General features: G+C 38.2%; 10 protein-coding genes across 14 annotated transcripts; 5 read left to right on the plus strand and 5 right to left on the minus strand.

The window, feature by feature from the left end:
* The first annotated feature begins 328 nt into the window (after positions 1 to 328).
* LOC129407717 (cytospin-A-like) lies at positions 329 to 9902 on the plus strand. Of its 4 annotated transcripts, none has more exons than XM_055149695.1 (12): positions 329 to 641; positions 2290 to 2415; positions 5865 to 6317; positions 6391 to 6461; positions 7539 to 8042; positions 8166 to 8246; positions 8309 to 8381; positions 8450 to 8486; positions 8595 to 8691; positions 8926 to 9042; positions 9185 to 9244; positions 9325 to 9902. In XM_055149695.1, the coding sequence occupies exons 2-12, from the start codon at positions 2376 to 2378 to the stop codon at positions 9412 to 9414; spliced, it is 1623 nt and encodes a 540-aa protein (XP_055005670.1). In that variant the 5' UTR covers positions 329 to 641; positions 2290 to 2375; the 3' UTR covers positions 9415 to 9902. The 4 variants fall into 4 exon arrangements, with proteins under 4 accessions (XP_055005670.1, XP_055005669.1, XP_055005667.1 ...); XM_055149694.1 differs by having other exon boundaries at positions 6391 to 6464; positions 7548 to 8092; positions 8165 to 8246; positions 9325 to 9900; XM_055149692.1 differs by having other exon boundaries at positions 7539 to 8092; positions 8165 to 8246; positions 9325 to 9900.
* A 38-nt stretch (positions 9903 to 9940) lies between these two features.
* On the minus strand, positions 9941 to 12239 carry grcc10 (gene rich cluster, C10 gene). Of its 2 annotated transcripts, none has more exons than XM_020917475.2 (4): positions 12143 to 12239; positions 11857 to 11910; positions 10426 to 10602; positions 9941 to 10352 (listed from the first exon to the last, which is right to left on the minus strand). In XM_020917475.2, the coding sequence occupies exons 2-4, from the start codon at positions 11906 to 11908 to the stop codon at positions 10213 to 10215; spliced, it is 369 nt and encodes a 122-aa protein (XP_020773134.2). In that variant the 5' UTR covers positions 11909 to 11910; positions 12143 to 12239; the 3' UTR covers positions 9941 to 10212. The 2 variants fall into 2 exon arrangements, with proteins under 2 accessions (XP_020773134.2, XP_055005671.1); XM_055149696.1 differs by having other exon boundaries at positions 12077 to 12228.
* saysd1 (SAYSVFN motif domain containing 1) lies at positions 12240 to 14641 on the plus strand. The gene is made up of 2 exons (XM_020917462.2): positions 12240 to 12637; positions 14091 to 14641. Exons 1-2 carry the CDS (start codon positions 12464 to 12466, stop codon positions 14409 to 14411), a joined length of 495 nt encoding a protein of 164 aa, XP_020773121.1. The 5' UTR covers positions 12240 to 12463; the 3' UTR covers positions 14412 to 14641.
* A 2653-nt stretch (positions 14642 to 17294) lies between these two features.
* On the plus strand, positions 17295 to 26598 carry bpnt1 (bisphosphate nucleotidase 1). Its single transcript, XM_020917829.2, has 9 exons — positions 17295 to 17550; positions 18313 to 18434; positions 18572 to 18676; positions 19250 to 19357; positions 19507 to 19555; positions 21765 to 21856; positions 22810 to 23007; positions 24881 to 24986; positions 26093 to 26598. The coding sequence occupies exons 2-9, from the start codon at positions 18315 to 18317 to the stop codon at positions 26236 to 26238; spliced, it is 924 nt and encodes a 307-aa protein (XP_020773488.2). The 5' UTR covers positions 17295 to 17550; positions 18313 to 18314; the 3' UTR covers positions 26239 to 26598.
* A 787-nt stretch (positions 26599 to 27385) lies between these two features.
* On the minus strand, positions 27386 to 47088 carry LOC110156767 (phospholipase B1, membrane-associated-like). Its single transcript, XM_055149772.1, has 43 exons — positions 47019 to 47088; positions 46184 to 46237; positions 45977 to 46037; positions 45866 to 45900; positions 44890 to 44974; positions 44770 to 44821; positions 44635 to 44700; positions 44083 to 44148; positions 43936 to 43997; positions 43782 to 43857; positions 43583 to 43687; positions 42700 to 42765; positions 42543 to 42602; positions 42329 to 42403; positions 42211 to 42271; positions 41962 to 42020; positions 41226 to 41299; positions 41103 to 41146; positions 40639 to 40747; positions 39972 to 40023; positions 39560 to 39640; positions 39390 to 39455; positions 39167 to 39267; positions 38428 to 38509; positions 38234 to 38338; positions 37448 to 37543; positions 37279 to 37350; positions 37038 to 37115; positions 35955 to 36015; positions 35813 to 35871; positions 34512 to 34579; positions 34393 to 34436; positions 34162 to 34261; positions 33658 to 33709; positions 32851 to 32931; positions 32706 to 32771; positions 31307 to 31401; positions 31147 to 31228; positions 30451 to 30555; positions 30272 to 30367; positions 29396 to 29470; positions 27726 to 27935; positions 27386 to 27400 (listed from the first exon to the last, which is right to left on the minus strand). Exons 1-43 carry the CDS (start codon positions 47086 to 47088, stop codon positions 27386 to 27388), a joined length of 3222 nt encoding a protein of 1073 aa, XP_055005747.1.
* A 3014-nt stretch (positions 47089 to 50102) lies between these two features.
* On the plus strand, positions 50103 to 53332 carry LOC110154083 (protein yippee-like 5). Its single transcript, XM_020918022.2, has 3 exons — positions 50103 to 50261; positions 50770 to 50919; positions 52143 to 53332. The coding sequence occupies exons 2-3, from the start codon at positions 50779 to 50781 to the stop codon at positions 52362 to 52364; spliced, it is 363 nt and encodes a 120-aa protein (XP_020773681.1). The 5' UTR covers positions 50103 to 50261; positions 50770 to 50778; the 3' UTR covers positions 52365 to 53332.
* A 1173-nt stretch (positions 53333 to 54505) lies between these two features.
* slc35a1 (solute carrier family 35 member A1) lies at positions 54506 to 61902 on the plus strand. The gene is made up of 8 exons (XM_020941248.2): positions 54506 to 54683; positions 55827 to 56010; positions 56539 to 56698; positions 56779 to 56931; positions 57481 to 57547; positions 57658 to 57834; positions 59489 to 59623; positions 61104 to 61902. Exons 1-8 carry the CDS (start codon positions 54626 to 54628, stop codon positions 61235 to 61237), a joined length of 1068 nt encoding a protein of 355 aa, XP_020796907.1. The 5' UTR covers positions 54506 to 54625; the 3' UTR covers positions 61238 to 61902.
* rars2 (arginyl-tRNA synthetase 2, mitochondrial) lies at positions 61868 to 73506 on the minus strand. Its single transcript, XM_020918253.2, has 20 exons — positions 73346 to 73506; positions 73140 to 73213; positions 72829 to 72931; positions 71554 to 71637; positions 71375 to 71472; positions 71199 to 71254; positions 71044 to 71127; positions 70254 to 70330; positions 69350 to 69508; positions 69169 to 69275; positions 68591 to 68686; positions 67254 to 67314; positions 66879 to 66955; positions 64916 to 65040; positions 64711 to 64778; positions 63353 to 63462; positions 62794 to 62889; positions 62631 to 62705; positions 62491 to 62554; positions 61868 to 62017 (listed from the first exon to the last, which is right to left on the minus strand). The coding sequence occupies exons 1-20, from the start codon at positions 73379 to 73381 to the stop codon at positions 61931 to 61933; spliced, it is 1737 nt and encodes a 578-aa protein (XP_020773912.2). The 5' UTR covers positions 73382 to 73506; the 3' UTR covers positions 61868 to 61930.
* A 603-nt stretch (positions 73507 to 74109) lies between these two features.
* akirin2 (akirin 2) lies at positions 74110 to 76913 on the minus strand. The gene is made up of 5 exons (XM_020929064.2): positions 76407 to 76913; positions 75746 to 75883; positions 75094 to 75243; positions 74945 to 75016; positions 74110 to 74643 (listed from the first exon to the last, which is right to left on the minus strand). The coding sequence occupies exons 1-5, from the start codon at positions 76576 to 76578 to the stop codon at positions 74633 to 74635; spliced, it is 543 nt and encodes a 180-aa protein (XP_020784723.1). The 5' UTR covers positions 76579 to 76913; the 3' UTR covers positions 74110 to 74632.
* A 2087-nt stretch (positions 76914 to 79000) lies between these two features.
* cnr1 (cannabinoid receptor 1) lies at positions 79001 to 81730 on the minus strand. The gene is made up of 2 exons (XM_020919549.2): positions 81604 to 81730; positions 79001 to 80940 (listed from the first exon to the last, which is right to left on the minus strand). The coding sequence occupies exon 2, from the start codon at positions 80905 to 80907 to the stop codon at positions 79507 to 79509; it is 1401 nt and encodes a 466-aa protein (XP_020775208.1). The 5' UTR covers positions 80908 to 80940; positions 81604 to 81730; the 3' UTR covers positions 79001 to 79506.
* Between the last annotated feature and the right edge of the window lie 60396 nt (positions 81731 to 142126).

Consider the following 142126-nt stretch of genomic DNA (forward strand, 5'->3'; position numbering starts at 1 on the left):
TTTTATTTTTTTGTGGTAAGTGTTTTTTTCTCATTTTATCTTGAAGTAGGCTATTTATTTCTCAGAGGTTACGTGAAATTTTAGAATACTGTTTTCAAATATGCTAATTACGTCTGGCGGCCTGTATCAGAAACTATCCTATCCCATTTTTATGTTATGATGATGATTATTATTGTTGTTTTTTAATTAATTATTTATTTATTTGTAATTCAATAGGCCTACAACTTCTATCCAGATGCCCATTTGAACTTTTCCGTCGTGTCCGCGTGACCTTGTCGCACACGGTCACACCTGTGCGTGATCACCTCGCTTCCCGCCTCGTGTCCGGATCAAACCGCGCACACAAACTTCCTCCACAGCCCCCAACGTGCATCTGCGCCACTCTTTTCATAATCCACGCAGAGATTTTGTCGCAGTGACTTTTTAAAGGCGAAGGGAAACTTTAAAACGCCGCGTAACAGATGATCAGTGCACCGCGTTTTCGCTTTTGGATCTGGGATGTCCGGAGGAGCGAGTTGACCCAGTGACTACCGCAGGAGGAGAGGAGAGAGGAAAGCCGCACCGGGACGTCGAGTGGGCCGTGAGAAAAAAAGCCAGACCCCGGGGGAAGAGCTGGGCTAGAGGAGGAGGAAGAGGAGGAGGTGAGATGAATGAAACCAGAGCTACATGCGTTTTGTGGCATGCCAAAAAAAACCTCAAATCACACGTGGTTTGATCTGATGTCGCGCTTGCATGCAGTACTCGGTATTTAATCGAATCGCTAGAAAGGTTAAGTGATTGATTACAGTTTAAATCCATCATCCCTGTTCAGTGGCATCAAAAAGCAACCCTCTAAGTCATGATGTACCAGCTGTTTATCTTTCAAAACGATTGCTGATCATTTAAGGACACGTGAAATCTCTTTACGCTGCAGCAGATTTGCATATATTAACATGTTTTTGTTTCATCATCCTTTCATTATCTGGTTTCATTTCACGCAAGATAGAGTAGGTTACTGATGCATGTTTTTGATTGAAGCTTTACTTTTGACGCACACATGGAAAGGAGAAATGCTGCAATGAGAAATGCTTTTCGTGTAATTGCGTTTTATTGAAAAAGAGGTCAGCCAGTTCAGTCATAATGATGGAAGTATTGATGGAGAAATAAATCTTCTAAGCTGTGGTCTTCAGGAGGGTCCATGTGTACAGACGTGGTTTATGGTTTACAGTTTACAGGCTTAAGTTTGCATCATATTAAAGGCTTTTATGAACCCAGAGTAGTGCTTTTTTTACTTATAGACTCTTACTGTACAGAGTAGGGCTGGGTATCATTAAGAAGTTGCTGATACGATACATACCTCGATACAGTGAGCTTACGATTCAGTACGGTGTATTTCTATTCAATTTGATACAGTTCACTGGTTGTGATATTAAAAGTCTTTGTTAAACCACTTCTTGTGCTAGGGATGTAACAATAACCGAAATATTGTGATATCGTATTGTCAAAATTCTCACAATAATATCAGGACCATCACAATAGATTGAATTACAAGTCTCTGCTTAAATTAAGAGTTATGGTGCTGCAATAGCTAAAAAAAGACAGAGTGAACTACATAGACCATGATCCTTTGCTCCATTTCAGTGCAGACTACAAGAAGAAATAACAGTTCTAAGCACTTTTAAGTCTTAGTTCTTTGGATTAAGTCTTGTCAAGGCAATTTAGGAGGAAAAACCATTAACAGTTTTGTTAGCCTCCACAAAATATCGCAATAAATATCGTACCGTGAGATGTATATTGTGAAAATATTGTACTGAGAGATTTGGATATTGTTACATCCCTAATCGTGAGCCTCCCCACCCTATCGTGAGCTTTCCCACGATCTCGCAATAAATATCTTACCGTGACGTTCATACCTTGACAATATCGAATCGTGACACTTGGATATCGTTACACCCCTAAAACATACCCATTTTAATCAAAAATTGTCAAATGTGTTGCCTAAATGAGTTTCCTTCCTCTGAACAAGCAAAAAATCTGTAGGGCTGTAACAAAATCATTTAGTAAAATCTACCGAAAAATACTCTTAGTGATATATCAATACAGCAGCCCATGATATCGATACTGTATCATCGCATTAAACGATACGATATATCGATATTTCAGTATTTTTGCACACCCCTAATACAGAGTACAGACAGAGTTGTTATATTTGAGCAGAAAAATAGTCAGGCAAGATGTTTACAAATAGGCTACAGCAATGTTCAGGAACCAAATGTGTGCTAAAGTGTTAACCTAAAGTGTTTTCTTCAGTCCAGACTCCATTAGACCTGACGACAGAGGGCAGAGTGGGGGTCATTGGGGCTTCGGACTGTCCAGCTCCGGACCCCTTCTGCACCATGGGAAACAACGCTGGGAAGGACAGCCGTGTGTCCACAGGTACGAGTCTATACATTTGGTGTGTTTTGCTCTACAGATAATCTGTCAAACGTTACATTAATCAGCTTTCCCAGTATTTGTACCAACCTGCTCATGGACTACAGGTGTAAATTGGCATTCACCTTTGTTGTTAATGGTTTTTGTACAAATACACTAAAAACATACCATACCTAACCAAACCAAAGCAATAAACACAGCCAAACAAGGTTACATAGCGGGTTTCTTACAGGTTAAGCATCTCAAATATGCAAGTCCTGTTTTAAAATAATTTTGACAGTTAAGTTTAAGTCACAATTTAGCATCCTACGTCTTATACCAAGAAAAATTATGTAATGTTTCATGTCAGACTACTTATTTCTTTAATCGGTAACATGATGTTGATGGCATTCAGGCATGTCAGGTGTGTCCAGCTGCTGGCTTTCAGATATTAAAGGTCCTATATAGATCTTTTTTCAAACTGGCTGGAAGTGCCGCGATGTAGGTAAACATAACTCCTGGGTTAATGCTTTTCTGTGGCAAAATATCTGTGGAAATGTCTTGTGTATTTTCCTCCAGCTTCATAAATCTGCCCCATCACCATATTTTCACCCAACAAGTTCCACAGAGGATAAACACACAACTATTAATGTAAGAAAGATGAAAAATTAAAGGCAAATAAAGACTTATATTAGTGAGCAAAACTAACATTATGGTCATGAATAAAACGTAAGTAACTTGTTAACTCAGACTGATTCTAGAATTAAAATAAAAAATCGATTTCATAATGTTGATTTTAGCATAGACAGAGAGATTTGTTCAGTTCGAATGCTACAGATTACACAGATTACACGTGTCACAGATTACATGTCAAGCATTTAAACTGCACAGAACAGAATATGTCCTTTGTGGATCTTGTTGGATGAAGATTTGGTGATGGAGCAGATTTATGAAACTGCTGGAAAATACGTGAGACATTTCCACATATATTTTGCCATAGAAAAGCATCAACCGGGAGTTACGTTTACCCTGTTGAACATAACTGACTCTTATGAGCTCTAAGTCACGTTAGAATGTTGTTTCCTCATCAAAAACACACATGAAGTTGTTTTGTTTTATGTTTAACCCCTTATTATTAGCCTGTCCACATCTCCAAAGCTCAAAATGCTCTGTTCAACCTTGTGACGTCATGAAGCAGTAGTGTATGGAGTTTTTAAAACACAGGGGAGCGCTTCCTGTACGAGCACATGACATCACAAGGAGGAACAGAGCATTTTGAGCTTTGGAGATATGGACAGACCAATGATGAGGGTTTTTTTTCTGTTTGAGAGAAGAACTCAGGCCAAATATGCAGGGTTTGTTTGTTAAACTTGTGTGAATAAAATAAGGCACAATTGCTGGTGTGTTTTTGATGTTATAATATTAAAACCTTTAATTAGAGAGCACAGAATTGACATTTGTGAATATGCAGTCTTGGAGAAATGAAACAGAATCCCACTACATAGACTCACTGCTCAATCTGCATCCTCTAAAACACTAGATTACCCGTAGTTTAGTTCTTTTCCACTTGAAGGCTGTAGTCCTCAGAGTGCAGCTGTCTCCCGCATGGAGCCTCCACTGGCTGGCAGCATGCTCTGGTTAGCTCTCTCTCCGGGGCAGCTGGTTTAAATGCCTGCTCGATCTCTGCGTGTGTGTGAACAGGGCGAGAATAGCCTCTTTGTGAAGCCAGCAGGCGCTCATCAAACCCCATCACACGCCGGGGCTGCTGGGAAACGATGACTCGGACACTATCCCGCAGTAAAACGCAAGGACGACAGGGAGAGGCAGGCGAGAGCTACCGACGCTTTTGTGCAGCACAGCTAAAATTAAAGTTGTTAAAAATACCCCATACACACATTGTTATGTCTCAAGGTGGCAGTAAGAGAAGATTCACATCAAATACTTAGAAAATTTGACACACAACTAATATAATGCAAGTAGCAGTACATTTTGAGCGATGCTTGTCCTGGTGGCGACTAAGCAAAACGGATATGAAATTTTTAAGCTGAATATGGTTTGTAAAAAGAGCTTGTGGTTTTCGATATTAGCTGTTTGCGTAGGATGGCGCAGTGGCAAAGAGGTTAATGCACTCATCTTGCAGTAAGAGGGTCCAAGGTTCAATTCCCAATGTGTTTCTTGACTCGGCCTCGTCAAAGAGTTTAAATACCTGGGACTGACGCTGGACCCGACATTGACATTTAAGAAACTCATTAAGCACCTCACAAAAACTGCTCATTTTAAGTAAGATCCTTTGTGACTCTATATGCGGCACGAATGTTTTTACACTCCATGATTCTGTCTCATATAGAGTATTGCAATACCACATGGTCACTTGCTGCTGGCACAACACTCAAACCAGACGAATCACTTTTGAAAGGCTAAAATATTGGACAAGAAACCATTCTCAGTTCACCACTGCACTATTTTAGACAATCCAATCCACTTTATTTCTATAGCACATTTCACAGTTTCCAAAGTGCTGCACAAATACATAACAATAATAAAATGATAAAATAAAGTACTAAAATAATCATAACTAGTCTTAAAATAATAAAACCAGTAAAATAAAATAAGCAAAATCATAGAATAGCAATAAATAAATAAAACCAATAAAAATACATTAAAAATAAATAAAAAACACAAAGGACCACACAACTTGCACGGTGTTAAAAGCCAGAGAATAAAAGTGGGTCTTAAGATGAAATTAAACCTCCATTGTGGGGGCTGTTTGAACGTGGAGGGGCAAGTACAAGTACAACTTACTTCGTTTTAATAATTTTGTTCATTTTAAATATGGATGTTTTTATATATAAAGTTGTCTATGGACTTGCCCCCCATCTGTTACAGGATTTTATTAAAACAAAGACGTCAGTGGGATGGGAACTAGAGCCACAACTCGAGAGAACTGTGAGGTCCCACACAGACGCACCACATTTGGACAAAATGTGTCTCAGTCTGAGACACTAAGTTCTTTAAAAGTCTCCCATTATCAATAAGAGAGACTCCAACACTGGACACTTTCAAATCCCACTTGAAACTATGGCTAAAGGAAAACCAGACTTGTGGACTCTTTTAGTTTAGAACTGTTGCTTGTTTTTTTTTCTGTTAAATGTGTGGTGTTACCTGCCTGGGGACTACAGATGGAAATTTTGTTATCATCTGGCATATTTACACTGCAATGTTGTAGGTGTTCATCAATATGCATTGTCCCCATTAAATAAATACATGAAAAATAAAATAAATTAAATTCCCTACAGGAGGTTGCATGAGATGTATTTACCTTTTGTGTTTTTGGCTTCTAGGTAAATCTACTGTGTTGTAGATTAAAATAAATTGTTAATGTTTAAAAGAAAGCTAAATTCACTGTGCACCAGAAATAAAGAAATTCATGCTTCATTTGTTGATTTGATGTAGTTCTGCATTTTCTTTCCCAGGATCTCCTCTGGACTTCTTCCAGACCCCTCCCACCACTCCCTCCGAGGCAGTGCTCAGTGCAATGATGGCCTCCTCCCAAGCCTCCTCTGACTCAGACACTAGTCCACAGACAGCAGCCTGCACCACCCCCTTCACACCCACCTCACCCCTCCAGGACTGGGCGCACAAGCTGTCCTCCCCCTCCGAATGGGCCGTGATCAGCGTGGACAGCATCGCCAATGTAAGCAGCGACACCACGGCGGTACTGAGCCCGGACAGTCCCAGAGAAGAGGCTCCGTCGTCGGGGTCGTCCTCAGAGCAGAGCTGGCAGGAGCGGGACAGCGGGCTAGAGCCGCAGGCCGCAGTGGAGAGGGCCAATGAGGAGATGTCTCTGGTGCTGCTGAGTTTGATGGAGCACTACCAGAGCTCCATGGGACTGGCGCCTAACACAGACCTCACCTCAGGAGCAGTCGGTATGTGGTATCCCAGCTATACAGATGGAAGCGTGTTTTGCTTTAACTTTGTTTTTTTTTTTTTTTATTCTAGAGCTTCTTAGACACTTGCTGACAGAGAGGGATGTGCTAACTCGAGAAGTGCAGAGGCTCAGAGAGACACTGCGGGTAAATACCATGTCAAATTTAGTTTCAGAGCAATAGAGCAGTGTGTTTGAAGACTGTAAAATACACTAAAATATGTCATACTTTTGTCCTAAATGAATGTTGGAACTGTGAGAATTACTCTGCTTTCCAACTGAATAATCTTTAGAACCACAACATTATCTAATCATCGTGTAAAATGTTTGCAACAGAGAAAAAGTTGATGTTACAAATCAGACTAATAATTGATTTGAACTTAATCCGTGTATAATTCGTTCAGTCGTTTTTCAATATAAAACCAAAAATAAGAAAATGAAAAAACAACTGTTTTCTTCACTGTGTGTCTCTAAAACCAAAATGAAAAAATGGATAATGATTCGTTTTTTCAGTTTTCAATTTTGGGTTTAAATGAAAAATGGAAAAAACGGATAACGTCTGTTTCCCGTTTCCATGACCTTAACTGTGATGCTAGAATTTTGCACTGCATACAGACTGAACTAGGACTGTCCTGGTCACGGTCTTGGTCAGGGTCACGGTCCTGGTCCTGGTCTCAGTCCCGGTCTCAGTCCCGGTCTGGTCCCGGATCTGGTTCAGTCCTGGTTTAATCTGTTTATGGTGCAAAAGTCCGGCACTGCAGTTTAAGTCACGTAAACGGGAAACGGCCATTATCCGTTTTTTTCCATTATTAATTTAAACACAAAATAGAAAACTGAAAAACCGAATCATTATCCATTTTTTTCATTTTGGTGTTGAAGACAAATAATGAAGAAAACAGTAATGTTTTAGTTTTCTTATTTTTGGATTTATTTTGAAAAACTAATGAACGAATGATACACTGTGTGAACATGTCTACCGCATCTGGGAAAATGGATGGGACATTTAAAAAGTCTGACCATACCTTAAGTAGACTACTGACTACTATGTGGATGAGTTACTTTGTGTGTGAAATGTGTGGTATATGTAAACCTTGCCTGACAGTTTTGCATACTCATTCTCACAAAATGTAACAAAATGAACTTTCTCAGCTCTGTGCATGGCGCTTTCAGAGTGCACATATACCTACATGCATGCTGCCTTTCTCTCTTTGTTGTGTCGTTACGGGAGCAGACAGAGAGGGAGGACTGGCAGCAGTTCCAGTGTGACCTGCAGGTGGCGGTGTCTGTGGCTGACCGGCTCCGAGTGGAGTCAGATCAAGCTGTGGACTCACTGCAAGACAAATGTAAGACCTTAGAAGAAGAACTGCACCAGGCCTTAATCAGAGAACAGGCCAAGGACTCACAACTGAAGGACCTGAAAGCTGATCATAAAGTGGCCTGTCGTAAACTCATCGAGCTCACCCTGCAGAAGCAACAGGCGGCCAGACGCACAAGGCAGAGCGGTGAAACTCAGAGACAGGACTCTGAGGAGAGACAGGACAAGGTGGTTAAGGAGGCGCCACAATCTGTCGCTGAAAAGTCTAATGAAGATGAGCAGAAGTACCTAGATGTGCTTCCAAATCCTGAGAACTCCAGTGAAACAGGTGGTGTCGGTGTGACCGGGAAGGGCGTGGCTGAGTGTTACCTCCGCAGTTTAGCCGCTTTGGAGAGAAAGAAGGAGAGAGCCAGTCTGCTGAAGGACTCCAGGAGTATTGTGATGCTGTCAGAACGATCCTGGTATGTATACAGCAGATACCATATTTATTCTCACTATAAATATTCCTCAAATTGACCACATTGGATTTCCAGGAGTCTGTCTCGTCTTCCTCTCCTGTCTGAGGGTCTAAACGCACAAGAAGAAAACACAAGCACAACACTGCCCCTGTGCAAGGTGTGACAATTAAATGTATGTGATAAAACGCTGGTGCAATATTTATAGTCTTTGTAAAACAGAAAGAAGAAACCAAAGGACGGAGGATTGACAAAGTTTTACAGCGGCAAGACAGCTGGTCCAGCTTTTACACAGGTGCCTTACTATATAAAAGTTATCAGACCATTAATCTTGACAACTAATTTCTCTGTATTTGTTAATAGTTGCAGTAAAAAAAGAAGAGGATGCTGATTCTATTAAGTAAGCAGACTATTTATACATGTACTGGGTATGACACATTTGGAACACATTTTAACACAGGACCTTGCCACTTAAAGCCCTTGAACTCTTGACTTGATGTTTTGTCAGACCGCAGGACGGGTTCAGTGCCCTGCTGAGGCGTCATGGCGGCTCTAGGAGAAACTCTCTGCTGCGCTGGAGCCAGGAGCGAACACAAGGTTATGAGGTCAGTGTATATGTTCAGTTCATGCATATTAGTATTCTTAAAACTCAAAATTCAGCTTGGTAAACAAAATATTTGGAATCAGCACCCTCAAATTATGGGAAATAGCACGTTTACCGACTTTTCATCAAATTGGCCGCTAGAACTTTTTCTGAACATATTTCTTAGAATTATTCTCAGTCTATATGCTCCATCATATCTGTAACTTTCATTGTTAATCCTTATTTCTGTGTGCAGAATATTGACATAACCAACTTTAGCAGCAGCTGGGAGGACGGCCTGGCTTTCTGTGCTTTGTTCCACACATATTTACCTGGTGCCATCCCCTTTGACACCCTCAAACCTGAAAACAAGGCAAGTACATTGTGACTGTAATGACTTATTTATCATACCATTGCCCTGATGGATTACCCTGCTGATTCATGAATCAGTGGCAGTGGGTCTTGTTTCAGTTTACTTGAGATTAAATTTTTTTATAGTTTTGTTGTTTTTGCAGAACGGAAATCTCAATCTTGCCTTTAAGACTGGAGAGACTGTAGGAATTACTGCCACACTGGTAACTCTCCATAGCAAAAACCAATGCATATACTACAGATTTCAAAAGTATCCATGTCTCAAATGTTCCTCTTTGCTCAGACTGTGGAGGACATGCTGAAAGCCGATGGACCGGATTGGCAAAGGGTACTGAATTATGTCGAAAGCATCTTCCGTCACTTTGAGATGTGAGATTTTTTTTTTATTTTTTATGACAGATTCGTCTGTAATATCTATCAACAAACTGTGACATTATGCATATGGTGCAATTTCTGACTTAGTTGTACTTAATTTTATATGTGTGTGTATTTTATATTCTAACACAGTAGTGATCTAAGGCTGTTCAGAGACTTTGCACTAGACACGTGTGGTTGATTAGAATACAGTGTTTGTATTCACATGCACTTTTTGGATGACACCTGGGTTGGATGCTTTGTTGAGCACTTTATTTATTCATCAGGGCACTTATTAGTTTTGGTAAAATGTTTTTAGTGTGGAAAAACTACAGTATGTTCAGAAACGACACATTTAAAGCCTTATCGTTTTATGTTTAATTACTTTTGTTACATGTATATACGTTTGTAAATGTTTGTAAATGTGTGTAAATAAGCATTTTTAATTTATCAGGACATATTTATTATTGGTTGCCTAGGCCTTAATGTAATAATAAAGTTATTACCATAACCATAACAATGTTTTCTCAATTAAAACAATGAAGTGTATTCCAAAAAAGTTACATTTATTAATACAACATATTTACTCTATGATGGCATATAAAATGGTATAAAAGATGGCAACAAAAATGTGGTCAAAAGAGAATAAATATGACAAAAAGAAATAATTTAACACTTTGAATGTTTACAAAACCATACATATGTCAAAATAAGATTCCCTTGATGGTATTAAAAATAGTGAGTAAATTAAAGACATAATGTGTTTAATACAGAGCAAAGGATGATGACTGCATTTTTATAGTTCCACTTCCAGGCTCTATGAAGCAGGAATAGCGCCTCCTATAGGTGGGGTTGAAAGTGGAGGAAGTAGAAGAGACTTAAGTTTGGCTGACATGGCCGCAATTTCAGGATCCTGCGTTTCGTACATCTTTACCAGTCTGGCAAATTTAAGGACACCTACAGGAATAATGTATACGTGTCATTATAGAGTTGCATAAAACAGTGAGTCACAGTTCTTTTTGCGTCTTACCCTCTCCCTCGTTGTTGAACCCATACGCTTTGATGACTTCCTGCTGAATCTGCGTGGCCACTGGGAGCACGAGCTGTAACATCTTTCCCATGTCGTTGCACGCACTCTCTCTCGCCTCGTCCATCCGAGCAGCGTTTTCAGGAGCAGCAAATGCCTGGATCACCTCACTCAGCACCACTGGAACACAAAATAACACTTTTAAAGTATTTTTTCAGTAACCAACTATCGGCCTAATGTTCTAAACTTTTCACAATAAACATTAACCCCATTTTTTTCATTCCAACTCTTTCATCTTTACTGAATTAAGACAATATAATAAATAATAGTGATGTAACAATATCCAAATCTCGTGGTACAATATTTTCATGATATACATCTCACGGTACGATATTTATGGCAACATTTTGTGGAGGTTAACAAAATTGTGAATATGCTAATTTTCTTATTAAAATGCCTTGACAAGACTTAATCCAAAGAACAAAGATATTTATTTATTTTGCACGTAAAACATAACACACTAGATAAAAAAGTAGGTGCCGGAAGAGGCAAAAATCCCAAAAGGGCTTCTATTAAACTTCACCTTATGAATACATTAAAAACTGAAGATTATCGCTGTGCATTAAAAAAATTACATTTAAACACCTTGGATTAAATTAATTTGATTCAAACATGGATTAAAACACAATGAAACAACCACAACTGAATCATTATCAAACATTACCATGAAATATCAAACATTTCCTCACATTCTGTTTAAACAACGCCTCTGATAAGCAGTCATTAACCAGATTTAAAAGAGCTAAGTGCTTATTTCTTCATGTAGTCTGCATTGAAACAGCAAAAGATCATGGTTTATGTAGTTCCCTCCCTATAACTATCAATTTAAGAGACTTGTAATTTGAGCCACGATATTATTGTGAGACCTTTGATGATACAATATCACGATATTCAGTTATTGTTACATCTCTAGTAATTAATAATTGTGACAGGTCTAGTTGTTGGCAGTTCCAGCTCCAACCATTTTCCCAACAATGTGGATATCATGCATAAATAATTGTAATTTGGCCTGCCCTGAACTCTAAATACAAGCCAAAAGAATCATCACAATAATCTTTTTTTATGTTATATTCTTCCAAATATCTAAAAATATAGTTGCAAAAATATGCTCTTGGACCTGGTGCTATTCACATTCAATATAATTAGTTATACACACCACAAAGACTAACTATTTCTCATTCAATCCAATTTAACATCACATTTGGTTATAGTTTGACAGCTTTTTGTGTGAGAATCAGGGTGTAGAATTAAAATATGTACAATTGCTGGTTTTATTACTAGGAAATGATTATTAAGGCACGATGATGATGATGATTTTGACAAACAGAATAGAAAATGGACTGGTTCTTCCAAAGTACAAGAGCTTTAACTCACCTCTGGTTTGCTCCACAGTCAGAGTGGGCTGTTGTGCTGGAGCTGAAGCCATGGCTGGAGGAGAAATGATCAAATACATCAACATTATAAATAATTTAGCAAAAAGGCAAAATAATAAAACAACTGTAATTCTGCGCTAACACACCCATAACAAAACTACCACGAGAAACACAACAACAAATGCATTCACGCGTATTGTAATGGACAGAAATGCACTTACTCCGATAATTAATGTTGCAGAATCTAAAAAATATCAACTTACAAAGAGTTTATAATCTGTATTTACCTCAACGATTCAAAGGGAGCCTAGCTTGTATGAAGAGAAAAGCTGCACCACTATTTACGACAGTCCCCTGTGACTTACGGCACCACTTCCGTCTGAGCGGCCAACGTGGACGTAAAGTAAACAAACACAAAGTGAGACGTATGTTTTCGTAACACCGACAAAAAACGCTTAATTTAACCTAATCGATAAGTGGAATATGTAAAAGAGCATATACCACGTTTAAAAGGAAGTGTAATTTCTTGAGAAAGCAGCTAAGATTTCGTATTATTAGCGTTTTTGTTTTGTTTTGCAAGGAAATACTAGCTCAGATTCACAGGTGCGATGGAGCAGAAACTTGCGGAGTTCAGAGCCCGAAGACAAGCCGCACAATCCGCCCAAAAAGACCAACATGTCCCCCAGGAGCCAGAGGAAACAGCTGATCAGTCTCCGGAGGAAAAGACAGAGACGAAGGCGACAGAAGTCAAATCTCCTGCAACACAAAGCGAAACAAAACAGGTGTGCGCAGTAAAGCCATCTTGTTATGTCATAACAGGTTATTTCCTTGTGTTCTTGTCTCAGGAGTCGATACTAAAGCTTGTGTCAAAACTAGATAATCATTTTAGCATGCATTGATTCTAAACTTTTCCTGAACAGCTTTAAAATGATCTTGAGCTGTATCAGAAGATGTAAATTATAAGGTCTCATACGCTCATGGACCACTATGGAGCCAACCTTGAGGGATTTGAGGGATTACACAGATAGGCCCATGGTTGCTAAAAGAAAAGTATAAAAGAAAGTACTATGATTGTCCAAATAAAGAGTGGCCATTGTGGTATCGAAATCGCACACTGAGCAGTTTTTGAAACTTTTTAACCTATTATCATGGGATTTTAACCAGCTAAGAAGCATATGCAGTTCAAAGGACACAAGTGAGGGAGAGTTGGATTTTGTGAAATGAGCTGAGTTTGTTTTTCCTGCATTCATGGAGACTGTGCAAGGAGCAGAAGGTTTTTTACACCATATGAGGCAGCAAATAGAGCAGATCTTTTGAGGAAAATCTTTGAGGGAATGAACACAAGGGACTGATGGATTAGACTGGATTAGACAAACTTTATTGATCCACAAGGGAAATAATTTGAGCACAGTAGCTCACACATCACAATATAATATAAAGAAAGAGAAAAAATATATAAATAGTAATAATAATCTGATTTCTAGACTGAATATGATGAAAAAATACACTTAGATTTAGACTTAGAGCAGATCTTCTGAGGAAAATCTTTGAGGGAATGAACACAAGGGACTGATGGATTAGACTGGATTAGACAAACTTTATTTATCCACAAGGGAATCATTTGGACTCAGTAGCTCACACATCACAATAAATATAATAACAAAGAGCGAAAATGCAAATGGCAACAATAAACTCTAAATAAGTAGCAAAAAAGATAGCAAGAGACACATGTCAAATAAGACATAATTATATAAATGTAAATATACAGTAAAAATAAAATAGAAGTTTAAGTATTAAAATATAAAATACAAGAGGTCATAGGAAGACAACAACAGTGATATGATGATTGGCAGGACATAGGGTTATCAATTACATAAGTGTGAGTTGCTGTACAGTTGTATGGATTAAGTAAGGTGTAAATGTAATCCTGTATCTCTCACTGTTTGAGCAGATTGTGTGAAATGAACTGTTATTTTTTCCCAGATCCAAGGAGAACATGTAAGAGGCTAGGAAGGGTATTAAACTGCACTGAGACCTTTGACTACTTGCTTGACACAAAGGCGAGACGTACAGTAGAAATGTTGCAGCAACACTTGAATTTCCCTCAGGATTAATAACACATATCTGTCTAAATGATGTCGCAGCAAAACATTCTACTCTAGGGATCAATAAAGTATCTCTCTCTCTCTCTGAAATGTTAGCAACCTGACAACACTAACTCATACTTTCTTGCAGGACAAAAGTGACTGGCTGCTGGACACTGCAGTGGGGCGATGGCTGAGCTCCAGACTGGCCTTTACAAACCTGACGCTGCTCAAACTTCTCCTGTGGTTGGTTCTGCTTGGTCTGTTTGCTGAGCTGGAGTTTGGCTTGCCCTTCTTCGTCATCTCTCTTTTTTACTGGATTTATGAAGGACTGAGGAGCCCGGGGGCACGGCAGCCCGGAGAACTTAGTGCTTATTCTGTCTTTAACCCAGACTGTCAGCCGCTGCTAGGCTCCCTCACGGCAGAGCAACTGGAAGGAGAGATGGGATACAGACCACTGGCAAATAGATGAATAACTTTAATACAGTCTTTTAGATTATGATATTTGGGTTGCTGTTGATATTTATTAAAGAACAACAGTAGTGCAGTCAGCTAAACCTTTGCCCACTAACCAGAGTGCATCCCTGCTGTTGTTGTGTCGCAGGGCAAGACGCTAAACTCTCACTGCCAACTCTAGTGGCTGGTTTCAGGGGTGGAGTTGATGTAAATATCTTACAAATAAATACTGCAAAGTGCTTTTAATTCACGTTTCATTGTCTTCGCTCACGTTGTTGATGAACTGTGGAAATAATTGTTACTAATTTGTCCTAAAATGATGATTACAAAGGAGGACAGAAAAAAAAAAAAAACACAATGAAATGTAGTCTGGTGGGTTTAAATACAATAAATATAAACAAATCATTATTAAGTACTTGCATTATTAATAATCTACTATTTTAATTTATTATTTAATTATTAAAAGCAGCCTACATAATCTAGACATCTTTTTTGAAGTTCAGTTCAAAGACTTTGACTTCAACCTCCAATTTACTTGGTACAACAGCAGCCTCCCCCTCCCCACCCACTCACCAGTCCTCTCCATCTCTCCTCTGACACGCTACGACACAGGACCCATCCGATGTGAGGTGTCTAATCCCATTAATAAAGAAGTCAGCAGAGACGTCTTCATGACTGTTTTCTGTAAGTCTTTCAATTGAAGATCTATTTGACAGCAGTAAAAAACTAACTTTACACATTTTGATCAAATGTGGCAGTGGTGCAGTAGGTTGAACATGCACCCATCAACCGCAGGTTTGCTGGTCCAAGCTGTACTGTTGTTTGGTCCCTGAGGAAGACAGACACATATTATCTACTCCTGCAGAGTAACTGCTAAATCCCTGTGCAACATTTTAAAAGACTTTTGTCTTTTAAAATGTTTAAAAGACAAGGTTATTTTTTATTAGTGGTGAGCAGCAGACATAAATAGTGATTCTTGTGTGTTCATGTCCAGATGAAGATGTCTATAAAAACTAGGACTATGCGAAACAAGAACATTTTCTCTTTACACTACAATCCAACCTATATAAACTCACTATTTTTCAGATGGTCCAGGTAAGTCAACTGTCAAGACTATTCCCAAAAAGAACTACTACCTCGAGGGAGCTACGGTCATGCTGTACTAGTTGACTCCAGCCCTCCAGCAGAGATCACGTTGTATTTAAATGAGACTTATATTGTTGGTCGTGAACCAGTACTAGAAATATGGCCAATCATGCCGAGAGGAAGTAGGAATTACACTTGTCATGCCTTCAACAGACACACCATGGTCTCTGAGACATCCCAGTCTGCATGCATCTGTGTCACATGTAAGTCCATGTAAGTAAAATTATTTTTGAACAAAATTTGACTACTAATTATAACTATTATTTATCCTTTACAGCTCCCCCTAGAAAAGAACCTCTCTCAACTGGAGCTATTATTGCGCTCGCTATTATAGTTCCTATAGGTTTTGGATTTTCTGCCAGTTTGGGTTTAATTCTAGTATCTAAATATTCATAATCATAATCAATCAAAACCTTTACAACACTGAAGGTGACCAAACTGCTTTCCAATTAAACCAACACAATATCAAAACATTAAACAGTTTAATAAAACTAATTGTGCAAAGAGTCACTGCATTATTGAGTGTTAAAAATCAGTCTGAATAGATGAGTTTTGAGCCTGGACTTAAACAGGCCAAAGTCATACTGTGCATATCGAGGAACAGTTCCAGAGTCTGGGACGAGCGACAGAGAAAATCCTGGTTACTCCAGTGTTTGAGTCTGGCTCTGGGGACTTCCAGTGGAAGCTGGTTGCTTGACTTTAATGCCCTATTGAGCAGTGGACAGACAAAAGCTCAGTCAAATAGGGAGGAGCTTTAAAAACAAATAATACAATTTTCAATTGTAATTATAATTTTCAATTCTAAGAAAAAGAAACTGTAAGCTGATGGAAAGATAAAAGGACTGGGGTGATGTGCAGACATCTGGGGGCATTGGTTAAAAAAAATGTGCTGCAGTGTTCTGCACGAGTTTGAGGCAACTGAGGACTGACCCACATAAAGGGCATTACAATAATCTATTCTGGAACTGGTAAAAGCAGGAATAGTCTTTTCAAGGTTGGTGCAATTTTAAGATGACTTTACTTTCTATAAAAGACGTTGTTGATAAAAACTTTATCCCAACACACTGTCGATTTGTTTGCTAAACAAAAATTACTATCAAAAATGACTCTGAGGTTCCCCACAATTGATTTTAACTTGGACGATAACCAACCAAAATCTGAGGAAAAGGAATCACCAAATAAAATATATTCTGTTTTGTGCTCATCAAGGAAATTCTGTTCCAACCACATCTTTTTGTATGTAACAGTCAAGTACAGATTTAAGAGCACCACTTTTGTCTAGATATAAAGGTAAATAAATCTACAAGTCATCTGCATAACAATGAAAAGCCTGTGCCTTGCAATAATTGACCCCAGGGGCAACATAGAGACAGAATATAACATGGGCCCCAGAATGAAGTCCTGCGGCACAGAACAATGAGGCAACTAAATAAAGACAGGTCACCAATTCTGACAGAAATGCTATTTTTATTTTATGTCTTTACTTTCTGCACAACTAAAAATTAGAAATAAAAGAAAGTAGGCAAACACATATCATAGTTTTATTACTATTATTACTCACTTTCAGAAGATCGGTTTATGTTTGTCTCTGTCTTAGTAAATTAACTGTAGAAAGTAAAACTTAAATTTAAATTATTTTGTAATAACCATAACTCTTTTTTTGTTTATCCGGACGTGGAGATAATAAAATAAAAAGAGTTAATACTTATTTCCGGCGTTTTGTTTCCATAACGCGGAAGTGGTTTGGGGGAAAAAGAGCAAAAATACATGCTCCAACACATTTTACTTTTATTTTACGTCTTAGTTTTGTGATAATATAAACCTGGAGTCTTCAACTTTACGCACAGAAGCTCTTAAATTGCCTAAAACCGATTCGAAGAGAACTTAGTTATCTTGACACTCTCTTTTTCTTCGATTCATCATACGGAAGTGAATTCAACCCATTGATCATTAAGATTGAACCAGTCCAGGAGTGAGCTGCTTCAGGCGAATAACTAAATATTTAACCAGTAAGTATGACTTTTCTATCTCATTTCACTCTTAGGTAAACAGATCTTTCTTTCTGTACAATGCGATCGCTTGTTTTCAAAATATTTATAGGTTACTATTTTTTTTTTCATTGATAAGTGTTTGTCATGTCATGCTTGCCTAATATCCTTACGTATTTATACAAGCGCTCTACTGATATGCATTGTATCTGTTTTTGAGGTTAGCGTAATTCTAATCACCATAATTGTAAGTGAATCTTTACTTGAGGCGCTACAGTTTTTGTTCAGACCGCTGTTGCATTGTTTTGATACTGGATATTTGGGATATGCAATACATTCAAAGACATTTAACTTATGCTACATATCACTGATTTTTTCAAACAACTTGTGATGTCTTCATAATCATCCAGGGTATATATCACAAGGTAGTAATTATTTTAAAAATCATACTTAACTGTAAAGTCAACACTTATTTAATGATGTACAGACGTGGACAAAATTATTGTACTGCTAAGGAAAGAAAAATCAACAATGGTCAATGTTTTTTTTTTTTTTTTTTTTTCATAATTATTGTCTTGTGATATATACCCTGGATGATTATGAAGACATGTCACAAGTTGTTTGAACAAAATCTGTGATATACATTACAAGTTAAATGACTGTCTTTGAATGTGTCGAATATCCAATATCAAATATCAAACCAATTGTCCTGGTCGTGCCCACATTTCTGCCCCCTGGTTTTGCTGTTCTCAAGTGTTGTGAATTATTCTGGTGTGATTTCAGACATGTCCGGAGCTCCTCCTGTAGTGATGCGGCTAGTGGCCTCGGCCTACTGTGTGGCAGAGAAGGCGGGGTCCATCGTGAGGAAGGTCCTGCATACTGGGGATCTGGGCATTGTGGAGAAAGTGAGAGCATTTTACTTTGGGATATTGCACTGTTAAAAATGTCCCAGTGTGTTATCACTATGGTCTTAAATAAATGTGTTTTTCTTTTACATGGTTTAAGTCAGAGTTGATACTAAACATCCTCTTATATGGTCAAGACAGGTGCCAATGATCTACAGACTCTGGCAGACAGACTGGCACAGCAGAGCATTTGTGCGTCTCTGTCCAAGCGCTTCCCAAAAATCACCATCATTGGAGAGGAGGTGTGTGTATCTTGTAGACTACAGACTAAAGTGTGTTAGATTTGAAGTTTGATGCAGTGTATCTTGTAGTGTGTGATTAATACTGACATTTTTAGTCTCAACTATCATGAACAATTTAATTAAACGGACCATATCATGCTATTTTCTGATTTATGTTATAATGTTGTTTCCTCATCAAAAACATACCTGGAGTTGGCTTTTGTTGCATTCACACATGTTTAACACTCCTACATATTTAGGCTAAGTTCTTTTCTCAAACAAAAAACACACTGTTCCACTTTGTGATGCCATGTAGTAATACAGGAAGTGCTCCACTATGTTTGTAAACTCCATACACCTTCACTGGAATTATTTGGATAATTTCACCTCTGGAACTGCTGAATCTCTATTGAACTAAAGATAAAGTTAGCTGTTCAAAATTACCTTTTCATGACATCACAGGGTGGGACAGAGCATTCTGAGCTTCAGAGATGTAGACAAACTAATAACAAAACACAACTCTGGTATATTTTTGAGGAGTTAACATTATAACAAGTGTATTCTTTAATCACCTGCTGCTTGTTTGTTAAACAGGATCTCCCCGCAGAAGAGGTGAAGGAAGACCTCATAGAGAGTGGTCAGGCAGAGGAGATCTTCCAGAAAACATGTCCAGCTGAATTTTCTGATCTGAAAGAGGAGGAGGTAACCACATGTGCTTTAAAATAATAATAATAATTGTATAACTGGATTTGCAAAAGGGAGTTATATAAGTCCTCTTTGGAAATGAAATGTGTTTACAACATTTTCAGTGTAGAGAGATGTTGACCATAACCTGTGTCTGTTGTTCTCAGCTCGTGGTGTGGGTGGACCCTCTTGATGGAACAAAGGAATACACAGAAGGTACATTTATTCCATAGCAGCTATTATGAATTACGTGTTTTCTATTAATATATAAATATACTGTACATTGTTTATCATTAAAGGTCTTATATTTAGGGCTGTCGCGGTAACCACATTATTGCAATAATACAGTGTGATCAATCACAGCGCCCGAGGGTTCAGGTGACCGCGGTAAGCATTTTGCATTTTAATGAGGCTTCATGCACACGCTCGGCAGGATTTTGCTATTCTAATATGAACCAATTCATGTTTATGTGGCTCTAAGCAAATGGGTTCAAATACTTGGACCTGACCCGAATTTGTGCACTTTAAAACTAATGTGTTGCTCACCACTGCAGCTGGTCATCAAATATACGCAAATACAAAAGTTAACAGTTAACACGCTTAACTGGTGTGGCACTCCTCCATGGCTAAATTGGGACATCCATTTTGATTCAATGGGGACATTCAAGGTACGCACAGTGTGTACAGACGTGCCCCTGCAGGCACCTCTGTGGGGGGTTTACCGTGGGTGTGCGATATATTACTCACTTGAGCATCCTAATAATATATTTTTGTAACTTGTCTGTAAAACTACATTATGCTACACCTGAACATGCATGTGTCTGTCACTTAGGCTTGGCTGTGGTTTTATATAGATGTTTTTCAAATACATCCCCAATGTAATGTATTATTATGGGCCTCTGTGCTATTAACCTGATTCACCAATCGGTTTCTCTTCGTGGAAACCGTCTGACCTCGCAGCATTAGGATTTGTTCGCTCAACAGTAGGCGGGTACTTTTTTTATTTAACCAAAAATATTTGGTCGTGATGTATGTAATGCGCCAAATCCCGTAGGAAGAAGGGCAATAATGTCTTTCCCTTTGAAAAATTCACCAAACATTCTCTTTGTTCCGACCTTAAATCCTCGATCTCGGGAATCGTTGCCAACACAGAATGTATGTCTTTGTCTACATCCATCTCGACAGCTTTGTTTACTGTTGTGCTGTTCCACAAAAAGGGACCCAGACAGGTGCTTGCTTGCTATACCAGAGACACGTAAAGTTACCACAAGGGAAAGTCTTGAACCGCGACAGCCCTACATATATTATACAAAATGGATTCTCGTGAACTTTTACACAGTATAATATAGTTGCCTTATTACAAACAAACCCAGAGTTCTGTTTTGTTTTATTCACACATGTTTGAGTAACCTTTTATTATTAGACTGTCTACATCTTAGTAGTTTTCAAGTTAAGAGCTACCTTTTACCTTTAGTTCAGTAGAGATTTGCACTTCCAGGACTGAAGTAATCCAAATGAATGAAATGAAGGTGTAGGGAATTTTAAAACACACTGGAGCACTTTCTGTATAACTACATGAAATCACAAGGTGTGTTTTGAGTTTGAAAGATGAACTGAGGCTAAATATGCATCGTTTGTGTGTTGCGCATCTGTGAATGAAACAAAACACAACTCCGGTCATTTTTGATGAGAAAAAAACATTATAACATAGGCCTATTAATACACTACAATTATGTGTATGCAGTAGGGATGTCAAAATATCAATTTTTGTGACCGTTTATGAAATTCAAACTTTTCTGGATGAATTTGGATTTTTTGGAGTGTTGATTGAATGGAAATGGCTTAATTTTGCTTCTAAAACTCGCAATTACTATGTTTTAGCTCTTGCAATTATCATTTGACCGATTAATGTCAACTTTACACATGTATGGAATGTGTTTGTCAACAATCTTGACATTCCTGGTTCATAAATAAGTTTTAATTTTTCAGTGTATATTTATCAAACAATGAAGGCATTTTATTAAAATATAACTTGGGTAGTCAGTCAGTCAAATAATGTAGTATTAAACCTGAAATGACAATGAACTCTTATAACTTGACAGTGCAGATCTAAAATATCTCTGGCTGTGCGTTCTTGTCTCCTTCTGTCTCTCTGTGCTCCTCTCTGTTCTACCTTCAGCCTCCAGGCGCATGCATCTGCACACACAGCCCCCGGCCCCCCTTCACACTGTTGGACAATCCGCCGCTTCACACTGCTGCTCTCTGTATGGGTGACCAACTAAGGCCCAGACATTTGATTAACCAGAAAACAGTAGCATTCTAACCCAAAATGCATGCAGTTCATCCTAGCATGTGTTTACTCTATGTGAATCTACAGCAGATTTGTGTCTAACATCTAACAATTTTTTTATATTTGTCATTTCAGGGCTGTTGGATAATGTGACAGTTCTTATCGGTATTGCTCACAGGGGACGGGCCATTGCAGGCGTCATCAACCAACCTTTCTACAACTACCAGGTGTAAATAATAGGCTTGAATGCACACTCTTAATCTGGCAAACCAGCTCCTCCTACTTTCGTTTCAAATGTAGGAGGGTCAGGGTTCAGTTTTTTTACCAGTACAATTACAGCCACTTACATCTGGCACATTTCATTAGTGGAAGACATTTGCTGTTGAATATCGTTGTACAATTCATAAAAAAGTCCAGAATTTTGCTTACCTAAGTTTAATGTGTGGTGCTTGGATACTAGAGATGACTGTGACAGACTGTGACTGTGCTGTCCTCTCGATTATTAAAAAAAAAAAAGCAATGTTAGCCACCATTGTTTTAGACTTATGTTTCCCTGGTTAATTAATTACATTTGCAAAAGCACAAAAACTGAACATTATTTATAGAATTTATAAATAATTTTTTTGAGCAGAGAGAGAGTTAGTATAACCTTAAAGGAAAAAGTGTCTTTTAAAAAATGAAGATAAGAACTAAGAAAAAAAGTGATTTTATTTCTATTAGAGGGGTTAGTATGTAGAAAAATCTGAGTGATGATTTTAATAAGTCTAACGCTGTAAAAGTCTTTAGTATAAAGCATTATGTTTTAAAAGATATAGAGCTCTGGAATGAATGAATTATGCATAAAATTTAGTTTGTTTTAATTTATATTTTGTTTCTTATACATACAGCAAGTTGTAAGTGAAATTGTAAATGTAAACTTGCTGTTCATACGCTGTTTTTTTTCTTAGAATTCTGTCATTGTTCAATAGGGTTTGGCATTATAAGTACTTTTTTACTTCAACCTAAACCCTTTTGGTCATGATCTAAGGAATTGTAGTCTATGTGTTATAGTGCTGTAAAATGACCGAATAAACTACTACTACTACAAAAAAATACTGTATCAAAAAGTGACAGACCATAAAATGACAGCAGAATATTACAGGTTTAGTGATGAATCATTAAAACATTTGTTCTCTGTCAGCTGGGAGCAGGCGCAGTTCTGGGCCGGACCATCTGGGGTGTGCTGGGACTGGGTGCGTTTGGGTTCGAGCTGAAAGAAGTCCCTGGAGACAGGCGAATTGTCACAACGACGAGGTCCCATAGCAACAAGGTGGTGACGGACTGTGTGGACGCCATGGAGCCACACGAGGTGGTCAGAGTGGGTGGAGCCGGAAACAAGGTGAGTGAGGGGACTATGTATGTATGTATGTACTGTATGTATGTATGTCAGAGTCCTGCACGGGTCTGTTTTTGGAGACCTGCACCCGCACATTAACCTTTCATTATATCAAAGTTATACCCGCACCTGCCCGGACCCGTTAACATTACACCCGTTACCCACCCGTGCTTGTGATAAACCACACACAAATTAAAAGCATTCTAACTAAAGCACCATCAGAATATGAATTGAAAAGTTACAACTTCAAGAATTACAATCACGAAATGAAATGAAACGGTTACACTTTCCTCCGTACGGACACAAATTCACAGACGCGACTTGACTGTCATCACTTCACAGGCATTAGCTGAAGAAACACGCCACAGGACTGAACCAGGACTGAACCAGGAGGACTGAACCAGGAGGACTGAACCAGGAGGACTGAACCAGGAGGACTGAACCAGGAGGACTGAACCAGGAGGACTGAACCAGGAGGACTGAACCAGGAGGACTGAACCAGGAGGACTGAACCAGGAGGACTGAACCAGGAGGACTGAACCAGGAGGACTGAACCAGAAATTAACCAGGACTCACTGTCTGGATGGGCTCAGAATTGCACCCGTATAGACTGTCGGGTGACCGCAGGCGAAAAGACTGGTGCAGAGCTCCGTGCCCCACAAAGTTAAGCGCAGCCGTCGCCCGATCGCCCTTTGTGGACACTCTGCACCATGGGCTCAGGGTTCTGTCTCTCTTAAGTCCAAGATTAGTCCTGCTGTAGTCCTGCTGTAGTCCTGCTGTAGTCCTGCTGTAGTCCTGCTGTAGTCCTGATTTACTCCTGATCTGCCTGTGTGTAATTACTTCGCGCCCACATACCCGCCAAAAAAATTCCAGAACGTTAAAACCCGCCCGTTTCCGCAACTATTTGCCCGTATCCGGCAAGTATCCGTGAGTACCCGACCCGGTGCAGGACTCTGATGTATGTATTTGAAGCTTCTTTAGTTCCTTTGTTCTGCCTAAACTCAGGTCTGAATCTAACGGCTATTGTTTGTAGCCTTGTTTTGAATCCATACACAAGATTTTAAGCTGTAAACAGTTGTCCAAGTGTCCAAGTGAGTCTTAAAGGGCTCATATTACTCTGTTTTCTGATCTGTGTTATAATGTTGTTTCCTCATCAAATCTATACCTGGAGTTGTTTTGTTTCATTCACACATTTAACACAAATCCTGCGAGATTTGCCCTCAAACAACAAAAACACTTCTTGAAATACCTCGTGGTGTCATATGGTAAAACAGAAAATAATCCACTCCATACTCCTCCACTGCAATCATTTGGATAACTTCAGCCCTGGAATTGTAAATTTCTAGTGAACAAAATAATTTGGTAACTATTAACTGGAGAGCTACCACTTCATGACTTTACAAGATAGAACAGAACATTTTGAGCTTTGGAGATGTGGACAGACTAAAAAAAAGACTTACTCAAACGTGTGAATGTAACAAACCACAACTCCAGGTGTGTTTTTGTTGCGGTAACAGCACTCTAAATTCACTTCACTCACGCAAGTAAAATGGGACCTTTTAAGTTTTTAAGTTGTTTAAACATTTCATTCAATACTTTATTCACATGATGTTTACTTTCCGCTTGAGTGCAAAACGCCTGCAGAGTGATGACGCACAACGGCATGAATAGAGCGACAAGCACAAAAGAGCATTACTAATTTTCTTGCAGCTACAAACTGAGCCCTGCAGTTGAGTTCTTTCACCCACAGAGCTCCAAAACTGAGCATTTGAGATATTTTGTTGTTATTACGAAACTGACTGGGTCCATATAATGTAATGTATGATGTTAAAAATGCCCTTTGTGATTGTATTTCTTTGCTGATATCATGTCATAGATCATCCAGCTCATTGAAGGCAAGGCGTCGGCGTATGTGTTTGCTAGTCCTGGCTGCAAAAAGTGGGACACGTGTGCACCCGAGGCAATCCTGCATGCTGTTGGAGGTATTCTAGTCTATGCTTATACAGGAATTGTCATGCTGCTGTCATGTTTTCTCATTTTGGCCATTCCCACTGCATCCTCTGCTCTTACAACAACCTGCTTAATAATACAAGCATAAATCGTCTGTATATCTCTTGTTTACTGGCAGATTGTGTTAAAATTAAACACAGCCTCACACACAGAGCCTACAGTTAGCATTACACAAGTGTCATTACTAATTAGGGTTGTCAAAAGTGTCAAAAAAACTCGGATACTAATCTAGGGTGACCAAGTTTTCTAAATAAAAAACTGGGACATCCTTGGTTTGGGTTGGTAATAATAAAACTATGAAACGAGTGCGTAATTAAGGGAAATTGTTATGCAATCGGCAATAATGTGAGTCGGTAAAGTCACAATTTCTTTGTGTTTTGGTCATTTTAAGTAGCTTTCCTGTATTTTACCTCAACAAATGACAATGTATGCCTCTCTTTACTGTGAGAAGGTATCAAAAATAGGGACACCTGGGACATTTCTTTTATAAAACTGGGACAAATCACTGGTTTGGGGTAAATCTGCTGGTACAGTGCATACAAGGCTCAAAACTGGAACCTTCCCGGGTAAATAGAGACTTCTGGTCACCCTATAGCAGACATGTCAAACTCAGGCCCAGGGACCAAATTTAGCCTTTCATATAATCATATTTGGCCTGTGAGATCATATCAAATGTGTATTAGAGCTGCCCGCCAGCTACAGATAGGTTATACATACAGTATTTATTTATATTTTATTTAATGCTTGTTCTGGATTCAATGTTTAAGCAAAACTATTATTAAACATTTATTATTAATAAGAAAAGGTTTAACATTACATTACAAGAAGAGAAACATTTTTCAATAAATATTTAATTTGGTCCACAACTTAGTCACAGTTTTTAATTTTGGCCCTCTGTGAAATTGAGTCTGACACCCCTGCCCTATACTATCAATACTAAAACCAGTAGCAAAAATATGCACTAAAATATGCACTGTTTTCTAATCTAATCTCTAATCTTCTTTTCCATTCCCCTCTGCTTACATCTCTGTCTTTCCCTTCTGTTCTTTCTATCCTAAAATTAACTTGTACTTTGCAGGTAAACTTACAGATGTCCATGGAAACCCGTACACTTACGATGCAGACGTGAAACACATGAACTCAGCCGGAGTCCTGGCCACTCTCAGAAACCACCAGTATTACACCAGCCGAGTACCTCAGTCAGTACTACAGGCTCTCATGTAGTAACACTCACAGATGTGCCCTTGACATATACTGGCAACGTCAGATTTAACATATCATTAAACAAATAAATCTTTGGTTAATAATGCTACTAATAAATTATACTTTGGAATATAATTATTTTTGACAATACTGACAAACGCCTTGCCTGCAGTTACTACATTGCCCTAGAATTTATCAGAGGTTCCAATGTCACTGGATGTAACTGTATACGGTAACACACTACAACTGTTTTCAAGAAATTAATGATGAAAATATTATGTGCCATATTATATTACTATTTTGTACATGGGTTTATGGAGTATTTGTTCCTATATATTGTTGATTTGAATTTTATTATTAAATCTAAAACTAACACAATCATTTTGGGCTTTGTCTTTTATGTGAAATACGTTTTTCTACCCAAAAATCCTGCTTTCAGTCCACTATGTTTGACCCACTTCAACTCATTTAGGTTTAGAGATACAGTTAATTATTTTATTTATTATGACAGGCATCAGATCTAATATACACTGCCAGTCAAAAGTTTTTCCAGTTTTTTTAACGCATAGTGTTGACCAAAACATATTCTAAACTTTTGATTCATGAAAGTGTCCACCTTTGGCAGATATAACAGCTGAACTCACTCGTGGCTTGTTCTTTTGACAATAGAAATCAAATATTCTTAAAGTTCTTCCCAAGTCTGTTGCAGAAGTTCCCAATAAATGTGTGGCACTTGTAGGTTTTTTGGCTTTCACTCTTCTGTCCAGTTCATCCCAAACCAGCTCGATGGGGTTTAAATCTGTAGACTGTGCTGGACACTCCATGTTTTCAAGCTTTACCATCTTGTTCTTTTTTTCCTGAGGTAGTTTTGGCAGAGCTTGGACTTGTGTTTTGTATCTTTTATCTTTTTTTTAACTTCTGACCAGTTCTTACCTTTGTACCATTTCAAGCTCTTCATTGGACTTTCACAACTTGAATTGCAATAAATAACTGGAAAAAATAGGGTGTTCTAAAAACTTTTGACCGGTAATGTATGTAAAATCCCTTAGTTGTCCAGGTAGAATCCATGACAAAGGAGAAATTAAATTGGTCAACTGGACAAAAGTTTGGTCAAATATGTTTCGCAGCTTGGATGTATGAATTGTCGTCAAATCTAATACCAAATAGTTTAGATTCCTAATTTCTTAAACAGCAATACGTTAAAATATTAAAACATCTAATCAGAATTTGTCTATCAATGCCTTTTCAAGATTCAACCTTATTCAACCATAAACTATTCTAAAACAATTGTCTTTTTTCAATAACTCAGCCACATTTTGAAAGTTTTTTAATGTATTTTTGTCTATAAATACAGATATATCATGACAAACATATAAAACAGAATATTTTTTTATAAATACAAACTGAGTGAGAGAACATTTTTACTGTGTTTCTATAAAGACTGATATCTAAAAACTGGTTCCTTTCATATTCACATTTTTGCTTTTCTTTATATATGAACAAACTACCCAGGAGACCACAAACCCGACCAGCAGACTCCCGACGGCGGCCAGCACGGGGACCCACACGGGCAACTCGGGGGAGCACAGCGGCTGGGGTCCCGTCACAGAAGGCGTGGGGTCTGTGGAGGGGGAGACTGTGCTCTGGGACACAGTGGGAGGTGGGGTGGTGGTAACCTCTGGTAAACTGTTCATTTTGGTGAAGATGAAGGGGTTGGTCTGCGAGGAGAGTGAGGAAGATAATCATGTTATTGTGTCAATGTAAATCAAAGCAAGAGTTTCACTAAATTAAAGTTAGAACGTATTTTGAACCATTGCCAGATTCTATTAGCCTGATTCATCAGCTGATTTCACTTCGTGGAAACCGTCTGACCTCCCAGCATTAGTATTTGTTCGCTCAATGGTAGGCGGGTACTTTTTTTAATTTATCCAATCGCTGCTATTTCGTTGTGACATATGTAATGCACCACTAACGGGACTAACTGGTATATTAAGCTTTTCCCAAATCCCATAGGAAGAAGGGCAATAACGTCTTTCCTCTTGATAAAATTCACCAAACATTCTCTTTGTTCCGGCTTTAAATCCTTGATCTCAGGGAATAGTTGCCAGAACAGAATATATGGCTCTTTGCCAACTGGCTGGTGCTTGAACTCGCACTTCCAAGATTTTTGCGAACCGTCCAGTGTATTCAGATTCCTGACCTAGTCTCTGGAGAGAAATGAAATTGAGTGGAGGCACAACATTTTACAACTGTCCATCATTTACATGGCCAGTCAAAATCAGATAACTAGAATAATGGGATAACCCAATAATTAGATGTCGATGTGATTTTTGGTGTGTGTTTACATGCAAAAAATCAGATAATGAAAAATATCTGGTGACTTGATTGTTGTATTTGGAAGACAAAGAATAATTAATTTTAAAATAACTCTTTTCATCTATTTTTCAAATTTTTTCATCATATTCAGTCCAGAAATCAGATCACGATTACTGTCTGTGGCTACATGCACACTCAAAATCTGATTATTATCACATTGTTGAATTATATAATTATTAAAATGACAAGTAAACAGCTGAATCATCCAAAAATGTGCATGTGAACATTGCCACTGTCAGCCTGCTACACTTGCTTCTCTCTAACAAAAATTATGTACAGTTGTCTCATTGCATCTAACTGCTGTAAGTGCCAGTTTAACCTTTGTTTCAGTTTCTCCTGATAACTTTAAAGACAAACCTTTTAAAACTACTACTATTATTACTATATATTGGGTGTTTTTCTTGGCTTTAAAGTCTATTATGCAGATGAATATTACCAATTATCTGAGACTTAACTGAGATTCAGGAGCAGGACCACGCCTCAACCGCCCTCTCCTCCTCGCCAACGAACCACAACTCACTTTGACCACACCTCTAATTTCCCAAAAGCCTATTTGTAGCAGCCTTTCCCATCATCCCAGTTTGTCTCAGCTCGACCCCACTCTCCCACCCCTTGTCTTGTTCGTCTTTCAGCTATAAAACACCTACGAGGGGAGCCCCGATTGAGACGAAGCCCCCACCCAGAGCCTCAACCCAGCCATCTCCGCCCGCCTCGTACATTATCAATAAACTTCTTCGCGCTATGTCGTTGTTGGCGTGGGCCTTGCTAGTGAAAGTATCTATAGGAGTAAACTTATTCTTACCTGCGAGGGACAGTGGAGCTTGGAGCGGTCGTAAGTGTAGTTGTTAAATGCTGTCTTCCTTCCCACTGGCTCCAGCTGTCAAAGTTTCAGATGATATTAAATACAACATTCATCTTGATGCTTTTTTTAAAAAATCCGTGTATCATTCATTCATTTGTTTTACCAAAATAAAAACAAAAATAAGAAAATGAAAAAAAAAGACTATTTTCTGCTTTATTTGTCTCCAAAACCAAAATGAAAAAATGGATAACGACTTGTTTTTTCAATTTTCAATTTTGTGTTTAAATGAAAAATGGAAAAAACTGACTTGACTTAAACTGTGATGATGGACTGAACCAGAATTGAACCAGGACTGAACCAGGACTGAACCAGGACTGAACCAGGACTGAGCCAGGACTGAAACAAAACTAAACCAGGACTGACTCAGGACTAAACCAGGACTGAACCAGGACTAAACCAGGTCTAAACCAGGTCTAAACTAGGACTGAGACCGGGACCAGACCAGGACCAGGATCAGGACCAGGATCAGACCTGAGACCGGGACTGAGACCCGGACCCGACTGAGACCAGACCAGAACTGAGACTGGGACCGAGACCAGGCCTGAGACCAGTTTAGTCCTGGTTCAGTCCGGCATCTCAGTTTAAGTCACATAAACGGGAAACGGCCGTTATCCGATTTTTCCATTATTAATTTAAACACAAAAATGAAAACTGAAAAAATAATTTCAGAATCATTATCCATGTTTTAATTTTGGTTTTGGAGACAAATAATGAAAAAAATTGTTGTCTTTTCATTTTCTTATTTTTGGTTTATATTGAAAAACAAATAATACACTGATTTTTTGTTTTGTTTTGTTTTGTATTTTTAAACCTTACCATATTATTCCACAGAGCTATGGCCATCTCCGCCTGCGCCCGGTCACTTAGATGGAAACAGTCCAGAGAATAGAAACTGGTGTCCACCTCTCCCTCCTGCAAAACGGATGAGAGTAAACAAGATACAGGGACAGATTACACAATAACTACATTTAGTTTTGGTTTTAAATGCTCCTTACTCCAATGTGTGGCAGAAAGTAGTTGTGTAAAAATGGCTGAAGGACCACAGCGAAGTCCTCTTTCCCGTCATATCGATCACTAGAGAGTAGAAACTCAAGTTCAGCCTGAAAATGGAAGAAAAAAATGCAGAATTGACTTGTGAGCTCTTAGTCATCTTAGAAAATTGTTTCCTCCTCAAAAACAGACCTGAGTAATCCTTTATTATTTTTCTGTCTACATCTAAAACTCAAAACTCAAAATGCTCTTCCACTTCGAGATGTAACAAAGCGGTAGTTTTCAACAGCTCATTTTACCCTTTGTTTAGTCGATATTGGACATTTCTGCGCTGAAATTATCCAAATGATACTAGTGAAGGTGTATGGATTTTAGAAACAAGAACACAACTCCAGGTATGTTTTGATGAGGAAACAACATTATAACAAACATAAAAAATAGCCCTTTAAATGACATAATTAATTTTGCTGTAATTTGATGTAATTTAATGCTTTATAATTCCAAAAAACTGGTCAGATATTGAGTGTGAATGTAACCACTGCCACTACAGAGCTCCATCTGATGTGACTAATCTGATTTCTTTCTGATTTTTTCCACCCAAACATTAACATAGTAATGTACAACAAAGTAAATTACAATAATGGAACAATAATGTAATTACTTTTTCTCTTTTTTTCTCTTTTACTCTTTGGGAAGCTTACCTGGTATTCATGATTTATCCGTTTTATCTCTTCCATTTCGGGGGAGTTTGTGGTGGGGTTAATGACACAAGGGCACTGCGTTCTGTGGGAAAAAAAATACTCCTAATCTTGCAGTTTCTTTATTTTATTACACCAGAGTCTCTATAGAAAAATGAAATACCTTTGCAGGAGGCCACAGCCAATTGTGTTTCTCTGAACTGTTTTCACTGGATCTATTTGCAAAACTTGGACGACATTGACCAACACACGAGGGACCTAGAGACATGAACAACTATCAGCACATTTTCAGTTAAAGGTGAAGTTAAAGACGCTCTGTGTAACTTTTCTCACTCTCTCTAGCTCAAGTTACAGCTCAGATTTGTGGAGACGCAATTCTGCTCATAGAATTAAGAATTAATGGTTTTTCTGTGCTTTTTTAACAATAAAAACACCTGTAATTAAATAAATGCTAGATAAATTTTATGCCATTTTGCACAAGATTACTAGCCTGATTCATCAGCTGGTTTCACTTCGTAGAAACCATCTAACCTCGCAGCGTTAGAATTTGTTTGCTCGACGGTAGGTGGTTATTTCTTTTTTTCATTTAACCATTCGCTGCTATTTGGTCATGACATATGTAATGCGCCGCTAACGGGGCTAACTGGTATATTAAGCTTTTCCCAAATCTCGAAGGAAGAAGGGCAATAACGTCTTTCCTCTTGATAAAATTCACCAAACATTCTCTTTGTTCCAGCTTTAAATCCTCGACATTGGGAACACAGAATGTATGGCTCTTTGCTGATTGGCTGGTGCCCGAACTCACACTTCTGGAGTTCTTGCAAACCGTTTAGTGTATTCTGATTCCTGACCTAGTCGTTGGAGAAAAATTTAATTGAGCGGAGACACTAGGTCGCGCCAGCCTGGCTATAAGATTACCGTATTTTCCGGGCTATTGGGCGCACTCATAAGCTTCCAACCCCATCAAAAAACAGCTGCGCGCCCCACAATCCAGAGCACCCTATACACGAATCCACTCGGGTGTCGCAGCACGACTTAAGTAAACTACAAAGCCACACCACCCGCAGCGCACGCAAACACGCACGGAGCAGACAGCGACCGCACAGCGAAAAACACCCTCAGCCACTCTCATCACTCCATGCAAACGAGGAATGGAACGGAGTAACGAACCGAAAAAGCGAGTGCAATGTGCCACTTCTAGCCACAACTGAACAAGTCACTGCGAACACGCCAAAAATCCAGTGGTCCCAGACAGCACCCTCCCTACACGCCACAACTGAACAAAGCCCAGAGTCACCGTGAACGCACCAACCTAAGTCCGACTGACCCATCCAACTGTTGTGTTTTGTTTAAAGTCCGGTGCAGTTTATATGTGAAAAAAATTCAAAAATAGACCATTCTATGACAGTGCGCCTTATAATCCAGAGTGCCTAATAGTGCGGAAAATACAGTACAGGCAAAGCAATAACATCACCATGGAGACAAGCAGACAAACCCTAAAAGTTACATAGTGCATCTTTAACATTATTACTTAGCATGGTGAATAATAACATCTAACTTACACTTTGATATAGTATGTCCAAACTTTTCTCTATGTTGCGGCTGAAATGTTCGGCTGTGAGGTTGTACTGTTGAAACAAAGTAAAAATACATGTTAAAAACTGTAATTATTTGGTAGAAGTGGCTTTTATTGTTGTTGTGACTTACTTGATCGAAGCAGTAGTTACAAAGATCCATATCCCCCACAAATATCGTCACCAGCTTCCAGTCTTGTTCAAAATTCACCTCCTGTGGTATATCAAATACAACACATTGGTGGTTTCTTAAAGGTCCTATATTACACAAAATTGACTCCTGTGAGCTTTAAGTTGTGCAAAATGCTGTTACCTCCTCAAAAACATACTTTGAGTTGTGTTTTGTTCCATTCACACAATCCTGTATTGCTTGATTTTTTTATTTTGAGTTTGTGCCAAGAGAGAAACAATAATCATATACAGTATATTACATACACATTGTAAACAACAGAAAAGCACATTTTTCAAAAAAGGAGTGGGAAGAAGGAAAACTTATATTTTGTTCATGACAAAAATGATGTGGTTGCTTCTGTACATTGATCACGGAACTTAACAAATAGTAATATTAGACTATCAACATCTCCAAAGTTCAAACCCTGTAATGTCATGAAGTGATAATTTTCAAGTTTACAGCTCCTTTTTACTTTTAGTTCAGTAGAAATTGGCAATTCCAGGTCTTAAATTATCCAAATGATTCTAGTAAAGGTATATGGAGTTTAAAAACACAGTGGAGCACTTGTATTACCACATTTTCTGTTTGAGAGAAGAACTCAGCCTAAATATGGATTTGTGTGTCAAACATACACGAATGAAACAAAACACAACTCCGGGTATGTTTTTGATGAGGATTGATTATAACAGATCAGAAATTAGAGTAATACAGACCCTTTAATACACACAAAGATAATATTAATATCAATAGATGAGATTACAACGTTACCTTGTTGTTCTTGAGGGCCTTAACCAGAGCTTCTGCTTGTGTTGGAATGTCTCTGTGAGAAAAAAGTAAGTAAACTGTATTAAATATATAAATCCTTATCAGTAGATTGTGCTAGGGATGTAAAAATATCCAAATCTCACGGTACGATATTTATTGCAATATTTTGTGGAGGCCAACAAAATTGTGAATATGCTGCTTTTTCCTCTTGAAAATGCCTTGACAAGACTTAATACAAAGAACTAAGATTTAAAAGTGCTTAGAACTGTTATTTCTTCATTTAGTTTGCACCAAAACAGAGCAAAGGATCATGGTCTATGTAGTTCCCTCTGTTTTTTTTTTTTTTAGCTATTGCTGCACCATAACAATGAATTTAAGCAAATAAACTTGTGATTCGATATATTGTGATGGCGCTCGATATTACTGAGAGACTTTTGACAATACAGTATCACAATATTTTGGTTATTGTTACACCCCTAGATTGTGCAGTTAGATAACATTACATACAAAGACTTAGCTCCAGGTTGGGCCATGTTGAAGCCTTTTTTCAGAGCCAGTTGTCCAACGGAGAATCCCAGAAGGTTTGGGTTGAACTTCCTTAAAATGTCTAAAAAGATAAATGTTTTTTTTAATATTATTCAAACCTTTATTAAAAATGCGGAACACAAATCAAATTAGAATAGCAAAACTTTATAGACAAATCTAAAAAATATAAAATAGCTCGGAGTAAAAACTGACTTGGTAATGTGGTCACGGTCTCTAAACTTGCATCTCCTCCAATGCTGCAAAACAGTACAAGTCATGGTGACACTGTAAAATTGCAAAAGTAGACAGGTCTTTTTTTGTTTTCATGTTACCTCCATGCCACTCCTCTGTACTGTTTACTCAGGTCGAACAAGTTCTTGGCCTTAGCGGCAACTCCAGCCTGTGAAACGAGGACACAAAAGGGTGGAATATGGGTGAAGGGTCTGGCTCAAGGACATAATGATAGAAAGCACAAAAATTACAGGTTTAAAACAAGTTCTCCTCTAGTGTAATTTATAACAGAACTGTAATAGAAATACTAAGGAGGCAGTAATGATGCACACACACACACACACACACACTTTATTTCAGTAGCACTAAACCAGGCTATATTGAGCAAGTACAAGTAATAGTTGCATTAAAATCTCGATATTTCATACTCACAACCCAATTTTTTCTATACATCTGCAAAATAATCCAATCCAACTTTTTTGTAGCATTTTATAAACAAGACAGTTTCCAAAGTGCTTCACATAGCAATGTAAAACATTTTACTTAAAAAAATAAAAATAAAAAATCAGCAAAATTATGTTTCAATCATGACAAAACTAATAGAATCATTAAATAATATAATAATAATAAAATCAATGAACAAAAATAATAAAATCAATACATAAATACATTTTTAAAAATGTAATTAAATTAATTAATGAATAAAAAAATAATAATAAAAAAATAAAATAAAAAAAAAAAAAAAAAACCAAACCAAAACAAAACAAAAAAACCACAGAGGACCACACAACTCTCACGCGGTATTAAAAGAGAATAAAAGTGGGTCTTAAGAGAGTTTCAGAGTTTGGGGCCGGCTACAGATAAGGCCCTGCCCCCCCGGTTTTAAATCTGGTTTTAGGCACCACGAGCTGGAGCTGGCCCTCGGACCTCAGCACATGTGCAAAATAAATAGGGGGAGAGCAGACAGATATAATATAACATAACCATAACCCTAAGATATTTTGGTTATAGGTTGTTCAATATACATATTTTTTGTTTGTTTAAGCTGACAAAGAAGTGCCAGTTTTTGCTTCCATATGAATAGACCCAGTAATGACACAGATATTAATCATAAACCAGGTCAACAAAGCTGCAATCTGACAGTTAAACAGGTTATAATAACTCAAAAACAGCAGAGACGGGGGAGCTGCTGGTATCTATGTGACTAAGGGTGAAAGGCTCGTGAAAAAGGGTGCAGTTCATTAAGAAGAGGTAAACACTGCCTCCATCACTGCATATAAAACAAAACAATACACTACAATACAATAATCTTATGGTATTTTGATCTTGTGAGACCTTGTGTACCTTGTGTATTTTGATCTTATCCCATTCATAATAGTAATAAATATTAACATGATCTTACTGTGACAGAATCTCCGAGAGCGGCCACCACCTTGATGTCTGCCGGTCGGAGTCTGTGAACTATAGTTTCAAACACAGATATCATGAGAAAGTATAGATAGTATTCAGCCACTGTAGAACAAAGACCATAAAGATTGTCTCACCTGATGTGGGCACGGGGTTAGATGGAGCAAGGTCCACGCACGAGAAGTCACTACCCCAATTCTGACGGGAAAGAGAAGAGATTTAAAATAGATTAACAGGAATTATAATATAAAAATGATGTAATGAAATAATCAGGTGGCATTACAACATGTATATGCTTGTAATGGATAGAGATAAGTTAGGTAAAATCTTAACAGGCTGATTTTGTTGTGTGGTTAATAGATAATAGATAATTAAGTAGATAATGAACCTTGAAAATACCTAAAATGCTGCTGAAATACACATTTTATTTAGGACTACGCTGTACTCTGTGATGAAACTGGTTGTTGTTGTTGCACTATTTAACTTTCTTACTGAAATGTTCCACAATATGGCATGAAATGAATCTATATAAGTAACGGAAAAAACGGATAACAGCCGTTTCCCATTTTCGTGACTTGAACTGTGATGCTGGACTTTTATGCTGCATACGGACTGAACCAGGACTGAACCAGGACTAAAACAGGTCTCAGTCCCGGTCTCAGTCCGGTCTATGTCCCGGTCTATGTCCTGGTCTAGTCCCAATCTGAGTCCCGGTCTCAGTCCTGATCTTAGTCCCGGACTGGTCCCACTCTGGTTCCGGTTTCCTGATCACCTGAAAGTCTACGTGGGCGCACCTCCAGGCAAGTCCCGACAGACCTGGTTCAGTCCTTGTTTAGTCCTGGTTCAATTCTGGTTCAGTCCTGGTTTAGTCCTGGATCAGTTCTGGTTCAGTCCGTATGCGTGATAATATCATACTGAGAAATTTGGATATCGTTACATCCCTAATTATTAATAAATATAAAATGATTACATTGTTGTTTTTTATGCTTTACGTTACAAAACCCCCCACTAAACTATAAAAAAGAAAAATCAAAAAATCAAGTTTGAACAGGCGGCTTATTACTAACTTGAAGCTCTGTAGTAAGTCTCCCCTGGAAAGTTACACCCTTCTGAATAATAATGCAAATATCTAAAATATCTCAAGATCACATATTTCACATAAAACAGGATTCAGCCCGTTTTTCAGACTAAAACATTCCCAGGAAAATAATAATACTTACAGTAATAGGATCAGGGGTCGGCGGGGGGCCTGCGTACATGTAGTCACTGTTGTTGTATGTCCTGATGTATGGTGACGTCTACAGAAAAATATTTATTTATATAATTAATCACTACCATCAAACATACATTTTTTTCTAATTAAATATTTTTGTATATTTTTTTGTATTTTATTTGTATTATATTTATTATTTTTATTTCTATAATTATGTATTTATTTATTCATTTCTTGCTTCCTCTTACCTTTGTTGGACATTTAAGTTCAATTCCTGCTACAAAATCGTGTTTGGTGGTTTTATTGCCCAGTGGCTCCAACTGGAAAAAAGTAATATTGAAAGCTGACTATTTTCTACTACTACTACTACAAAAAAAGCGAAACAATAGCATTAAACTAAATAAATTGTAGTCGTACCATATTGTTCCACAGAGCCCGGGCCATCTGCGTTTGGGATTTCTGACTAAGATGAAAACAGTCGGCGCTGAAGTAGGAACGGTCTGGGCGGCCATCCTGAAAGTGTATGATAGTTTTGATTAGTTTAAGGGTAAATATCATGCCTCACAACTAAAAGATTAATATAATATAAATGTGTGTCTCCCTCTGCTGGCAACAGTGAGAAGTGAATTGTTTGAAATGGAGGCCTGACTATAAGCAACGTGGTCCTAACTGATAGATGCAAAATACTCAAGACAAATTAATATGACATTATCAAAATTTGTAGAGTAAGATGTATGTTCTTGATTACCTAGTCTCGTGTGTTTTAACTAAAAGGGAAACTAAACATTTATACATTTATACCACATTCATGTTGGATGCCGAATTGGGACTGAAACTAAAGAGTCAGTGATTTTTTTGTTGTTGTTGTTGACTAGTCCAAAAAATGTCTAATGTAACTTGGATATTTTGTAAGAGTAACCAGTTAAGGCTAATACATGCCAAATGGGGGTATACTGATATTTACAAATTAACAATCACAAAAAATACATTCTTCCAGTCTCATTTTGATTTAATAATGTTAGTATCTTTGTGATAAAAACTATTATGACAGCAAATGGCATGTGTGACAGTCCGTTTATGCTCCAGATAATGATTAACAATTATCATAAGACAGCTAAACGAGTCTTATTTCGATTAATGGCTGCAGCCCTATGCATAATACAGTAACATATTGATTTTAAATATGCTGTAGCTGTGACTTACAGGGAGTCTAGGGACAAATATTTCCCTGAAGAACGGCTGCACCACCACAGTGAAGTCAGAGCGGGTGTCATAGCGGCCAGACTCCACCAGCTCATTCAGTGCAGTCTAAAGACACAAGCAGACATACAGCAGCCTTATAATACAGATAATTAATCAATCAATATCACTTTATATATTCTGGGTGGATTTTATACCTGATACTTTCTATTAAGAGCCTCCAGTTGTTGCAGCGCTGCAGAGTTGTCTTTAGGCATGATCACACATGGGCAAAGGATACTGTAGGAAATATAGTACAGCATCAAAATACTATTACATACATGAAAAGAAAAAAAGCACAATTCTAGCAGGATACTTTTACTGCTACTTGAATAATATTCTCATTGAAAGTAACAGTGCTCTTACTACTAAAGTTTTAGTTACTCTTTCCTTTGTGTCTAAGTTCACAAGTGATACAAGTTTTATGTTGATCTCAGCATTTGTGTTTCTCGCACTTGCACCAGATATGATTTAATTTTTCTCATCCATCCGTTTTGCATCTATCCCTTGAAAATTACAGATTTTGGACAGTAACTTCAAATTATAAATCAGATGTTATGTCCAGACAGTTACTCTTACCTGAGAAGTACTTTACCAAAATACTTTTTTACTTTAACTGTGTAATTTCATAGACTTTGTTACACCATTACACATTTTCAATTTAGTTTCATGTAAACGCTGCCAAATGAATGTTTTGCTAAAATACCATAGATATATTCATACCACAATGTAATTTTTGACTTGAATGTAAAATATAAAATGCTCAAAACAACTATCTTGCTTAAATTTAAACTTAGAAATAAATTTTTGTATTTATAATACTAGATCTGTGCATCATAATAGCATAGTGTTGAATAGGTACACTACATTATCAGTTTTACATCACTTTATACTCACTTTACGAGCCACGTTGGACATTTGAGTGACGTGTCTGTGTGCATTTCTCTGAGTGGTGTGATGTGAAGAACCTCCACTAGATTCACCAGAGTACGAGGAACCTAAAACACAAACTACATGATCAGTAACCAAGAACTAAATATTGTTCCACGTGCACAGGATATAGTAGTGTATAGTAGTAGTAATGGTGGTGGTAGCAGTAGTAGTAGTATAGCAGTATTACCTCTTTCTGCAAGTAATCCAGGGCTTCTCGCACGTTCTTAATGTAAGTTTCCACAGAATACAACAGCTGTAAGTAACAAAAGGGAATAATGGGAGAATAATGGGAATAAAGTAATTGTTTGCCTTACGAAGAATAAAAATTATAATGTATTCAAGTTTATTTATACTTACTGAGTTTTTGCAAAAGTCACACAGGTCATTTCCTCCAATAAATATAGTAACAACCTTCCAGTCCTCTGTTAAATTGATTTTCTAGAAAGACATGTCATAATCAATATCATATATAATACATAATAAACAATGGTGTTGTCACAATACTAAAACTCAATTGCGATACTTAGGAATAGATTCAATACTGATTTCAATACCAATTTTAAAACTAAAAACATGTTTTCTTCAGACAATAAAGTATGATTTTTAGTATCACTATCTGCTCAAATGAGTATCTAATTTCGGTATGGTTTTTACATCAATTAGTATCCTATTTTCGATATAATAAAGAGTGCAAAGTACATCAGGTTTGGATAAGGAGCTTGGAAGGTTGCAAGTATGAAAGTATCGTCTCTTGTGTTTTTGTCTTTACCGAGTCGTTCTTCATGAGTTTCACCAGAGCTTGAGCCTGGGTCAGCAAATTGCTAAACAAGAGAATTATGTTCTGTTACATACATACAAAATGTAAAATATGTACATGTGATGATACATTTTAAGGGCCTGAGCCTTTCAGAACCAGTATAGGACAAAACAACATAAGACTAAATCAGAACCACTATAAACAGATGAGGTAATAATGAGATTTTACCCATTAAGCACCTGAATGATACAGACACTGCTTTAGTAAACATGAGTGTAGACGAGGACTAGGGATGCACTGGTACTGAAAAATCTGCTTCATCGAGCATTGGTTTCAAAATATTGTTATATTTATTGAATTGAAGATGATTTTCCTGGTCATAGAAAGTCTCATAATGTTTGAACTTTTATTTAAACAAAGTTGTTTTGTTTGTTACTTAAGAGATAAATAACAACTCCATAACAGTTTTTTTGTTTTTGTTTTAGGAAAGTATCAGATGTATTGGCAGATATTTAAAGCTATAGTACTGAAACTGGTATGGTATGACCGCAAATTCCATATGTGTTTTAGAGTCTGTATTGTCTAAATACATTTTTCACAGTCGACTAGTCTTGATTTACTTGATGAATCCTTGTGCGTAGCAGTGAGTGTATATAAAGTGTAATAAAGTGTGACTCACTGGCTTGTGGCTCCACCCACAGCCTGGTTCAGCGCGGCCTCAGGATTGTTCTGTCTGCCCGTGCCCACAGCAAACCCCGTCACATTAGGGTTAAAGTGCCTGAAGATGTCTGCCAGAAGAAACAAGCTGTATTCACTTTTTTCCTATAGTAAATTGATGAACAGTCCTTCCTCCTTTTTCCTCTCTGTCCCTGTCAGCGAAGCACAGACTGTCACTTTTTCCTTTCAACCAATCACCTCTCAAGACATTTATATTTACACTGTGCAGTCCATGTTTCTTTTTCAGCAACATGTCTTATCCCTACACTGCCCTGACTCCTCCACAGCAGTAGAACCATCACCCCCTCAGCCTCACCATCTTCTCCTCTTCACCACCACTATTTAATGTCCGTGGCTCGTGTCTACTTATGTTTGTAATGGTTGAAATATAATTCATATGTATAATTCATATATATCACATCTTACTGGGTAAAGTGGTGACACTGGTCAAGTTGTCATCTCCTCCAATGCTGAAAAACAAGTAAAGAAAGTAACTGATAGAGTTTGTGCTCCAAATAGTACATGTATGCTCATTAGACCAGTCCTAACCTCCAGGATAGACCTCTGTACTGAGTCAGGACGTCCAGAATGTTATTTGGACTTGACGCAATGCCATTTCCCGCCTGTGAATATAAAATAATACGTAAAAACGATATTCAATAACCTTATGGACGACTGCTTAAACATTTTATATTAAGTATGGAGATTTTTTTGTATTTCAACAACAGAATTTGTATGTACTTATTCAAATTTGTATTCAACTAATGAATAAAGATTTATGATATGATGGTTTACATTTTAAGAATGAATGAATTAATGTGTTTCTACTATAACTGGTAATTTCATTATCAAGTTAACATTAAGCAACTTGGCTACAATTTCAATTATTTAGCCTCACTTTAGTGTAACTCTTACTTAAAGCCACAGTATGCAACATTTGTATTAGCTTTTTTTTCTTAATTTTGGGCGTTTATTGCACTGACTTAAAACTTTAACAATAAACATGAGTTCTTACTGTGAGTGTGCTTGCACCACCACAAACCTGACTCTTATTTGGTCTGGAGGAGACATAAAAGTTTCTACGTCTATGGAGAATGCATTTCCATGGAACAAAGGCAGGACATGTACTACATCCAGAAAGTTACATACTGTATCTTTAATGCCCCTTTCTTAATGCAGTATAAAGTCTGACTCTACAGTAGTGGTATTTGGATTGATAAAGTATTAGTAGGTCAATATCTGAATACATTTTTAATTTTTACAAAAATCCAAGAGAAATACTCACTGTCAGAGAGTCTCCCAGAGCAGCCATCACTTTGACATCTCCAGGTCTCAGCTTATGTACTACATATACACAACCAAAATATTAGTTATATTAATTATGTTAGTCCAATTTAGTGTTGTCACCGAACAATACTAAAATTTAAAACTCGCTCTAGACACTAAGAAATAGACTTGATACTGATTCTGATACCACAGTGATAATTAAAAGCATTTTTTCTTTAGACTTTACAGGTATGTCAAAGTGTTTTACCTGTGTTTGGTACTGAAGGTGAGGGGCTCAAGTCCAAACATGGCATCTCTGTCCCTGTAAGCTGAACACAAATTATTAACCCAATCCTAAATCCATCATCTTAACCCAGTATACTCACTGATTCAACTAGCAGTGACACATCATTGCTTTCCTTTAAATACGAGTTCGCAGACGTCCTCAAAAAGGGCCGGAACTTGAGGACAGAGAAAGTACGCGATGAAACACACGCAGGTAGTACAAACAGCAATGAGTAATAGTAATAGTAGTAGCTTAAAGTCATTCTATATAGTACAAGAGGCCTGTTATGCGAGCGGCTGCGTCCAGTTTCTTACCTCAGAGGGGCAGGGCAGAGCGAAGTCCCCTTGTTTCGCGTTGTCAACTGTAGGCTGTAGCTGCAGGACAGGCCATACATTGTGTTCATGTTTCATCAAAGAAGACAATGGTGTGTATGTTCAGAGGAATCGTACACGCTGTCCAAAGAAAACTCACCAGTTGCGTCCACGTTTGAACCAGCAGTTTATCTGTGTGGTATGAGTCGGTATAAGAGGCACCGCTCTGATAAAAAAAGCAAAACAAAAATAAACAATCGTAACAGCATTCAGAGATAATTAGATAATAGATCAAGTTGTATTTTGACTAAGCAGAAATCTAGAGTAGTTATTCTTCGAGCAATTGAGAAAGAAGAAACATTATGCTTTCCATATATGACACTTAAATACGTCCAATTGATATGATTTTAAATTTTATATATTCTGTTCACTGTAAAACACAAAATTTATCTAAAACAGCTTAAAAATAGAAATGGATCCATTGATATCCTGTTCAAAATTGAAGAACTGATGGCCCCCAATGGCATTTTACTATGACAAGCTGCATATTTTTAATTATTTACTTGTTTTTATTGTTCAAAAATGGCTAAAAGGCATTTTTAACCTTACACATGGAGTCTACATTTTTGGAATGATTGCAAGTAAATATAATGAAGTGGGCAGACATAGGGGGGCAGGTGAAAATAGACATTTTCTGAGCAGTCAAGCCTTGAATGCTGGAAAATACAGGATTACTTTGAAAATGAATCAAAATACAACTTTGAGTGAGTTAATGATAAGGGATCACTGTTTTAACATGGCTAAAAACTCTTAAAAGTCCATTTGTCTCCATTAAATCTTGTTCACAAAGCAGAAAAACAACCCTATGTTAAGAAGTAACTCAAAGCTTTATCAAACTTGGACTCAAATCTTGGACTATCGCGATGTGACGTGAGCACATTTCATAAGTTAAATTAGCAATTCTGTAATATTACACTTCATATAATACAAGATACTACTCAACGTTTATACAATACAAATAAAAATGTTTTCTTTTGACTCACAGCAGAAGTTTCTCTGAGCAGCGGTGACTCCTGAAGAACCACAGTGAAGTCTTCTGTGCTTTTGTAAAACCATCGCTTCCTCTCCAACAGCTCACCCAGAGATTTCTACAGGTAAAACACACACAAGCATCATAATGTGCAGTTACAGCCAGAAAAAAACTACAATCAAATCAACGAAATAAAAAACATGATATGAAACCTGCAAAGCAAAAGTCTGCATCGCTCTCACAAGTTTGACCTCTCCTTCTCTGACGGATCCTGAACAAAAACAGTTCCTGTCGATAAAGTTACAATTCAGATTAATTGTCCTTAAAACATGTTGTGTTTGTTGTTTTTGTAGTAGTGTGACTGACCTGCTTTGGTGACTGGCTTGTTCTCCATCCCATAGTGCAACACTGACGATGGTCTTCTTTAGCTGGATACAAAGACATCAGTTTTAAGTTATCTACAGAAAATATCCAATAAAATATATTTCAGAATTGATCATTTAAGGTCTGTACCTGCGATTGGAGTAACTGTAAAGCTTCATCCACCTCTCTGACTGTTTCATCAACTGCAGACAAGGCCTAAACAGACACAATCAAGTGAAATATAGATTTTTTTTCAAAATAATAATGCATCTTCAGATCGATATTTAAGACTTCATCAGACTACTCCATGTACTATAACTTAAAAACAGGCATTCTTTCTATGAGTGGGCTTGGCTCTACACGGATTTGACCTATACCAGTCACTTGTCTTGATGAAGATAGATTTAATGCCATGCTGTGGAATATTCTAGATAAAGCAATACTATCCAGAGTCAAGTATTGGTGAACCCTGGCGCCTAAAAGTTACAGTGTCCATTAACGTTTTCTTTTGTTTTTTCTTTATAACTTTTTTTCTCTTTTGCTTTCTTTTTTAAATGAACAAATTCAAGGCTGGAAATTCACTGAGTCTGAACTACCACATCATCAAAAGATCTCCTGGAAGTCTGAAGCACTAGCCACTCTGCCACCATACATCCCATTTTGGACTTGTTTATTTTTTTAACACTGTGAGATTTCTGATACCTGTTTCTGCTCGCACGCACAGAGCTGATCCATTGGAACAAAGAACATCATTAGTTTCCAGGAATCCTGCAAGAACACACAGTAAATGACAAGCCAAACACTGACAAGCACATAAATATGGAGTCATTTATGTACCGGTTTGTCCTGGAGCTGGAGGGCCACTTCCTCTGCCTGCTCCATCAGTGAACTGCAAACACAAGCTAACTCTAGCACACAGACATAGACGACTAAATGACTGTTTGAACTGCACTTTACCTGTCGGAAAAGAACAGAGGAGAGAGGAGGCTGGGTGGATCAAAGAATGGACTGAGCAGAGACGGATTGAACAAACTCATCAGCTCTGAAAGACAGAAGTGACACGGGTTAGTGCCTGAACTGGGAAGTATTTGGGAAGATATGTTATTGCTTTGTATTAGTATCGATTGAAAACTAGATACACCTTTCCTGAAAAGCTTTAGAATGATCTTGAGCTGTATCAGAACAAGTGTAAGCCCACATAGACTGGAAAACTGGTCCCCAACATTTTTTGCGCCATGGACCGGTTTTATATCTGACAATATTTCACAGACCAGAGGGGGGTGGGGGGCATATGGGAGGAGGCGCGGTAGTTCAGTCCTGGCTAAAAACCTGTTTTAGATCCTGATTTAAATCTGTTTTCAGACCTGGCTTAATCCTGGTTTAGACCTGGTTAAGTCCTGGTTTAGTCCTGGTTTAGACCTGGTTTAGACCTGGTTTAGACCTGGTTTAGACCTAGTTTAGACCTGGTTTAATCCTGGTTTAGTTTCTGGTATTATGAGACAATTATTAAGGTATAGATAATTAAAGCTATTCTCAGAAATACAATTTATCCAAGCTATAACTGTAATAAATGAAGCAATCTCCAGCTGGGACAGTAATATTGGATATATTTGAGGTAAAATGCCTATATATAATAACTTAAACATTGATAAACTACAATTACTTATTCAATATTAATTTTATATAAAGGTATTTTCATTTTCGCAGTGTGGTATAAGATTAACTTAACTTCAGTCAATCACAGTTCACTGCTCATAATCTATACTGGGGAGTCATAAAGATAATGTATGGTAATTGTAAAAGAAACCCTTAACAAAGCGCACTTTCCTGTTATCTATAATATTATTTATAGTCCATAAACTGTCATCTAATATTGGAAACGTTATAAACACTCGATCAACAACTTTAAAGAGAAATGAAAAGGTCATATTACCTTGGAGCTTTGATAAGACACCGGAAAGCTCCGGACTGCAGAAAAAACGATAGTAATGGTCAGTCTCTGGTCTCATGTTTGCTGTTCATGTGAATAATACAGTTTTCAGACCTGTTTGAGTCCAGGCCGACCGAGGAGAGCACGGACACATCTGAGGGACGCACGCTGTCCACTACAATCAAACAAGAGGGTCAGTTATTTACACTTTTTATGCATGCGTTAAAATAATAATGTTGTATTTTTTAATCTACTTATGTATTTATTTTTACAGACATAAACTCAATGTAGCTTATTGAACGTATGAATAAACATCATCACCTGTTGAAGGGGGAGATGGAGAAGTAAGTATCTGGTCACAAGGAAAGGCAATCACTGTAAAAAGAAAAAAAAAAGAGAGAGAGAGAGATAAAATTGTATATATGCAAAAAAAAAAAAAAAAAAAAAAACATAGACAAGAACTAGCAATAAAGAAAAAACAACAACATTCTGTTCAGTATTATGAAACAGCTGAACAAAAATAATGATGATATAGAATAAACGTGAAAATTCCCCAAAAGTTTTCAAAACAATTCATTATTATCTGTATAATTTAATCAGTTTAGAGATAATTTATATGGCTATCAACTTTGAACAATAAATTAATTAGTAATAAATAAAATGTGTTAAAATGTTAACACATTTCTGAGTGTATTGAATATATACATTCTATTGAATAAGAGGTACATTTTCTTGTATGGTGTACTAAGATTTTAAGACAGCAAGATGCGTTTTGCAAATTTCATAGTGCACAACATTAATTCACTATAAACTAATAATAGCATTGAGGAGTTTTTGCTCTATTTTATATTTATAATGTTGGCTGCACTAAAACAAGGCAAAGAATCAAGGTCTAAATAGTTTTCTCTGCTTTTATGGCTACAACCAAAATATGCATTTCTAAAACATATAATTCTGTTACTTAGTCAAAAATAACACTTTTTGTATTAATATAATAATATGATATAATGATGATATTGCCATTTTTGTTCATGAGATTCTACTGACATAATTTAGGTGTTTACTTTTGTTCACTTACACGCAACTAATAACATCATGATGAAAAAATAATAAAACAATTATAACGAGCATAAATCAATAAATGACATATATAAACCTCCAGTGGTCCATGTGAGCCCCAGAAATGAAACGAGAGCCAGGTACAGTCCCCTCCTAATCTCAGCCATAGTGAGTCCTTTGGGTGCACCTCCACGGCCCGTCTCCTCTCCTCTGTGATGTTTAATGATCTTTGTAAGAGATGATCAGATATACTGTGTGCGCTGGTCAGGTCATAAACACGCTCAGGAGGAGGGGCTGGCCCATTGTTCAAAGGTGTAACAATAAATCTATTACACTGATAATGAAAGTCTAATTAATTGATACTGACATGTTACGTAATCAATATTAGCAACGATTAAATAAACTTGGCAACAGGTAGAAAAGAAGTCAGAGCTCAGCAACAGGGTCATGAGTTGAATTTGTGAACAGTGAGTATATTTACATGGCCAGTAAAAATCAAGAACTAGAAATTGTTGAATTTTGGAAGACAAAGTATAGCTGATTTTAAAATACCTTTTCTTCTTTAATTTTTATCCTTGCCACAATAACTTCCCTGTTTTCCATAATTCTTCCTTGTCAAAACCTGCACAGGTGTGAAAAATCTGAAAGAAATCAGATGCAACTGTGCCCGTTCAATAATCTGTTAACTCTGTAATGACCAGATTTTTACCATGCATGTAAACAGAACCATTGTGGAGTTACAATAAAAATAGAAATAGTATTAGAAATTAAGGAGGGGAATGTTTTGATGTTGTTATGGAGCTGACTTCCTTCAAATCAGTGATAAGCGTCACGAAGACACACTGTGATTGGCTATTTGCTGACACAAAAAGAGGACAGTGTGGTTAAACTTGGGTAAATTTATAACACGTTAATAATAACAACACCTTAATAAATCCAAAGACTGAATTTAAAATGTTTAAATGTTTAAGCCTAGTAATTCAATTATATATGTTCATCATAAATTAAGTATTTGTTCTTAAGGCTAATTAAGGTGTTATTATTATGATGTGGTACAAAATTCTGATGTAGACATGTAAAGATGTAAAGATGTAAAGATTCAGATGTAAGGCAATATTAGCTGTAAACAAAACTTATTACTACAAAACCAGAAAAAAGGAAATAAAATAAGAAACAATGAGAAAGAGCAACAATGCTTTAACCCTTAATAGGGCATTCGCATTTCAAAAATATAAACATACAAACGTATTTCAGTAAACACCCTAAATTAGAATTAGTAAAGTAAATAAGCCTTTAGAAAACACCAACACCTTCAGTAGGACATATCTACATTTCTACATATTACATATTTAACATATCTGTATGTTTATCTGGAAGAGATTACACTTGATGAGAAGATAGTCGTATGTAGGGCATTTGAGTCTGTTCAATCTATGGCTCTTATTTTACATAATGGGACTATACCATAAACTTGCATTATCACGGTTAACTATCTGTTTTCTGATACAGAGGTGAGAGAAGAGGCCGAGAGGGAAGAAAAACTGTTTTAAAAAGCTTAATTTGAGTAATTTGAGTGAAAACCATTATAGCTCATAATGAATCAACAATGTTTTTACTGTGTATAAAATGTCTTATTTGATTTTAGCATGAAAAGTAAAACTATCAGCTTGATCTTTTAATCATTTTATACTGTTGTTTGCAAATGTCTGCTACCTCATGCATGATTAAGAAATTTTGTTTGATAAGGTTGTCTCATTTCTATCATCCTGTATTATAAGCACATGAAACCAGGACTAACCCTACAAATTAATGAAGTCTTTTTTATCACAGTAGTAATAATAGTAGAGCAGTAGTTTTACCACAGCTGTACTCTACACTGTAAAACATGTATCCATTAGGTGAATGCTGCCAAATAACATGTGTTATTAGTGTTGTCAAAATGTTTTTCTTCTCGATGCTGCCTTAACTCTTTCAAAGGGAATATGATCAAGAAAATGGTGCACATATGATATTTTCAGTGGTATTTCACCTATAAAACTTGTCTGTGAAAATCGTGAAAAGATGGCTTAAAGTATTTGCTGTTTCATCATGACTGATCACGTTCTCCAGATCAGATATTCCCAAGACTCATTTTGTTGATTACTATTACTGTGATATAAGGTTACACTTCTGCCTGCTGCTGTGTTATCTCACCCACAAGGACATTAACTCCAGATGAACCCCAATTCATCTTTCTAATCTCTGAATAGGGATTAGCAGCACTGGACAAGTTGCTCACTTTTGAAAGAAGAAAATTGTCTTCTTTTGGTCTAGAATTGTTAAAAAAATAAGGATGCCAAAGGATTTATCAGTATTGAATGATGTGATAAAAGATAAGTAGTGTAACAATTCTTCCTCAAAATGCACAGTGTACGTGAAATGCTGAAAACACATTTCTAGATATGAGGACAAGATAGTTTACCATAACGTACCTTTATTCACAGTCAATTGAGCTCAAGGGACTGTAGCAGCACAACTTGGTCCCATGTGCTGTTGAGGCTCATGTGAGAAGAGATGACTACTTGCAAGGACACTAAAGAAAGTAGCATGTTATTATATTGTGGTATCATATCATGGTTAATTCTAGTATTTAATAAAATCATTTACCTGCCAGCCTCATTGTTCAAAGTAACCTTTCTTGTCCATCTTGACTTCACTTTGCCCCAAAACTGTAATACTACTTTATGATTGGGCAATTTCAGAGACTTCTAATGTAATACAGATTTAACACATAATTGATATTTGTAAATATACATAAATATATATGTCTCTAAAATAATATCATACTGTACTTTAAACCGGTCTAAATAAAATTAAACGTGGCCATTTATTGATATTAGAACTACTTCTCGACCTCTAGTGGCTATTTTGTGAAACTACATAAACAATCATAGCACGACCGGAATTACGGTTCAGATTAACCTTTCAAAATAATAGCACTAACATTTTAGTGTATCCAAAAGAAAGACTTAAGACCCGCGTTTGTACCTGAACATGTTTTTTACACTTTATTTGTCGACGTATGTATAGACTGACCATGTAAAAAGTTTGCAGACAAAGAGCATTAACACATGGATTTGATAATAACGTTTATTTTGAAACCAGATTACAGGAAACGCTGCATTACACTACGTTAGCTTGGTTTCTTTCCTTGGGGCTGAGTTTAACAACAACATCGGAGACAACGCGTCACTCTTTTGGCAAAAGAGACGACAATATCAGTAAAACAGCCATATCCTTGAAGCAAAAAGTCTTTGCTTATCGTTTAATTTTATCCGGGGACCAGCAAACCGGCGTTGAGGTGAGGCATCTGCTCTGCTAAAGGTTGTTTGTTATTGGCCTCTGTTACTGCTAGTTACAGCTAAACAAACATCACATTTTACATGCCTTTAACATAAGAGTTATTTATAGTTATTACTCATTACTGAGGGTAAAAATGTGTTGTTTAACATGGGGAATACAATGTCAAGCTTAGAAAATACTATCAATGTAAACCTTTGTCAACCAAAACCGATGTTGTCATGCAAATTAGATCATCTGTTTAGCTCTGGTGACTTGTAAAGTTACCACCCAACCCCCAGTTTATAACATCTTGAAGTTATGTTAAGCATTTGGCCAGTAGGTTCAGTATTATTAAAACAAACAAAAAAGCATGAGATGTTCTAAGAGAGCTCTAACAAAATATAATTTAATACAGGATACTGTTGCTCTCAGGGACAGTATCTATAGTATCTATCAGTATCAGGACTATAGTGTCTGTCAACATGACCTTATCTTGACTGTTGTTTGTTTTTGTTTTGTTTTTTCAGTTCAGCAAAATGGGCCGTATCTTCTTGGACCACATTGGCGGGACTCGCCTCTTCTCCTGTGCAAATTGTGACACTATTTTGACAAATCGAGCTGAACTCATCTCCACACGATTCACTGGGGCCACGGGGCGAGCCTTCCTGTTCAACAAGGTATAAGCCACCACCTGTATTCATGCTTTTTGACCACTCCTACACTCAAGAAGAACATTCAGCTTATGTAATTCCACAGGGTAATGTTTATGAATAGAGGTGAGAGATATATTGAAAAATCCATTTCAATTGTTGCTCTGGGGATATGCTAGAATTAAAACTTGACAGCAAAAAGAGGTGATTAAAAATTACATGAAATGTCTAGTGTAATCTTCCAAACAAAGAACACAAGAAATATTTTTGCCTTTGTGTGGTTAATGGTTTTAGCTAATTTAGCTTTCTGTTTTCATAGAATCATGCAGTGGGGCTGTCTTGAGTTGGCTTAGTGGCGACTCATTGATACTACAAAAAAAAAAAAAAATTGCTGCCCAGAAAGGATTTTCCCTATAGAGTGCAATGTGCGTGCTTGTGTTTGGCTAACAGGGCATCGTCAGGTTTCAAAAAGGCTGAAATTTGTAGTGATCCTGATCATATACTTTTTCTCAGCTGAAAATCCTTTAGTTATCTTATAAACTGCTTTTTAAACAGCTTCGCCGCACTGGCTGTTGTCACTCTGATTGATCAGAGCTGTCAAATAGTACGTGAGACCTCGCTCCTTGTGCGCGCTCATGTGTGTTTTCATGTGCCCAAACAAGCACTGCTGTGTGTGGTCGGTGGGCAGGAGGGTCCATGGATGGATCTTACAGCTAAAGGCTTATCTAGAAACATGCAGCATTATGCTCGGCCATTGACTTGAATGGGTGACCATGTTTAGGCCCCAGGGCTTTGTCCCAGTAACAGGACCCAATGTGCCTGGGGCAGTGCCCCGACGGCAGTGAAGCATGGGTCAAATGCAGAAGACAAATTTCCCTGTGGGGACAATAAAGTGTAGCTTAGTTGACTTTCCACCACCAGAATGTTGCATATTATCACTTTAAATATGGTCTGAATTATCCAGATAGTGCAAAAAACAGACATACTTTTTTGTAAAAATCACCCATCCCCACCTGTAAGTAAGACAGAGCTTACACGTAACCCCAAACATTTGGTTCTTAAGATTCTTTTTCTTTTATCATTTCACTAAATCCTGACTCATTTATTCTTCTTATTCCTGACGTATTGTCCATTTAAAGTATATAGCCTGGCTTTAATTACTATTACTGAATCAAATGTATAAATTAAGATGGTATATTAATTACAATTTATTAAATGTATTATATTCTGTCCTCTCGCTTTGCTTCCAGGTGGTGAATCTGCAGCACAGCGAGGTACAGGACCGGGTCATGCTCACAGGGAGACACATGGTGCGCGACGTCAGCTGCAAAAACTGCAACAGCAAACTAGGCTGGATGTACGAGTTCGCCACAGAGGAGAGCCAGCGCTACAAAGAGGGTCGTGTCATCCTGGAGAGGGCGCTAGTGAGGGAGAGCGAGGGCTTTGAGCATGTCCCCACTGACAGTTCTTGAGATGCTTGTGACGATGTCAGTGGGTTATAAATAATGCAGTGTTCAGTCCATGCTTTCGCTACCAGAGCAATGCATGGGTCTATACAGTGTGCTAGGGCTGCACGATATAACAAGTAGTGCAATAATATGAGCTGAATTTGATATTATAGGAGAAAAGAGAATCTTCATTTCCACTATGGGGAAATGCCAATATTGTAATACCGATATGACGGTAATATTTGGATATACTATTTTCACATAGTAACCCTTAAAGTATCACTTAGGTTAAAGTTGAAATGTAAATCTCTGTATTTACTTTTTCAAATGGAGTTGCACAGACTTAATGTAAATGTGAGCTACAATAATAAAATTTGTTTGGTCAGAAACCAGAAACATGACAGAAACATCGTTGTAAATATGTACAGTTGCTCAGATTTAGGATCATAACAACATTTTAACTATTCCTTCACTGAAAGATATTGCGCAGCTCTAGAGTGCACCACACGGGTTTACTGCAACAAAATATTACAAGAGACAGACTGTTTTATTGAGGGGTTTTGACCCATTTCTTTTCCAATTTTGTTGAGGCAAGTCTGTGTCTAAACTTTTAATGTACTGTTACGTATGTGGACGGGGGCACAGTCAAAAAAAATAATAACATGTATCTAGATCCATGTTGTGTAAGCATGAAGAAGAGGAGCACAGCAGCCTGTTACAGTCAGGAGGCAATGAGTAATTATATATTATAATAACAATTTCCTTTATTATATTGCTGTTCCTGAATTATTATGTTTTGATTTGTAATTGTACCTAATTTATTTTGGAGATCTGTCATTTTTTTATTGATTATCTTGTTTGCTTGCCTTTACTGTGATTCTGTGTTTGTGTTCTGGCATAAATAAAGGTCATACAAGATAAGGGTAAGTGGGGATATTTAAAAAAGGCATACATCACTTATAATGAATAATAAAAAAGTTGGCCATGATCTACATTTGGTAGTTTTGATTTACATGGATGTGTTCAATATTTTATCTCTTTTGGGTCTCCCACCCATAGACAGCCATGTTAGCTCATATGTGCTTATATATAAAGTGTTTGATTCCTAAGGCTACCAACCAGAGGTGGGGACTTGCAAGTCATGACTTGGACTCGAGTCAGACTTGAGTCAATATTTTTAGGACATGAAACTTGACTTGATAAAATGGAGTAAGACTTGGGACTCGTCTTGGACTTGAAGGTCAATGACTTGGGACTTGACATGTACTTTAGCCTTGTGACTTAAGAAGACTTGATGCTTCTCCTAAAAATATATATGTTTTTAGAAAATCCTTTTTTCTGTACAGATGATACATGCGGCGCTGTGATGTGGTATCCTCAAATGTACTACGTTAATATACAGTATTATTCAGTAATATATAGTACTACAATACAGTACAACAGAGGGAGTAACAGAGAACTACATGAAAGAATAACTGTTAATTAGCTGTTTTAAATCTGAATTCTATCTTTTCTGACTGTAATCATCTTGTCAAGACATTTAAAAAGGAAAAATGAGCATCTCTACAACTCTTATATAAATACTCATATATAAATATACCATGACTCTTTAAGTACAATTTTGTTTAAAAGTCATACAAATTGCAAAAACCAAAGCTATGTTTGGTATTTTGGTTTAAAGTGGTTTAAAGTTTAAATTGACTTGAAGCTCCAAGCAGACGACTTGGACTTGACTTGGACTTATGAGCAAGAAACACGAGACTCGACTTGGATTTGCCTTGGGACTTGACTTGGAGTTGAGGTCAAAGACTTGAGACTTACTTGAGACTTGCAAAACAACGACTTGGTCCCACCTCTGTTATAAACAAATTTAACGGAATTACAGAAATTTAAATATACATTTACAATATATGCAAATGGGAAAAAAATTAAGCTGTTTTATACACAGGCCGCCCCATGTGTGTTTAAGAAAAAAATAGTAATTAAGCATTATTACATACAAAACTCATAAAAAATAATTAATATACACTTAAACAATGAAATACAATACAGTACAATATAATACAATACAATAGCTGTACAATGAATGAACCTAATTTATAGGCCGCCCCGCCGTCGGCAGCTGCCTGATTACTCATCAAACGCACCTTTTGTGTCAGCAGCGGTGCATTGTGGGAGATGTAGTACCTCAAACTGCGAGCCTGATGTAGCTCAATCTGCGCTTACAGGTTCTGGCCAAGAGACATTCTTTGCCAGAACATCACCAAACAGTGGCTATCCATGTCATGCCACTTCTGACTTCCCGTACTTACGCACTGACGCAGAAAACAGCAATAATGGCGGGTGAGTTAGTATTTCTAAGTCTTATCATTTTAGCAGCTAGCCACATCGTTGTCGCTAGCGTAGCCTCTCTTCATTGAAGACCAGACAGAGGAATAAATAAAAATGCTTCCTGTTAAATTGGGCCACTTCTGATTAGCCCAATATTTACCCTATAAAAGTCCGTAAACAAATACATTCTAAATTTATGTAAAGTGTAGTATAATTGTGAGACTGAGATTAACAACAAATTATACCCAAATTAAAGGATTTTTGGCAAATTATAATTTAGGTACACGTACCCCTGTCCGAGCAATGTTTAATGTTTAAAGAAATCTATTTTTATGCTCGCAAAATGTACTTTTTATTTATTTTATTGTTTGTTTGTTTTTTTTGTTGTTGTTTTTTGGGACATGATGATCCCACAATAGTTTTCCATTATATCTAATAGTTTATTACAGCTGTCACTACGAATCATAATTTTTGTAGCGCTCAAATACAACTTTTAGGCTAGAAAATGTTATTTATTTCATCATTTGCAATAGAGAAGCAAACTAACAGACATTTCTACTCTGGAAAATGGTTGCAAATGTTGTTAGATACTTAAAACCATTAGCATTTACAACTAATTAGAATACTGACCATGCGCATGACTGATGGGTCTATAAATAAGTATGTGCTTTGGAAGGCTTTCAAGTGCTTATTGCTTTTCTAGTTTTACATGAAGTATTGTTCATTCAGTTGTGTATTCATTATGTCTGTCATAACGTTATTAGATCTGTCACAGTGAAAAATATTAATGTGGGGAATATTGCTAAAGTAAATATAGATGATAATCCATAATATTGAAATCACACTATAAAGCAGAATTATCCTAAAAACTATTCTAAATGTACAATATTGTTAAAAAGGTATGAGCTGCAATAAATAATTAACAAAATGATGCTCTGAAGTAGTTAGTATATATAAATATTCAACTTTCTACAGCTCAGAACTTATCAGAAAAGGTAACCAATAAACATTAGTACAAAGAAAAAGTGCCTGCAATAAATGTTGACCTCCTAAGATAATTGTTCCATCATGTATTGAACAAGAAGCTGATATTGTATTTATTGTGACAGACCTGATTGTATTGATTTGTGTGTGTGTGTGTGTGTGTGTGTTTAGTAGAAAATGTGAGCGTGGGCTTCAAACTGTACTGCCTCACGGTGATGACATTAGTGGCAGCTACATACACAGTGGCTCTGCGATACACCAGGACCATTTCAACTGGAGACATGTACTTCTCCACCACAGCAGTGTGCATCACCGAAGTCATCAAACTCATCCTCAGTATGGGAATGCTCGCCAAGTGAGTGGAATGAATGTTTATCTTCGTTAGATTAGGAATGTTTTTTTATGGCAAAGATGTCAATGAGGAAGTATGTCATTTTTTCTTTTATCTAACAATTATGTAAAGCTAGGGCTGCAGACTTGCCCTTTACATCAGCCAGTTAACTAAAAGGGAGCGTGTTGTTGTCAAAAGCTCTTTGAATTATTAGGTTCTTGCAAAAATGTGACTGTGTATACAAAGAAGTGGATGTAAACAGTCCAGTCATTCCAAAAACTCTCTCCATGTTCTGGTATTCTTCCACCACATAAACAATATTAGTAAAATAATTAGTCGACTAATAAAGGCGCCATCAACTGATCAATCGGCCAAATGACTGTGGCACTACTTTTTATTATAATCAAACAGTACTATTACGCAACTACTACTGAGTAAAAGTATTTAAAGTTACCATTTCTAAGGTAAAAGTATAGAACTGATGATGAGTGCAGCTACTTTTACTGATTTTGTTTCTGTTTTTAAAATCTAATGTAATATTTTGCTTTACAGGGAAACAGGGAGCCCCAGCAGGTTAAAAAATGCTGTTGTGGAGCACATATTTTTTAGTCCTAAAGAGCTCCTAAAACTAAGTGTCCCCTCTCTCGTATACGCCATACAGAACAACATGGCCTTTCTGGCTCTCAGTAACCTGGATGCAGCAGTATATCAGGTAATGTAAACTCATTCTAAAGTCCCTGTAGGTTTTTCTCCTCATCCTGGTCTGACCTCCTTTCTGCTTATGTCGTCCAGGTGACGTACCAGCTGAAGATACCGTGTACGGCCTTGTGCACTGTCCTCATGCTCAATCGCTCTCTGAGTCGCCTGCAGTGGGGGTCTGTGTTCATGCTCTGTGTGGGAGTGACTCTGGTGCAGTGGAAGCCAGTAGAAGCCACTAAGGTTCAGGTGAGGAGATGGAGCAAAGTGCAGCTGAAATGGCATAGACGGTGCCTCAGAAATTATTATCATCTTTTCCAAACATTATTTAAAAACTGGTCAATGTACAGCACTTTGTTATGTATATTTTGGAGTACAGGTCGACAATTTTTGCATCATCACACTCAGAAATGTGCACTGTAAATGGCTTGGTTGAAGTTTAAGTATTGCACAAAATCTGGACCATAAAATTTACATTACAACATACTCAATATTTAAATTTAGCATATCTCCAAAACAACAATTGCAATATTATCAGCAATATTATGAGTTTTCTGTATGCCTATATTATTTTTTAATGACTGCACTCCACTGTAATAAAGAGATTATCGGTAATTGCTTTCTTTGCTTAATGTCATTGAAATGAGATAATTATATGTTCTTGAAATTATAATAACCATTGCCTTGGAACTGCATTAAGCACATTTCTGTCATGAACATTTTGTGATTTGTCTTACCACAATGCCGCAGCACATTTAAGATTTTATGTTCTGTTTTTTGTTTTTTTCCCTTTTTCAGATTGAACAAAACCCTTTACTTGGATTCATGGCCATTGCTATTGCTGTCATTTGCTCTGGATTTGCAGGCACGTTTGATGACTTTTACCTTTAACCACAGGAATTGTGTAATTTCTATTGTCATTTTACCGTTTTGAGCTGTTATCTCATGTCCATGTGTTGAACGCTTTTATTTTAGGGGTGTACTTTGAGAAGGTGCTGAAGAGCTCTGACACCTCTCTTTGGGTGAGGAATATCCAGATGTACATATCGGGCATTGTGGTCACGCTCATCGGTGTGTACATGACTGATGCCCAGGGAGTGTTGGAGAAAGGCTTCTTCTTCGGCTACACGCCCTGGGTCTGCTTTGTCGTGTGTGAGTAAACTCAAGGCGTGTTTCAGATTGTGGTGAATGATGCATGAAGCTTTGTTTGGAATGATTTCCAAATATTTAAAACTGGCATTGTAGTGTCCGGTGACGGGTAGGGTTCGGCACATCAATAAGATCAAATTAATATTATTCATTCATTTAATAAAATGAAAGTATATACTCATTCTGAAAGAGAAAAAAAAGGTGCACTGTGTAACTTTTCTGGGAGAGGGTCAGTCACCATGGAGATGTTATTGCTTTTCCTACAAAGTTTCAGAGTGTGTCATTAAGTGTCATTAAAGATAGTTTTAATGGGAACATGCAAGGGATGCTTCCAGGCCTTATCTCTGTAAATCTCATTCAGTAACAGTAAGAATGTCATTTTAATTCAGTGATTCATAGAAACATTTAACCGGTCATTCAGTGGAACATTCAAGGAAAAGCAATAACATTTCACTTACTGGGTTCCAGATTAGAGTCTAGTCACTAATAGAAATTATCAGGTTCAACATTTGTACATTTACCTTTTGGATATTTCATGGCAAAGTACTTTGTAATCAATGGGGGAAACTCAAAGTCTCTTGCCCCCATCTGGGAGTACGGCATCATTTTGCATTGAGTACCTTTTTAAATATTAGACTAGGACTCCATTCTATAATTCACAAAACACAAAAGTTCAAATTCATGAAAGTTTTTAAATGGATGGATCTGTAGCTTAGGAGGGAGGGAGAAACATATTGTACTCTTAAACGGCCCATATTACGCCATTTTCTGATCTATATTATCATCAAAAACAGACCTGGAGTCGTGTTTCATTTCATTCACATGTTTAAGCATTAACTGGAGCATTTTGAGCTTTGAAGATGTAGACAGACTAATAATAAAGGGTTACTCAAACTTGTGTGTGTGAATGAAACAAAACACAACTCTGGGTTTGCATTTGATGATTTAACAGCATTATAACATTGCCTAAAGAAGAATAAAAAATAAGTACTTAGCTCAACCTTGGATTTTTTCCATTATATTGCCAGTAATAATTCATAGCTGTATTATTTTTGCTGTTGTTGTGATGTGTCATGTCAAATGGGGATATAATGATATCAAAATCCCTCGATACAATATTTTCTCAGTTTGATATTTATTTATTTTTTTGAGGCTTACAAAACTGTGAATATGCTATTTAATCCTTTTTAAAAGTCTTGGAAAAGCCTTGAAATGCCTTTGATACTGTTACAATATGAGGAATTAAGATTTAAAAGCGCTTAATAACAGTTATTTCATCATGTAGTCTGCACTGACAATAGCAAAGGATCATGGTCAGTGTAGTTCCCTCTATTTTTGAGCTATTTCTGCACCATGGCAAGGCAAGTTTATTTGTATTGCATAATTCATACTTAAAGCGCTTTACAGAATAAGAAAGACATTAAAATCACCTATTATTTAATTTAATAACTATTAATTTAAGCAAAGAGACATGTAATTCGATATATTGTGTTGGCCTCTGATAGTATTGTGAGACTTTTGACGATATGATATCACGATATTTTGGATATTGTTACATGCCTAATGTCAAAACAACGGTATTGCTGTATTTTCTCTGTCACATTGTCTCTATGTTGTACCTGATCTGATCTAACTATCCCGTGTTTTTGTGTTTCAGTCCTGGCGAGTGTGGGTGGGCTGTACACATCAGTGGTGGTCAAGTACACAGACAATATCATGAAGGGCTTCTCTGCTGCAGCGGCCATTGTCCTCTCCACTGTGGCCTCTGTGATTCTGTTTGGACTCCAGATAAGTACGTCAATAGTTCTGGGTTCACAACGTCCTGTTTAATTCACAGAGGGGCAGGCAAAAGTGCTGTTTAATGAGCAGATTTTGTGTGGGCATTTGAAGATTTTACTTTTATATACTTTTTCTCAACTACTAAACAGCAACAACATCTGCACAGGTCTCTATTAGTTTGGAAACATAATATTTAAAGCTCTACTGTGTCCATATCATGCTATTTTCTGACTATAATAATATAACAAACAATATTATTATTTCCTCTTCAAAAACATTCCAGGAGTTATGTTTTGTTTCGTTTACAAATGTTTAGCACACAAACCCTGCATTTTTAGGCTGCGCTCTTCTCTCAAACTGAAAACACTCTCTTCCACCTTGTGATGTCAGTAATACAGGAAGTGCTCTACTGTGTTTTTAAACTCCATACACCTTCATTAAAATGTGTTTTGGATAATTTCAACCCAAGAATTGAGCATTTCTACTGAATAAAAGGTTAAAGGAGCTGTTTACTTGGAAACTACTGCTTAATGAGATCACAAGGTGGAGCATTTTGAGCTTTGGAGATGTAGTATTCAAACATGTGTAAATGAAACAAAACACAACTCCAGGTATGTTTTTGACAAGGTAACAACATTCTAACATGCCTTAAAGCTTAAAGACAAAAATATAAACCAAAATAAAGAACACTAAAAGCCAGAGGTGGGGACTTGCAAGTTGTGACTTGGACTCGAGCCAGACTATATCACTATATTTAGGACTTGAGGCTTGACTTGACAAAATGGGCTAAGACTTGGGACTCGACTTGGACTTGAAGATCAGTGACTCGGGACTTGACTCGGATTTGAGGCCTGTGACTTGAGAAGACTTGATGCTTGATGCTGACCGTAATGATTCACACTAAAATCTGGTCAAGATATTTAAAAAGGAAAAATTTGCATTTCTACAACTCTTATGTTATATTTATATGTGAGTATTTACATGACTTTTAATTTAGTTTAATTCATATAAATTGCAAAAAATTCAGCTATATTTGGTACTTTGGTTTAAAGACTTGAAATGACTTGAAGCTCAAACCAGATGACTTGGACTTGACTTGGACTTATGGGCCAGCGACTCGAGACTCGACTTGGACTTGCCTGTCTTTGACTTGGGACTTAACTCGACTTGAGGTCCAAGACTTGAGACTTACTTGAGACTTTCAAAACAACAACTTGGTCCCACCTCTGGTAAAAGCACTGAAAATCTTGAATTCTTGCTTGCATTCTTGTTCATAGTGGTCTTGCCTCTTCACAGAGCTGACCTGGAACTTAACGTGGTATTCAGCCGCATGAAAATCACATTGATTTTTCTCTAATATTCCACAGTTTGAAATGATCTTGTTCTCCATGAAGATAAAGAGCCAAACAGAACATAACATATGACATTTCATCTGTAGAACTGATCTTTAGTGTAATTTATCAGATTATAACAGCGTTGTTTTTCTTTTGCAGCTCTCACATTCTTCTCTGGTGCCCTGCTGGTTTGCATTTCCATTTACTTGTATGGACTCCCAAAACAGGACACGACCAAACTGCCCCGACAAGAAGCAGACAAAGAGCTCAAAGCAAAACTTATACCAGTGTAACCTCCACAACAGGTTTCTGCCGAGCCTACACACTGTGGTGCTTCCTGTTTGATGTTACAGAATCCAATCAGAATGGGACATCACACGTCACTGAAGAAGGAAACTTTTATTATTTTTTGCCAAATGATTTCCGGTTATAGTTTGATTCCAAGTGATTAGGGAACTGCATGACGAAGCTCTTTTTAATAACATAAAGAGCTATTGGAGCTTTTGTAGTCCTAAGCTAAGAATTAATGAAGTCATTTGTGGGAACTGACAATTGAATTTTTGTACACGTGTCATTTCTTTTGACATTGGGATTGAATGTAAACACAAGGATTTGTTTTAGGCCTTGTCACTGGTCTTCAGTTGTGCTGGAGAGCTGTATAAAACTGGACTGTGCCTCAGCATCTCTGACATAGGATCTCAAATGGTCATGGGATCTCAATCTTGTCAGCTCCTTATACTGAATAATCTTTAGTCATGTATTATCTTTTGTGTCTTGTACATATCACTTGATGCACAGGCAGCATGTATTTTTTATTATTTGAATCAAAATTATTGTAAAAAAAAAAGACAAATCTCAAGTTGAAATCCTTTCGATGAACAGTTACTTGTCTGTCAAATAATATATAAAGGGCAAAAAGTGCAACAGTTTTAATAAAAAATGTTTTATTTACACATAATTTCCCTATTTTTTTTATTTATTTTATTTTACATTTTTTGGACAGGTGTAATGCCTAATAGCTTAATCCCGTTGGCCAACACTGAACAGGAACCTTTGAACAGACGCCTTCGTGCCTGCAAAATACAAAAAACAAAAAATTAGTCAATGTTTTTTTCCTTTTACTACTTTCTACATTTTGGATACACATGGAAGACACCAAATGTATGAACCAAGATATAAGGAAAAAAGTAACAACTATATATATTTCGACAAAGCAAAGTGTGGCTACTTTGAGGATTTGAAGATAATTTTTTTTTTTTTAATATATATTTAGTTTTAGTGTTTTGATACATAATTCCATATCTTACTTCCTATATTTGATGTCTTCTGTATGTATACTAGTATAAAATGTAAAAAAATAAACAACAAAATAAACAAAAACATTGAATGAGAGGGCGTGTCCAAGATGTTTACTGGTAGTATATACAGTGTTGCTTTTAATTGGTAAAAATAGCCATGTTATGCTGCAAATATATCTAAAATTGTACCTCACAATACAAAAAAGCAGTAATACCATTCAGAATTTAGCAATGTACTATATTTTTACCTTTGCCACTTCTGCTGGACTTCCTTTGACGGGCAGTTCTCTGTGTGCTGAAGCAGTCAAGTGGCTATTGAAATGAACAAATATCGTTTTATGACACAACACCACTGTAAATGAAGCACTACACCAACCACAACTCTTACCACAACTTCAATAAAAAGTTGACTAGGTGTTTGGGTTGGAGATCCTGAGATGACTGGTGCAACACTTCGTCGTAACTATAAAATCAATAATGGTGTAGTAAAGGTAAATAATTAAACATCCTGTTATTTTTGCAGTACATAACGGTTGGGCAACATGGTTTACCGAAGGAGGTGCTGCACTATGGAGATGGCAGATGGCTCATTAAGCAGGGAAGGGTCAAAATGAGCTGCCTCCAAGTCTTCATTCTTCTGTAGTAAACTAGAAAATGAAAACAGATGGAGAAGATTTAACCAAGCAGACAATTATCTACGACTAGATATATAAAAGTACATTTCAAATATTTATTCAGTAAGTATGTTTCCACAGGCTGTGTTATTTCAACAGAGTAACAAAGTGTTGATAAAATCTTTCAATGTTAACTGGTTTGCCATGTAACCTCAGTTTTCATGTCGCTGCCAAATCATTTCTTGAGGTGTGGCTAAATAAGTATATCTCTGAGTACCATAATATGCTATCCACTTAATACCTGCTCACGCAACATACCATAACACCACAATAATGCCACAATAATACTGTTACAATAAATCACATTCCATTGCTTAAAATCATTGTTATGGTGCAGCAACAGCTAAAAAACAAAAAGGAACTACATTGACCATGATCCTTTGCTCAATTTCAGGGCAGACTACATGAAAAAATCAAAATTAAATGATCCAAAAACCTGCAGAGGCGTGCATGGGTGTACTGGAGGAAGACCCCGGTGTCCCCCTGAGCCTGTAAGATTCTGTCCCAGTCAAAGCTGTAATCTGAATGTAGAGGCCCTTTAAAATCCTAAAAGAAATAAATCATTGTGTCAATAGTTTTGTCATGCAGGTGTGTCAAAACAATCTTAATACCTCATATTATTTAGTACTGACAGATGCTTAGGGTGTTCTTACCAATTATAAGATTAGTACGGTGTTAGAAAGGAAATGCAGGGCGGGAATATGGAGGAAGAAGCTGACTGGAGCTCACAAAAATATAATGTTGGAGATACTATACTGTATACCGTGTACTGGAACACTTCATCCAAACAATACTCCGGTTAGAGAGTAAATACAGACACAAGAACATATTTTGGAGCCTTTAATGTCCTGTCTTTAGTCTTTAAGCTGATTGTTTGATTTTGTCTGAACTATTCTTTCATTTAGTAATCTATATGAACATCTGAATCATGTTGCTCACTGAAGTTACACACACATATAATCAGTCTATGAGTAACTATTAAACAATTTACATCAACAATCAGGTAAATCAAGTTAATAAATCAAGTTAATAAAGTTAATTAGCATTGGAACATCACATAGCAATTTAAAAAAATATTAGAAATATAGAAATCCACCTTTGTCATAAACTTAGATTAGGTTAAACGTAAAGATCTGAAGCTACAGCAGTTGGGCCACAAATAACAGCGTCACCATGGTAACAGTGACAGCGTTACTATGGTGCTCCCGAGGACCCCTGAGCTGCCTGCAAGAGCCTGACCAAATAAACAGTTCCCTTAGAGAATTTACAACAGGGAATACAGGACGATACAGAAAATTCATAGTGATGCTCAAAAACCATCTCAAAAACTTGCATTATGTCTGTGAGTGGGCTTGCCATTCCACAGATCTGACCTGTAACTTGATGTTATGGTGTCCTGTCTTATTGCTCATTTAAAGGGCACATATTGTACTATTTTCTTATCATATTATTATCTTGTTTCTTCATCAAAAATCTACTTGGAGTTGTATTTTGTTCCATTCACACATATTTAACACACAAACTTGGCACATTTAGGCTGAATTTTTCTCTCAAACAGAAAACTCCATACATCTTCGCTAGAATCATTTGAATAATTTCGGCGCTGGACTTGCCAATCTTTACTGAACAAAGGTAAAAGGTAGCTGTTAACTTGAAAACTACTGCTTCATGGTGGAAAAGAGCATTTTGAGCTTTGGCAATGTAGACAGACTAACAAAAATGGGTTATTGAAATATGTGTAAATGAAACAAAACACAACTCCATACAAAAAATTAAAAAGTTGTAAAAAATTACCTGGACTATTAATGCGCTTAACCCCACTTTCTCGGCCGTGTCCTCTGGATCTTCGAGTTCTTTTGTGGCTATGATGAAAAAGCAAAATTAAATGGCACTATAATGACAAACAATACTCCCTTAAATTAATTTACAGAGGGGCTTAATATGTCACTTATATGATTTATTATGGGAATATAACATGTTATAATAAGGTTTTGTTTACTTTTAGACTGGCTCATGTTGTGTAGCATCCTGGTGCGCGCTTCATCCAGGACATCCTCCAGAAAGACCACCTCTCCGGTCCGAGTCTTCATCCCCTTCACCAGACCAAACGGGACATGTCGACAGCTATAAAGAAAAAAAAAAAAAAGGAGTGAAGAGCCATTATGAAGAGGCGGGCTTCAGGGTTCTGCACTTTTGAACAGGAAGTCAGTGAACCAGGTTGTAATTTTGGCATACGTGAAGTCTGTGTGGGCGTGTGAGTCTTTATGGATGTTGTTCTTTTTTTGTACTGTGTTATCTGCCATGCCCATAATCAAAGCAGTTATTGACAGATAATTATCACCTACACCAGTTCGGTTAGTTAATTGTTTACGTCATAGAATGGACAGGACAGTAGGGCTGGGTATCATTAAGAAATTGCTGATACGATACATACCTACATGTATACATACATAATATACGATATATATATTAATAATATACGATACATAAGCAACGATACAATACAAATCCCGACACACTGAGCTTTCAATTCGATATGATATATTTAAAATCGATTCGATATGGTTCAATAACAAAGGCTAAATCATGGCTGTGATCCTAAAAGTCTTTGTTAAACCACTTCTTGTGCAAAGTTCACATGAAATGCAACATTTTAATCATCAAAACAGTGAAAATGTCAAATGTGTTGCATAAATGAGTTTCCTTCCTCTAAACAAGCAACAAAACTGTAGCGCTGTAACAAAATTAGTTAGTAAAGTATACAAAAAATACTCGATATACGTGATATATGATATACACGATATACACCATTTCATCACATTAAACAATACAATATATCAATATTTTTGCACAGTCCTACAGGACAATAAGTGGCGGTAGAAGTCAGAAACGCGTCTTTCACAGGGCGTATTTTTTGTCAGAAACCGGAATGCCCTTTTAAACCATTTCAGATCAATATTACGTAAATACATACATTTTTTAAGAGAAAAATAGCAAGTTGAATTGAGTAAACAGGACAAAGGTAAAAGGCTAATACTACTATACATACTAAAAAGCTTCTAATGAAATTCATGATAGCTCATCATTAAAGTGCACTGTGTAACTTCACCGGTGGAGAGTCTGTCTGTTTCCTTTGATATGTTACAACTTAAGCTGGAAGGTTCTAGCCTGATTCATCAGAAGGTTTCACTTCGTGGAAACCGTCTGACCTCACAGCATTAGGATTCGTTCGCTCGACTGTAGGTGGGTACTTCCAATCGCTGCTACTTTGTCGTGACGTAAGTAATGCACCACTAACAGAGCTAACTGGTATATTAAGCTTTTCTCAAATCCCGTAGGAAGAAGGGCAATAATGTCTTTCTCCTTGATTCAAATTCACCAAACATTCGCTTTGTTCAGGCTTTAAATCCTTGATCTCGGGAATTGTTGCCAACACAGAATGTATGGCTCTTCGCTGATTGGCTGGTGCCCGAATTTCAGAATTTCTTGCAAACCATTTAGTGTATTCTGATTCCTGATCTAATAGCTGGAGAAAAATGAAATAGAGCGGAGGCACTAGGTGGCGCCAGCCTGGCTAGGAAGGTTTCACAGTATGGCATTAAACCCATCTATCTACAAGACAAGCAGGTGACAAAACAGGTAAAGTTACAAGTCAGGGTTCTAGGAAGGCCAACCCACTCACAGTAATAATGTTTGTATATTTGTAATATGTAATATTTAAAGCCATAAAAATAACAGCATAATTGCAACATAGGTAAGTGTAATGTCATACTGTGGAACATTCCAGGTTAAACTGTAACATTTCCAAGCTCCAAGCTGGTGGCAGACACCTTCGAGAAAAGTTACACAGTGCATCTTTAAAAACAATTTGATATGCATATGACCTTTCTTCTATCTTATCTCCACTGTGTCATAATTGAAAGGACAAATTATAAAGATACGGTGGATAAGTCAGGCCCCACCTTTCAGCCCAGGGATGTCCCAAACCTGACAGAACCTGGAACAACTGCTGGAAGTGGTTGGCTTGACTTTTATCTGTCTTGATAAAAGAAAAGAGCAAAATGAAGAGAATATTTGTTATGCAAAAGGCTATGAGTTTAGTAAAATTAGTTGAGAAAACATGCCGAGTACACATTAGTCAAATTTTGTCTCTCTTTTTCAGTCTCTAAATAAAGTCTATTGTGCAGGTCCCAGGTGGACATGAGAGCAGATGGAGGCAGTTTAAAGCGGGTTATGTGTCACCGCTGCTCTGTTGGACTGTTCTGTTTTTGTTTTTTTGCTGAAAACCATCTGGATACACAGCTTAGTTGAGAAATACAAATTAGCAAAAATCTTACCACATAAATCATCTCTGTGAACTTGTACCTATCTTTTCGGTCAATAGCAGCAGCAATATCTCTGCAACACACAAAGAAATGAAACTGTTAGGGACGAAACCGGGAGGCTTTTTGTTTAGCGACAGGTGTTACAATGGTGTTTTTACTGTCATTTTTTGTATTCTTAAATATACAATGCTTGTGTACATGAAGGTGTTATTGTTTTTCCTGGAATATTCCACAGTAAACCTATCTCCGTGGAAACAAACATATGATACCACCAGGCCAAGTTACAGGTCAAATTTGGGGAAAGGTTAGCCTGATTCATCAGCCAGTTTCACTTTATGGAAACCGTCTGACCTCGCAGCATTAGAATTCATTCGCTTGATGGTAGGCGGGTACTTTTTTTAATTTAACCCATCACTGCCATTTGGTCGTGACGTATGTAATGCGCTGGAACGCTCAGTGGTGTCCAAGTAATTGTCAGCACATCAGCAAACAAAGCAGAGAGTGAACATGTCTGTCAACGATCATTGTGGAGATGAACTTGAGAGATGAACTTGCAAATTAAAGGTGCAGTAAAAATGCAATAAAATGCAATGCAATAAAAAATGCAAAGTTTGTATTTGACAAATGAAGTCCAAATGAGGATAATGTATGCCAGGGGTGTCAAACTCAAAAACACAGAGGGCCAAAATTAAAAACTGGGAATAAGTCATGGGCCAAACTAAATACCGAAAGATTTCAACAACATCTGCATGTTTTCTCTTCTTTCGAAATATGTAATGTTAAACTTTCTTTTATTAAAATAAATGTTTAATAATAGTTTTGCTTAAACATTGAATACAGAGCAAGCATAATATAAAATAATAATAACAACATTTTAAATAAATACTATCTCTATAGTCTATCTGCACCCTGCAGCCAGCTCTAATACATATTTGATATGATCTCGCAGGCCAAATATAATTGTATTGCGGGGTAAATTTGGCCCCTGGACCTGTGTTTTACATGTCTGGCGTATGCAGTTTGCTATACTAACTCGGGCTGGTTCTGCTCTTCACTGATTGGTCGGTGCGCGGTCTACAACTTCCAGGGTTCTTGCAAACCATCTAGTGTATTCCAATTCCTGACCTAGTCGCTGAAGAGAAATGAAATTGAGCGGAGGCACTAGGTGGTACCAGCCTGGCTAGGGAAATGTATCTTTGAGCAATAAAAAAAACTACTGCAAATTGAATAAACAAGAGATTGATATGGTTAATGCCATACTGCAGAACATTCCAGGCAAAGAAACCGCATCACCATGGTGCCGGGCCCTCCTGAAAAGTTACTAAGTGCACCGTTAAGTTAGTCCTTACCTCGTGATGTAGAGAGTAGTTCCGTCACTGCGAAGTACAGTGCAGACATTACTCATGTCTCCAGAAATAGAAAGATCCACCACTCCCGTGCCCTTCCTGGAACAAGAGATTTTACATGATATTACAGGAGACATATGCTGCAAATTTTAATTTATAGAGCTTTTAATCGTGTTATAATTGTTTTCCCTTCTCATTTACCCACTCAAATTTGGATTTAGAGTGACTAATGCATGTTTGAGTAAAGACAACCTTGCTCTAGAAAATTCCTGTTTTCTCTGACCCACAGCTCTTTTGTTATTTGGTTCTCCTTTTTTGTAAACTGTGATACACTCTGTTATGATAGCAATTATGGTATCGTACTGTAAACAAGCTTAGCCATTTTCAATCAGCAAACTTTTTCTTTGATTAATTTATTTCATTTAGGTCAATATTATAAATTAAAATGTCCAAAATACAAAACAAGGATCTACAGATGTCACAGATTGCAACTATAGCACACAAATGGATGATATGTCTTGTCTTCTTTAAATTATTAATCCCCAAAACTGAATTGCAGCTCACAGTTGATTATAACTTACTCAGTAGTTTTCAACAGGCCTCGACTCTGCAGCTGCTCGACCACCTCCTGAGCTTGGCTTTGGTGAAGAGACTCTCCGGAGTAAACATCAAAATACACCCCTAAACGCTGAGATTAAACACAATTATCGAAGGTTTAAGCCATTTTACAGACATTTCAAGTATTATAGCTATTTAATGTACCTTATATACATGCTGGTACTCTTCCACTGTGATGTCCCTGAAGCGTTGCCATAAACTCATAGCCTCTGTATCGTGTTCCTCGAGTTTTCTGAAGAAGTCTCTGGCCTCTTGTCTTAAGTTATCATTGTGCTCCGCTTCTCTGTTCACCTGTACATAGACCTGAAGGCAGAGGTGGGTAGTACTCAGTTACATTTACTTGAGTAACTTTTTAAAGAATTTGTACTTTTCAGAGTACTCTTCTAGCCACACACTTTTACTCCTACTTGAGCAATATTTTTCCTGAAGTAATCATATTCTTACTTACTTAGCAAAGGTTTTGGTTACTCTTCCCACTATCAGTAAGTTTACAAGTGACAAAGGTTTTATGCTGACAATTTCCAAAGATTTGAACATGTGTTTCTGGCACTGCTCCTTCAGATACAATGATTTTTTTTTTAGTTTTTTGTTTTAATTTTTGTGTCTATACTTTAGAAATACCAGATCCAATACAATAATTCCAAGTTATGAATCTGATCTTACCTCCTAACTAAGTAGTAGTTTTCCCAAATACTTTTTAACTCTTACTTGAGTAATTTTTTGATCCACAACTTTTTACTTCTACTTGACTAATATTATTTTGAAGTACTACGCTTACTCTCTTACTTGAATACAATTTTCTGCTACTCTACCCACGTCTGCCTGTAGGATGCCAAACCGTGAAAACATATGCAAAATACGCAGATCCTACTCTATTTTCCTATAGCTGTTAGTTCATGGTTGGTTAATTAACTGAGAAAGCCTCTGAGTGACAATGGAAGACGTACTATTGTGAAAGTGAAATGTCTCACACACAGTGACAAAACAGGTTTATACAAAGTGGAAACAATAGTCTTTGGCTGAATGACCAAAGAATCGGTCCTCTCACCTCAAACAAATGCTGTAGTGGATTGTCCTTGAGTTTTGAATAGGAGCCAAACTGTGTGAAGCCAGCTCCCAACAAACCTTGACAGAGTACAAGTACAAAATTAAAGACAAATTACGCAACTTTTCTGATGGAGAATCTGCCCCCTGCTGTGCCTGGAATGTTATACAGTATGGCATTGAGCATATCTATCTTGCATTTATTATACATTATACATTACATGTGGTTTTACTGTGGCCATATCGGCCTCAAAAGCCTGATCCCATCAGATCAGAAGCTTAGCAAGGCCATGCCTGGTTAGTACTTGGATGTGGGACCACTATAAAAATCAGGTGCCACAGGGGGGCGCCAGGCGCAAAAACTGTCATTGTGTCCTTAGGCAAGACACTTCACCCACATTGCCTAGTATGAAAGTGGTGTGTGCATAAGAAATGTTGGTTGTTGGGCAGGGCAGCTGTGGCTACACTAGAAGCTTTCCACCACCTGGTTTGGAGTGAATGATGAATAATGCTCTGTAAAGCGACTGATGACTTTAGTGGACAAACAGTGTTGTGACCTACTAGTCTCCATGGAGATAATTAATTTTAATGCCATAGTGTGAGACATTCCAGGCAAAGCAACAACTTCTCAGTGGCTCCACCATAAAATAGTACCATTTGGACAACAGGCTCTACCATTTTATTACTGCTCCTGCCATTTACAACAGTTTTTATTATTAGTAATAAAACTGTAGATTATTAAATACTATTACTCAAACAGTTTCCCTTTCAAATATTGGATAATCTTCACTCACCAAACTGCATGCCCCAGTCTCCCAGATAGTTCATTCGGATAACTTTATTTCCCAAAGCCTGCTTCAGGTTAGCAATGAAGTTCCCTGCTCAGGAAAAAAAAATAGGTCAAGTATACATTACTTTAAAAAGCAACTCTAGAGCTTCAAATACTCACCAATTATAGTGGAGCGGAGGTGTCCAGCATGGAACTTTTTGGCAATGTTTGGAGAGCTGTAAGAAAAAAATATAAAATAAAATAAAAATTATATATAAGTAAAAGTAAAAGTAGTAAATTATGCCATATCTATAGTGCATGTAGTGGTGCTCATAGTAGTGATTAGACACACATACCTGTACTCTACTAAAGTGGTGCCACGATTAAGTGTGTTCAAAAGCTCACTGTTTAAACCAAATGTAGCATCACTGTTTCCAAATGGCTCCAACAATTTCTATAAATGGATAAAAAAAAAACAATTACAGTGAACAATAAATATGGATTTCATAATAGAATTGATTAATATACAACTGACCTGTATTAGAAATTTACGGTTAATCGTGAAGTTGATGGCTCCACTTCCAGCAGAAATGTCCTCGATCACATTGTCTGGTTTTAACTAAGACAAAAAAAATCTTCTTACATCACACACAAACTACTGAGGAGGTCATATTTATATGGAAAAACACATGTAGCACAGAACAGCAGGACAGGCACGTGTGAGAATAAAAACATGGCTGCGGGGTATTCTTTGTGAAACAGATGTTCAGTTCAACTTTTACCACAGTTCTGTAGTACTGTGACTGCATCCACAACATGCCATTACAGTATGAATACCAACTGTAGGATATAGTTAAAGTAAACACATAAGTAACTAATTACAAATACTCACGTTACTGTAACTGAGTACATTTTGGGGTTTTTATACTTTGAAGTAGCTTTTTAAACCTTTACTTGCAATTGAGTCAAATTCTAGCCATGTAATGTAATTATTAGTTATATTTTAAAATATCAAAAGTCCCAATAATGCAATTCATGGCTGTCTCTGTTCCTTTGTATATCCACATATAACAGCACTGCATCTCCTGCTCTGATTCACCAGAGCTCAGATAGCTCACTTTTACACTTTATAATTGATAGAAGAGTTGTAGAAAATAATAAAAGCATGACCTAAATGCTTCAAAGTAAGATAACTAGTATTTTGAGTAGTATTTTTCAAGTACAATTTTGGTAGCAGTACTTGTTTTTGTTTTGTTTTGTTTTTTATTCAATATGTTCAAATACAGGGACATCACATACACATTCATAGAACATACGGAGGTGATATGTAATGAAAAAAAAAGAAAACAGAACAAGACAGGACCACAAAACTAACTATACTTAACCAAATAAATGTAATTGAAACATAATATGTAGGGGAGAGTGATATTGTTTTAAGTATTTCCTATAGATATTGTATGTTTTAATAGCTTTTCTGTTTTAGACCTGTTGTATTTTGTTATTATACTAGTGCCCATTTGGATTATTTTGAGTCCATTTTGTTTTATCTATATAATATTTGGCCAGCATGATCAGTCTGAATGAGAAAACTGAGATCTTTGTGAATGTAGTGGTTGCTGAAAAAGAATAGGATGTCCCCTTTTTCCTGGAGGCTGATCACATGTCTGGTTTTGGTCTGGATGAGCTGCTGTATGTGAGTCCAGATATTTCTGAGCAGTACTTATACTTGAGTACATTTTAGCCCTGTAATTGCACTTTTCAAAACTCTTTCCACCACTGGCAATCATGGCCCACCAGCTGCTTTTATTACCTGTCTGGTTAGGTCCTCTGTCTGCAGCTGTATGTCTCCTGTTGTGGGTAAACTCCCATTCAGTCGTAACACACTCAGTGCTAGTTTGAAGTCAGGAGTCTGCCTGTGGAGGAAATATACTAAATTATAAAAGTATAAAGTCCTCATAAAACATAGTTGTCGATGTGAAAATGCAGTTTGTGACATGCTGTAATTGTTCTGAGTGAGTGAGGACTGGCTTTGACACTACAATAATCCAACAATGTCTTATTTACATAGTGTGTATAGATTGTTTGCAATAGGGTATTTATTATTTAGGAAAAATAAATCACTGTTTTCTGAAGACTGGGACAGCAGACAGGGCGGGCAGTAGGAGCTCTTCAGGTTGCTGCAAAGTCCTGCTCAGCTGTAAACCCAAATACACATGTCACAACACCAGGGTTAAATAAATACAGGCTATGCAGAGGTTCAGGGTCAGCTTATGCTTCAGGACTATCAGACTATTTATACAGCTACACGCTAGTTTCACCTAATTTACCTTGGCAGCAATCGTTCTTCTAAGTAGGCAAGCCATGCTCCTTTAATGGTAATAAAATAAAACTAATATCATAGTGTTATTATAACATTGCAGTACATGCCATGTTACTCTAAGTACATATCCGCTTCCTCATTGAACAGCCAATCAGAGACGTCGCTTCCAAAACGCGTCATTTACCGGAGGTGCGCTCGTTTTTATCACTGACCGCGGTCCAAACCATATACGGAGTGCTCTAAACACACCTCATGCATCGACATTTTGGCACGCAATTGATGTAAATACATGATTTATGACTAACCACAGGCCTTACTTTGTAAACCAAGTAACAATAGAACATCAGTTTTACAAAATGTTCAACTAGATCAACTTTCATCCAATGCCATCTTGTCCTTTTTGTCTTTTGAAATAACCAACTTAGTGCACATTCAAGAGAGGTAATCTCTAATGGATCTTTCAACAACTTTGTTTTTCATTAGTGATCACAATCTCATTGTCATAAAAACGTGTGTGTAACTTAATGCCATACAGCGGAACATTCCAAGTAAAGAAATAGCATCTCCACAGAGACATCAAATCATCCGAAGAAGTATGTCTCAATAGCAATTCAATGTTGACCACAAGTTTGTAACATTGACCTGGTTTAGTCCTCTTCTAGTCTTGGCTTAGTCCTGAATTGGTACCTGGTTTTGCAGTGGTGTGTGTGGATATTTAAGAACATCTGTTAAGTACCATGAATCACAATGGTGAAAGAACTCAGACACAGATATTTAGTAAACGCTTTATTTGTAAGCTTTTCTTGAACCAAAGCCCAATATAACTACAGCAAATAAAATCTTGTTACGTTGAACAAAACTCAAGCAAAGAAAAATAAAAAGTTCAGTGTATACAAACAAAATAGCAGTAACTGCCAGAACAAGTTAAAACGATGCTTGAAGAGCCTGTGGCCAGAGTCCAGTCAAAAGGCTTTCAATCGTCCGTTTGCATAAGTCCAATCCCTTTTCAAAATGTACACTACCTCCTTTTCAAAAAAAAAAAAAAAAAAATCATTCACAAAAAGGAAAACATTGAAAGGCCAAGGGTGCGTGTGGCAGTGAGCCTAATGTGAAGGCATCAGAACAAACCAAAGATATATAGACAGGGCAGTTAAGAGGCCACTAGGAGCATCAGAGGAGCAGAGCCAGCTCCACTGACCCAGGTCCAGACACGGGCGACGTATGGCACAGCGACAATCCCACTGCCACCGAGTCCGGCAGACGCAGCAAGGCTTTCCAACAACCACCCCAAAACTCAGGACACGTCTGCCAAAGAGGAGAGGGAAAACTCAAATGAACAAAACACATTTCACAACAAAGTATTTAAAGCAGCATTAACGTAAGTCTGGTCATTATCTGGTCAGCAGATTATTTTAAACTCCCATGACAGTGGATTACACGCAGGGCTTTTATAGATGCCTGTAGTATTGTTGCATAAATATAGCTCCAATTATCCATATTTTTACGCATCACACGACTCCGTTCTGGGCCTAACTACAGAGCACAGTACAACTGTAAAGCCAGCTGATAAGGGGCTTATGGCTGTAAGCCAACTAGAGATACTTACAGCTGGCCGGCTGCTCTCCAAATCTTCGCATCAGCTGATCATGTGTAAATTTCACAAAGGCATCATATTGTTCTGATAAAAGAGAACATAAGTGTTAAAGTTGAGAATTCTTCATGTTAGAATGTATTTAAGAACACAAAGGTCCAGACCTGCGAGTTTGGAGGTGAGGATCTCATCGTACTCCTCACGGATCTTCTCCTCGCGCTCCTTCAGTAGTCTTTCACAGATCATCCCGACCTGTCTGAGCGAGAACAGGGGCTGCTCTTTCCTGGTGGGAGACGATGCTCCTGAGGACATCCCTGTTCACACAAGCACAAAACATACGCAGACATTAAGCCTCTGGAACACAAACACATATATTCAACAAATTCAAAATCACATATTCTCAATTTAAAATCAAATGATAACTATTTCTCTTGCACTTTTATAAATTGGAAAAAAAATATTACTTGTTTGTACAGCATCCATGTTTAAACACTCCAAATGATCACATCTTCAGTGGTTGAAATATAATCCCTTAAATGCAGGAAACTTTCTCTATGCATTTTGTGTCTTAATATGGGCCTCAAAGGAACAGATCTAGAGGACCAAGCCCAAAGCTTTATCTAGTTCATACATTAACCCTTTACAGACAAAGGACACTCCTAATAATATTGAAACTACTAAAACACTCGTACTGATAGTAGATCTCCTGAGGACAGACAGCTCAGAAGAAGAGCAGTCACATTCGGCTTAAATAACATTCCTGGGGTTTTGCGCAGAGCTGTTCCACATACACTTAGAGCTGTGTCCTCATTTTACCTGGTAGTGCTGCTCCACTGTGAATGTTCTGCAGCTCCACCGGACAGCATCCATCTGCCTGCTGCTGGAAGCCACTGTCCAGGTGCCGCCTCTTTTGCAGACGCTTGTACTCCTGCTTTATATTGTGGAGGATTTGCTCTGGAGAGACAAAAACAAGATAAGACAAATCATTAGTTTTCCAGGAAGAGGAAACCATTTGTTAAGAGAAAGGTCAATATAAAGAAAAGTCAATCGTTACTAGCAGTGACAGTTGGGTCATGCTTTCATTATTGTATTAAAGGTTGCATCAACATGTTATTATTGGACATGGGCCTGTCGTCTTAACTTCCCACAAGCACATTAAAGCAAGGAACTAAGCAGTGGTCGTCAACGTATAATGATAATACATGTAGCAATAGATGTTTGTATAAAAACACGACATTAAAACTTTACATTATTTTAGGCCTCAAATAAGACACGTCGACATTACAACCTGGTACAGCAGATAAGAGTTAACTGGACGTGAAACAACAGGGTTTGCTCTGGTGCAAAGCCTGGATCCGTTTCTGCGTCATATGTGCGTTTTGTTTTGTCATTCAACCATAGTAAGAGTCCAGGGAGGCCACTTAATCATAATGACAGTTCTACATACATATATTAAAATGTGGGGCTATAACATTACCTGTTGTGAGTCTGGACGACACTTCCCCAAAAGGCGAGGGCTCCAAACGCAGGTATTTCTGGGGCGAAGACACCGGAGACACGATCGGGGCGCACCTCCGTCTTTTCGGGGAAGCCTGGTTCATTAAGGGGTCGAAATCCAGACTCCTCTTCAGAGTAGCCCCACACGCCATTTTACTAAGAGTTTGGAAAAGCTTTACAGTAGAATCGAGGTTACCCTGTGGGCCCCGGTCTGAGCTGCTAAAGCTAACTAACCTTAGCGGCTAAAGATAGCAGCTTTCCGGGGAGCGAAAATACGCCTTTTTGCCTTATTTAATGCGTTTTGTCGATAAATTCCGCGTCTTGAAAGCAACAAAAACCGTCGAACTAACAAAGGATCTAAAATCTCTACAGATTAAGCCTGTATTAAATCAGATGATGGTAGATTTAATGCCCGGACATCCAAAAGATTCATACAACAGCTAGGCGCTTTCAGGCGATCGATTACCGTCTCTGTCTAAGCATTTTTACGCATGCCCAGGAGAACACCCAATGCCGGTAGTTGTAGTTTTTGCTTCAATCCAGTGTTCTTTAACTTACCATTAAAAAACTACATCTCCCAGTAGCAGTAAAACACCGAGGGATTTAAAATTGTTTGACAACAAACATAAACATACTTGTAATTCCACCGCATCTTAAGGGTCGTATTTTTTTTAAGCGGTGATACTGGCGTGTTTAAAAATATTCGACACTCCTAACTCGCGCCTATAACATGACCAAATCGTTCAATTAGTATAAGAAAAGAGTTTTATTATTGTCATTGTCACTGAACAAAATTCTCAAACTAGGAACTTTCTTTGGCGATACGGTGCAACTCATAGATCTATTAAAATAACGTGCGACCATGGATGCAACATGAAACAATGAATAATAATAGTAAAATAGTAATAGTCAAATATCTGTTCTATTATGAATACAATTTATCTCACCGTTATAATGCTATACAAGAATGTTTGAAAAATCCATCTAAATAAGTGTACAATATTTGTCCTTATAGAGAGGTCAGACCCCCTTCACAGGTTGGTGACTGAATGTGTGTGTGAATTGGTTTCCTCGATGCAAAGATTCTTGAATGTAACTATTTACCAATCATTTACCGTTTACTTATTGTGTTATTTTATTTATAATGGATGTTATTAAAATGTATGTACTTTGTAGCATTTATGTCACAATAAATAAATAGGTTAAATAAAAAAGAAGACTTTAGGCTAAATGAACTTCCTCACAAAATGCATTAGTGTGCATTGATCCCACGTCACAAAATGCATTAGTATGCATTGATCCCACGTCATTAAAAGTCAATTAAACGTGACCCTATTGGGGATCAATGTATTCAGAGATCCACTGTTAACAGCCTATGCATTATGAAGAAAAGCTCGCTTGCATCTGTGTCAGCAGATGCTGGGACTCCTCACCCACATCTTAACACACGCATTTGAGGAAGTGAGCAGATGTTGTTGTCAACGCCAATTTTAGTGTCTTTACAAGGAGACGTTCAATGAGTTATATTATTAGACACAAGGGGGCACTGTTGCTCCATCAATCTGCTTGACTTGAATAGATCCATGAGGATGGTCCGGAGGCTAGAGCAGAGTGACGATGGCCCTACCATATTTATTAGTCAGCCAAATAAAACTGCAGACGAGTTTGACAACCATTTGCAACTTTATTAAAAGTTTGAAAACAGCAATACTAAAAACACTTGTGTTTTTTGTCCTTGTTATGCCACCAATGTACAGAAGCCACTTGACAATTGACAATTTGATCTTCAATACTCACTAATACAGAGGCAGCGAAGCATACTGATACAGCTGTCTGACGACTTTACACCAAGATAAATGTCTACAGGACGATTGTGCTGTGATCTCTAAGGTTTTCAAAGTACTACATTGTTTATTTGTAAAATCACATATTCTCAGATTGTTTTGACCAGTTGTTGCTTTTCTACATTATGCATACACAAAAGCTTTATTTCAAGTAACCAGCTAATAGAATGACCCCCCTTTTTTTCAGAAAAAATGAATGTTTAATGCCAGAAGGATTTTACTATAGGTCTGTGCATGGTTTAGCCTTTATTTTCCCCACCGGAAAGAGGTCTGCTGCAACAGTATAGCACTAAAAACAGGTTACTGCAATGATGAAAGGCTCAGGGTGGGTAAATATCACACAATAGCACACGCACAGTAATAGTCAGTCATACAGTCCATTTAAGAGCTCTTTAAACACACATTTGTGACAGTAGTGACCAGCACACTGCGTCCAAACTTTCCAAGGCGTCCAAGCTTTGGCCAGAAGCTTGTGGAGTAGCTGCTGCTAAATGTCTCAAACACTTTCATTGTAACACTGTACAGTTGGTTAGATTTACATTTGAACAAAGACACTCCAAAAGTTTAACAGTTAGAGAGTGGAACTGACCACAGGGACAACTGTCGCTGTCAAGGAAAATGCCATTTGAGATTTATGTGGACAAACCTCATCTTTTATCTCATCTTTGACTTGTTTGTCATTTATTTTATTTTTGCACAACATTTTATTCACCTGTTAAGTATTCTAGTATTTGCCACTCACTGAGTGTTGTCATAAGTTAGTTCTTTAAGTACAAAAGACATTTGATGTCAAACAAATAATGATGAGTTATGGTTTAGTCTTCATAATTGTCCATATGCAGCATGTAGATGAAGCCGGAAGTCAAGGCCTAGATTTGTTATGGTGCAAGACACACATGACGTCAACATGACACAGTCAAACTGAGTTGAATTAAGAACATCAGTAGCCCCTTATCCCATTGATGAAGTTATTTTGTTTTCAAAACCTGAATTCACAGTATAAAAATAGAATATGCCTTCACTACGTGAGTATCACAAAGTCTATGACACACTTATGGTATTCCTCTCATTAAAGTAGTGAGTCTATGACCTTGCTTCACCATTTGGCACTTAGGCACACAAACGCCACTGCCGCCTCCAGAGCCAGTCTGTGACATGTCAGCTGAGATGATGTTTTTCTCCTTAATTGTGTTGGATGTTTTGGGTGACATTTACAGAGCTTCTCCAGTGGCAGCCCTACACGGCCTCGGCGGAGGTGTCTGTGGACACAGAGATAGTGACTTTGGCGATTTTCACAGTGGTCTTGACGGCGCTCTCGGCGGCGCGGTGTGCAGAGATGTGTCTGTTCTGACAGTCTGACTCCAGACTGTTGTCCAGCTGCTGCCCACTGCCCCGACACATGTGGCACGAGCTGAGGAAGGCATGGCGCAGGTCCTTGCTCCTCAGAGCGTAGATGATGGGGTTGACTGTGGAGTTGAGCAGACAGAGCATGCTGCAGAAGGCAAACACTGTCTTGATATCATCATCCATCCTCCAGAACAGGTCATACACCATGATGGCCAGCACGGGGCCCCAGCAGATCACCAGAACCACCAGGATCAGCACCAGGGTCTTGGCCAGACGGATGTCCATGCGTGCCTGCTCCGGCCGTGTGGTCTGCACTTTAGTCCCATCAGCAGAGTACACCACCAGGCTCTTCTGAGACGCACGGCTCAGCATGCGTACGGCGTGGTGGTGCGCCTTCCACAAGATAAAGATGTAGGCGTAGATGATGAAGAGAACCAGCACACTGGTCACTCCAATCCAGAACATCAGGTAGTTCTCATCGATGAGGGGGAAGATGTCAGAGCACACAGAGTTGAGGCGCTTACAGTTCCAGCCAAACAGAGGTAGCACTGCAATTACTATGGAGATGGTCCACATCATGCAGAAGGCGATGACAGCCTTGGTGCGCGTCACAATGCGTCTGTAGGCCAAGGGGCGGTGGATGGAGATGTAGCGGTCTATGGCAGTGAGGAACAGACTGCCCACTGACGCAGTGAAGGAGGCGGTGACTCCGCCCAGCTTGAATAGAAACACATTAGGGCTGTCCTTTCTGTGGAAAATGTGAAAGTCCAAGAAGCTGTACACAAATATAATGCTGCCCAGAAGATCGGCGATGGCCAGACTGCCGATGAAGTGGTAGGAGGGTCTGCAGCGCAGAGTGCGAGACTGGAGGATGACACACAGTACCACCAGGTTCTCCAGCACAGTGAAGGTGCCCAGGGTCAAAGACAACACGGCCACTGCCAACTGCTGGCTCGGGGTGAGGATCATGAAGCACTCCATGTCCATAAAGTTCTCCCCACACTGAATGTTACTGCCATCCTCCCGCAGAGTCCGGTTACTGAACAGGTCTGTGGCATTGGTGGGGAATAACGGGATGTTTTTTAAAATGAGGTCCTCGTCCACAGGGACTTTGTCTGGAAAAGAGTTACTGCGGAAAGCCGACAGCGGCTTCTGCAGTGAGAAGGAGCTCTTAAAGTCCACATTGTTGAGGGGGTCATCGTAGTTGGCGTCGTTAGAGCCCAGGTACTGCAGCCCGGAGGTGATAGTCCTGAAGGTGGTATCGGCCACTCCGTCCAGCACTGACTTCATGGCTGCGGCTGTCTGCTCTCACACACCTGACTCCTGCAAAGAGTCACAAAACACATGAATTCACCAAGAGCATTTACACCGCATCTGAACACATTACTGTCGGACCTGCGTCCACGCCTTTAGGGTGAAATAATGTGCAAATCAAATGACATTATATAATCCAACATTTATGTTTGTACATTTAGGCATAATATAAAAATATAAATTTTCCCATAATGGACTTCATATTTGGGCATCATTTATCCCAGTATTTGTAGATGTAAAACTCATTTGCTTTCTGCAGAGCTCCAACAACACCCTGATCTCCTCAGCGCCCAAACCATCAATCAATAAGCATCACTTTACAGAGGGACAGAGATGGGACTTTAATTGTTTTAATGGTTTTACAGACGATGCGCACGCTTTACGCAAATCCACATCTGCACATTTTCATTGCATATTTATGGATTAGCCTGAAGTAAATGCACACAAGCTAATTAATTCTATTGAAATCTGAATATTATGCTGAAGGGAAGAAAGTATTTCTATATTCAAAAAATATTTGTGATGTGACTATAATAAACAATTTATGCGAGTGTTTCAATATTCAGATACAAAACACTTCTGCACCAGACAAACTGTTCGATGGTACTTACACATAAATACAAGAAAAAAGAAATCTTTAGGCTATTTAAAACATCAATCAAAAAATCTTACCTTACATAATGCCCAAAGTGCGCAGAATCGCCCTTTATCTCCGCGCGTTAATCCAATTCAGATGCGCATCACCAAACACCACTGATCTTATGTAAAACCAGATGTGAGGAATGACTGGTACTAGTTAAAAAGCACTCCGCATTTGAACCATAGTTGTTTTTAAAAGTTGCACAAGTTTGAAAAGAGGTGCCTCTGCCTTAGCGCGCTGTTTTTGGGCACTTCTCCGCGCTCTAGGTCCTGTTGCTGTGCCGCTCCTGCCGCTTCTGCCGCTCGTCTCTCTGTGCGCTCTCGCTCTTGTCTCTTCACACTTATGAACGCCGCTCCTTCAAGCTCCGCGGTCACGTGTCCTCCTCCCGTTACGGCTTTATCTGCCCAGCCCATGAAAATCTGTCAAGTGTGGCTGGCGCATATATAGGAACCAGGCAGACGACTGTGCAGCGCTGATTAGAAAAAGGAAAAGAAACTGATTTTTATTTATTTTTTATTCGCAATCTATAGACTTGCAGGGTTGGAACACGCTGTGGCTTCTTTTGTTACTATGCAGAGATAGGCCGGCCAATCCAGTTTGATTAGGTCGACTTTTACATTTTTATGAGCGATTTTCCCAAAGCCTTGCGCATAGAGTCTAACAAAAAAGAGAGAAAAGAAAAGAAACATTTTCAACGCTCAAACCGAGTGTTTTGTTTGTTTGTTGTTATTTTTGGAAGAGTGAGCGAGTATTTATTTATTTGTTTATTTATTTATCTATTTAAAACACTTAGGCTGGATGTAGGCTTATTTTTTATCCAAAAGTTGTTTAAAGTTGCACTGTGTAACTTTTCTGGTGGAGGGTCTGCTATCTGCTTGTCTCCATGGTGATATTATTGCTTTGTCAGGAATTGCATGGCTACACAAATATATTTTATTCAATTACAGTTCTTTTATTTGTCAAAATTACTTCAAAAACATGCATTATTTCTGTGAGCAGGTCCACTTCTCCACAGATCTCACTTGTAACTTGGTCTGGAGATATGGCCTGCTTGTCGTCATGGAGATTGATAAATTAAATGCCGTACTCTAGAACATTTCAGGAAAAAAGAAAGCATGGAGTCAAGCTGGTGGCGGACCAGATCCTCTACCAAAACAGTTACACACTTCACTATTAAATCCACTTATTGAAACCAAAACTTGTAGGTGAAAAATGACGTTAAAGTGGCCCTAGATGTCCATATTTTCGCACACCAGTAGCCCCTTTTATGCTACGTTTTGTTTGCTGATTGTAATGTTCCTCCGTTTGACTATTTATGCAAAACTGACTCGGACAATGGCAGAATCAGGGGAGGAAGGAGACGAGGCTGGAGAGTTGTTCAAATGTGAATAGACCGTCATCATTGGGCACAGACAGGACATAAAGACAGGTGTAATTAGAGGCGCTCAGCTGTGGCAGCCATTTTGGACTGGAATGGACAAAATGTACCCCTAAAAATGAGAATGAAAATAGCCTTTTGTCTGCGAATGCCCCTCGGCAAGAAAAATAATACAAATGGATGAGACGTTATTCACTGATTAGATCCAATTTTCAAGCAGTTATTGGTGAAGGAGGGGAACATGGAGATGATGAAGAAGAGGATTGTTCTGCTGCTGTGACGATGAATTGCTGATATGTCGTTGCTAACTACTTTTACTTCTTCAATCAAATACCTCTTCTGTGACCATTACAGCAACCTTGCTTTCGTCAGCCTGCCCCAGGGCATCTGTGGCTACAATAGTATCTTACCAGCACCCAGTATAGTGCGACTAAGTATGACTACACTGGAGCAATTTGAGGGGTGTAAGGAAGTGCAAGGCATTTTTATTACTATTTATACTACACACTTTGATTATTGTAAAAGTACACTACCCTACAAAGACAAAAGACAGAGTGCGAAACTGAGAAAAATAACCGTTACGCTGTTCTGCTGTGGTTTCTCATATAGTTTTGGATGTTATAGTTGTCATAGTCCTTTATTTTCTCTTGAAAATGATCAAATTGGCTCATGATATTTATTCACATGATAAAGAAGGTCTCAAATTAGCCAGGCTAGTGTCACCTAGTGCCTCTGCTCAATTTAATTTCTCTCCTAGGTCAGGAATCGGAATACACTAGACGGTTTGCAAGAACCCCGGAAGTGTGAGTCCGGGCACCAGCCAATCAGCGAAGAGCCTTATATTCTGTGTTGGCAACAATTCCCAAGATCGAGGATGTAAAGTCAGAACAAAGAGAATGTTTGGTGAATTTTATGAAGACGTTATTGCCCTTCTTCCTGTGGGATTACATACGTCACGACCAAATAGCGGTGATTGGTTAGATAAAAAAAAGTACTCGTCTACCATCGAATGAACAAATCCTAATGCTGCGAGGTCAGATGGTTTCCACGAAGTGAAACTGGCTGATGAATCAGACTAGTCTCAGATACCCCCGAAATGACACTACTTTGCTGTTTTTACTATTGTGTGTGACCATTTTGATGAAATATGTAGGTCTGGTCTATACTTCTGATAATACTAGGTGTATATTACTAAATGAATGTATAAATGTAGTACCTTGGAACATTTCTTTACTTCTTTTCATGGTTAAAATTGCATATTCAGAAAGACAAACAATACACTATAATCCGAACATATTGTACTCAAAATCCAAAAATTGAAATCCCACCTTTCGTGTTCTTCTTCTCCAAACATTGGCAGGTTTCCAGTGAATAGTACTGAGTTTTAAATCTCCTCTCCCTGCTGCCAACCGCATTAATCTTTCACCAACAAAGAGAAAATATCATATTGACAGCCCAGATCCACCGTAGCAGATACAGATCAAAACTAAGCCTCAAGAACGCATTCAAAACCTCAAAAAGTGTCTGAGATAAAACCCCCATTTTGAACCGGGCTGTTACAAATGAACTGACAAGGCTCTGGCGGAGGAGTAAGGAGAGGTTCAAAGACATGTCGGAAAAGAGGAAACTTCATTTTAACTTCTGAGTTCTGGTTTAAATGAATAGAGGAAAAGTCAAGTGCGGGCTAGAGGACTTGACTTGACGAGGAGTGTGGATTTTTGTGGAGTTTTGGTTAGGATAGTAGTTATTGCATCCCATTGTAAGAATTTATTATTAAAGGCCTTATATTAAGCTCTTTTCTGATCTGATAATGCTGTTTCTTCATTCTTCTTCAAACATACCTGAAGCTGTGTTTTGTTTCATTCACATATTTAACATGAAAATCCTGCATATTTAGGCTGAGTTCTTCTCTAAAACAGAAAACACTCCTTGTAATGTCACTTCACTGTGTTTTTAGACTCCTTCACTAGAATCATTTGGATAATTCTGGCCCTGGCATTGCAAATCTCTACTGAACTAAAGGTAAAAGGCCAGAACATCTAGACTGGCCCACAGTCTGTCCCCTCAGGCAGTGAGAATGCTGAACAGTGCCCCGCCCCCTTCTCTTCCCTCCTCCAAAGGTCAGTAAACCATATCCACCCATTACAGTAACTGTGAACTGGACTTTCCATCGCTGCTGCAACAGGACATTTAAACACACATCTGACTGGTTGCCCCCCTGTCCTTGATGTCCCAGTTCTTTTGGTTCTTTTGTTGATATGCCCCTTTGTTGGTGCACTGATATTATTACTAGTATTGTATTCTAATGTTTATATCAGGGGTGTCCAAACTTTTTTCATCAAGGGCCACATATCTAAATACAGACAAAGCAGAGGGCTGATCGAGGGCTGTTGACTGGTGCTCAATACAGAGAAGAACTGAAATACGTGCATGTTTAACATGTTAGATTGAGCCATCAGTCTTTATTCATTCAAGATCTTTAAAACCACACACTAAATATTAAACATTAGATTTATCAAGGTAGATTTAAAAAAAAAAACTTACAGTAAAAAGCTCATTTTTTATTTGGGCCAATTCACCTGGAAGCCTGAGGGCCAAGAAAAATTTGTCTGAGGGCCGCTTTTAGCCCATGGGCCATAGTTTGGACATGCCTGGTTTACATAGTGGGTGTAATGTTCACGTGGTGGGTGTCATAGGGTGGGTGCTCTAGACAAATTCTGCACTTTTAAAATACTATGCTGTCTGTATGATGCTCTAACGTAATTTTGTTGTTATTTTATATAAAGGAATTGAATTGAAGGTAGCTGCTAACTTGAAAACTACAACTACATGACATCACAAGGTGAAACTGAGCATTTTGAGCTGTAGAGATGTAGACAGACTCATAATAAAGGGTTACTCAAACATGTGTGAATGAAACAAAACACAGCTCCAGGTATGTTTTTGAGCTAATAACATTATAACATGGTTTAAAGGTCACAGGAATTTTGTGTAATATAAGACCTTCAACGTGCAATCACTTTGAGTTGACTTGCGTCATGCCGGGCAGTTGCTGGAAGATTTCTTATAGAGTACATTATTTTTTAACTTGTAGGTCCATATATATGCTGAACAGAAATTTTAAATATCAAGTATGCTGTCTACAAAAGTACTAATGGGTGGTGCATGTCCTTTGCAGGATTCCACAGAAATCGAAAGTTAACTTTGGATATTTTTCATGGAGACAGAGAGTTATTCTACAATACTCTTGTCCAGGGGTCTCTAACCTTCTGCCAGTGAGCTACTTTTACAAACCAAAAATGCCAGACAGCTACTAAATTTATCACAAGAAATTTATTTATCAAAGAAGGCAAATTTAAATGGGGTACAGTTAGATGCATATACAATATAAATCATTATACATTTATTAGTGCACATGTAAGTCATGTAATTAAACAAGTTTGAGTTATTCAGCATATTCAATGCAATAAATACACAAATAATCATGCTTTTATTGTAGTCATTTTTTGGAAATTATTATTAAAAGTGGCTTTAATTTTACAGTCCATTCATTAGTTGAGAGAGACCTGTACCCTAATAAAGATATTTCAGAACATTTCAGATTGTCTTTGTCTAAATATGTTTGCAGCCTTATCACTGTTTAACTTGTTCAAGCTTTTTGGATAATCTAATAGTTTAAGTATAAAGTTGTTATATGTATTCTTTGGCCTTTAATCCCATGTGAGTTGGGTGGTCCTCTGTGTTTTTTATTTATTTAGTTTTATTTATTCATTGTTTTTATCTATTTAATTTTTTTAGTACTGCTTTTATGAGTTGATTTTATTGTTTTTGTTCATTGATTTTATGTTCATATTATTTTATTTAATGATTCTATTAGTTTCCTCATGGTTGGAACATAATTCTGCAGATTATTTTTTTTACGTTGCTATGTAAAACACTTTGGAAACTTGTTGTCTTGTTTACAAAATGTGCTATACAAATAAAGTTGGATTGGATTGGTTATTTTGTGCATTATTCATTTCATACTCGGTGATGGTAATCTATTATTGAAGGCACAGCTGCCCTGGGTCAGACTGATAGAAGTGAGCCTGCCAATCTGCTTGATCAGGCCTTTCAACCACCACTCACGCACACAATATTTATAATAGGCACGTTGGTCGACCCATAGACTGTGTAGGTGACAGGACTGGTGACTGTGTGGTTGAGGGTGTGTTGCTCTGGTGCAGAGGGGGCGGGGCTCACGTGGGCAGGTGCGTGTGCATGAGTGTCTGTGGAAGGATGTAAATGCGTGCACTTCCCTGTTACCCAGTTTTGGTTGAAGGTCAGAGCTGGGTAGTCATAATTCTTGTTGACTGTCACTATTCCTCTGTACTTACCTTTTATTTTCAAACTGGTTCTATCCATCTTCTTTGCTGCGCTGAGATAGCCGTGTGTCTGGTAATAAATATCCAAAATGCATTCTGGATCCCAGCGTGTTTGTTTACAATAGCATCCAAGCGCGTCACAAAACTACAACCCCGGGAGCCACTCTCATCTTCCTGAGCGGCGATAAGGTTGGTCAAGGAGCCGCTCCAGACTGTATAAAGAAGTGGACTAAGTGAGTGTGACATTACCAACAACGTTCAGCTCCAGTCAAATGAAGCTCACGGTGTTCGCTGTTATCGGGTCGAATTTGGAGCAGACTTCCGTATTAGGAATAGGAATTTATTTATGAACAAACTAGTGAAATAAAAACACTTGAATCATGTAGAGCGGGTTACTACAAACATTTTAAGACCAAACAGAGCCACTGCTGCACCACTGTGGCACATGGTATTCCCTCCGGTTTCCCATCCAAGCACTAACCATTCCCATTCTCGCTGAGCCTCCAAGATCAGACGAGATGAGGCATTGACAAGGTGGCATGTTCCTCGGATCTTCTCACTCTCTTCCTGTGTACCTGCTCCTATGCTGCCTGTTCTTCACACATCTGAGGCACACTATTGTATTTATAGAGGTCTGATTGACAGCTGATGTACCTATATATAACCGCTGCATGTACAAGCTTTCATCTCATGCTTATAGTGAACTGTACTGCGGTTTGCATATAAAGAAGAAGTTTGCCACAATTTACCCCGTCACTGCTGATAATACTTTTGCTACTAGCACCCCATTGTAGTACTGCTTGTAGTCTGTTTAAATAGTTACAAACCAATTTTCGTTGTAGCGAAAGTTTCAGTAAACCTTAATTTTTCGGCAATTACATATTCGGAACACTCCGTCCCCAAAATGTAAATTTGAAATGATGATTCAGAAAAACATTGAATAAACAGTATTTGTATTTGCTAGTATCCAATGGAAATAGCACCAGATTTAAGTGAATTTAAAGGTACACTATGTAACTTTTCTGGAGGAGGGTTTGCCTATTAATGCTTTGCCTGGAACGCACCACTGTATGACATTTAATGGTCTGATATTATGTAAAAATTACTCTTGTGTTTATGGTTCTAAGCCAAGTTAGAATGCTGTTACCTCCTGAAGTTCTGTTTTGTTTCATTCACATGTTTGAACAATTTACCTTTAGTTAAATAAAGAAAGGTCAGCATTTTAACAACCTAAAATTATCCACATAATTATAGGGAAGTTGTATAGAGTTTAAAAACATCGTGGTGCACTTCCTGTATTATCACAGAGTATTTTCTGTTTGAGAGAAAAACTCCACTGAAATGTGCAGTCTGTGTGTTAAACGTGTGAATGAAACACAACACACAACTCCAGATATGTTTTTGATGAGGAAACAACATTATAATATATGTTATTAAGTTCTTTTTTCAGACCAAGAGTTTGATGTTTTCAGACCTGACAGTTTCGAGTGCTCACTAGCAGTCTTCCTCAGAGTGGTCACGAGATGTTGCTGTGACGTGTCCTATAAAACAGGACCAGAGCATAAATGTAATGTGTTATACAAAATACCCTGCATGTCCTGCAATAAAATATACATTGGGGAAACAGTCAGGGCGTTCAGTACACGACAAAAGGAACATAGAACAGAATGTGAGAAAGAAACAGCGAAGGCGAGCACCCGGGTAACTAGACATAAAGCAGAACAGGAACAACTGAAATCAGCCATGTGTGACGACTGTAAAAGAGGAACCACATTATGGACCGGGACAGAGCAAACATCATTGGGACAGAGGAAAACAAACACCGTCGCTGAATTAAAGAAGCAATCAAAATACGGAAACGTGCCCATGGGATGATAAACCGGGACGAGGGGGCTTTTTTACTCTCACACACCTCTAATTCTGTCCTGAGGAAGTCGGACTACAGATGGCGCTGTCGTCCTGCCTCCACCGGTAGGAAGACAGCGCCAAAACCTGTTTAGATCAGCTGATCGGACACGTCACCGCAACATCATGTGACTCTGAGGAAGACTAAGAAGCTAGTGAGGAGTCGAAACGGTCAGGTATGAAAACACGCTCTTGGTCTAAAAAAAGACCCTAATAACATAAATTATCGGAAGACGAAATGAACCTCATTGGACTAACATTATAACATAGATCAGATAATAATGCAATATGGGCCTTTTAATTTATCTATCACCATGGAGACAGCAGGCATGTCAAGTTATAGCAATGAGCAATTAAAAAAAAATCACATTTATATAATATTTAAATTCCAAATCCACATCATACTGACCCAAGATCTGTTATTTGTTGGCCTGTGAGACAGCTGGGCACATATGGGTGCAGTGAGGATTTGGACCACATTGTCTCATCTCTCAGTGAGTGGTACATAACGTTTTGTCCTGTAGAGCGGGACACACAGAGACGGGAAGTAGGTCTGTATAATCAGGCAAATAGGAGCTCTATGCTAGTGGTGATTTGATGAAATGATTGCAGTTTATTACTAAATGTCAAACGCAGCATTAGGTCTTCACGGGTTGCCATTTGATGTGAGTTCTTTCATCAGATTGTACTTTTGTTCAAGAAAATGCATTTTATTTTAATGTCTTAGATTTGTATGTTGTAAAAGGGTGCTCTGTTTCAGCTTCAGTAGGTCAAAATGTAGATTTTTTTTGTTGTGTTATGGTTAAAATCTTTGTAACTATTGATAGTTACATGAGACAAAAACTAGTGTAGTCCAATATCTTCTCTGTCAGCATGAATGAAGGAGAAATTAGCCCAAGAAGAGGTGGCATTATTGATCCTTTTGCAGCTGATATCATCAACATTCCCCAGGGTGTGATGCTAACTGGGGGCTCCGCTCTGTCTTGAGGCATTTATTAGGCTTTAATCTGTGCTTTGTTTGAACTATAAAGACTATTAAAGTATGGCCCCATCCACACTTGTACGTATCCGAGTAATTTTCATTGCGGATGTCGTGTTCATCCACACTAATCCCATTGAAAACGGTTCCAGGGATGGAACGATTTGGTGCCGCCAGCTCCTATGAATTCATTTGAGTATGGATCTGACCGTGTGGAAGCCTGAAAACACTGATACGCTGATGGAGTTCTATGCGCCATGAAGTAATTTACCGCCAAAACACTAAGGCTACGTTCAGACTGCAGCCTGAAGTGACCCAAATCCGATTTTTTTTGCCCCTATGTTCCTGTATCTGATCTTTTAATGACAGTCTGAACAACACAGGTCCGAGTTTTTTCAAATGCGACCCAGGACACTTGGATATGTGGTCCTGAAACCGATACATATCCGATCTTTTGACATGCGACTTCAGTCTGAACGGTCAAAGTGCATGAATCCGACCTACACATTATCAACAAGCCACAAACGTCACTATTCTGCGCTGAAGTAGGCGAAAATTGTTAATGAACTCCGTGTCACTGAAGCGAAGCACATCGCCACTCACCACTCTTGTTTACTTCTCCACATCCACACGTTCCTTTCATCGGATGTTGCTGCTGCTGTCCCAAAAAAACGCCACGGCCAAAAACCTCGTCCTTCTCCTTCTCAATCTCCTCCTTAAAACAAGTAAGTTGTTCATGTTCTGGCTCCGATACAAGAGGAACTTTAAAATCTCCAGGTGCTCAATGCTCGCGTCCATGCTTGGACAACTTCTGTAAACACAGAGCACGCTCACTGCGGTTGACGTCCTCGTGTCCTCCAATGCGCAAGTGGGACTCTTTCGGGCCGTTTAATGTTCACACTGGAGTTCACATACAAGTCACATTTAATTGGAAATGTGAACGACCTCACAAAAACATCGGATTTCACAAAAAAATCGGTAATTAAGCATTAAGCTCTGCAGTCTGAACGCAGCCTAAGAGGCCAGAATATGTGTCCATTCATATATAAGGTCTATGCGTACGACCTGCAGACGTATAACCTCTGAAAAGTTTATCATGAACCATCTCCAATGCGATAGAAGCACAGAACTGACTCACCATCAGCAGAACACCCCTCTGTCACAGAAAGAACACATATAATCCACTGAGTCGTGTCCTTTAGTCCAACAGAAGCTGAGGGCACAATAGTGAGCTATTTTTTGAGCGTTTAGTTTATGCAAATTAGCCATGCAGTTTTAAGTTTCGTTTCTGTAAAATATAAACAAATATGCTCAGAGCTGTGTGGATAGAAGGCTTGCGGATACAGAAACGACGTGTGTGGATGCAGATCGTTTCCGATATTTTGATACGTGGATTAGTTTCAGTGTAATCGTAGTCTATAAAGAACTGCTGGAACTACAACAGGTGAGATGATCTGACGCCTAAACAGAACCATGAATGTTTGTGTTGATCAAAGGCTCTTGAAAATGTGTGGTTTAAATCCATTTTGTATTTTTTCTCGTGTTTTCAGATGATCTTTCTCAACAGTGTTTGCTAATGAGTGCAATATTGGTGCTGTCAGTACAAAATAAAAACTGAGGCAGAGGTTAAAGTGTTTTCTGTCTGAATGTCTGTGTGGAGGAGCTTTTTAACTACAACTGCTCAAAGATTCTTAAACTCTTCTGTACTGGAGTGAGGCGAGACGGAGGATCAAATCTCATTTTTCCCATTTTACCTCTTTACCAGACTGTGTTAAAATAAAGATCAGATTAAGTCTACCTTGAGTAACAGAGCTTCTAACAGTTGTAGTGCTTCCAGTTTGCAGCAGTCTCTCCATCTTCTTACACGTCCCTCACTTTATTAGTTGTTTTACCTCATAAAAAGTGGATGACAGTTGCAAAGACATATCATCCTTGCACATGCAGAGTGAAGAAGTGCATCCTTGCGAAACCTGAAGGAATTATTGCTTAAACTTTAAGGAATGGGCTGATAAACAAATGCTGATTTGCTTTTTTTCTTGCTTGCATTGCATAAATTTCCTGCATGAAAGAGTTGGGGGATTTCAAGAGAGGTGAGTCTAGGTGAGCCTGACAACTACAGCTATGTTTGCTCAGGAGTACTGACAGCGTATTGGAGCTGTTTGTGTGCTGAGATATTGTGTATTTTTTTTGTAAGAATGAGAAATGTTGACTCACAATGAAAACCTGGAAAATATATTGTTTGCCTATAGGACACGATTGAACTTTGAATCATTTGACAATACTTGTAGACAGTGAGCTGAGGTTAAAGGTGCACTCTGTTACTTTTCTGGTGGTGAGTTGTTGGGGGTTGTCCATCATCTGCTTGTCTCTAGGGAGATGTTCTAGCTTTACGTTGGAGTTTCTTCAGTACAGCATCAAGTGAACGACCTTGCATTTGCATTTGTGTGGATAAAAATTCCTTTAAAAACAAAGATTCACAGAGGTAGCAGACTTGTCACTCCAGAGATTTTTATTTATTCTTTATTTAATTAAGAAAGTCCCACTGAGGTTTGAAATTTCAACTTGGCCTTTTGGTGTCACCTGCTCATCTTCCTGGTGTTTAATGCCATACATTGGAACATTCCAGACACAGCATTTCCATGAAGACAAGCAGTTGTGAAGCTTCCACCAGAGAAGTTACATACTTCACTTTTAACTAGGGATGTGCCTGATTGCTGTGCGTAGTGTAGCGTAAGGAGACAAGGCTGCGTCTGACAGCACAAACACTGAAGTTGCAGCCTCACAGTCCCACGTTTCAGCTCTGGCACCTCCTTGGAGATCACTGTACCACTCACTGAATGCGCTTACATGCACATCAATGTTCTAGGTATGATTGAGGTTTTTGAGTATCCTGGTTTCGTCCTGGTGCATGTATACACAGTGTCACTCAGTCACAGAAAGAACACTTATATTCCACGGAGTCGTGTCCTTTAGTCCGTCAGAAGCTGAACTGCATCAGGGCACACGGAAAGAGCTGTTTTTTCTGCATTTATAGTTTATGCAAATTAGCCATGTGGTTTTAAGCTTCGTTTCTGTAAAATGTAAACAAATGTGTCAAAGCTGCATTAAACACATTATAATCTCAAATGGGGTGATGTGGCTCTATAGTGGTTATGGTTTATATGTTGTAAAGTTGAGTTTATTTATGCTGATTAGTAATAGTAATAAAAATGATGATAATTTTAATAAAAATGTTAATGATTAATCAAAAAACGATTGTTAACTCTTACGACAATAGATAAAGAAAATTTAATCGAAGGCCCATCCCTGCATTTGACTAACCAAAAAATGTGAGTAGAACTAACCCTGCCATGTTTCTAAAATAGGAAGTGAGCATGGGCACACTTCAAGCTCCATAAATTCCTGCTGCAATTCATTGAAAAAAAAAACTTTGCTCCTTTCTCTGTAAATGCTGCTGTCAGACTCCTCGCTTTGGTCTTAAAATATTTGTATGAACCTGCTCTACATGCTCCTCGGGTCCATGTCTATTCCTAATATGATACTAGGCTCCATATTTGCCCTATAATTTCCAGCCTCTGTGAACTTCATTTGACGTCACACTCACTTTGTCCACTTTTGTATACAGTCTAGTCATCCTGTTGTCTAGAAAACACCATGAGGCCCTGTAGCTGCATAGAATAAAATAATGTGTGGTGATATAAAAAAGAAGCTCGACCAATACACACTTAACCTGCAAATACTTTTGATTGTCCCTAAAAAGCCACTCCTAACACGGCCTCATCTTTAATATATGATTTCATTTGAGTGAGGCATCAAGGCGTTTTCAGCAAACACTCACCAATCAATAATAAACAAACCTTGAATTGTGCACAGTGTTCTGCCTTCACCAAAGCTTTTAAAATCAGCACCACGGACAGCTCCCCTCCAGGCAACGCAAAGTGCAGGGGGATAATAGTATTTACTCGATTCCATCACACATTGTTCTCCGTCTGGTAATGGCGGTGGGAGGAGTTCGTGTTGGTTGCTATAGCGCCAAGGAAAACTATCATTTGTGGAGATATGCGATGAGGAGAGCAGCTGTTGTTTCGTAGCGCTAACGCCGGCTGGATCCTGGGCTATTTGTGGAGTAAAAAACAACTCAGATCTCACACAGGGGCGCGCAGAGGTGAAGGGAGTAGACTAAATATGGAGTTACAAGTCAAAACATAATGAGTCAAAATTGGCTTGTGACATGTCTATTTTCTATCAAGCAACAGTTCTGTAAAAACACTGTAAAAGAAACCAGTTAAAGGGGAACTAGGCCACTTCTCTGCTGGGGACTCTACCACATTCTAGCTATTTACTTTGCCTGAAATGTTCCACAGTATGGCATTAAATGTATCAATCTTTGTTTTCTCAGTAGCATCCATTCTTGCTGTGAGTGGGCTTGCCTCTCCAAAGATGTGACCTGTCACTTGGAGATAAATGGTCTAAATTATGCTATTTTCTAGGGGTGTGCAAAAATATTGAAATATCGATATATCGTATTATTTAATTTGATGATACAGTATTGATATCGTGAGCTGCTGTATCGATATACCACCAAGAGTATTTTTAGGTATGTTTTACTAAATTATTTTGTTTAAGAGCTACAATTGTTTTGACATTTTCACTGTTTTGAGTAAAATGGATGTTTTTCGTATTAACTTTGCACAAACTTAGGGGACTTTTAGTATCACAGCCATGATTTAGTCTTTGTTTTTTACCGAACTGTATTGAATCGTTTTGAAATATATCGTATTGAATCATATTGAATTGAAAGTGCACTGTACTGAAAAACATATCGTTATTGTGGCCTATGTATCGAGGTATGTATCGTATCGGCAACTCTTAATGATACCCAGCCCTACTATTTTCAGATCTACTGTATGTTATATAATGTTTTTTTTCCTTTAACACATGTTTGAGTAACCCTTTGTACATATAAAGGGGCAGTCACTTGAGTGTGTGGTACTCCTATAAGTACACTCATTGATTCAACATTGAGCTTTGATGATAATTGTTCTGCTGTGTGTAAAAGAGGCACCAGCGCCTTCATTGTCTTAGGAAGTTGTCCTTCTACAATGTAAATAGAACCATGACACTGTTCTATAAAACGTTTATGGAATCAGTTTTAACTTTTTTCATTGGTCTCATGGTTTGGGTAACCAGGCTGGTGCCACCTTGTGCCTCCACTCAATTTCATTTCTCTCCAGCGACTAGGTCAGAAATCGGAATACACTAGATGGTTTGCAAGAACCCTGGAGTTCAGGCACCAGCCAATCAGCAAAGAGCCGTACATTCTGTGTTGTCAACGATTTCTGAGATCAAGGATTTAAAGTCAGAACAAAGAGAATATTGGGTGAATTTTATCATGGGGAAAGACGTTATTGCCCTTATTCCTACAGGATTTGGGGAAAGCTTAATATACCAGTTAGCCCCCTTAGTGGCACATACATCACAACCAAATAGCAGTGATTGGTTGAATAAAAAAGTAACCACCTACAGTCGAGTGAAGGAATTTTAATGCTGCAAGGTGAATGAATCAGGCTATGGTTTAGGAGCATCTCTGCTAAAAACAAGAACTCAGTTGGTTAAATGGGTGAGTAAGGTGATTGTCCATCCTCGGAACAGCCTGGACTCCCTGTACTCAAGATGTGCAACATCCTCTAAACTCCCTTCCCTCTGGTCAGAGACTTCTAGTCCCGAGATCTAGAACAAATCATTTTAAAAGGAGATTTGTTCAACCTGCTATCATACTTATGAATAAACTGTAATCTATTCATCAATTTTAGTATGTTTGTCTTGGAAAAATCATATCATAACAAAAATCATGTGTTTTTGTATATTTAATATTTACTGTGATTTTAGCCAAGCGTGATGGATTAATTTAATCAATGGTTTATGGACCAAACCATTCTGCACTGGAGCACTGTAACGCTTTATTTGTAATTGTGTTTTTATGTGTTTATTGTGTATAGTGTGGATGAATTAAATGTGAAATGAGGGACCAGCCTTGTTGTTAAAATATGTGGTTCTACTTGTCCAGTATTTGTGAGCTGGGCTGACTCACGCTGTGCTCGTGAGGGCTGTAATCGGAGCTTTAGCCTCTTTAGTGAAATCAGGTCCAGACTCATACTGTTGAGGTTTAGAGTTCACACCAGGGAACCGGATCAAGCACAGAGCAGATAAAGACACTTATAACCTAATACTGCAATGTACGGGTTATGTGTGTATATAGTCTAAAAATATATGTCAGATTCAAAAATATTTCGGTAACACTATATCATTCTACCTTCATTAATAATGCATGGAAAGAAAGAAAAACTTAACTGATAATGGACAAGGCTTAGTAACTACTTAATGAATAATTGACAAAGGCTAATTAAATGTAAGATTTTAGATTTTATATTTGATAAACTTGACCTATGTGTTCTCAGATGCGAGGTAGGTAAATGTAGCTTTACTGATAACCACTGTAATGCTGATGTATTCTTAATTACAAAAATACTAGACATGATGACCAAGTTGTTTATGTTACAATTTAGTTTTGTTTGTCAAGATACTTATCCAATCAGAAAGCAGAATGAGCCTCACAGTTGGGTCTCATTCGGTTTGCCAGTTTCAAATCCAGATTGTTTAAACCTAAAATGCATCTCTCTGATCTGACTGGTCACTTTTTAAACCCCAGCACCAAACATGAACCAGTGCTAGTGCAGCCTCTGCAGCTCAGGGAGGAAATTCTGGAGGTCCTGAGCTTACACATGTGGACCGTCTGTATACAGAGAGTGAAGAAAACCTGTGTGTGTGCTTAGGGATGTAACGATAACCAAATCGCTCGATACGATATTTTCATGATACGCATGTCACGGTACAGTACTGATTGTGATATTTTGTGGAGACTAAGTGAATTGTGAATATTCTACTTTTAAAGCCTTTGTAAGACAATTCAAGTAATTTATCTTCCATGTACATCTCAGTTTAACATTGACTCACAAAAGCTATATTTACACCATGATCTTCCATTGGCACGCCATTTGCAAACCATTATCTAAATTGTGGCATATTGCTGTCTAACCGGTGCCTACTGGCTTCCATAGTCTCACCAAACTTTCTTTATAAACCTCCTCCTCTGGAAGCATAGTCAAGGGGCTTGAACACTCAAAGATCATACTATGTTCACTTTTGAAATCATACTATGTTGACTTTTCAACTCCCCCGGTGCCCATATTATTGATGGTAAATAAACTTCTGCTTAAGACATTCAGTTGGTCTCCAGCTTTTTACTTCCATCCTTTCTTGGACAAGCTGAAAACTTCTACAACAGCCTTTACCTTTTACCTTTGGTTCTGTCATCTGTATAAGTGCTTAATAACATTTTCTTCAAGCTGTTTGCGCTGAATTTGGAGCAAAAGATCATGGTCTATGTAGTTCCAACCGTTTTTTAAGTCATTCCTGCACCATAACAAAGAATTTAAGCATTGAAGCTTGTAGTTCGATATATTATGATCCTCCACGATATTATTGTAAGACTTCTGATGATATGATATCACAATATTTCGATTAGTGTTACATCCCTATGTGTGCTCTATCTGCAGATTAAGGCTCTGTTAACCCAAGTATAGCTGTGATTGTACTAACTTTTTAAGTCTTCGTTTATATGATCACTCATGTAAAAATGGCTCCTATTTAAGTCCAAGCTATATTATGGCCTTTGTAATATCTACCTTTTCAAATTATATACTTTGGTGAAATAGTATTACTTTTTGTCTGTGTGAATGTACAGTTGCTTTTATTTCTGTTTTTTTATTATTACTGTCATCTAACACACAATATTTATAACCTATAAGGGTCCTAAGATATTATATTGACAAATATATTGGCATGTATATTCTTGTATATCTTGCTTGAAAGGCTGATTAACCTTTTTGACATGTCTGATGTCTTATTTTATGGACTGGCACTGTGTATTGGATGTCAAAACACAATAAACAGGCCGACATTTTTACACAATAAAAAAAAAAGATGAGGATTTTCAAGAGGAAATCTGTGTGCATACGGTGAGGGAAAAGTGTGTGGAATTCGATCGGGTATGCATGCCAGGCAGCTAGGCTTTGACGCTTGGTGGTGATGTATGTGACGTAAATTTGTACGCGATGTGATTAGATCTGACTAGAGTTTTGCGTCTTGGGCTGTGTAGATGGAAACGTTTTGAATATGAGTGAGTTTTTAAGGCACAAAAACACCATCACCATCTAAACGAAAGCCACTTCTGATAAAATAGTTTGTCATTATTACCCGCAAATAAACCGGCAATAAAGCTATAAGAGTTCCATCTACACTTTTATGTGGTGTAGTTATTATTAAGTGTTAATGTCTCTAGTACACTTGATGTGTTTTTTTTGTCCCATATATATATACCAGTATATGTTTTTGGATTCATTCCATTAAGCACAGTTGAGTGGCTGGAGTGGCAAAGAGGAACTGCACAGTGCTCCAGTGTTACAAAAATACTAGTACAGCTGCATATTTTTAGCAGACTGTCGAAGCTGTCAGTGTGTGTGAAGCATATACAGTATTAGAATGTGTTCTCTCTGCCTCGCTGTATTCAGAATGCATTATGAACGGTGAGTGGAGTCCATCTTAGTGAATGTGTAATGTGAAACCTGTGAGGCCTGAAATCACTGGGCACTTTGTATAGACAACGTGCAGCATATCACCTATCACGGCTTTCAGGAAGATTTAAAATTAGTTCTGCTGCCATAGCGCTTACCAAATAAAAACGTTTTGAATGGGAAAAAAGTCCTTCAAATGTCCTGTATATCAGAAATCAGAAACCGTGAATAGGAGGGATACAGTAAGTCTTCCTTCTAGAAAAACAAGTATACTGTGCATGTGTAGGGAGACCATATGTCCTTATTTTTCCATTAATTTGTCCCAGTTTTATACAAGAAATGTCCCAGGTGTCCGTATTTTGAACCAAACTAGGATCGACACAAGGCCAGCGATTAACTAAAGACCAGGCCAGGATCCAGAACTTACCCAGAACCAAGACAGTATTGAACCAGGACTACCCCAGGACCAAGCCAGAAGCAATCTAGGACCAAACTAGGATCGACACAAGACGAGTGACTAACAAAAGACCAAGCCAAGACCCAGGACAAACCCAGGACCAAGCTAGGACCAAACTAGGATCGACACAAGACCAGCGACTAACTAAAGACCAAGCCAAGACCCAGGACTAACCCAGGACCAAGCCAGGACCAAACTAGGATCGACGCAAGACCAGCGACAAACTAAAGACCAAGAAAAGACCCAGAACTTACCCAGGACCAAGACAGTATTGAACCAGGACTTACCCAGGACCAAGCAAGGAGTGAATCAGGAGTAACCCAGGATTGGCACAAATTCCACGACTAATCCAGGACCAAGCCAGAACTGAAACAGGACAAACCTGATCCCTCCCAACAGTAAAGATAGGCATAAACTGTCATTTGTTTGGGTAAAATACAGAAAAGCTGCTTAAAAATGACAAAAAACAAAAAGAAAATGTGACTATACTGACTCATGTTAGTCATGAATGGGCCAAGTGCAGAACAGTTTTCCTTAATTACACACTTGTTTCACAATTTCACTACCTGTCCCTATTTTTTATTTTGAAAATCTGGTCTCCCTATACATGTGTTAATTGAAATAATGTTAGTAGTTAGTAAGCACAGACAATTAAACTTGCTAAAAGAAATCTGTGCCAAAACTAATGCAGTGTTACAGCCTGTATAGTTGGATGTAATAATACTGCGTAACAATGATTGTGTTGTTGTTAATATAATTTAATGGAGTTTTTACGATGTCAAAGTACATTTATTTTAAGCCACTATTAAAGCTGCACCTTGTAACCTTTCTGTTTATGGGTCCAGCATCTGGCGTTATCAGTTTGCCTAGAATGTTCCACAGTTTGCTTGCATTAAATGTATCTGGAGACAAGAAAGCGACAGGTTAGATCTGTGGAGAGGCAGCAGGAGTGTTAGTACAGCTGATTATTTTCCTGTGTTATTTCCAAAGTCACCTCTCCCGTCTCCATTAGATCCCATTAGGACAAGGCCTATTCTTCTCTGTCAGCGCGGCAGAGGGTGAGTGAGGGGGACAGCTGGTGTGGACGCCCGCTGGCTGTCCCCCCGTCCGCCCCGTCCCTCTGTGGCAAGATGGATGGACTGAGAACTGACCCAGGACCGAACCAGGATCAAGCCAGGACCCAGGACTAACTCAGAGCTAAGACAGGACTTAACCAGGACTAAGACGAAGATGAAGCCAGGGCTGAACCAAAACCGGGAACTAACCTGTGACTTACCTAGGACCAAGACAGGACTGGCACAAGACCCAGAACTACCCCAGGACCAAACTAGGATCGACACAAGACCAGGGACTAACTAAAGACCAACCTAGGACCCAGGACCAAGACATAACTGAACCAGGACTAACCTAGAACCACGCCAGGACCAAACTAGGATTGACACAAGACAAGCGATTAAGTAAAGACCAAGCCAAGATCCAGGACTTACCCAGAACCATGCTAGTATTGAACCAGGCCTAACCCAGGACCAAGCCAGGACTGAACCAGGACTAATTCAAGACCAAACAAGAACTGAACCAGGATTAATCCAGGACCAAGTGAGGACTGAACCAGGACTAACTCAAGACCAAGCCAGGACTGAACCAGGAGTTACCCAGGACCAAATAAGAACTGAACCAGGACTAACCCAGGAACAAGCTAGAACTGAAACAGGACTAACCCAGGACCAAATCAGGACAGAACCAGGACTGAACCAGGACTGAACCAGGACTAACCCAGGTCTAAGCCAGGACTGGCATAAGATCCAGGACCAAACCAGAACTGAACTACGAATAACCCAGGACAAAGCCAGGAGTGAACCAGGACTAACAGCACCAAGCCAGAACAAACCCCAGACTGAACCAGGACAAATCCAGCCCTAGGATTTAGGACCAAACCTGAACTGAACCAGGACTAACTCAGGACTAACCCAGGATTTACCCAGAACCAAGCAAGAGCTAATCTCAGACTGAATCAGGACCAGCACAGAACTAAGAACAAGCCAGGACCTGGGACAAAGCCAGAACTGAACCAGGACTAACACAGGAACAAGCCAGAATTGAACCAGGTTTAACCCAGGACTAAGTCAGAAATGAACCAGGACTAACCCAGGACCAGGGCAGGCCTGAGTCATGCTTTACCACAGTCCCTCTGCGGTCGGCTCCGATGAGGTCCCAGCAGAGAGACTGGGAGGTTTCTGAGGGGAAAGAGCCTATGTTACAGCAGAATACATTAGTGATAATTCCACATCAAGGGGCCTTCTAAATAAAGGCTTTAATCCTCGTAATGGATTCTAACATTAAAGGATTTCTTTTTCCAATATTCACAAAACTTTGAAATGGCACCTTGCATTATATATGAGCCAAGTCACGACAAAGCTTTGGGGACAACCCTTGACACTTTGAGAGAAGTTAAAAGCAATAAAAGTTCATTAAAGTTCATTATTTATATTTTCATAAATAATTAAAGAAATGTTAATTTTTTATTTTTTATTTTTTTTGTTTTATGAAACTGCCTCTTTGCAAAATGTTCACTGTATCTGAGGAAAGAAATCTCTGGCGCACTGTTATATTAGCACCACCACTAGACTTTGGCTCATATTTTTAAGATTTTAGTATTTTCTTTAAATACTTTATGCTCATTATAAACTGTAAAAGCAATAGTTGTGTAACCTAAACTATTTTGGTTGCAATTTGGGGTGAAATAGGTTATGTTCATATGACATCACATTCAACAATGCCTAAAATAAAAGCATGTTTTTAGTTGTTGTTTTTGTGTGTGTGTGTTTATTGCACTGAAAAACAGTGCAATAAACACACACACATGCAGGCCTAATTATGATTAGGCCTGCATCTTCAGCCTGACTCTTATTTGGCCTGGAGGACGGCCTCTTCCTGCGTATAAATAAAAAATGATGATGATGATTATGTGTTTCCAAGGAAATGTTATTCCTTTGGCTATAATATTCCACTGTATGGTATAATACTTATCTAGCACCAAAGGAAACAGAAAGTACATGCCAAAACTCTTGTAGAGGTGCAAATGCAAGGAACAGCAAGACAAAAGTGAAAAAAATGCATAGCACACTGAGATGCTCCAAAAGCTCCTTTATTTTTAAATAACATTTCGGCAGAAAGACCTTCATCAGATACTTTTCTTGCCCTTTTTAGTGTACTGTGGTCCAAGGCAAGAAAAGCATCTGATGAAGGCTTTTTTTTCCTGAAACCTTATTTAAATATAAAGGAGCTTTTGGACATCGGCCAGTGTGCTATGCATTTTTTCACTTTTATAATACTTATCTAGCTCCATGGAGAATAACCAAAGTGTGGTTTTAACTTTCTGTACTTTTAACCTTTAACTGTGAAAAAGCAGATTAGTTGACCTGGTTTTTGTTCTTAATACCTTTGTCAAACTGGGCAAACAAATGAAAAGTTCAACATTTTCTTTCAGTAAACACAAGTGGAATTATTTTTTACTCTTCATTGGTTTGAGGCAAATGATTCCTTTCTGATTTGAAGCATTTTGTGGGGACCTTTTCCCATTCAAAAGATGTAATATTTGATTTGTGTTATTGCTGTAACAACAGAGGATTGTTGCCATGGCAAATCCCTCAGATCGAGAAGAATCCTTTTCCTGAAACGACGAGTAGCTTCAAAAAGTGCTGCCGTTATTCAACCTCAAAAATGTAAAGAATTTAAGGTCATGGGATTAAAATGACAAGTTTGTGGAGGCAATCTCGAACAAATAAAGATAAGGTTTGACATTTGGGGATCAAAGGTTTGGACATTTCTTTCAAAAACAGTGAATCTGAGGCCTCAAATTCATCAAATTCTAAAGTACAGACAACAACTTACTAATAATTTGCAGCAGATATCATCAACATGCTGAAGTTTTGTTAGACTTTAATCTGAATTTTGCTTTACACAACTCGTAAACCATAAACACTTTAGTTGTGTTTGAATCCATTTTGTATTTTTGCTTGAATTTTGAAATAATCTTTAAACTTTTTTGACTGTGTTTACTAATTTGTGCATTGCGTCTCCATGGTAACAGCATGGTAACAACTTTTCACCATAGAGATACATGTAGAACAACCACAGTGCGACGTCACTGCAAAGGATCAATATAAATAATAAAATCACAAGAGAGATACTGTGGCACGAGATTTTGTCCCACTCTTAACACGTTCACATCTGCTATTTTCTTTTCTTTTTTTTTTGATATCTTAATCCACCTAAATTAAACTGGCAGCCGCATCACTCGTTAAAACCCTAAATCTTGCTAATATTACGTCCTCATAAATCACATTAGACACACAGATTACAACTTCCACACATCTCATAGAGAGAGCAGTCTGGGAATGGCCTAAAACTGCATAATCCTCTTAAAGGTCCTATATTATGCAAAATGTACTCTTGTCTTGTGAGCTTTAAAAGTGCATTGTGTAAATACTTTTCTCCATGGAGATGTTAGTGCTTTGTCTGGAATGTTTCACAGTATGGCATTAAATTTTTCTATCTTCATGAAGACCAAACCAGACCAAGTTGCAGGTCAGATCTGTGGAGAGGAAACCCCGCTCACAATTAGAATGCCTGTTTTTCTAGGTATTTTTGAGCTATAAAAGCACTTGTAATTGAGAGAGCTGTTTAAAGGGACAGTGCGAAATTTTGGACAAAGGGCATCATTTTCTAGTGAGCCAGAGTGTTGGAGACGTGTGGAAACACTTTTTAAAATATTCCATCCAGTCCTTGTATTTGCAGAGGTCACTGGTGCTAGACTAGTGCATGTCAATGGCCATAGTTACTCTGCCACTAAAAACAGTCTTACCCACTCCACAAAACACCCGAAGCAAATCTATTATTACACCAGACTGTTAATGTAAATGTCTGTGTCGATAGGATAATTTTAGAAGTAAAATCAACCTTGCATTTGAAGATTTATGTCTGAGCAGCAGCAGTGAGTTGTACTTCCTGATAGAAAACTTGGCAGCGGCAGACTGATATATGAGAAAATAGTCCCTCAACATGCCATGATTCCTGCGATGCAATGTTAGTTTTATTTCAAACATTATTCTATCAACACAGACATTCACATCTGTAGTTTGGCATAATAACAGTTTTGCTTCTGGTGTTTTGCTCCACACGTCTCCAACACTCTTGCTCACTAGGAAATGAGGTCCTATGTCCAAAATTCCTAACTGTCCCTTTAATATCATACTGTGAAACATTTCAGAGTAATGACATATCCACAGAAACAAGCAGACAAGACCCCCAAGTGAAAAGTTACATAGTGCATCTTTAAGCCATGTTATAATTCTGTTACCTCCTCGAAAACATACTTGGAGCTGTTTCATTCACACATGTTTGAGTAACTCTTTATTATTAGTCTGTCTACATCTCCAAAGCTCAAAATGCTCAGTTCCACCTTGTGATGTCATGGAGAGATCGTTTTAACAGTTTAGTTCAGTAGAGACTGGCAATTCCAGGTTTGACATCATCCAAATGATTCTAGTGAAAGTGTATAGAGTTTAAAAACACAGTGGAGCTCAGACTAAATATGCAGGGTTTGAGTGTAAAAGAAACAAAACACAACTCCAGGTCTGTTTATGATAAGAAAACTTTTTCAAATTTTAGCAATTTACCTTTTTGTTGTCTTCATTTAATGATCTCTGCGCAGTGATTTGTAAACTGCTTTGCTTGTAAAATGTGCTATAGAAATAAAGTGGATTTGGAAACAACATCAGAAAACAGAGTAATATGGGCCCTTTAAAGTACTGCACCAGTGACTAAACATAACTGTAATGATGAAGAGCTATAGAGATGTGAATAATGTGAATAATATCCTGTCCAAACTTAAATCCGTGGGACAATCCATCAGTGGACGGCCTTAAGATGATGAATGGGAAAATGTCCGCCCAGGCTGTCCCTTTCTGTCCTTCACAATTGTTTCCGATTACACAGTGCTGAGGCAGGTTGTCATTTAATAAAGACCAAAGGGAGAGGCAGTTTAGCAGTGTCACTCAAACGCAGAGCAGTTTTTCACTTTTAAACTAAATACTTTATCAGTGGGAGTAATTGGAGGAATTTAGAGGGGATTCTTGTTTTGTCTTCAGGAATAAGTCTTTGTCATGACTGAGAAAATAGATGTATGTTTATTTATTTTTTTTATTAAACAGAAAGGAAATTTGAGCCACTTCATGATTACTATACATTAATTTTAACACTGTACAAACAAAGACTTAATTAAATCAGCAAATAGCTTATTAAAGTTCCTAAATTAAGCAAAATTTACTTTGTGAGCTTCAAGTCATGTTATAATGTTGTTACCTCATCAGAAATAATTCAATAATTCTTTGTTATTAGGTTGTCTATATCATTGTTTCCCAAAGACTGGGTCGTGATCCTCAGGTGGGTCGCAAGAGATTTTTTTTTGGGTCGCCTTGTCAAGATCTGCATGCAAGTCTGCAATATACGGTTTTGAAACATGACATTTTCTGTGCTCACAAAATTAAGAAAAAGCACAGAAACAGACTGAATGCTGCGTCTGATCTTCTGCTGCACTCTTCTCCAGCACCCTGGACTGGAACACTCTACAAAAACGCAGACAGGCTCACCTATCTCATTAGAAATGTTGAAATGTTAAGATATGCTATGTATAATTTCTAATCTTTTTGTAATTATTTTACTGACTATTTTGTCCCAATATTGCTGGTTCAACTGAATGTTGAAAAGAAAACGAAATGGGCTACATTTAATGTCCAAATAGGCGACTTATGGATCCTTTTATTGCTGCTTCAATAATAATAAATTTTCATTGTTTAAAACTTGAGCAACATGTTCAGAGAGGCATGATCAGTCAGTCAACAATAAAATATCCTCATTACTGTTCAATAATGGTCAAATCCAAATTTATTTTGTGATTTATAAACAATGTCTATTGACTTGGGTCGTGAAGGTTTTAACTTAAAATATGGGTCCACAGAAAAAAAGCTTGGGAAACACTGCCCTATCTACATCTCCAAAGCTCAGAATGCTCTGTTCCACCTTGTGATGTCATGAAGCAGTAGTTTTCAAGTTAACAGCTTCCTTTTTGCCTTTCTTTTCAGCAGAGATGGAATGAAATCATCCAAATCATTCTAGTGAAGATGTATGTAGTTTACAAAATCAGTGGAGCAGTTCCTGTATTACCACATGACATCACAAGGTGGAACAGAGTGTTTTCAGTTGGAGAGAAGAACCTAAATATGCAAAATAAGAGTGTTAAACATGTGTGAATGAAACACAACTCTAGGTATGTTTATGATGAGGAAACATTATATCATAGATCAGAAAACAGAGTAATATGGGCCCTTTAAGAATTAATCAAGTTTAAGAACAACTTAAAGGTGCAGTATGTAACTTTCTGTATGATTCAATGGAAAGAGAAAGTTAAAACCATATTTCAGTACATTTTCCATGAAGACAGATATGTTTTATCCCATACTGTGGAAGATTATAGTGAATTAAGAGTCCAGTTTATGGAGATGCAAGCCTGCTCGGAGTAAGAACGCATGTTTTTCGTTTATGTTTTTTCAGTGCAATAAAAACAACAACAACAGCTTTAATTAAGGGTTTAGGTTAATAATTAGGAAGTTTATAAGCCCGAAGCATTCTCAATCAACTGTTAGTGCATTCATAAGTCTCTCTTCATGCTTCATTAACGCTACTAAAAGTCTAGTTCATATAAAGTCTACCCTCTCTATTCCTGTTTTCAGAAATAAGTCTGCCCCTGAATGAGAAAACACTTGAAAGCATTATTTATTTCAACGGTTTAAACCAAGATTAGGATTAGGCAAAATTGCAATAAGAAATTCAATTAAAAGTGGTTCATTTTAATTTTCCCAATCCTCAAATGCGTAATACTCTGTTGACGAGCTGATGTTGCATACAAGGTTGTATGGAGGATTTTTTTTTTTTTTTTTTTGTTTCAAGTTGTCAATGATAGCATTATAGAGGTGCAGTAGCCTTGTAATTATGATGACCAAAAAAAAGAGAATAAAAATTCATCAACTCTGGACGTGGTGGGGCTAAACATTTGCCAATAGATAACGACACTGCCTCGTTATCTGTGAGCTGACAGGCTGTCAATCAAACTCCCTACGTTTCTAGCGTAACTGACTTGCCTGCGCGCCGCCGGTACGTGGTTTACGTACGACTGTCACGCAGTCCACAGACGCAAGACGCACAGACGCTGTTTACTCCACCAACGCAACAGTTCTTAGCGGCTTTTTTTGACCTATATCTTCCTCGCAGTTCGCACAAAGTTTGTTGCAATGGCGACAAGAATCCAGGAGCAGTTAGCCGCAAAAGAAAGTCCGTTTTTGAGGTCGCTGAAAGAAGAAGACAAGGGGAAAAGCAGCGAAGCCAAACTAAGGTGATTCTTGAAGATTCATTCCAGCGATGGCGCGACTGAAGCAGACGCAGGGTCTAAAGACTGACGCACTGGTCGCCAAATTACTCACTTCTGCTTATTATGAAAACGTACTTTATTTCCAAGAGCTAGACAAACGTTTTTCAGGACACGAAAGCGATATCCTATGTCTGAAAACGTAATTTTCAAGGCAAAGAAAGAGTCCGCTTGCTGCTGCGTGTTGTAGCTAGTTCATTCGCACTGAATCTCCGCGCAACCTTCTCTGCACCCCTTTCCTGCTCCTGTCCCCGCTGCCCGTTCCGCTCTTCCCCCTGCTCCTCACTTCTCCGGGCACGGAATCTCCGCGCACCGCTCCCCTCTCCTCTCTCTCTCTCCCTGCTCCGCTCTTCTCCCTGCTCCTCACTTCTCGTCCGCGAACGAAATGTCCGCACACCCGCTCCCCCCGCTCCTCACTTCTCCGTCTTGCCTAACCAACACTGTAGTTAGTTGTTTACAAGTCATGTGCAGCACCGGCTGTAAACAAACCTGTTTCTGGCGTAAGGAGGAGGCGGGAGGAGGCGTTTCTACGTAGGAGCTGTAGGGGAGGGGGGGTGGTTTCACGCATGCGCAACATTTGAAAAAGGACAAACAGTCGCTGGATTTCTCGTTCCTTGGAAAATCCTCTATACAACCTTTAAAAAGTTTCAGGAGGACATTTTCAACAGTTTTCTGGACTTTACTCACTGTTGCTATGCACACAGTACCAAGGCCAATGCAGTACTTTTTCTGCTCACAAACACACGCTTAATTATTGACTGAAATGGAAATCAACGTGTGATTTTTATGATTGCAGAAATTAAGAAATCAGAGCTTGCACGCACATATTATGTTATTTTCTGATCACGAACAGACCTGGAGTTGTGTTTTGTTTCATTCACACATGTTTAACACACAAACCCTGCAGATTTTGGCTGAGTTCTTCTCTCAAACAGAAAACATTTGTGATGCAGTGGTACTACAGGAAGTGCTCCACTATGTTTTTAAACTCCATACAACTTCACTAGAAACATTTTGATGATTTAAGTCCCAGATCTCTACTGGACACACTGCTTCATGACATCACAAGGTGGAACAGAGTGTTTTGAGCTTTGGAAATATAGACAGACTAATAATAAAATGTTACTCAAACATGTGTGAATGAAACAAAACTCAAAGCCAGGTCTGTTTGTGATGAGGTAACAACATTATAATGTGGCTTAAATGTTTACATGAGAATGCTTGCAGGTAAAAATTTCAAAATATTTAATCAGAAGTGCCTTTCTTTTAGACGGTGACGGCGTTTTTCAGGCTTAAAAACTAAAAAACCACCCTCCTGAGTAGAAAAGTTGAATACTCTCCCTCGCAGCGTTTCTGTCTACACTGCCCAAGATGCAAAACTCAGGTCAGCTCTGCTCACGTCATGTACGCGTTTACGTCACATACATCACCACCTAGCCGCCTGGCATGCATACCCAATCAAATTCCACACAATTTTGCTTCACCGTACGCCCGCAGATTTCCTCCCGGAGACGTTTTGGGAGGAAAAGTGAAGACAAGACGCCACTTTTGTGTCTTCTGTTCAGACCGTCATCATATAAACGTAGCCTAAAGCTCACAAGAGTCAACTTTGCGTAATGTAGGACCTTTAAAGCTGCACTATTTAAATCTTCTGTTGTAGGGTCTACCATTGGCTTGTCTCCATGGAGATGTTGTGCTTTGGCTAGATTCTTCCACAGTATGGCATTAAAAATATCAACATTGTATTTATTTATTGCCAATTAATATCTTGAAAAAACTGTATTCTTACTTTCTCTCTTCTCCACAGATCAGACTTGTAACTTGCCACCTTCAGGGTCACCTGCTTGTCTTTGTGATGATAAGTTTAATGCCATACTGTGGAACATTCCAGGCATGGCAACCAAATGGTCCTGCTTGGAAATGTGATAAAAAAACAACAACTAAAAACTGCATCTTATCAAATTCAATTTCTCCATGATGATAAGCAGGCGGCAGACCCTCCACCAGAAAAGTTACAGAGTGCACCTTTAAACATGAAGTGTTGGAAAGACAGGTGAAGTGTCTTGCCTAAGGGTGCAACAGCGGTATGTCATCGTAGTGGCAGGAATTGGACCATTAACCACTGGGATAGTATCAATAGTTCTACAGTCGTAATGTTATTGTTTACTCGTACATTTGCATATTAGACCTGTGCCCATCACAACACCTGCACCTGAATGTCTCACAAACAGACTCCGCTCACCCAGGCTCACTCAGATCTCCTGTTGGCATGACAACCAGCCCAGTCACATGACACATCCAAGGTTGAGCCCAGACAAAGCCCGCAGAGAGAACAAGAGAACAGTTTTCCTTACCAACCCCACAGCAGTCACGGTCACACCAGAGAGGGCCCAGGTATGAACAGAGGACGAGGAGTACTTTTGTTTGGATGTACTTAGAGGGCGGGGGTAGTAATGGATTCATAGTAGTAGGAGGAGTAATGGATTAAGTAGCTGCTCGAGAAGTAGCTGTAGTAGTTGTGTAGTAGTCATGGCACATTTCACAGTCATTTCCTTCACCACATCTTGACCTGTACGGTAAAAGGTAAATGATCATATATTTATATAGACTTCACCTTCCACCTCAAACGCTTTACATCAATGAACCACTCACCCATTCACACATACATTCATACTCCACTATTAAGTGTCTTGCCCAAGGAAACAGAAACAGTTGTATAGGAGCTGGAATCAATGATGTTTACATTGAGATCAGGTTTTGAACTGCCAACCTTTGGATCAGTGGACAAACACTCTACCAAATGAACTACTGTCATCCCTTGGGTCTAATGATTTTCTGTGGAGTGGATTGGCACAGTCTGTATGTGTTTGAACTGTTGTGAACCTGAAGCATTCTGGGTTCTCTTTGACTCAGTATGTTTTAGCTAAGGAGGACTAAGCAGTAGCCAGGCTCAATTTAATTTCTTTCCAGCGACTAGGTCAGGAATCAGAAAACACTAGATGGTTTGCAAGAACCCCGGAAGTTGTAGACCACGCACCGGCCAATCAGCGAAGAGCTGTGAAACCATGACGTCAAACTCAAGTGCCTGTCTGGGTCCTTTTTGTGGCACAGCACAACAGTAAACAAAGCAGTCTGTGTTGGCAGCGATTCCCGAGATCGAGGATATAAAGCTGGAACAAAGAGAATGTTGAATTTTATCAAGGGGAAAGACGTTATTGTCCTTCTTCCTAAGGGATTTGGGAAAAGCTTAATATACCAGTTAGTCCCATTAGCAGCGCATTACATACATGACTACCAAATAGCAGCGATTGGTTAAATTAAAAAAAGTACCCGCCTACCGTCGGATGAACAAATTCTAATGCTGTGAGGTCAGACGGTTTCCATGAAGTGAAATCGGCTGATGAATCAGGCCACCTAAGCAGAGCAGCATGGTGATATAAACAGATAATAATAATTTCTCACCAAACACTCACTCGATGTTGTGATAAACTGTAGTTGAGTGGATATAATGCATCATGCAATATTAGCCAAACCCACAGAGAAGATAAACGATAAAGATAAAATGCAGCATAGAGGCTTAGAGAATTGCAAATAAAAATAAATGTAGAAGAAAGATGTTGATTAACTGGAAGCAGAAGAGAGGAATTACTAGATTTTTTTGGATCTTATGATTAAAAAGTAGAATTCAGGTACAAGTTATTTTTATTGATGTTATTGTTATGTTTAGGGATTATTCTGTGGTGCAATCTAAGTAAAGGCTATCCAGACGTAGGTAGAACATGCAAAATCAACTTGAAATGTCCCTAAACAGCCTATGAATTGAACCTGAGACATCCTGGCTTTTAGGTTCAAACCACAGCATGTCTTCTGAAATCAATCAATCACTCACAGACTACACATCCACACAGATCTGAACTGGAATCGAACCACCAACCCCCCGGTTACAAGTCAACCGCTGCACCACAAGAGCCACTGTCCTCTTTTACATTCTTTCATTACACTTGTCTTCTATCACTGTCAGCGCCCGGGTGAGAAAACAAACCAGAACAAAAGAGGAAACATTAGTCCAAGGCTGAACCTGGGCGTCATGGTAACCACCTCCCTCTGAATGGGATGTTGCTGTGTATGTATCACATGCTGTATGACTTGTTCACGGGGGGAGGTAATCATGAGTGGATTAGACTGTGTGGAGGACGGGGATATTATTTGGTTCACACGGTTTTGGGGAGTGAGCTTCGGTTGGGTACACTCATTTTGAAGTCTGTCCAGGGAGACGACAACTCACAGAAGATATTAGAGGCAAGAAGCCGGAAGCCATGAAGCCATGTTTTTCACTAAGCAGCATGATGGCAGAGTGGTTAGCGTTAGCACTAGGGATCGAGTTCAGGACCTCAAATTAGGTACTCCTGCACGTCTGGCGAAGGGAGCTTGCCTCAGCAACACTAAAAGATGGGTCAAATGCGGAGAGCACATTTCTATATACTAGTATTTGTAGTAGTAGTAGTAGTTAGGGATGTAATAATATTCAAACCTCTCGATATGGTATTTTCCGGACTATAGAGCGCACCTGAATATAAGCCACATCAACTAAATGTTAACAAAATTTAATAATTGTACATTTATAGGTCACACCTGAATATAAGCTGCAGGTGTCCACATCTTCAAGAACGTTTTAAAGTTCGGGCCGTCTGCTTTTATCGCCTCTGAAAGCTTTTGTCGTTTTTTTGATTTGAGTTAGTTCATTACACCGCTATCGCCAAAATCTCACCATCGACTCACTGATGCCAACCTCACGTGCAGCAGCTCTGCTTTCTTCTTCGACAGTCACATCAATTGCTGTTAACTTAAAAGCTGCATTTCTTTGTGTGTTTTCCATGAGGAGGGTGTGTATCTGAAGCACAAAATAACTGTTGAAAACACAATCAAACGAGCATCTTCCTCGGCGCATCACACCCGTCTCTCCCCGCACATGTCTCCTGCAGAAATGAGCCTCTGTCCTGTCTGTATCATGTCAGTGTCTTGTTGGATATCAGCAGATTTCAGGCTCTTTCGGGGGCGGGGCTAGTTCTGCGAATCAGGTATGAGTGGATGTCCGGCTACTGAAGTTTGAGACATTTTTCTCGTCATTTACGCATACGGGTAAGAGATATTCCCCTCACTAATGTTAATTTAGCATCATAACTTATTTTATCACACGGCAGAAAACTGTTTTAATGCACTGATAACATCGCTAACAAAGGCTGCACCTTCTTATTAAGCCATGTTCTAGACAAACAGTGGCATTTTCTGCACTTGGGCTGCATGTATCCATTGTGTTGCCAAACCATAGACCGTACATATGAAAGGACAATGTGCCAAACAAATAATCCGTCCATATATTAGCCACATGATTGTATAAGCTGCTGGGTTCGAAGTGTGAGAAAAAAGTAGCGACTTATAGTCCGGAATTTACGGCACATCCCACGGTACGATATTTATTGCGTTATTTTGTAGGCACTAACAAAACTGTGAAAATGCAACTTTTTCCTTTTAAAATGCCTTGACAAGACTTTTGTTCTGTCATAAACCAAAGTATTAAGATTTAAATTTGCTTAAAAATTATGATTATTATTATTTGTATTACTTTTCATGTAGTGTGCGCTGTAATGGAGCAAAGGATCATGGTATATGTAGTTCAGTCAGTTTTTTTTTACTATTGCTGCACCAAAACAATGAATTTAAACAAAGAGACTTGTAATTTGATATATTGTGATGGTCCACGGTATTATTGTGAGACTTTTGATGATACAATATCACGATATTTCAGTTATTGTTACATCACTAGTAGTCGTAGTAGTAGTGATAGTGGTAGTAGAACAAGAGGGTAGAAGAAGTAGTAGTAGTAATATAAATATAGTGGTAATAATAAAAGTGGTAATATTTGGTAGTAGGTGGGATGAGTGTTACAAAACAAAATGGGACATTACAAGATTTCACATAGTTCATAAAAAATGTCTTTTTTGTCCAGTCTAAATGTAAACTAAATGGAAATAATTGTTCATGTGTGCATCTGTGGCAGAGATCCTGCTCCATCCCTTGCAGTGATTGAAGTAGTATTGGGCAAGTAGTGGTAGTATGGTAGCAGTAATAGCAGCAGTAGTAGCAGTAGTAGTAGTAGCAGTAGCATTAGTGGAGTAAGGTTAAGGTGCACTTTACACTTTACTGACCCCGTAGGGAAATTTGTCCACTGCATTTGACCCATCCTTAAAGGCATGCCAGATCTTGAGCTAGTTTTAATCAGGACTACTTTCGCTGGAGGACTGTACCTACTGTGCATGTTTTGGGTTGATGGTAGAAACTGAGTGCCCAACCTACCCACACACAAGGAGAAAAATGTAAGGCCCAGGTGACCCGAGAACCAAACCCGGAACCTTTTTGCTATGAGGCGAGAGGACTAGTCTTTCAGTCTCTGTGCCGTAACACCAACACAGTACTCACAGCATTTGCATTAGTAACAATCTAATTCAAACAAAGCCAGATGGTATGGTATTTGTTTATGACAAAAATATTCACTGCACACACTACAACATTTAATTATAACCTCTACCTAAAAGCAGCTGTGGAAGAAGTACTTGATTTTGTTACTTTAAAAAAACAACTGATAGGTTACTTGTACTTACTTATAAGTTGCTTTACAAGATAACAGCGATGTAGAAGTTTGTAGCAGATTTCCCTTTGCTTGTTGGTGATGAGATATTTGTGAGGTCATGTCCGTACATTTACACATACAAGCAGGGCTCCGTTTGGGAGGTGCACTGATGGTGATAGTTGCTCTTTTTTCACGGTGACTCATTATAAGACAAGTTTAATTGAAGATGAAGACAAGTAAGTTCCTTTTGAAAAGTTTTTCAAAGTTTGGTGTGCAGCGTCTTCACTCATGCCTGCTCAAGCCGACATCTTCTTACTACTTAACTATTAAAGTACCTGTTTAAAAATGTATTTAAAGAGTAAAACGTAAAAGTATTTCATGCAGATATTTAGGTCTTATAAGGCTTCAAATGTAATGATGTTGATAAAGATTTGTGCAAAATTTTGTTGAACAGAAACAACAATCGGTAGTTTTTTTTCAAACTGTTGTTATTTTTATAGATGATAAACAAAAAAAAAACTTTTACTTTTCAGTTCTGTTCAAAGATGTAGTGGAGTAGAAAGTACAGATATCTGCTCTCAGATGTAATGATGTAAAAGTAAAAAGTATCCACTGTAAAATGCATATAAGTACAGCAGAGATACCTAATATTTTTACTAAAGTGCAGTTCTTTACTACTTTTACTTTGTTACATTCCACCAATGCCTTAAAGTAAAAGTAAATTATGTTTTGTGGCTAACAGAAACACAACCCTGTTATGTACAAGCAAACACCACCCAGACTTCAAATGCAGTATACTTCTTTTATTGTGCCAAACACAAGAATGATCTGTTGAGAATAGTTTAACGCTATAATCTCTCTGCTCCCGCTATGACACATAATTCATCATTTACTTTTCCATTTAAACTGCACTTACACTTTGTCTAAATCTCAAACCACATCCCTCTCTCGCTCTCTCCCTCCCTCCTGCACGGACACAAGTCATTTTTCATCTTGGCACATCTGAAACATTTCCCAGAGTGAAGCTCACAAAATGTATGATCTTAAGTTTTAAATATACTCTGTAGTTGTGAATTCTTTGTTTAAAAGACAGACAAAGGACTTTCCAATTATCAAACTTATAATAGATGTTAAAGTACTGTAGGTGAAAGAAGTAGTTTCCATTGTAAAGTTTTTTTTTAACATAGTTGTGCTCTATAATTTCTTTTTAGTATTACTGAGGTAGTAGTAGGAGCAGAAGTTATAGTAGCAGTAACTTTTCTTTACTGGTAACTGAACACTTACTTGAGTAAACGTTTTGGTTACTCTTCCCACAATTGACAAAAGTTGATTTCCAGATTCTTTCTTTCACTGCTTTTTTTTTAAAATATGATTCTATCCTTTTTTTACTTTTGCAGTATACTTTGAAAAATACTGGATTTAGTTCATTACCAGATTTTGTTCTTTACATTCACCTCAAAATATCAGATGTTACAGCTACAGAGACATTATTGTTATTATTTTATACTATGCTTGTTCTGGATTCAATGTTTAAGCAAAACTATTAAAGAAGAAGAAAAGGTTTAACATTACATATCTCGAAAGAAGAGAAAATGTTGCAGATGTTGTTGAAATTTTTCAATAAATATTTAGTTTGGCTCGCAATTTAGACCCAGTTTTTATTTTTGGCCCTCTGTGAATTTGAGTTTGACACCCCTGAACTAAAGGCAATCCTACTTGAGCAATATTTTTTTTAATTAATCTGAAAGTACTCTTAAAAGTTTTCATTACTGTTCTCACTTTGTGTAAGTCTATGTCATGACAGTTTTTCTACTAGTAGTATTTTCAACAAATACATTTTTATTTTGGTCCACTACTTGATCTTGAGCAATACTACTTTCCAAGGCACTCCTATTTAAGCATGTTTATATTTTTAATTAGAGTAACAGTACTTTTACTTGAGTTAAGATTTTGGTTTCTTGGTTCCCATTGTGAGTAAGTACAAGTAACAAAAGTTTTATGTTGACAATATTATGTGATTTCAGAATTGAGGTACTTCAGATATGATATTATTTTTGCTTTATACTTTGAGAAATACTACTGTAGATTTTTGTGCAGTAATAAACCTATTATGTCCTGACACTTTCTCTTTCAACTACTAATACTTGAGTAGGACTTTCAACAAAATACACTTTTAATTTGGTCCACTAGTACGTACTTATACTCGTACATTATTTGTGAAGTTACTGTTACTTCAGTTTTTTCATGCTGTTGTTTTGTAACATCTCACTGCAAATAAACTAAATGAACCAAACCTACATCCAATTTCTGTCTTCTTTATAAACCGCACTAGACTCTTTCACAAACTCAATCAACCTTTCCTCCATTTAATTTTCCTGCCTCTTCAACTGTATCAACAAAGCAATTCCATCAGACTGAAACACACAGTAATAACATGGGAGTCCTTATGGCATGATATGTCTGGAGCTGCACGGAGCATGTGTGAATCTGGAGCTCACATTTAGATTGGACAACATGTTCTGATACACGCGTCCTTCTTTTAGCACCTCCACAGCACAGCGCGTTCTGAGAGACATGAGAAACAGGCTGGAGTAGATCAGGTTCAAAGAGAGGAGCCACTGCAAATGGACTGGCTCTCAACATGGCAAGACAGGAAGCGAGGTTGTGTATTCATGTTGGGGAGTAACTAAATGAACCAAAAATATGTGCCCAGATTACTTAAAGAGGAGGGGCTGTTATGCAAATCTAGCTTTCTACAATATCATAACATTTTCTGCTCAAAAACATGCCTGAAGAGGTTTTAGATGCCATCTGTGCATGTTTGAGTAATTTAGCGATCTCTGCTGCTATTCAAACCGTCCTTACGGTCAGCTGTAAGATTTTGTCCAATGCTCCCACACGACAATTCTCCATAAATATTCAAAAACATGATACAAAACTGTACACAACAACCTGACAAACCTGACATAATGTGCGGTAGTTTCATTAGCGAGACGCACTCTGATTGTGTTACGCTCTGAAGGGGGAGTAAATGAGTGCAAGGAGCAAAGGGAAGGGAGGGGAGAGCGCCAAGAATGAAAACTGAAATTCAGAAAACCTTTTAATGTGTTAATATAGCATTTTCAAAACAAATATATAATCATCATTGTTGTTTTATAATATTAAATAACTGTATTTTGGCACTGCTACTCCTTCCTAAACTCAATGAAATACATTGCAGGTATTCTATATTCTTCCCAATACTGTATAAATATGTTATCTGTTTCAGTTTTAGGCTACAACTGCAGCCTGAAGTGACTCAAATCCGATTTGTTCGCCTCTATGCTCCTGTATCTGGTCTTTTAATGACAGTCTAATGGACACAAATCCGATTTTTTCAAATGCGACTCATGCCACTTGGATATGTGTTCCTAAAACCAATACATATACGATCTTTTGCTACTTCCTTCTGAACAGCCAGGTCACATTTATCCCACCTACATGCTCACAAATGTACACAAACATTCTTCTCATCATACAAAAAATTGTGCATGAACTCTGTGTCAGTGCAGCAGTGAAGCACATATCAATCCCACCACTCTTGGCTGCGACTCTGCACCCACACGGTCCTTACTACAGATGTTGCTGCCACAGCCCCACAAAACACCATGGCCAAAAACCTCGTCCTTCTTCTTAATCTCCTCCTTAAAACAAATAAGATGAACATGTTCTGGCTCCAGTACGACAGCAACTTTAAAGTCACCAGGTGCTCAATGCAGCGTCCATATTTAGGCGACCTCCATAAACACAGAGCATGCTCGCTGCATGTGACGTTGTCGTGTCCTTGAATACACATGCAGGACACTTTTGGGGCATTTAAAGTTCACACTGGAGATCACATACAAGTCGTATTTAATTGGAAATGTGAACAACCTCGCAAAAAAGATCAGATTTCACACAAAAAATCTGAATTGAACATTAAGTCCAGCAGTATAAAAGAAGGCTTAGTTTAGTCAGATGTTCACATATTGGAAGTAAACATTTAAAGATGCACAAAGCTATGCTATGCTCTTGCATTTTTTCAAATACAATGTTTTTATTGCTGGAAAACACTACCTTGAACAACAAGCTAAAGGCTCATCCCATTGTGCAACCTTCCAAACAAAGCAATAAAACCTCCATAGAAACAAATGACCTTCAACCAGAAACACTATAATTTGTAGAATAGATTTTCCTTTTGGATATTTGTACTGAAATATACAATTTACCCCTACAGAATCTGAAAGCAACCAATGTGAGTGAAATGTCTTGCCCAAGGACACAACAATAACAATATGGGTTTTAAAAAGGGTTGAACTGGGGTCTTCCAGTTCATGAGCAAATGCTGAACACACTACACCACTGCTGCCCTTACAATACAGGAATAATATTTGTGACAATAAAAATAAACTGTGTAGTAATGATGAATTATTTTGCACTGTTTTTTACTTCTTCTTGAAAACCATTACACTAAACTCCATAGACGCAAATTATAGTGACGAAGATGAAGGTGATTGATGCTGAAGAGGGGAGGTGGAAAGATGGATGATGCTACGAAAGACAGCCACAGACAGCTAACAACAAAATCTACAAAAAAACAAGTTTGACACGTGTAAACTGGGTACTCCTGTCTTGGACACTTTATTGACGGCGTCTCAGAAAAAGTGAAATCCTCTTGCTGTAGTTGTGGCATAATTGTGAAGCCGTGGAGTTGTTAATAACTGGCTGCAAAAAGATCAATTTGGGTTGAACAAAAGTGCTTTGTCCAAAAGTCAAAGCCCAAACAAAACTACAGCAGGTGCGCAATATCACAGAGACGCCAAAAGTTACACAATGGAGCAGACTATAGGTGAAAAACTGCTGTCGATATCTCAAATGAGTTGGATTTAGTAAAAAAAAAAAAAAAAAACTAATTGCATTTTGTAATTGGAATGCTTTGAAAAGTAAAGTTTTGAACTGGTAGCAGTGATTAGTATCAAATGTTGTGGCCCATTAACTGGCAGGCTGGTGGTTTGATTCCCGCAATTTGTATAGTGATGTTGCATCCAAGGGCAAAAAGCTGTGAGAGAATAAAAAAAAAAAGTTTGATAAATAAAAAAAAAAACAATAAAAATAAAAATAATAAATAATAAATAAAATACAATATAAATAATTTAAATAAACATAATAAAATCAAATAAACCATTGAAAAAATTTAAATAAAAATGAAAAAAAGTTTGATAAAGGCATTGCATATAAATGAATACAAAAATTATTATTTTTTTAATTAAAATTAAATAATGAAAAATTATAATCAAGTATTTCATAAATGCATTGTAATGAAATTAAAAAATGCATTAAAGGGACTGTCTGGAATTTTGGACATAGGACCTCATTTCCTAGTGAGTCAGAGTGTTGGAGACGTGTGGAGACACTTTTTAAAATATTCCCTCCAGTCCTTGTATTTGCAGAGGTCGCTGGTGCTAGACTAGTGCATCTCAACGGCCACAGTTAACCTGCCACTAAAAACAGTCTTACCCACTCCACAAAACACCAGAAACAAATCTATTTTTAGGCCAGACTATCGATGTAAATGTCTGTGTTGATAGAATAATGTTTGAAATAAAACTAACCTTGCATCGCATGAATCATCGCATGTTGAGGGACTATTTTCTCATGTATCAGTCTGCCGCGGCCAAACTTTTGATCAGGAAGTACAACTCGCTGCTGCTACTCAGACATAAATCGTTCAAATACAAGGTTGGTTTTACTTCTAAAATTATTCTATCGACACAGACATTCACATCGACAGTCTGGCATAATAATAGATTTGTTTTGTGGAGTGGGTAAGACAGGATAACTATGCACATTGACATGCACTAGCCTAGCACCAGCGACCTCTGCAAATACAAGGAATGGATGGAATATTTTAAAAAGTGTCTCCACATGCCTCCAACACTCTGGCTCACTAGGAAATGAGGTCCTATATCCAAAATTCCAGACTGCCCCTTTAAAATAAGTGAAACATTTTAACTCATATTATTCCAGACTGATATATAGACTATTCCCTTATACATATACAGTATATTCAATATAGGTTCATCTATATTGACGTCCTTGCATCTGGCCCTCATCAGAGCCGCCTCCCCTCTGCAGGTATAACTACACTTCAAACTGAAATTGATTACCCACAATCCTTTGCAGCCCCTCGCCCTTTCAACCTCTCCAATCTGCTGGATAATTATGATTTTTACATAATTTATATAGTTGAATCATCCAAAGGTTACGGAAGTTAATTATTTGTATTATTGACAAAATGGTGGGTTGGGTTTCATAAACTATTAACGAGAATTCCAGTAAGATCAGGCTTATTTTACGTATACCCAGATGACCTTTCTTAAAACTTTTTTCTTCTTATTTTTTTTTATAATTTGACGTCATTTGAACAATAGAACAATTCTTTTCAGCCTCCCCGCGATCCACATTCACATCCTCCAGTTGAGAATAACAATATAGCTAATCATAGAGTACTGCAGACAATACAAACTTTGAAAATGGGACAGTCAAGGTTGATCAAATTCAAAACTTTCAGCCAGTCAATCAAGTCAGTATTATTATTATAAACGTTCCACTTATTACAATGACTGAGCCACCCTGACAGAAATATTGTCAGAGAACTTTTTTCTAAAGAGTTCTTGTATATCAAACTTTCTTTTTCTTTCTGTTTTGTATATTAGCAGCACTTTGGAAATTTGACCTCTTGAGTTTGGGATTGTACCGTCACACCTCATCGACTTTTCACTTAGCCTAATGATCCAAAGAAACTTTTGTTTGTATATTTTTGTTGCTAATAAATCTCTGTGGACATCTGGGACGTCTTGCCAGTAAAGTTAAGTTTTAAACATTTGATCTGAAGCTCAGTGGGTTGGCAGTTTGATTCCCTTTACAGCAGGAATCTCAAACTCAATTGCAGCAGGGGAAACATTATAAAATCTGCCATTTGAGAGTCGTATATTATCATATTTTTCGGACTATAAGTCATACTTTTTTTAATGGTTTGGGTGGAAGACTACTGTCCTGCTGCAAGTAGTGAAATATGCAGCTGAAAGAAAGCAGAGCAGCAGAGCAGCAGAAAGAAAGTTGAAAGGGACTGGCAAAAGGCGGGGATGGAACAGCTTCATGGTAAATGAGAGGGTGCCAAAAGCAACTTTCCTGGAAGTGAATGGATGGATCAACAAAGCCTGGACTTCAGTGACAACCAAAACCATCCTGTCGGGATTCAGAAAGGCCAGAATAATTCTAACTGGAACTGATGCTGAGTCTGACGACAGGTACACAGAAGAGGAAGCGGCGCTCCGTTTGCCTCCGGAGGTCAAGTAGTTGCTCAGAAGTGACACAGAGGATGAAGAACTCAGTGGATTCAGTGATTTGGAGTGAAATGGAGAGTTTGGTAATATGTTACGTTAATAGCCTGTTGTTTTCTGTTCTATTGTTTTTACTATAACTTGCCTTTCAAGATGAAATGTCAGTTCCTGGTCACTAATTTTATAAAATAAATTTCCCCCAAAAAGTGTGACTTACATATTTTTTTTTCTTCTCCATTACGCATGTTTTGGCTGGTGCAACTTATACTCTAGAGCAACTTATAGTCTGAAAAATACTGTATATTATAAATATATTATTGGCTAAATCAATAATTTTTTTTTCTACAATAATGTATCATAACCATAATATAGAATCATACGTATTATGAAAGACAGAGCCTCTCATAGGGTTAAGAAAATAATAGGCTAGTTAATAAGTCATATTCTTGATTTATTACAGGCTTTTAAGCAGTATTTCTAAATCCCGAAGTGCTTCTGTTTCTCTCCCCATTGGCAAGACACTTGACCAACCCAACCGAATATTTACCTCTGATGCAACAATCCAGGCAAAAAAAAAACCTGAGCATTTCTGAGTGCTCAGAGAAGACAACTTAAAGAACAGAAACAACTGAATGAAGCAAAAATACACCTCCAGGTATATTTTTTGGTGAGGGAGAATGATATAATATGGTTAAAAGCCCTTTACGTGTCACTTTATTATAGATTTTACACACTGAGTGAAGTTAGCAAACTAATTAGGAGGTTTGAAGCCACTGCTAGTATTACTATGAAAGTCTTACTTGAAAAATGACCACGAAGGCTACTGACAGCATTGATCCTCTCATATCAGACGCAGTATATAAGCAGAGACAGCAGGAGCAGAATAAATTACATTAGTGGAGTGGTTTAGACATTTTCCTTGAGGAGTGGGGGCAGGAGAGATCGAGTACCATTGGGTTTCTTCACCACATCTCAAGTTGAATTTAAAGTTTGAATTTGGAAATGCTGAGCTGGTGGTTTCGCATCATTATGTTCTGGGGAAATAGACTGTGGTGAGAGATGCAGATAAACAGCTCTTGAGTGGAGCTGGAGAGGTAATGGCATATAAAAAACACATCAAGTTTGAAAAATGGACCAGTAAAAATATATGTAAAGAGATTGGAGGATGCCTGTGGAGTGTGGTGAAGAGGAGATGAGGTGGGTGATGGTTCCACTGCTGCGGGGCAGGGTTTATTTATCATGGCTGAAGATGGATTGGCTGAGAGGTTGTTCTAACTTTTTTCAGTTTTATTTTTTGTCATTTTTGTCTAAATAGTGGATGGACTTAAACTGCGATGCTGGACCTTTGCACCGCATACGGACTGAACCAGGACTAAACCAGAACTAAAACAGGAGTAAGTGTTGAGACGGGCCCAAGGATGTGCCCGCCTCGACTGTCGGGTGATCAGGACTGAGATCAGGACCAGAGGGGGACTAGACCAGGCCTGAGACCAGGACCAGACCTGGACCAGGACTGAGACCGGGACTGAGACCAGAATCAGGACCAGACCAGGACTGAGACCAGAATTAGGACCAGACCAGGACTGAGACCAGGACTGAGACCGGTTTAGTCCTGGTTTAGACCTGATTTAGTCCTGGTTCAGTTCTGGTTTAGAACTGGTTTAGTCCTGGTTCAATCCTGGTTCAGTCCTGGTTTAGACCTGGGTTAGTCCTGGTTCAGTTCTGGTTTAGAACTGGTTTAATCCTGGTTCAATCCTGGTTCAGACCTGGTTTAGTCCTGGTTCAATCCTGGTTCAGTCCTGGTTTAGACCTGGTTTAGTCCTGGTGTAGTCCTGGTTTGGTCCTGGTTTGGTCCTGGTTTGGTCCTGGCTTAGTCCTGATTCAGTTCTGGTTTAGACCTGGTTCAGTTCTGATTTAGACCTGGTTTAGTCCTGGTTCAGGCCGTATGCAGCGCAAAAGTCCAGCATCGTAGTTTAAGGAAACAGGACATGGCCTCGAAATCGGAAACTGAAAAATCTAATCATTATCCATTTTTAAATTTTGGTTTTGGAGACAAATAATGAAGAAAATAGTTGTTTTTTCTTTGTCTTATTTTTGGTTTTATTTTGAAAAACGAATGAACGCATGATACATGGATTCTGGGAGTGTACTGCATGTATTTCTATGACATAATAGCAATTACCATGGTGACACAAGTATTACGAGTAATTCTAGACTGCAATATGAGCAGTAACCTGGGAGATAAAACTTTAAAACTGACCATATTCAAAAACACCTAAAATATATAAGTCTATGAACTGGAGCCAAGAGTTTAATAATGTGTGAAATTGTCCCATGAAATTGTCCCATCATTATTCCTATATTGTTCGTGAACCTCTCGGGGGAGGGGCATGTCCGGTGGTCTCCTCTGCAGTGGAGGTGGTGGATGTGTCATAGGAGCTGACAGAAACAAATACACACTGAATATAAAGCAGACATATAGGGCCCAAAATCAATAATGTGTCAATATAAACCTGCGTATGTGCAATAACAAGTGACAGGAGCAGACGGGTGCAGACAGGAGTAGAGCCAGGGGAGCCGAGCTGAGCTGAGGGTGAGGAGTGAGGAAGATGGATCGGATTAGAATGATTCGGTGATAAGCGGTGAGATGGAGATGTTTGGGCAGGTGCAGGAGGGAGAGAGAATATTTTATGGCTTTTTACGGGTCAAGTATTTGGAGAGAGTTACATAAGCATGAACAGGTGCCAGGTACAGCAAAGCTTACAGACATGGTGCTAAAATGTAATTCATAATCAACAAATAGTTGCTAAGAGTGATTCAGGCATTCAGGCAAATAACATCTCCATGGAGACTTTCACAGCAAGATGGATTCTTGGATATTTGTGAGTCCACAAACTCACGGGATCCATCTTGGAGTGCACACGCTGTACGGTTAATTGGGCTCGCAGACCAGTCACAGAGCAACACTGAGGTTTGTGTAGAAGCCGACAGACGCACTTCAGCATATTTTAGCGTCAATACAGACTGAGGAAAAAACATGCAGAGGGAAGAGCCTTTGTGCATTTGTGGACAGGGAAGATGTCTGTGCTTTTCTCTCAACTGGGCGAAACAAAAGTTAGATTGTTTGGCTTGTTCTGCTGTTGTGATACTTCGATCAGATTTAAATCATCATGATGCTCCACATTTTCGAATTGCTTTTAGTGAGACCCGTTCCAGATTGATAATGTGTAGAACTCAGTTCAGAGGGTTACACATATCAATCTGGCATGAGCCATGTTAGACTAGCCTGATTCATCAGCCGGTTTCACTTCGTGGAAACCATCTGACCTCGCAGCATTAGGATTCGTTCGCTTGACGATAGGAGGGTACTTTTTTCATTTAACGAATCACTTCTGTTTGGTTGTGACGTATATAATGCACCGCTAATGGGGCTAACTGGTATATTAAGCTTTTCCTAAATCCTGTAAGAAGAAGGGCAATAACATCTTACCCCTTGATAAAATTCACCAAACATTCTCTTTGTTCCAGCCTTAAATCCTCGATCTCGGGAATCGTTGCCAACACAGAATGTATGGCTCTTCGCTGATTGGCTGGCACTTTCGGGGTTTTTGCAAACCATCTGGTGTATTCTGATTCCTGACCTAGTCACTGGTGAGAAATGAAATTAAGCGTTACTAAGCCTGAATCATTCTGAATATCCAAGGTATTCAGTAATAATTTAAAGGGCCAATATAAGGCTATTTTCTGATTTATGTTATAATGTTGTTTCCTCGTCACAAACATGGACCTGGAGTTATGTTTTGTTTCATTCACACATTTAACACACAAACCCTGTTTACTCTCAGTTCTTTTCTCAAACTGAAAACACTCATGTTGTAAACTCCATACACCTTCATTAGAATCACTTTGGATAATTTCAGCCCTGGAATTGTTGATCTCTACTGAACTAATGGTAAAAGGGTGAAAGTTGAAAACTAATATCATTTTGAGCTCTGGACATGTAGAGAGACTAAAAATAAAGGTATACTCAAAAATGTGTGAATGAAACAAAACACCACTGCAGGTAAGTTTCTAGTGGAAAACAGGAACAGGAAACTACATTATAACCCAGATCAGAGGACAGCGTGATACGAGCCCTTTAACAAGAGTGCCAACTTTTGCAAAGCCAGTCACAAATTTGACATTTCTTTTTTGTTTCCAGTCTGCAGACGAAACCCCTCTCGACTCTAATCCTCTGTTGTCTACATTTCAGAATCACTGCATGGCTAAATATAAAATCAATTACAAGTTTGGATACTGTAGTCACTGTCTCGCCAGTCTGATCCAATCTTTTTCTACATTCATTTAGTGACAAAGAGACACAGATTCACACAGGTTCAAATAGTACACTCTGTTTCGCTTACACAATAGAGTTTGGTGATGAATTGCATTATACAAGTTTTACATGCATCTATACGCCCACAGGAAAATGGTGGTGGGACGAAACAGATTTGAAAATGGCACCCTTGCAGCGTTTGTAATTATATATTTTGAAGTACACTGAATAGGGATTTGGAAATGATGGTTTGAAAGAAAGCTTTGAAAATAAGAACCGTCTGTCATGATGGTTTTCATTATGACACCAACACACAGTCTAATAACATTATGTCGCTAGAAGGAACAGGAAGGGCATCTGACAAATAAAAAAAAACAAAAAACTGATCTCATAGCAGTAATTTAAAGTACATAACATTAGTCACATATAGTGCTTCCTCGGGCAACACATTTCACCCACATTTTCTGTATGAATGTGATGTGGGTGTTGGTCAATGGCACAAATCAGCAGCCTTGCTTCTGTCAGTCTGCCTCAGGTCAACTGTGGAGTAAATGAATAATGCATAGGGTGAACACCAGACATCCATATTTACTCAGGACAGTCCCAGTTTTGAGCCCTGCATCCCATGTGCCAGCAGATTTATCCAAGTATTTTACAAGAAACGACCCAGATGTCCGCCACTGATAAAGAGGGAGATATATGATCATTTGTTTAGCCAAAATACAAAAAACCGTGTTTGAAAATGAGCATAAGGCAGAAAAATTAACCCACAGAAGTCCGTCACCTAACCTGATTCATCAGACGGTTTCACTTCGTAGAAACTCCATAAATGCAAAAGAGAATCAGATCTGTGTGACTGCAAACCTCTGTTCAAACTGATTCCCTTCCCAATGGAATTGAAAAACAGTGAAAGGCGAAGGCAATGGGCAGGATTGATCCACAGCAAGGACGAAAAAGGAAACCTTTGACTGCCTAAATCATTCCGAGTTTGCAGCGAACATTTTGTATGTGGAGCGCCATCAAAGCGGAATCCCGCTTGTTAAATGAGAGGAGCAGAAGACAAACAGGCTGAGCTCGCACTTTCTTGTTCTTGTGGCTTCACAGCAACATCACGTCTTGGTCACTTTGCAGTGGAACGTTATCTTGGAGAACAGTTGGTGCCTTTCGCTTTGGCGTTGATGTTTTAAATTTGTAACCAAGATGGAGCGAGGGATCTAGATTTTGCTTTGATGGCGCTTCACATACAAAATGTTCGCTGCAAACGTGGGATGATTTAGGCAGCCAAAGGTTTCCTTTTTCAACCCTTCCTGTGGATCAATACTGCCCATCGCCTTCGCCTTTCACTATTTTTCAATTCCGTTGGGAAGGGAAACAGTTTGAATGGAGGTTTGCAGTCACACACATCTGATTCCCTTTTGCATTTATGGAGTTCGCAAAACAAATTTCTCGAGCCGTTTTCCGGTGTTAGGACATCCAACAACCACACAATTCCCGAAGTCCGAATCCCAAAACTAAAATATGACAATATGACCAGAACCAGAAACAAAAATGATATGGTTCAAAAGACTAGAAAAGACTGGCTTTGTCAATAGACTCATCCCACTGGGAAAACAAACACGGCGGTTTGATGCTCACTTTTTCAGAAAATCCTTCCCAGTATGCATTGCACAATGACCGGAAGTCCGAAATTCTTGATGCATCTATATTAAGCTTTTCCCAAATCCCGTAGGAAGAAGGGCAATAACATCTTTCCTCTTCATAAAATTCACCAAACATTTTCTTTGTTCCGGCTTTAAATTCTCAATCTTGGGAATCGTTGACAACACAGAATATATGGCTCTTTGCTGACTGGTGCCCAAACTCGAACATCCGGGGTTCTTGCAAACTGTCTAGGGTATTCCGATTTCTGACCTAGTCACTGGAGAGAAATGAAATTGAGTGGAGGCACTAGGCCTGGCTAACAGTCACACACAAGTGAGGCGAAAATGGACAATATTACACGCTGTTTTCACAATTTAATTTGCTCCAACCTGCCAACCAGGGTGTGTCAGTGTTTTTAATTTTGAAAATCTGGTCACAGCAATAATTCACAAAAACGTAAAGCAGCATTGAGCATTTGGAAAAGCGCTGTATAAAACAAATGCATTTTTATTATTAATTATAGTGAGGGATTTTTGCACAATATATATATGTGCTAACACATGCTGCTCTGCTTCTATTTCTTTCATTCGTTCTCTGTTGCTAAGGGGCTGACCTAACACATGCTCACCATGTTCTCTAATTATTCATGTTCTTCTCGCTCTAAAATGCTAAAGTCAAATTGGAGGAAATAATGGATTTCTCCACATGTAATTACTGTTTGTCACATTTGAATAAAAAAGACATTTGTCCATCGCCATAAATGTGAAGATGGGTTCAGATTCCTCGAGACTGGAGACGTACTGAGCTGAAGGAGATAGAGAGAGAGAGAGAGAGAGAGAGAGAGAGAGAGAAAGACAGAGACAGAGAGAGAGAGAAAAAAAAGAGTGAGACACAGACAGAGAGACACACCCACACAGAGAGACAGAGAGAGAGAGAAAGACAGAGACAGAGAGAGAGAGTGAGACAGAGACAGACTGACAGAGAGAAGGGGGGCACATAAAGAGAGAGACAGAAAGGGAGAGAGACAGACAAGAGAGAAAAAGAGAGAGGCAGAGACAGACAGACAGACAGACAGAGAAAGAGAGAGAGAGGGAGAGAGACAGAGAGAGGAACAGAAAAAGAGAGAGACAGGGAGAGAAAAAGAGAGAGGCAGAGACAGACAGACAGACAGAGAAAGAGAGAGAGAGGGAGAGAGAAAGAGAAAAAGAGAGAGACAGGGAGAGAAAAAGACAGAGATAGAAAGAGAGACAGACACAGAGAGCGAGAAAGAGAGAGACAGATAGAGAGATGAGAGAGAAAGAGAGAGAGTGACAGAGAGAGAGAGAGAGAGAGAGAGAAAGAGACACACAGAGAGAGAGACGAGAGACAAAGAGAGAGAGAGAGACAGACAGACAGAGAGAGAGAGAGAGAGAGAGACAGAGAGAGAGAGAGAGAGAGAGAGAGAGAGAGAGAGAGATGGAAAGACAGAGAGAGAGAGACAGACAGAGAGAAAAAACAGAGAGAGACACACACAGAGAGAGAGACAGAAAGAGACAGAGAGAGACAGACAGAGAGAACGAGAAAGAAACAGACAGAGAGAAAGAGAGAAAGAGACAGACAGACAGAGAGACAGAGACAGAGAGTGAGAGAGACACACACACACACACACACACATAGAGACAGACAGACAGAGCGAGAGAGAGAGACAGAGAGGAAGACACACACAGAGAGAGAGAGAGGAAGATAGATAGAGAGAGACACACACAGAGAGGGAGAGAGACAGAGAGAGAAACAGACAAAGAGGAAAAAGAGAGAGAGACACACAGAGAGACAGACAGAAAGAGACAGAGAGAGAAAGAGAGAGAGACAAACACACAGAGAGAGACAAAGAGAAAGAGCGACAGACAGAGAGAGACAGACAGTGAGAGAAAAGAGAGAGACACACACACACACAGAGACAGAGAAAAAAAGAGAGACAAAAAACAGAGAAAGAGAGACAGAGAGTGAGAGAGACACACACACACACACACAGAGACAGAACGACAGAGCGAGAGACAAACAGAGAGAGAGGAAGACAGAGACAGAGCGAGAGAGAGAGAGAGAGAAAGTCAGAGAGGAAGACAGAGAGAGAGAGAGACACACAGAGAGAGGGAAAGAGACAAAGACAGAGAAAGAGAAGGGAGAGTGTAGGTGAGAGACAGAGAGAGAGAAAAGGGAGAGGGTGTGAATGAATGAATCAAATCTGCTGTGCCATTTTACGCTGATATGATGAAAAATAAAAATGTACGTTTGGCAAAAAACTTCAAGAATTTTGGAGAAGTCAAAATAAAAGTGCTCAGTCTTCACTCGAGATAACATTTGTTTACGCGTTGTATGACAGGCCAGCGTGAAGTCAATTAAAATTTAAAAATGCGTAAATGTCCCGTCAGGAAGGAAATTGGCAGAAAATAGGACACGGAAATGTATTAAAAAAAAGTCAGCAATTGTTTTGATTCAAACTGTGAAGCCAGATTTCCTCAAGGTGAACAATAAAGTTGTATTTTCCAAAAGTTTCAATGTAATTATTTGGCTTTTTTGAATAAAACTTTTTTTCAATTAATATTCATAAAACCTCAAATAACTTTAATATGGTTTGAAAATGAATCTGAAACTTTTTGTCATTTACAATTTGGAGGAATAGAGTACTGGAAATTAAGCATTTGGAAAAAATGTCTAAAATATAGAACATTCTTTTTTTTTTTTCTAATTTATTGGGCATTTTAGTCATTTTAAACATTAAACATGATCTTATTTGTAAATTATTGATGGACTTGTGGATTGTATAAGTGTATAACATGACTTAAAGAAGATATGTTGTGCTTCAGTCTGTTATATGGTAAATGGTCACAATTTTATACAGCACTTTTTCACTTTCAAGGCACTCAAAGCAGTTTACATCAAGGAACCACTCATCCATTCACACACACATTCATATATCAGAGTACGCAGACACTGGGGGTGAGACGGGTTAAGTGTCTTACCCAAAGACACAATGACAGCTTTCTGGGAGCAGGATTCGAATCGTTAATCTCAGCTGGATCATTGGACAAATACTCTAACTCATTGTTTCAGAAAAACTGGGTCGCAAGAGATTTTTTTGGGGGGGTCACCTTGTCACAATCTGCATGTAGGTCTGCAATATACAGTTGTTTACCTGGATCTGTGACATCATCTGGATCTCTTTATCGTCATTCTGGATCAGTATTTCATCAGAAAGTCTTGTCCTCAGTAGAGCCAGTGTTTCTATGCTTATTCCTTTCACTTCTACATATCGGTGTGAATTGGGAATTTCTATGCTCACAAAAATAAAGACAAAGAACAGAAACAGACTGAATGCTGCGCCTGATCTGCTGCTATGCTCTCCTCCTGCACCCCGACTGGAATGCTCTACAAAAATGCAGACAGGCCCAACTATCTCATCAGAAATTTTAAAATGTTGAGACATGTTTTGTATAATTTCTAATCGTTCTGTAATATATTTTGTTCCAGTATTGCTGGTTCAATTGAATGTTGAATAGAAAAAGAAAGGGGCTACATTTAATGTCCAAATAGGCGACTTATGGATCCTTTTATTGCAGGTTCAATTACTGTTTTTCATTGTTTAAAACTTGAGTCATATTAATTGTTCAGAGAGACACGATCGTTTACTCAACAATAAAATATCCTCATTAATGTTCAGCAATGGTCAAATCCACCTTTATTGTGTGATTTCCGAATAATGTCTACTCACTTGGGTCGCGAAGGTTTGTGGCTTTTAAAATATGGGTCCTCAGAAAAAAAGTTTGGGAAACACTGGTCTAACTGAGCTACTGTTGCCCATATATGTCGCTATATAGTTCATCATCATAAAAGAAACAAGTCCGCTAACTTCTGTTTGAAAACTGTGGTGCCCAATGAGAGCTGACGTTTATATCAACATCATCACAATAAAGGGCTGTGCAGCTGTCAGCACCATCAATGGATAGCCGCACATCAACACTAACGCGGTGCAGATTTGTTTTAATTTGTACGAAATGACTCAACATTGCCGAAACCTACACATACCATTGATTAAGAAAATAATCCTGGAGAATGAAGTAAGTCTAAAGCAGTGGGCGTGTACTCGTGACGCTGAACATGGGGGTTGATCAGAGCATTGATGTCTTGAATACAGGAGTATAAAGATGACGCAAACATGCATGACTCACTCTATATACAACTTAAAGAGAATAAAAGAGAATGGAAAACAACTATAACATGGTCATATCTTTAAAAAGTATACCGCATTGTGTCATCCTCTGTGTCTTTTATTTGTCTTGTTTTATTCATTGTTTTATCATTTTTAGCATTATGCATTTTAACACTTTTATTTATTGTTTTTAATTATGATTTACTGTCTTTTATTGTATTAATTTGTCTGTGTGGCGCTTTGGAAACTGTCATGTTTATAAAATGTGCTACATAAAAAAGTGGATTGGATTTTGCATAATAGGTCTGCTTTAATAGTCGTAAAAATGACATTACAGCTCACAAAAATGTCCAAACATGCTTAGGCAGACTTGTTTTTCTGATTGTTGATATATTACAAGAAATGAAATTATTTTTATTGTACATGTCATGGTCTTATCCTATCCCTAGAAAGAAAAAGACAGAACATTGACGTATTTTATTGTGTCATTCCCTAGGGAAATTCCAGCTCTAATTTTCAACTTGCAATAATTGTTTACATACATTCTCCTACTTGGAGCGTTGTTTTTTCCTATACTGTCCCTGTGTCCATGAACACAACATGTACACACTGGATAAACCATTTCAGAGCCTTGTAACAGACCCAGCCCCGTCCCCCGGGAACCACCTGCCCCGCATCCTCCTCAACCTGGTTACCATCGGCGACCACGAGATGAGAGTCACCATGGCGATGACACTGAGGAGGTTACCGCGGGAACGAGGGGGCGGAGGAGAGAGAGCAGGAGTCCGGTCTGTGGACCTCTGTGATCTGTAGACCCGGACTAAACCTCATCCAGTCCCGCAGTCCCAGGGAATTTACTTGAATTATTCAGTGTTTGTGTTTCAAATGGAGGAAAGGGAGGCTAAGAAAACATTGGTACAGGCGCGTAGGAAAACAGGTGGTGTAATTTTAGTGAGCATCTCTCTGTAGAGTTCAACACTTTCTGGTGAAACTCATTGGAAATTGTAGTATAACTTTATTTGGTTGGGAAGTTTGTTTGGAAAGTTAAAGCGCCCATATTACACTGTTTTCTGATTTATGTTATTTTGTTTGCTCTTCAAAAACAGACCTGGAGTTGTGTTTTGTTTCATTCACATGTTTAACGCACAAATACTGCACTGTATTAAACTCCACACATCTTCACTAAAGTCATTTGGATAATTTCAGCTCTGGAATTGCCAGTCTCTACTGAACAAAAGATAAAAAGTAGCTATTCATGACATCACAAGGTGGAACAGAGCATTTTCAGCATTGGAGATGTAGACAGACTAATAATAAAGATTTACTCCGACATGTGTGAATGAAACAAAACACAACTCCAGGTTTGTTTTTGAGGAGGTAACAACATTGTAACATGGCTTAAAGCTCACAAGAGTAAATTTTGTATAAAGTAGGACCTTTAAATGTAAACAAGGAAACAATATTTTTTAAGGAAGCACCAAATTCATAGCCAGACTGGTGCCACTTAGTGCCTCCGCTTAATTTAATTTCTCTCCAGTGACTAGATGGAATCGAAATACACGGTACATAGACGGTTCGCAAAAGCCCCAGAAGTGCCTGTATAGACTGTATACATAAATAGATAAAGCTAACCCACTAGCCATGGCGTTCCAAATAGGAAGTGAGCACGGGTGCACATCCGGCTCCATCAACCAAGGCTCCAGTTCACTTTGTGCTGAAAAGTTGTCACCCCTCTCTCTGTAACTAAGTCCACGTTCAGACTGCAGGGCTTAATGCTCTATTTGGATTTTTTGGTGAAATCTGATTTTTTTTGCGAGTTCATTCACATTTCCAATTAAATGCGACTTGTATGTGATCTCCAGTGTGAGCTTTAAACGCCCCAAAAGTGTCCCGTATTCACATCGAAGGACACAACAATGTCACACACAGCGAGCGTGCTCAGTAGTTACGGACGTCGCCTAAACACTGGCCTTATCTCCCAAAATATGGTCTAGTTCTTGGTAAAATGGGCAGGTTACATGTTGACAGCCTCTTCTTTTGTTTGAGACTTAAGCTTCCTTGTATTTGGCTCACAGGCTCTATATTTTTCGTTGACACTTGAGCCAAGACCCCCTGTAACCGTGTTTGGCCATTTCTTTGGCCGCTCCATTTCAAAAAACGCCTGGTTCTGATAAGACCCCTCCAATTTGGACTGAATAGAGTGATCCCTCCAAATATTAATAAACTCGCTAACCACTGAAGTCGCATGTCAAAAGATCGGATATGTATGGGTTTTAGGACCACATATCCAAGTGGCCTATGTCGCATGTGAAAAAATCAGATCTGTGTTGTTCACATTGTCATTAAAAGATCAGATACAGGTCACACAGGGGTGAAAAAATCAGATTTGGGTCACTTCAGGCTGCAGTCTGAACGTAGCCTAATGCAGTGAGCCTCATCATTTTGGTCTTAAATTATTCGCATTAACTTGCTCTACATGATCCTAGTGTTTTTATGTTGCTATTTTGTACATAAATGCAAGATATGAACATTAATATCAGATCAATAAAGTTACATAGTCCATAGATTGAACCTGTTTTTGTCTATTGCAATTCAACATTTTACTCATTTCACAGGACTTCCAGCATGAACCACCACCAAACCATACACAGTTTGCTCTTTAATTCTCGGCACAAACTGTTATTTACCAGTCTTTCCAATTTGCATAATTTACTTCGCTCACTCCATTAACTTTCCAGCGACTGAATACTGCAATCTCAAATAAGCCTTGCTCGAACTCAAAAGATCAGGACTTTTTTTTATTGAATTTCCTTCTTCTCTTCACTCTACAGTCACTATAATCAACGGCGAATCTTTCACCGAGAAGTTTGGGTTCACGTGGGTGCATTTTTGCTCCCGTGGGCGACTACAGGATGGAGAGGAAAATGAAAGTGCTGTTTTTATGTAGTCCATTAACTTTGGTGCCCGTGGTAAACAGGGGCAGATTCAAATTTACTCTGTAAATGTCAACAGTTTGGCTGGAGGGGTGGAAGATATGAAGGGTGGTATGGGATCGGATAGGAGTTTTTCAGTCTTGAGTTTTGTCATGTTCAGAACTTTTGGTAGATTTAGATTTTTAGTGTAATAAGCCCAACTATGCACTACTGACCTGGATCTTGGGTCAGGTCTGGTTTGTAAGTATTAAAAGATAAAAGACAGTACAGGGGCAGAAAAACTTCAATACCTTAAAGGACCTATATTACGAAAAATGTACTCTTGTGAGCTTTTAGCCATGTTATAATGTTGTTACCTCACCAAAAACAACACGGAGTAGTGTTTTGTTTCATTTACACATTTGAGTATTGTTCCTTTACTAAGCTGTCAACATCTGCAAAGCTCAAAATGCTCTGTTCCACCTTGTGATGTCATGAAGAGTTTTCATGTTAACAGCTATCTGTTCCCTTTGGTTCCATATAGTAGGGGCCAAAGAAATATATTGGTTGGACAATATTATCTGTTGTTACGGGCACTTGGAAAGATATCAGCTATCGGCCTAATTCTTGCTGATATTCACATGGGCATGTTATACCTCCTTATAAATCTTAGATTCTCTATATTATGTAAATTTAATCAAATTTACAGACAGATAAATGCCCTAATTTGTGGTGACTCATTAATATGTATCTGTGGAATAATTTGTCTGTGTTTGTGACACTGTACTGCCGATGAACACATCCCCAAAGTCACATCACTCATGTAGGCTTGTTTACAAGATCCATGTGAGCAACACTGAGACGCAGCTTTAAACGCTCTTGTGTCTGATCCATGATACTGACTATAAATAAAAGAAAACTTCAGTGCAGTTTAGTCCAACAACAAAACTACTGCTTGTTTTGTTAAGACTTATGATCTGAGAGTTGCCGGTGTGAGCGGTGAGTGTTGCAAATGTATCGGTTTTGAAGCTACTTTTCATTCTTTCTTATTGGTTAGTGCTTAGCTGCTGTAGCTCCCACACATAAACAGGCTGTTTTCTCTTACAGTGGCCTAGTGTAAAGTGACTATAGTGTCTGTACACATGTTTCTGGACCTGCATTGATATGTAAATGAGCTGTAAATAGAGGTGTGAATGATTGGCATTTACGCACATAATTAATTACAGTGGCGAGCACACATTTACTGCTCAAGGTTGATAGCGGTAGTTATTTACTTTCTTTACTGGCTAGAATGTGATGCAAAAATGCCATTAGGCCGACCCACTGTCTTTAAATATGACTGTAAAGAGGCAGAATAACAATAAATGTCGCCTAAACAAACACAATTTAAAATCAAGTAGAGCCAGACCTAAGTTTCATAATCAACTGAAGATTTACAGTGAATTTTTACATCACTAAATATATCGGCTTTTATATCGGGTATCGGCAGCTCCAACTCCTACTTTATCAGTATCATATCGGCAGCAAAAAAATCCATATCGGTCGGGCCCTACTATATAGATTTCAAAATCCAGGGCTGAAATTATCGAAATGATTCTAGGGAATGTATATGGAGTTTAAAATAAAACATAAAACAACATTTTGACTCAACTGGATGTAAATAAAGTTTAATATTTCAGCTTTTTCCACTGTTGTGACGCTTCAAACTATCAGATTCTAATATTCGCCATTACACTTCTGCATTTTCGTATCTCTTTCAGCAAGATCCGTTCCAGATAAATGATAATGTGTAAAACTCGACTCAGACACACATACAGTATCAGTCTGGTGCGAGTCATGTTAAGCTCCAGTGAAGAATTCTTAACCTCCAGACAAATGTACGACTTCGATGAGTGACAGCCAATTACACTTTTCTCCTGCTGTAGCTCCTCCTGAGCTCATACGGATTCGGACTCTGTTCTTTCCGCACGTTCGCAGCTATTGTACCTGCTCTGGTCTTCACTCACTTGTTGCCTGCTGCTGCCTGAGGCTTTCATCATTCACAGACAGGGGCACATCACATTAGCATCATCATTAAACGCTGCACGACCACACGCACACACACACGCACACACACGCATACATACACACACATGCAGAGGAGACATGTGCTGCACTTCAGTCACTGTCAGACTATAGAGCTCTGAGGAGAATCATGGTCGATCAAAATGTCTGACAAAAAGTGAAATGACAAATGACGCGTCCGATTTTTACTGAGGAAGTTCACTATTTGTACCTACTTTACAAAGAAGGGAAAATTTCAATATGTTTCGATATAGTTACTGCTCACCATCTATTCATCTATCAATAAGTCTTTTTAAATGACAATAAATCTTATCTGTCAATGTAAAAACTGAGTTGTTTGTTTGTTTGTTTTATGTACACTACCAGTCAAAAGTTTGGACACACCATCTCATTCTATGGCAAAGGAGAAATTCAATTTGTCGACTGGACAAAAGTTATTTTCGACCAAATAAACTTTTGTCCAGTTGACAAATTGAATTTCTCCTTTGCCATAGATTCTGTCTGGACGACTGAGGGATTTTTTACACACTTTATTCAATGTTTTTTTTTCCTTTCCTTTATTTTCACAACTTTCTACATTTAATATACATACAGAAGACATGAAATATATGAAGTGATATATAAGGAATTAAGAGGAAAACAATGTAAATAACTTAAATAAAAGGGCAATTTCAGTACATTTGTCCTTGCCTGGATTTTTTTCTAGATTTTCTTTTCAGTGAAACCTTTTATTTCACAGTCTGCATGCTGTAGTTGTGTCATATGGCTGAAATAAAAGCTATAGGACCAGAAATACAAATAAAAAAAAAAAAAGGAAAATAAAATTCACACTCTTTCATACAAAACACAGAGTAAACATGTATAAACAACATTTGCACATGAAAAATGCATAATTTAGGGCCTTAGCTAAAAAGAGTGCAAAATATCAAGTCTGTAAGTAAATAAAAAAATATTCTTATTGCCCTCAAAACAAAATAAAAGTGCAATGGCCCCATGACTTTACTGGTGCCAGTCATGGAAACAGCTCGTGTCAAGTCAAGGGCATCACTTCCTGCATTTCCATGGTGTCTATTACATTTGTATTTGCACATTTTGAAATAAACCTTTCAAATAAAACTTGCAAGCGATGCACAGTTACGCAGACCAAGATGTGTAATTTGCCATTTATTTGAGAAATAACTGCATTTAGAGCGACTTTTACAATCATAAGAACACAGACGCTCAGAGCATTGAACATTTTGACTCACTACACTCTTTGTCAAAGTTTGGGTCAATCAAAATGGATGGAGCACATGTGTTTGGCAGAAAACAAAGTCCCTATTGGACACTCGTTTTCCAGACATCATCACGCAGCATGCATGTGACGTAGGATAATGTCGAAAACAGGCTCGGAAAGCTGCAAGGCTCAGCTTTTCAAGGCAAAAAAGTAAGTTTCTATCTTTTATGGTTGGAAAGTTATGCATGATTATATAAAACATATCCCCAGGTATTGTATATGATACCGTTGGTCTGGAAGGGTTAAATAAATAAGATTTCATATTCAAATCCTTAAAGTAGCTACCCTTAATAAGTTTTAAACTTAAACTTTAATTCCATATCACTGACATCATATATGTGATGTCTTCTGTAAGTATATAAAATGTAGAAAGTATTCAAGATAATAACTAGAAAAGCACTCAGAGAGCGCAGACCTCCGCCAAGGACTACCCCCATTTTTTATATAAATTGCGATAAAATCAGTCTTCTGGATCAGATCCGGATCAGCCTTTGGAATATGAAAGAGGATCCCATTGTCCATCCCTGAGTCAAATTTCATGGGGTTTGGTCAATAATTAACCGAGATATTGAAAAACTAAATTTTTGGCCCCATTTACCACAATGTTAACTAAAATTTCAAAGTGATCCAGAATCCAGGATTTCTTCCGGATCACCCCCAACATGAAACCAGTTCTTCCTTTTCACATTTCCAACAAATCCTGAAAATTTCATCAAAATCGGTCCATAACTTTTTGAGTTATGTTGCTAACAGACAAACAAACAAACAAACAAACAGACAAACAAACAGACAAACGCCGGCAAAAACATAACCTCCTTGGCGGAGGTAATAATTTAAAAAACAAATCCTACTTGGGTAATATATTTCATAGTGTAACTGAAAATTTATGTTTCTTGCAATGCTCCTTCAGATATGATTTTGTTTATCCACATTTTTTATGTTTTATCCTTAAAATTACATTAACTTTAAATTACTTATTTACCACTTGAATAACTTATTTGAGCACTGATTTATACTTATTTATACTTATTATTTTTTGGCTTCAAGATCCACAGAGCCTCAGCTGAGCATCACATTTCTACATAAACAATAATAATCATGATTCTTATGTGTTTTTCTATTACAGCAGTGTCCCTTTCCCCAATGGAGACAATTAAATTAACATTGTGTAAGATGAACTGGTAATTTTTTTTCCTGTGGCATTTTGAACAGCGGCCAAATAATGCCCACGTCAGACTCAGGAGGAAACAACAGCCTTTTCCTGGATGTGAATAAATACATGAATTTAGAAATAATAAAATGAACAACAATAGGACGAAAATAGGAAATATAGAAAGCTCATGAGCTCTGGATGTGTGATCACGCCCACCCCCAGTTACACCAAGTACTGCCCCCATGAGAGCGAGGGCTGAGGGGGAGGAGAGGTGTGGTGCAGTGTAAACGATGTCATGTGTTTCAGACAGAGCCTTTCCTTTAATGGGGAGGGGTACAGCCAAGTCTATGGTCTAATATGGAATTTAAAGGGATTGTCCGGAATTTTGGACAAAAGACCTCATTTCCTTGTGAGCCAGAGTGTTGGAGACGTGTGGAGACACTTTTTTAAATATTCCATCCAATCCTTGTATTTGCAGAGGTCACTGGTGCTAGACTAGTGCATGTCAATGGCCATAGTTATCCTGCCACTAAAAACAGTCTTACCCACTCCACAAAACACCAGAGCAAAACTATTTTTACGCCAGACTGTCGATGTAAATGTCTGTGTCAATAGAATAATGTTTGAAATAAAACTAACTTTGCATCGCATGAATTGTCGCATGTTGAGGGACTATTTTCTCATATATCAGTCCGCTGCTGCCAAGCTTTCTATCAGGACGTACAACTCAGTGCTGCTGCTCAGACATAAATCCTTCAAATGCAAGGTTGATTTTACTTCTAAAATTATTCTATCGACACAGATATTCACATTGACAGTCTAGCATAATAACAGATTTGCTTCCGGTGTTTTGTGGAGTGAGTATGACTGTTTTTAGTGGCAGACTAACTATGGCCATTGACATGCACTAGCCTAGCACCAGTGACCTCTGCAAATACAAGGACTGGATGGAATATTTAAAATAGTGTCTCCATACTTCTCAAACACTCACTCAACACTCACACACTCACAAGGAAATGAGGTCCTATGTCCAAAATTCCAGACTGTCCCTTTAAGCATTTTGTGATCAGTATACTGTATATATTAATGTTGGATGTTGAAAATTCAGGTTGTTACTTGTACTAATGAGTATTAACTAGGGGTGTAATGATATCCAAGTGTCACGATACGATATTGTCATGGTATGAGCCTCACGGTATGATATTTATTGCGATATTGTGAGAAAACTCATGATATGGTGGGGAGGCTCACGATTAGGGATGTAACAATTGCCAAAGCTCTCAGTATGATATTTTCACGATATATATCTCACAGCACGATATTTATTGTGATATTTTGTGGAGGCTGACAAAACTTTTAATATGCTGCTTTTTCCTCTTAAAATGACTTAATCCAAAGAACTAAGACTTAAAAGTGCTTAAAACTGTTATTTCTTCTTGTAGTCTACACTAAAATGGAGCAAAGGATCATGGTTTATGTAGTTCCCTCTGTCTATTGCTGCACTATAACTCTTAATTTAAGCAAAGAGACTTGTAATTTGATATATATTGTGATGGTCCACGATATTATTGTGAGAACTTTGACGATACGATATCACAATATTTTGGTTATTGTTATACCCCTAGTATTTTTGCTTCTGAAAATGTGAAAGCTGTATATATAGGCCTTATGATTTCATTTAGGAAACCTGACAAAAGCCAGATTGTTATCGCTGCACTGATAGGTTCGCTCTGTGTCTGAAATGAAGACGAACTCTCAGTGGAGTTTTGGCCAATCACAGCAGTCCATAATAAAACAATATTTGGGCTAAATGGATGTGTAGCATCATACTCTTTTTCTTCGTTGCTACATTGTTGGAAAATACACTTTCAGCTCTGCACCAAATGTTGTGCGATTCAAACAGATGAGCTGATCTCCAGCTTGTGAGCCGTACAAGATGGATTCTGGTGTGCTTGAAAACCAAACCTCACAACTATCCAGACTGCAGCCTTAGGTTACTTCTGAGAACACTGAAGAAGAATGAATTGAATGAGGAAGAAGAATGTTGGAGGTGACTGGACTTTAAAAATACGCAGAACACTAATGAGGTATAAATGAACAGAATAATGTGCTATAAATGAGGAGAATTACTGAAGTATATGACGCAAAACACCACCTGAGGATACAAAAGTGCAATATGGATAAAAAGTGATTTAACATACAGGCTCTTGATATGTTTTGCTTTGAAAAGTTGCGGCATTAGTGTTTCCAAAAACTTCCAAAATGTCTCCATGATACTTCTAGCACGAGTACCAGACACTTGAAAGTGAAAAAGTAGCTGAAGCATGTCCCTGGTCCTGCGGTGGAGAGCCTGAAATAGCAGAAAATCGTGTGTGTGTTTGGTGGAGCCTTCTATCTCCAGCTCAGTGTGGTTTGGAGTGTTCACCAAACTGCATTAGGCCTGCTCTGGAGCTCTGAGCGCGGATCTGCTTATACATGAAACACGTGAAACACCGCTGTGATGTGCACGGCAGCAGGAGGAAGAGGAGGAGGAGGAAGAGGAAAAAGAGAACGCAAGAGGAGCAGGAGGTTGTCATTTGTTACCGTGGACAGAGGCGTGATACGATATTTGTAAAACCGAATCTACTAATTTCACAGCAAAAAAAGCACCCAATTAGATTTGTTTTTCCAGCCGGTAATCAGGTCAGAGCCAGAGGAGAAGTGCATTATGACTAGAGTTTATTTTTAACCTTTGCTTCAGTGAAATTGAAAAGTGGAAAAATAGCAATTTCAGGGGGAAAAAGCTTAAAGGAGATGCGTTATGCAAAATGGGCTTTTATGA

This window comes from Boleophthalmus pectinirostris, unplaced genomic scaffold, assembly GCF_026225935.1.
Source record: "Boleophthalmus pectinirostris isolate CB_2022bp ecotype Guang Dong unplaced genomic scaffold, ASM2622593v1 HiC_scaffold_13, whole genome shotgun sequence".
Classification (NCBI taxonomy): domain Eukaryota; kingdom Metazoa; phylum Chordata; class Actinopteri; order Gobiiformes; family Gobiidae; genus Boleophthalmus; species Boleophthalmus pectinirostris.

Excerpts from the sequence above, each read along its gene's own strand:
- akirin2 (XM_020929064.2), bottom strand. The coding sequence starts at position 76,578 with ATGGCGTGTGGGGCTACTCTGAAGAGGAGTCTGGATTTCGACCCCTTA. Across the intron at positions 75,884-76,406 it reads GTCGTCCAGACTCACAACAG|AGCAAATCCTCCACAATATA; the intron begins GTAATGTTATAG and ends TTGTCTCTCCAG. Across the intron at positions 75,244-75,745 it reads CAGTGGAGCAGCACTACCAG|GGATGTCCTCAGGAGCATCG; the intron begins GTAAAATGAGGA and ends TTGTGTGAACAG.
- LOC110154083 (XM_020918022.2), top strand. The coding sequence starts at position 50,779 with ATGGGCCGTATCTTCTTGGACCACATTGGCGGGACTCGCCTCTTCTCC. Across the intron at positions 50,920-52,142 it reads GAGCCTTCCTGTTCAACAAG|GTGGTGAATCTGCAGCACAG; the intron begins GTATAAGCCACC and ends CTTTGCTTCCAG.
- LOC129407717 (XM_055149692.1), top strand. The coding sequence starts at position 2,376 with ATGGGAAACAACGCTGGGAAGGACAGCCGTGTGTCCACAG. Across the intron at positions 2,416-5,864 it reads GGACAGCCGTGTGTCCACAG|GATCTCCTCTGGACTTCTTC; the intron begins GTACGAGTCTAT and ends TTTCTTTCCCAG. Across the intron at positions 6,462-7,538 it reads AGAGGCTCAGAGAGACACTG|CGGGAGCAGACAGAGAGGGA; the intron begins CGGGTAAATACC and ends GTTGTGTCGTTA.
- LOC110156767 (XM_055149772.1), bottom strand. The coding sequence starts at position 47,088 with ATGGCTGAGATTAGGAGGGGACTGTACCTGGCTCTCGTTTCATTTCTG. Across the intron at positions 31,402-32,705 it reads TGGACATACTATATCAAAGT|GTCCCTCGTGTGTTGGTCAA; the intron begins GTAAGTTAGATG and ends TCATGTCTCTAG. Across the intron at positions 29,471-30,271 it reads TAGCTCTGTGGAATAATATG|CTGGAGCCAGTGGGAAGGAA; the intron begins GTAAGGTTTAAA and ends AAACTTTGACAG.
- bpnt1 (XM_020917829.2), top strand. The coding sequence starts at position 18,315 with ATGTCCGGAGCTCCTCCTGTAGTGATGCGGCTAGTGGCCTCGGCCTAC. Across the intron at positions 18,677-19,249 it reads TCACCATCATTGGAGAGGAG|GATCTCCCCGCAGAAGAGGT; the intron begins GTGTGTGTATCT and ends TTTGTTAAACAG. Across the intron at positions 19,556-21,764 it reads AACAAAGGAATACACAGAAG|GGCTGTTGGATAATGTGACA; the intron begins GTACATTTATTC and ends TTGTCATTTCAG.
- grcc10 (XM_020917475.2), bottom strand. The coding sequence starts at position 11,908 with ATGGCTTCAGCTCCAGCACAACAGCCCACTCTGACTGTGGAGCAAACC. Across the intron at positions 10,603-11,856 it reads GACTGTGGAGCAAACCAGAG|TGGTGCTGAGTGAGGTGATC; the intron begins GTGAGTTAAAGC and ends TTTGTGTTCCAG. Across the intron at positions 10,353-10,425 it reads GTTCAACAACGAGGGAGAGG|GTGTCCTTAAATTTGCCAGA; the intron begins GTAAGACGCAAA and ends TTATTCCTGTAG.
- saysd1 (XM_020917462.2), top strand. The coding sequence starts at position 12,464 with ATGGAGCAGAAACTTGCGGAGTTCAGAGCCCGAAGACAAGCCGCACAA. Across the intron at positions 12,638-14,090 it reads CACAAAGCGAAACAAAACAG|GACAAAAGTGACTGGCTGCT; the intron begins GTGTGCGCAGTA and ends ACTTTCTTGCAG.
- rars2 (XM_020918253.2), bottom strand. The coding sequence starts at position 73,381 with ATGGCTTGCCTACTTAGAAGAACGATTGCTGCCAAG. Across the intron at positions 73,214-73,345 it reads GAAGAACGATTGCTGCCAAG|CTGAGCAGGACTTTGCAGCA; the intron begins GTAAATTAGGTG and ends TTGGGTTTACAG. Across the intron at positions 71,473-71,553 it reads ACCGTAAATTTCTAATACAG|AAATTGTTGGAGCCATTTGG; the intron begins GTCAGTTGTATA and ends ATCCATTTATAG.
- cnr1 (XM_020919549.2), bottom strand. The coding sequence starts at position 80,907 with ATGAAGTCAGTGCTGGACGGAGTGGCCGATACCACCTTCAGGACTATC.
- slc35a1 (XM_020941248.2), top strand. The coding sequence starts at position 54,626 with ATGCCACTTCTGACTTCCCGTACTTACGCACTGACGCAGAAAACAGCA. Across the intron at positions 54,684-55,826 it reads GAAAACAGCAATAATGGCGG|TAGAAAATGTGAGCGTGGGC; the intron begins GTGAGTTAGTAT and ends GTGTGTGTTTAG. Across the intron at positions 56,699-56,778 it reads TGGATGCAGCAGTATATCAG|GTGACGTACCAGCTGAAGAT; the intron begins GTAATGTAAACT and ends TATGTCGTCCAG.